Source organism: Grampus griseus (genome assembly GCF_964374135.1).
Source record: "Grampus griseus genome assembly, chromosome: 1".
In the NCBI taxonomy this organism is placed as follows: domain Eukaryota; kingdom Metazoa; phylum Chordata; class Mammalia; order Artiodactyla; family Delphinidae; genus Grampus; species Grampus griseus.
In genome coordinates, this window is record NC_139017.1 from 124,714,409 (window position 1) to 124,847,256 (window position 132,848).

The 132,848-nt window shown below is 42.3% G+C and overlaps 1 protein-coding gene across 3 annotated transcripts; it reads left to right on the forward strand.

Annotated features, from left to right (window-relative positions):
- Positions 1 to 2,220: 2,220 nt before the first annotated feature.
- On the forward strand, positions 2,221 to 108,952 carry WLS (Wnt ligand secretion mediator). Of its 3 annotated transcripts, none has more exons than XM_082657146.1 (12): positions 2,221 to 2,679; positions 39,351 to 39,623; positions 67,847 to 67,971; positions 72,801 to 72,962; positions 74,679 to 74,815; positions 77,763 to 77,931; positions 80,057 to 80,154; positions 80,507 to 80,570; positions 82,296 to 82,439; positions 83,642 to 83,725; positions 90,315 to 90,468; positions 107,884 to 108,952. In XM_082657146.1, exons 1-12 carry the CDS (start codon positions 2,574 to 2,576, stop codon positions 107,991 to 107,993), a joined length of 1,626 nt encoding a protein of 541 aa, XP_082513272.1. In that variant the 5' UTR covers positions 2,221 to 2,573; the 3' UTR covers positions 107,994 to 108,952. The 3 variants fall into 3 exon arrangements, with proteins under 3 accessions (XP_082513272.1, XP_082513274.1, XP_082513273.1); XM_082657148.1 differs by lacking the exon at positions 107,884 to 108,952 and adding an exon at positions 107,437 to 107,592; XM_082657147.1 differs by lacking the exon at positions 2,221 to 2,679 and adding an exon at positions 3,259 to 3,318 and having other exon boundaries at positions 107,884 to 108,951.
- The last annotated feature ends 23,896 nt before the right edge of the window (positions 108,953 to 132,848 follow it).

A 132,848-nucleotide genomic window follows, 5' to 3' on the forward strand; every position in this document is an offset into this window, starting at 1 on the left:
ACCAGTATTTTATCCCAAGCCTCTGGTTTCCAGATGTGGACACTGGAACATAAGGAGTTAAGCCAGTTACTCTGAAAAGATGCATTTGGGAGATACAGGGATGGGGTGTATTGTAGCAGTTGATAGAAAAATGAGTTGAGGACTCATTAATCTTAAATGAGTAAACCAATGCAGCTAGCCAAGAATATCTTATGGATCCAATTCAAACTTGAAGTGCGTGGGACACCCATTTCTTTCTTCTTAAATTGTGAAATGTAATATCAAATGGAGAGTAAATCTTGATATTGAATCCTGTCAACCTTACTTTAGAAATATCCCTTGATATTAAAAAAAGGAATTCTAACCCTAAGGCATTATTATTAAAATGTGTGGAAGTTGCCAGGTTGTTGAGATGAGAACACGGAATGTGGAGTTGACTAGCAGTAAGGTGAGAAGGACATTCTTACTTCTTTTTATGATGCTCTGGAACCAATTCTGACAGGGAAGAAAAAATGATGTAAGATTCTGAAAAGGTAAAGAAGGAATGCAAAAATAACCTACGCTGGTCTATTTATGTTTGGGTACCAAAGTGTTGACCGCTATTGTTCACAACAATTCTGTCTGTTTTCGACCATTTGCCATTTGATCTGCTGTTCTTTAAAGTAAAGACGGTTAATCACTATTCAGTGAATAACAGCTAATCTGGGGCTCCTCCAGATCAAGGGCAAGTGTCTTCACATCTTGGTATCCTCAAGTACTTAGAAAAGAAAACTTGGGACAAGTTAAGGGCGCAATATATGCCTATTGGTTAAAGGGTTAAAGGAAAGAATAAATAAATAGAAACTGTATCCTCAGAACTGTTAAAAACTGTTAGACTCCAAGGAGATGGAATTTTATATATGTATGGTTTGGCACCTGTCCTTAAGGAGTTCCTGGTCTAGCTGGAGATTAGAATTGACTACTTCTATTAAGTGTAACCTGCATGGCATCTTCTATAAGGGCACTGAGAAATCAGGAACAGAGTAGAGGAGGAGACAGGACTTGGGATATTCCCTTGGCATGAAGAGGGTGTAGGTGGAGGCGAGGGACAAGAAACCAGGCAAGTAAGGGGTGGTGGGTGGTGGAAACTGTGTATGTGTGAGAATAGGGTGTTACCAAACCAAGGGTCTGTTGGGCAATGTGAGCTATACTGGCCAAGTGGCTAGTTTATGTAACGTGGAACAGCCAGGCCCAGGAATTTAGACTTGATGGAGCAGGAAATCTCTAGAGTCCCACTTACCTTTCCCCCTGGAAGTTAAACATAAATATAAATATACCCTTACAAAGAGAGGACAAACATTGTAACTTAATATGTGTTCCCTCTAAGGCAAATAAGGTCTCAGGCTTTTGAAATGCACACCGTGGGCTTGCTTTCACATTCACTTATTTATTCATTCCACAAAACTTTACAGAGGACCTACTAGAGCTAGAATTTTGTTAAGCACCACGGGGGGTACAAAGATGAAGAGCACTCGGTCCCTATCCCCCAGGAGTTTACAGCTGAATGGTGGAGACAAACGTGTACACACAAGTCCTTGCAATAGGAGGTAAGAATGTAAACACAGGAATTGTAGGGGCTTAATGTCCGGAGATATTAAAAGGAGGTGGTTAGAAAGTAAGAAAGATTTTTCAGGCGAGCTGGTTTTTAAATGAGGTTTAAAACTCCGAGGGGGTAGAATATATTTTCTTTCAAGGCAAGAGCCAGGGTTAAGGCTCTGGAAACCTATGGAGTGGGGGGATAATGTGGTAATGAACAGTGGCCTGATCTGGCTGGAGCGCAGGGTTCCCCAAGGGGTGCAGTGGGGGGATTTAGCTGGCTATTTGCCCAATAACGAGGCTGGGATCAGGCAGAAGGAAGCCCAGCTGAGACTTTATTCCGCATCTCCGTGCTTTGACCTAAGCATCTATTGGGTCCCTTTAAAAGATTCTCCTCCTCTTTCCTAAAGAGAGTTCTAGCAGTTGGGGGTGGGGACCATTTCCTAAAGTCAAGGCGTAAGTTAAAGGTCTGCCGAGCTGCCCACGGGGGATTTAAATCTCGCACCAGAAGAGGAAACGTGTGGGAAGCGGAGTAGGGGGAACCCAGTAAAGAACAACATCAACCCCCAAACGACACGAGCCCCGGGCGGGACAGGTTGCCTTCCAGACCCGGGAGCGGGACACCAGCACCCGCCAGAGCTCGGAGCCCCGCACTGGCGGGCAAGAGGGAGTGGAAGAGCGGGAGGTAGGGAGGGAGGGAGGAAGCGCGAGAGGGAGGGAGGAAGAAAGGGAGGGAGGCGGCGTCATGTGATCCGCTTCCCTGCTCCTTTAAGCGTCCACAGGCGGCGGAGCGGCCACAATCACAGCTCCTGGCATTGGGGGAGCCCGAGCCGGCTGTGCCGGGGGAATCCGTGCGGGCGTCTTCCGTCCCGGTCCCATCCTCGCCGCGCTCCCGCACCCCTGAAGTTTTGCAGCGCCCAGAAAGGAGGCGAGGGAGAAGGGAGCGTGAGAGGAAAGGGAGCAAAAAGCACACCCTAAAACATTTATTTCAAGGAGAAAAGAAAAAGGGGGGCGCAAAAATGGCTGGGGCAATTATAGAAAACATGAGCACCAAGAAGCTGTGCATTGTTGGTGGGATTCTGCTCCTGTTCCAAATCATCGCCTTTCTGGTGGGAGGCTTGATTGGTAAGTGCGAGAGCTGCAAACTTTTCCCCCTTTCTCTCTTTTCGGGCCCCTTCCCTCTTTGCCTCTTCGGCTACTTGTTACAGTATCACTGCCTTGCTTCTATGATCTAATTAGTCCGGCTATTGTGCTTAAGAAAGCAGAGCTCCATGGGGCTCCGTGGGGCACAATCCAGTCTAGTGGCTAAGAGAAAAGGAGGGGGAAAAGTTTTGGCCTAGTTTCAGTATCCACTTGAAAGGAAGGAGGGGGGTAGCGGGGGTGGGAATCTTAAGCATGGCGACGGATCGCGCGAGGAAGCGCTGGGTTACAAAGTTGATTGCCGCTCCCCCCGCTTTTTCCCGCGTTCCCCCCCTTTTCCTCTCGCTTCCCTCCCAATCAGCTCCCGGAGGGCAACGTAATCGACTTTATTAGGAACAACTGAAGAGTCAGAGAACTGCGCCCGGCGCAAACCCAGAGAGCCCTGTTACAGGGCTGTGATCTCTGCATGTGTAAACGCTTTGGGTTGTCTCAGCTGGGGGCTGAGAGTTTGCATTTCGGGTCCTGACCTTCGTGCCCTCAGCTTCCTCGTCGCACTCCCATCCCACGCCCCGCCGTGGCCGTCCGCAAGGTCCGAGCCTTGGCCCGGAGCCTGGATGGGGTGAGGTACGGTGGGAGAGAGTCCTTGGATGGCGCTGCGGGAAGTTGGAGAGGTCGGAGGGGAAAGGCGTATCGGAAAGGTGTTGCTTTTGGCCTCCCGCCCTCTCGCGAATCTCCCCTCCCCCACTTCTTAGAGCTCCGAGAGCCGGTGAGTCGGGAGCCCCGGGTCCTGCCTTGGCGCTTAGGAGGGCGGCCTGCGCCCCCGCCGCAGCCCCCCGCAGGTGACAGCTCCCCCCCCGGGAGACCTCCCCTGGCGTGCATCGCCCGGACCTCTCGAGCCAAACACGCTTCCGGGTGAAGAAGATGGTTTCACGGATCTTCCACTCAAAAATACTCCCTTCTTCTCGCCGTGTCTCCATCTCCATCCATCCTCCCGCCTCTCCGCACACTCGCTTTCCCCTTACCCTCGAGATTTAGGACGTCCCGGCGCAAACTTCAGCGCCAACTTCGCCACGGGTGCGGATGGGAGGCTTGGCTTCCGTATTTCGCAGATCTGTAAAACTTTGCGGAGTGGAGAGTCTACGGAGGGGCTTTCTGCGCGCGTCCCTCTTCCGGAGCCCGCGCGGCGCGGGTGTCGTCGTGGTCGTGAGAGCTGCACAGGCTTGGGCACCTCAAGTCCTGTGCCTGGCGTTTTGTCTCCAGACTTGGGTTTGATGGGAACAAATGAAAGGGAGTCTGGTTTTGTAAATCACCGTAACATCCAAGCTAATTGTTTAAACAAAGGAGAGTGGGTGAACCTTCACCAAGGAGAGAAATTTCTGGAGGAGATCGTGCCTTTCGCTGTGTGTGTATCCACAAAGCAGAAGGAGGTTCGGAGTTTTCCAAGCTCATATCCTCAATTTGGGTCAAACAGCTTAATCTTTTTATTCCTGGAACCCTCCCTCCCACCCCTCCCGTTAGGAGCTCCTGTTTAGCTACGTGCAATCTCCATGTTTCCCTGTATTGGATTTTTCGAGGCTCTTAATACATTCTCTACTGGGAGCTGAAGGCAGCCTTCTCTGTGCCCTCACGGTGATTATGCAGCGGTTACAATTACACCTCTTGTCTCCCTTGATGAGCAGTTGCAGTTAGATGCCATTGGATCTTGTGTGATTTCAGTGGCAGACCATAATTAAAATTTCTTGCACCTTGTGCTTTCAGAATTAAATTGGCCTATTATCCCTGTCTGACCTTCATCCTCTTTGAGGTTTTTGCACAAGCAGTGAACCATTACACATAGTTCCCTGGTATTTGTTGGTGTGTGTTTCTTTTTCTAAAGTTGATCTAGCCCGTTATCCGCTGTTGTGGGTTTCTTAGGGCACTTCTGGAACTAGCATAATTTCTGGAATCTTAGTACTGTGGAGAAGGTCCAAGGGCACTGGTGAATGGCTGCTGGACATTGGAGTTTCCATAGGATCAGAACAGTTGTATGTTCAAAGAGGGGTTTGTTTGGAGTAAGTGGTGCCAAGGGTTGTTTTTCCCTGAGAACTTGATTAGTGACCGTATCTGATAACAATCTCAAAAAGTTAGTGATAGGTCTGATTCCCCTCAGTAAATCAACTGATTTAATTCCATCTTTACTTGAAAAAGAAAACTACCTCTGTATAACACTTCTTGGGGGAAATTGTTGTGTACGTTGACCTCTTACCTCTCCTCCTTCCTCAGTTGCCAAGGCTGTGTCCCTAGTTCTGGCCTGAAGGCTGAAAAGATCAGATCCGTTTCACCGCAACACTTGAATAGTGGCTTAGCCTTTACCTCAACCAGTTATAGAGTAATTTTTTTTTCTGTTAAACAAATCTAAGAACTTAGGTATGCTGTAAGACCCAAACATGGGAAATAAATATCAACAAAAGGTAAGTGATATGTTTTCCCTCCAAACTTCCCTAAACTGGAAAGCAGGTGAAACTAAGCAAAGGATGGAACTTCAAGAAAGTGAGTGAGTGGAATCAGTAGCTGAAGAAGAAGTGTGTAGGCTGGAAAGTCTAAGTCCAGAAACCTCCTCTTCCATGCTCCGCAGTGAGAAGAGAACTTCTTCACTGCTCAACGCTATTGATGCGTAGGAAGTCCGGTGTCTTGGGTGTGCAGTGTCTTTCTAATTCATCAGCAGAGGCCAAGTGAGAAAGTGAAATCTTCACTTTGAATTGGCCTCGGTATATAATGTTCCTTTTTGATCACTGTTGTCCTAGATGAAAGGAAACATGACAGCCTAGAAAGGGGAGGATCCGAATGGCAAAACTCCTGATGGTAAGGGTGTAAGTACTCCACACACGCAGAGGCAAAACAAAAACAATCAACCACCACCCCCGAACAATAATGACAAACCCCCGCACCCAAGGTGACAGGCAGCTTTTCAGTTAACCAACAGGCTTCAGTCTCCTCATTGGTAGGTTGATGAGTTTGAGATTCCTTTCAGTTGTGAAATTGTATGAATTTTTCAGTGCTTAAGTTTTATGTGGCATTCAGGCTGGTGTTGTAGCCTTCTAGAATTGATGGGGAAAAATTTAAACACTAGGTAAAAAGGAAATAAGAGGGATTGGGTTTTGGTTTAGTCAGCTTAAATCCTCCCCTGCTCCAACAGCCTTCTTAGAACCAAGGTTTTTTTTGTTTGTTTTTGTGCTTGTTTTGTTTGTTTGTTTTGTGCCAGGGTCTGTATACTGCTAAGCCTTTAATGGGATTTTTCAAGAAGTCTCTGGAAAGCAATATCTTATGTGGTAGAATTTGGGGTACTTAAGAATTCAATGAATTATGCCATGCTTTTGTAAAAACTTTGAGTCATTATAAAATCATGCATCTGATTGTTTTCTTATGTATTGAGAAGGTTTCTTAAGTGGCTAACTTATTTTGTATTTAGAATTCATTTAAAAATTTAAGAACCCCTGAAGGAAAAGAAAATATTTTTAGAGATATAGCTTAATCTTTAGCCTCCTTAAAAATAAGCCTGCAGAAAATTAAAAAAATAATTTTCCTTTGATTTCACGTTTGGTGAGTTTAGTTCATGGAGAAGCAGCTGCAGGGGTGGTGGAAGGGGGGAGGGGAAGGAGACCATGTGTGCTGAAACAACAGTGCAGCCGACTAAAAATCATGAACTTGATTCCCTGGCCTATTATGTGCAATTTGCTCAGCTTCAAATTAGTCATGTCTGGGAGATATAATGGTTGGAAAAGCAGGTCACCGTTCCCACCTGTTCTAAAACTGGTAAGAGTATAAAGATCAGGGTTGGATGAATAGAAAATTATTGCATTGTTTTAAGCATACCCGTAAATTAGAATATTCCAAACTTAAACCCAAATAAGTATCAACAAATTGCCCATTATTATTATTTTAGGAAGGATTGCTTTCTTTCAAAGGCTTAGTATGTTAGCAGCCTTTTCTTGTTTTTTATTGCTGAGAGTATTATATGTGTGTATACATGTATAATACACATACATATACACACGTATAATCAGTTTTCTCAATTTTAGCATGGACTTATCTACTGCTTTTCAATGATATAGCCGTATTATTGGGCTATTATTGTTTGAATGGAAACTATGGGTGGTTTTGATTGTGGTCCATTCATATGAAGAGTTTTTGTTTCTGCTACTATCACTTATTTGAAAGGGGCAGGATTTTAAGAAATTTAATAAAATTACAGTTATGCAGAGTATATAAGTGTTTGCTTCTCAATATATTAGGTTTTAAACTTGTTGTGGTATTTATTACATTTTAACATATATTAATAATGCAGTACTTGGCAGTCCTGCAGTGTTTGGGTATCTGTTGAGAAAAGAACTAATGAACTTGCTTTTGGTTGATGTTACTCCACAGTTTTCTGTATTTGATTCTTATTTTGTAAAATTTCATATCTGACTAAACCATGTCATTTTTTTCTTTGTTAACTATCAGTATCTAATACGGTTCGTAGAAGTACTGTGCAACCTCAAAATTTCTTTTGTAAAGAGTGGGAAATTTTTTGTAATTGAAATTGCATTATTTGACTTCTAAAAAACTATCTAAGCCATCATGTTGGTTATTGCAACAAAGTCATGCTAGTGCTAACAGTCTCTAATCATGCTTTCATCTAATCATTCAGTACAGCCTGTCTAGGCTTCTGTTGGAACTTTCCCTTTTCCCTGTTCAAAGTGAGAAACATTTCCTTGAGATAATAGTGTGGCTTTGTAAGGTTTTCAAGTCCCCTGCCTGGAACCCAGATCTAGACTCAAAGCCTTTCCTAGCTAGTTGACATTTTGCAATAATGCAGCCTTAAAAAAATTTTTTTTTTTTAATCCATGTAGACTGAGGAAAGATTCTTACCTTATCTTCCCCATAAAGGTGTTTCTATGGAGATTTAGAATTTGGAATTGTGTGAAAGTCCTTAGCTTAGAGCTCATGTATGTTACCTACCTACTGTGCAAAATATTGATTAGAGCCTAATGTGTACCCAGCATAGTGCTACAATGCTGACTAGGGCTTAGGAAAGAGGGGACTTGAAGCCTGAGTAACCTCGGGGAGCCAGAGGTAGAAAAGAGTCCCTCTTAATCCAAGTTCACTAGCTAAAGATTTCTTATGATGAGGTTTTCAAGATCATGATAATTCTCACTCATTTACTGGGAATTTGAGAACATGTGAAATGAGAAGCCCTGTTAATTATGTCATCAAATAGTTATATTAGTATTTCATCTTAACATATTAATATAACAATATAAATAATACTAAACATGTGTTAAATATGTACTGTGTGCCAGACTTTGTTTAATTTGATTCATGCAAAGCCTTGCCACATTGGTACTGTTGTACCCATTTTACGTATAAGTAAACTGAGGTACAGAAAGTTCTAGAAAAATTGCTCAAGATTACCTAGCTAGTCAGGGTCAAAACTCGGATTGGATTCCAGTCAATCCAGAATTATCAACCATTAGGTGCTCCTGACCCCACTTCCCAAAGCCTTGCCTTCTAGGGCTGAATAGAAATGGTTTGAATGTAGACAGACATGATAAGTAACACTGTAAATGCAACTAATTTCTCATTTCTAACCAACAGGTAACATGTTAAAAGAAAAAGTATCAAATCTGATGATAAGTGAAATGGAGTCCAGCTGTACTTAATAAAGCAGAGCCTTGACCCAGCTAAGGGAGAACAACTTCTGAGAAGTCTATATATGCCAGTCCAACCAATTTCTTACAGGTTCTAACCAGTACCCATAATTCTATGAATAATCCAACTGGCTGAGCAGCCAAGTTCATTAGCCACAAAGTGTTTGAGTTCTGCTACCTTAAGGAAGATTACTCAATTTTATTTTCTCTAGTTAGTGGTTTTAACATATTTATACAGTTATATAAGTCTGGACTTTTTCAAAGGAAGAGGAGAGAAGAAATCAACTGAGGTTGGAGAGGTTTTTTAGAGAGTGTGGATTGGCAGTGAGAGCAGCTGAAAGAAGAGCCTCTTACTGAAAGTTGAAAATTCAGTTTCCCCAAAGGATAATTTTTGTTTATATAGACACCATGCATAATAATGAGGGCATTTCACACCGGAGGCTTCCATGCTGACGCTGTGAATAGGTACATGTCCCATTGGAAAAAATGTTGATGGATTTTCTCTATTGAGAGATTTACTACCCTCAGTTTTGATAGAGACTCTAAGAGATGAAGGGAGACAGAGAGCATCAAGACGTGAAAAGATCATGTCTATTTCATTTGTCTTCTGTTTTCTCTGAGGTGTTGTAGCGGTGGCACAATAGAATAGACAAGTGTGCCAGATGTGTATGGTTCCCAGAAAAAGTGCCTGGATGGGGATGGGAGTGGAGAGGAGGAGCTTGAGGCACTGAAGTTCTCAAATTTGATGATGAAATGTTTTGCGTTTTTCCCTTTTCATAATAGGGCTAATCAAAAAGAATTGATAAATAACAGAAAAGAGCAACTCATATGTTTTAGAATACAGAAATCCTAAGGTTCTTTAGCCCTTTAGCACTACCTCTCCCTCCCCTCCATCCCTCCCACCCTACCATGTTCCACCCATAATTAAATTTTGTTGAGGAGTGAAAGCAATAATCAGAGTGTCATCTGACCAGTAGTGAGGGATTTGGCTAATTATGATTTGTTGCTGTTTTGAAGATTTATTGGGTGACTATGGAAAACATTTTACATGTATTGATTCACTTAATGAACATAACAACTTAGAGGAGCAGGTACTTTCTCCAGTTTTCAGATGAACGTGAGGCTCACTTAAGGAACTTTTCAGAGTTAACAGAGATGGTAAATAAGAGGGCTGGCATTCAAGCCCATGATCCTGAACTGAATCAAGCCATGCTCTCAAGTCTAATGCCACTCTCCTCCTATTGTTCCTTCAATTTCTATGGGAAACAAAGAGTCAAGTGTGATGAAACATTCTACACAGATTCAATAGAAGATGAAAGCTCAGACTAGCTTTTTCTGCTTCTACGCCTTTCCCAGACCACATACTCCCATCACTGCCTGGGTACTATTCACTGACCTAGTTACTTCCTATACAAATGATCCCAATTCCTAAAATATATTAACCTCCTTCACCAGCTATTGTAAGTGTTGGCCAGTGCTTGCAGGCCATGCTGAAGAGGGCTAAACCTGAGGAAATTACACCCCAGCTCCCCCCCACCACCAAAAGAAATTATTACACACAGCAAAGAGTAACTGAGAGTTGTAATTGAAAACTTGTCAAAGAGTTGCTTCGACCTGAATGCCAGCTAGACTTAGTATACACAATAGGTCCTGAATATAGCTGTTAAATACAAGAGAGGGGAATGTGGGTGGGGAGAAGGGAGATAGGAGTAGAATGTGGATTCAGGAAAGGAAAATTAAGGCCCCTATAAACATATGAGAACGTCTCTTTGGGACATAACTTATGCCTGGATTTCCAAAATCTACTTCCTATGTCACCCACTCCTCCCAAGCTGAGCTAGTGTTTCTCTCTACTTGCCTGTTTAAATCCTGGGCCTTCAAGTGCAATTTCTGCTCCCTCTTTTTCTTTTCTACTCTATTCTTTTAATATTCCCTGGTAAAGGGTGTTCTTTCTTCACTGGCCCACAGGAATTATAAGGCCTTCTTAATCTTCTAGTTAATTCCCTGGGTTAACTAAGAGGCTTTATCCATAAACACACATTTCTAAGAAAGCAGAAGAAATTGAAAGAAGATGCCAAGTTATTACATTTGTTTCGGCAAGGCATGATGATTTTTCTTCATGTAGAAGGTAACTGGTCTGTAAATGATTGGTTCAGTTTTTTTTTTTTTCAAGCCCCAGATTAAGGAGGTTAAGCTCATGGGAGCTGGTTGGGGGCCAGTTATCTGCTGCTTTCAGTTTTGGACTGAGCCCCTCCCGGGGAGAGAGTGCCTGGTCTCAGGGCAGCATCATGTAGTGGAGAGGAACTTGGCTGTAACTCTGCAGATGATCTGTGGTCTCCGTGATCGCAAATAAGTCACAAAAGCTCCTTGGTTCTCCCCCTCAACTGTGCTGTGGGGCAGAGGCCTCCTATTTCATGGATGACTGTAGTGAGGAATCCGCTATCATGAGGATAAGGCACCCTTTGGGTTTCTCATTGAGCCAGGCCCACCAGAGATCTGATTCCCAGAGGACATTTTGCTGAAACCATCTGCTTAACTTGTATCTGTTTCTCCTACTTTTCTTTCTCTGTACCTCTCTGCTCTTAGATCTGGAAGAATTTAGCCTTGATGTCATTTATTTTCTATTCTTTTTCTTTCTTGAGCCACCACCACTTTGTCAAACACCTCCAGATTCATGGATCTGTTTAGGCAGAGGGAAATGGATTGACCCAAAGCATTACTCATTTTGGGTTTGAAGGTGCCCAGAGAGGTCATCCTGCTTTCTAACATGAATTCCCATTATAACTGTATGTCTCAGAATGAGCCTTCCCCAAATGGTAGATATTAATATTGTTGCAGATAACTAGCTAAAAAGAACGTGAGTCTAAATCATTGTCCTAAAGCATGCACATTTTGTTCCAGGTTAACTACTTTTGCTTTATAGGCAATTTTAATAGAGCTTGGTTATGCCATTTTCTAAGTCTACAGCAGTTGGGACAATTTGCCACAGAAACTCACTGGCAGCAGAGAGATGTAGATGTGCGGTAGGTACCATGAAGACACAGGAAGAGAAAGGGAGCATGCCCCGGGTTCTGGGGTCTCTGGATATAGGCAAGTCATTTCACACCTAGCAGTAGCACCCCTTCCCCCTCCAGTGGCATCATTACATTATAGGCTGGGGTATGTTAATTGATTCCACTCTAAAGCTTTGTGATCTTATCACTTGCCATGAGTGCAGCTTTTTGGATCCACTGTGTCTGTCCCCTTTGGTGGTATCTGGCCTGAATGGAAGCTGTGAAGCTTGTTGCTATTAAATTGTAAAGATGAAAGGGCCTTGGAGACCGTCTTGTCCTACCTCCGAGTCCCAAGAAAGGGAAGGGGCTCAGTTTACACAATTAGAGGCAGAGCCTTGGTTTAGACTCAGGTTCTAATGCCAGTCAGCCCTCCAAGCATATATCTCTTTCTGCGTTTCAGCGTGAAGATCATCTGATTTCCGTCGTATAGTTAATGTGCAGAAAATTCCCAACTTGTGGTTCTTAAAGCTCTATTGACTTTCTTGTTACTTGAAAACAAAGTAGCAATAAACTTTACTGTCTTCTGCTTGCCTTTGTGTACTTAATGTTCTTAGCTAATTTCTGATGAAGCAATGGGATTATATGGAGTGTTAAGCTGTTCTATGTGGATTCTAAAGAATACCACATAATAATAAAAAACAAAAATAAAGCTAAATTTCTTCCTTGTTTGCTGAGCGGGCGGTACATCCCCTTTCTCCTGCTTGAGAAAATGTAAATTTAAAACTTAAAACTGTGCACTATGGTCCTTACCAATCCAACCAAAAGTGACATACATCCACATGTTTAAAGACTTCGTCAGTCTAAAGCTTCCTTGTCTAAACGTCTGTGACTAACTTTTGTGCTTTCGGGAGATGTTTGTGGCAGGCATAATTCTGAAGTTGTAGTGAGTTTAGGGGAAGTGACATGCCCTGTATTTTCTGGGTCTGTTTTACATACAGAAGAAACAACAAAGTTGCTCATCCTTTGTGTCTGCCATTTCTTCACTCTGAAGGTCATGGCAAGTAGAAAATTCAAATTGCCGAAACAGGGCTTAGAATGTGGAAGGCCTTATGCAGTTGTGTCTGACAAGCATATTTTTGTGATTTCAGAGCTGCCAATATTACAGGGTAGTTCTTCTACTTCTTTTATTTTTACTGAAACTAAGCAGAGTCACAAAGCACTGTTTTTCTGCGTCCTCTGATTTAGCTGTGATGAATTTTTTTTTCTTTTAATTCTCTCTTTAACATGCTTGCCTTCAGGTGATCCCAACCAAAAAGTTGGCATCCATATTTGTGAAACCCAGCCCTCTCTCAAGGCAGATCAAGCCTTTTTTCTGTTCCCTTTACTCCAGGTTCTTATATATTTTATCTGCTGTCATTTAGGTTAGAACTCACCTGAGAACGAAATGCCTCAAATGTAGAGAAGACACATCCCCACATTCCTTTCTTTGCTCTGCTCTGTTGAGCTAGTTCTGGCTTGTGTGAAATGGGCTCTGAGTTCAGCCCCTGCGTGCCTGGGCAAAAGGAAGTTGTAGATAAGATTTTTACTGAGGCTTTGGAAAGAGACTGCACCAGGGGCCTTGGTGTCACTTAAAGAACACATCTGTACTTAGAAGGGATCAGCTTCTTCTGAATTGTGAGGTGGCAGTGGGTGAGGTGGGGAGGGGCTTGTGACAGGCAACTCCAGGGCCTTGGACATACGTTCAGTCACCCAGTCTCCTAACTGTACAGTGTTTGCATGTTCACGAGCCAGCCTGTGTTAAATCCTCGGCCGGCATCGTTCTTTGAACATGCCCAAATGGAACAGAGTTATGCTCTATGAGAATGTGGTGTTTCTGGATAATAGTTGATGAAAGAGAAAGAAACAGAATAATTTGTAGATGCCTAAGATTTTTAAACTTAAAGTATGCTAAGGTCCCCTTTCAGTTAGCATCTTAGTTTTTTCTAGAGATTGGGAGAATTCTCTCATGTCGCTTCTCTACCCCACCTACCTGTTAAAAAAGACAAAGAGGGCTTCCCTGGTGGCGCAGTGGTTGAGAGTCCGCCTGCCGATGCAGGGGAAATGGGTTCGTGCCCCGGTCCGGGAAGATCCCACATGCCGCGGAGCGGCTGGGCCCGTGAGCCGTGGCCGTTGGGCCTGCGCGTCCGGAGGCTGCGCGTCCGGAGCCTGTGCTCCGCAACGGGAGAGGCCACAGCAGTGAGAGGCCCGCGTACCGCAAAAAAAAAAAAAAAAAAAAAAAAAAGACAGAGAGAAAATATAGTTTGGGGGAGGGATGAGCAGTAGGCTTGGGATTTGAACAAAATCAGCACTAGTATATATTTGAGAAGACAACATTTCCAGGTCAGGATGTGGTTAGGTACTGATACCAGCTCTGTCTAGGGAAGCCGACAACTCTGTGCATCTCACGTTAGAGTAACTCTCCCAGCTAAGCAGTGACGTTACAGGAATTTGGAAGTTGCCTTTAATGACTTGCGCTTCTTATAAGATTCCTAGGAAATTGTCACACTGCAAAACAACATGGTGTTGGCTCAGGGTTTTCCATATGATGTTTCTGTTCAAATGATAGACTTACTGATTTAAAGTGATCAGATTTCTAACTGCTGGTATGCGGGTTTTGGGTTGATCGATGGGTGTGATCCGGTTTGTTATCAGACTTGGACAAACCATTTACATTCTATGAGCCAGCCTCAGTTTCCTCGTCTGAACATAAGTTACCTGTGCGTATGTGCTAGATCCATCAATGTATGTGAGACATTTCCCTGAATTAGGAGTCGTCACTAATTAACTTTTTAAGGATTTTTTTGAGTCATCCCATGTCTAGTTAGGCTCATGGCAGCTTATTTCTGCCTCTTAGTGAATTACATAAAATTAGAAACCCAGCAACCCTGCTTCATAGCCTTCCCATTAAGCGTAATCCATGCAAGCCAGCAGTTCAAGAAGCATGTCATCCACACATTTGGTGAATTAGAGCAGTTAACTTACTTTTTGATCCAGTTAGTGATAGTTTTCACCAGGGTTTAACTTGAATCTTAAATTTTGCCTTTTAAAATGCTTGCCAGTATTCACCGCTCTTTATAGCATATATAGCCCAGGTAGCTTGGCTTTTAAATGAATACCACTCTATATGTGGAAGAGAGATTCCATCCATGCTTGCTGCATAGCAAATCCCAGTTGTTCTGTTTTACATTATAAAATTGAAGTCATCATCCACTGGGAAATGTTTTTGCTTCTAGATATAATATAAATGACAAAGACCTTTGAAAGTCAAGCTTCAAGGAAAGAAATGATCTTTTATAAAATATTAACTACTTCTGAAACCTTAGCTAGAGTTATCACACTGTATTATAAGGAATTATAAAGAAAAATAAAGTTAAAATATAATCCCTGTAAGACTATAAGCTACATGAGAGCAAGAATGGTCTAATGTGCTCATCTTTATCTCCAGTGGTTACCACAGGGTAGTGCAGTGTAGGTGTTCAGTAATACTTTTTGAAGAAATAGATAAATGCCTTGCATTTTGGACCTGTTGCAGTGTTCTAACACTCTATTCTGGGCTATTCTTTTATAATTTAAATGAGGACAGGTTTCTTATTACTTACTTGAACTTAAAAGATTATGTCACCTTCATGGTTTATATGATTAGATTTATAAAATTGTAAGTTTGAGGAGTTTTGGGAAGGGACCTTTTCTTGTTATGTTGTATAATAGAAACTAAAGCTCAGAGAAATTGCAATGAAAGAAGATTTGAACCAAGTTTCCTGACTGCTAGGGGAGTGTTTCATTACCTATGCCTAGTGTTGCAGTGATTACTACTAGGTCTGATTTATGTATTCGGTCTTTATTTGGCCATAAAGGCAGCAAATTGACTGTGGTTATCCATACTAGCTGATAAAGTCTGCTGGGAAAAAGGAACACACCCTAGTACATGAATCTTGAATATTCCAATGGGAATGTGGAACCATAATGGAATTTTGTGATTTATTATCTTTAAGAAGTAAGTGTGTTTCTTCTGCTCCCTGAGAGCTGTTTTTTAGGGGCTTCTTTAAGAAGCTCACATAATTTGCTTAATTTTCTATAAACTTTTAAAGATGGAAAATTCATCTTTCAGAGTTTCGCTTCTAAGAGTTTTGCAGATGTATTTATGGTTCTTGTTAGAGATCAGTAATGTATTTGTGATGTCAGCTTTTATAACTGCCCTTGACAAGAAAGCATAAGACATTCAAATAACCACCTCTGCATCCCATTGTGTTCAGCTTGTTGGTCTGGTGGGTGGGAATGAATTCATCCACACGTTCTTCCAGGTTCCTGAACTGTACTGAAACATGCTGTGTGGAATAGGTGCCTGCAGGCAAAGAGGAGCCTGGGCCTGCTGACTTTCCAGTAGAGCCAGGTGGAAAGGTGGGAACAGAGGTTTAAGAAGCAGATGTACACTGAAAGGGAAGGAAGCAAAAACCAAGGAGAAAGCTATGCAAAAGCTGGACTTGGACTCCTCTTAGCCAGACCTTCCAGCTAGAGGTGGAAGCATTGGGGAGGGGACACAGAGCTGACACAAGAGTCAGGGGAGAGGAGGCGGTGGTGATGGAGAGAAAATGGGCTTGAAAGAGGCGACAGGAATTCCTCCTTGGCTGGGTCATCACATCATCATGCAGGCCTTCCCTCTAAAATAATGACGTGTGTGTGTGTGTGTGTGTGTGTGTGTGTGTGTGTGTGTGTGTGTGTACACGCTATGAACCTATCCACTGCTCTAAAGGCTAGGTAAAACCACAGCGGAAATGGAAGTTTGGTATTCTAAATATAAGCAAGAGTGTTGCGTTCAGAAGGACTGGATAGAAATCCTAGCTCTACCCCTTGGTGGCTAGGTGGCCTTGAACAAATGATTTAAACTCAGAGCCAGAGTTTCCTCATCTACCTCTTGGGTAAAATGGGAGTGGTAGCCCTTGTGACATTGCTGTGAGGATTAAATGAAATAATCTGTGAAATGAAAAGTGTGTGTACAGTAACTTGCAAATTGTAACCACATAGAATATGCTACATGTTATTTTATTATTAGTCTTATTCTTTTAACCCAAGAATGATTTCCCAGTGTTAAATCACCCAGAGTCCTTTGGGAGCTGACATAAAAGGTTTTCTGCCTGCTCCGACCCTGGACACAATGGTTCAGGGAGATGTAGGTGGCTCTAGAGTTGGGTTTAGATTGCTTGTGTGAAATTATAATCTAGTGACTATAAACATGCATTTTTGTCCCCTCCTAATCTTATTTGTTTTTAAGCAAGAACACAATGATATTAAAGGAATTAAAAGCAAAGAAAAAAAATCCTCCTAAAATGCACCATTTTAATACAATTCTGTGTTAATTTTTTATTTTTTCACACTTCTGTGACTATTTCCAATTTTATATAAAAGAAATGTAAAAGCCTAGTTAGCAGAGGCTCAGACGTTTATTGTTTATGCCTCTACCAATTATGTGTTTTCTTTGGAAATTCAGCAGTCAGTTCCTCCTCTCCTTCTAAAACTCTTCTCTCATACTTAACTCAAGATTGCTTGTTGAACCATTGAACCATGGGAAATTCATTTTCAAAATCTGCTTAATTGCTGTGAGACTTTTAATTTGTTCTGGATGATGGTGCTAATGTCTGGGAACTGGGACCGAAGCCCTCCAAAGTTGTTAATTCAATCAGCCACTGTGCCCTTGCCATGCCTAATGAAGGGAGGGGGGTATCCAGACCTCTCTCACAAAGAGGCTGGGTCCCTCCTGACCACCTCGTCAAAGATGAATAAGAGGGACCCCACAGTTAGGTCGAACACTTGGGGCAAATTACCAGGGTGTCAGTCCACATTATCCAAAGCCCTGGGTTGTGCTTTCCCAAATAATTATTCAGTTGGTTTTATGTAGGAGCCCAGAGTTTTAAGGCATGGTTTTTGTGTGCATGTGTTCACACCTGCTAATCTGCAAAATTCTTTAATCACCAGCGTCTATTTGGCTGTGTCTGCAATCTGTAAAATCATAAACATCACCCCCAGACTATTGATATTCCTGTTAACCACTGAAGTTTTCCATGGCGAGACTGGTGAAAGCTTGCTCTGTCCTCATGATAAATTAGCTTGTTTATTCCTCTTCTGCTTATTTCTATCCTGCTGTTGGTTAGTGTAATGAAGCAGAAGTCCATTGTGTATGTTCATTGGGTAGCGATCCTCTGGCACCAAAGGGGGTAATTGAGTAGAAAGGCAGAATGCTGTTGGTGCATGGGAGAAGTTAACACCACATGAGGTCACCAGGCTTCAAGCTTTAATCAATGTGGACACAATGCAATTGAGATTTTGAAAAGGGTTTGTTTATAGTGTGAGAGTAAGGGTCAGTAGTTAATTTGAAATGCTGTAGGTGTGTTTTCCTTGAACCAAGAAGGTACAGAGCATGTGTCATAGAGGATTGTAAATATCCTCAAGGGAGGGATGTAATTGGGGTGGAGGCTTAAAAAGAAGGGAATTTAAGAACTTCAGTGTGCTTATTATTGACCCATCCATGTTTCATTTAAACTTTTACCATTCTTCACAATGGGAAAAAGACTGTAGGAAAAAGCCCTATAAAAGTCCATAGTACAGAGGCACAGCCCTACCAAGAAACAACTTTTTTGGTTTTTTTAGAGCAATGCTTTCCTTTGGGAAGATATTTGGAGTGCTATAAAATATTGCACTAAGAGTACTTAGTAGTACTAATATTACTCTTAGTATTAGCTGCTAATTCTCAAAGAATTCCCACTCTCAAAAGTTTACATCTTTTAGGATTTTTAATTGCCGTGGCTTGAATGAGATAATATGAAAACCCTTAACCCCTCTACTCATTTATGCTGCTGCCTCTTTCCATTTCAGGCTCCAGTCTAAACCAGGCATGTCTGTCTGCTTTTTGGATTATCTTTGACATTTCTCCCCATTATTTAATTACCTAACTTTCAACAGCTAGAAACACCATGCTATTATAATCACTATTCCAATTTGAAAGTAGAGAGGGCCCTATCCTTTTGTTGCAGAGAAACTCTGAAGACCAACGTCTGGTTTTCAGAAATGACTACAGGAAAAGAATGTGAAGGCTAGGCAGAGCCAAAGACTAGACATAGACTCAGAGATGCTTTGTTAAGTGCATGTTAAACCTAGGTGATGACTTCATACTCCTAATACCTCATATTTGTATAGTGCTTTTATCCTTCTTCAAAGCACGTTCATAGAAATGATCTCATTTGATCTTAATAACAGCACTCTGAGACAGGTCAGTCCACCAGGAATATTCACATTTTAAAGTTATGGAAACAGAAATGGAGAATAGCTGGTTTGTGGTTAGTTTTGTTTGAGAAGGGTTGATTTGGTAAGATTTATTTGTGGTGGAGTTACTCTGAGGATTTGAAGATTAATTGCTACTTGATGATATAGGATAAAGTGTTGTAAAAAGCTTAGTTTTTTAATATAGAGAATTACTTCTTACAGAAGTTGCTGTATATTAACCAAACATTACTTTCTGAGCTATCTTCTAGGACAAGTACATGTCACCTGTGGTCCATCATGTTTAATTTCCCCATGTAACACACAGCTGCTCCCTTAAACAATTGTTAAGCAAACATGTCAAAAATATCTCTTTGAAGGAACAACAAATTTTAGCCTGTTGAAGGTGTCCAGATATTTTGACCTTTCCCTGGGCAGATCTGGGTCTTTAGAACCCTATGGAAAATCTTAAAGAAGGAACCAGGGAGCACCTAGAGATGAGAGTGAAATTAATTTCATAATTTTAGCTAGTAAATGGCGCTGTGGTATGGTCACCCACTTAGTAACTCTTCCATGGTATGCCTTTCTCCCTTAAAGTCATGCCAACAAATACGCATTGAAAAGCCATTTTTGGTGTTGGTATGATAGCCCATAGAATGGATTACCATAATTAGTTTACCTAATCTCCTACTGTTGGACATTGATGTTATTTCCAGTTTGGGGGCTATATAATAGCACTACTGGGAAAACCTCCCTTGTAGTTAAATTTTTATTCATGCCCTTAATTATTTTCTTAGCAATTTCACTTCTGTGAATTTATCTGAGGTCAAAAATCATGCCCATTTTTAAAGATTTTGATAATCTCCATCTCGCCCTTCGAGATCAATGATAACCTCACATATACCTCATAAGTCAATCCTGGGAGTGTCCATATCCCTGCATCTTGGCCTGGGCCCTGGGCATTAATTTTATTTTTAAAAATTTTGCTAATGTGCCAAGAATATTTTTTCTTTTAATTTACATTTCTTTGATTACTGGTGAGGGTGAACCTATTTTCATATGCTTATTGGCTACTTATACTCTTTTGTGACTTGCCTGGTTGTTTCCTTCCTTTATATACTATTTTCAAAGTTGATCATCCTTGTAATACAACTTGTTAGAGATTAGGGAAAAAGGGAAGAGTTACGGAGGAGGATGGTTCAGCCTAATTCTGTTGATAGCAGGATCCTGCATTTCCTTTGTGGTACCTCCCCTTTCCCACTCTCAGACCATGAGCTTTAGGAGAATCTTCATCTCTGACTCCAGTTATGGACATGTGACCAAGCCACAGGGGACGCATGGCTCAATTTAGTCTAATCAGAATGAAGTCAGAGATTTGTTGTGGAAGCTACCAGGAAGAGATGTCCTCTCTGTTTATTACTGAACTGAACCCAGATAATATGAGCCTGGAACTGCTGGAGCCCTTCCAATGAAGTCTGAAAATGAAACTAGTAAAATATGATAGAATTCAGTGACCGTAGAGAGATGAGATCTGTTGATATAATTTGATTTCTCAAAACAACCACTATCTAAAGACCATGCTGTCTCTGGACATTTTTCATCTTCACCTTGCTAACTGATTAATTTAATTTTTGCTCAAGCAGCTTTGTGCAGGGTTTCCTTTCTTTTGCAACCAAAAGACCCCAGACTGATTTACTTACTATGCCTTTGGTTTAAAGATAGGTCAATGGAGACTGCTGCTATATCGTAGAAGGTGTATTTGGAGAGTTTGCTCATGTTAGGTCTTTGGTAACAATTAAAAAATAAAATTAGGTATGGAACCAACTTCTGTTAGGCACAGCTCTTCCAACTATAGCAATAGTTGAAATGGTGTGTGTGTGTGTGTGTGTTTGTGTGTGTGTGTGTGTTGTGTCACGGTTGGAGCACCAACTGGCTGGTGAAGATCATTAGTGACAATTCTTGGAACTTGGCCAGGCTGTTGGCTTTGAAGCAAAGCTCATTGCAACATGTACTCCTGCTGAGCTAGATGTGTGTGTGAAATGGATGGCAAGAGGATGTCCCAGCAGCTAAAATGAGGTTCTTGATGGCATCACAGGAGAAGCTTAATGACTGCCCAAGCAGGCTAGTATTTGGGGGGATGGTTGGGAAACTTGAGTAGGTATTATGGTGACTCGAGGTTTCTTTGGGGCATCCAGAAATCTGTGAGGCAGAACAAAGGATGAGCTGGCACATGTTACTACGATCCCTGAGCTGGGTTAGTCATGGGCTACAGAAGGAATGCACACATGGATCATGCCTTTGGGCAACTTAACTTTGATTAGAGAGATAAGAGCGATAAAATAAGACAGTCTGTTGTCAAGGTCAAAGTGGGTGAAATGAACTAAGTGCTCTAAGTATTTTTTAGATCAGATATAAAGATTTTTTTGAAGAATTAGGGAGTTTGACCTGGGCCTTTGCAGTGTGGGTGGTCATTGGAAGCACAATTTGATGTACATAATTCAAGACAAGATTCACGTCATTCAGGACACTGAATTAAGAGCAAGCTTAATAGAAAAAGCTATGAGTAGAGTATCAGGAGATCTGGCTCTAGCCCCATTTGCCTCCTTAGACATATCATTTAATCTCTCATGCTTCTTCTTGCCTTTGATTATTTGCTGAGTAGACCTGGTAATGCTTTCCCTTGGCAAATAAAGACAGAGGCATGTCCTTCTCAAAGCCAAATACGTTGGCTTTTTCCACCCATTTCTTTTCTTTTTTAAAAGGCATTAAAGTAAGTCCTCAGAGTCTTTAGGTTACTGGCAGATTAGAAGTTTGTTTAGATGGTGATTAAGGTATATCTTAGAACTTTGCTAAATTCTGGGGAACATACAGAGGCAGAAATCATGATAATCTGCTCATCTGTCATGTCATGGAAAGAAAGCGTGAAGTTAATGAGTTGAGATCTCAGGGAACCTATTTCTCACCAGCTATGAGACTAGGTTTGCTTTTAGTATCTTGTCTGTACCCTACCATAGATCTGTAAATCGGTAAATAAGAGGATGTGTATGAAGGCAAGGCACTTATCTTTTGTAATGTACCAAAGACAAACGAGGTGGCACCGTTTTAGTTGAGTAGACAGGCAGGACATACATTAAAATATCATTAATAAAACAGAGCATGGTGTGGTAAAAATATTAGGTAGTATTAATTGAGCACTTACTATGTGCTAGGCAATGTGCTAAGTGTTTTATATGCATTATGTTGGCCCACTAACATGGTTGAGCTGGAACTAGAATCTTTGTTTCACTTGCTGTTTTCATGTTTAAAGGTCTAGAGAGACTGAATGATCCTTAAAGCACTGCTTTGGACTTCTTTAACTCGATAATTGTATTTTCTTTAAAAACTGTAAGTTCGAAAAGCAGTGGAGTTTTGGGGACAAAACCTGGGGGTGGTTGTAAATTGACCAGAAGGTTTACAAATACCCATAAGAACGGGCATTGTGTTAGACATTGTGGGCAAATCCATTCAGCCTAGGGCCTTCCGTCTGTATTTCCCTTTGTGAACTCTTTTGCTGAATGTCCCGTCATCCTTTGTGAGGTGAGGTCCTGTTCATCCTGTCTGCTTTCACGACATAAATGTTTTAGGAACTCTCCACAGACTGGCTGGATTGTCTCTTTGGGCTATGAACAGATTGTGTGGGTGATGAGACAAGTAGGAAAAGACTCAGCAATCAAAAAAGGGGGGTGGAAATCTCTTTCTCTGGCTCTCAGAATGGAGCTTGGACACAAAGGGAACTTCGTTAATCATGCCTCCTTTGTAATCAGAATGGTGGAGGCATTTTTTTTAAACCACTATTATTTTGTCCTCTGTCTCGTCTGAGTGAAACCAATTGTTAATAGCTAATCAAGGGGTTAAAAATTTCCCAGACATGGCCAGGCAGAATCAACTTCACTTGATAAAGTAGTGGGTTGATTCTGGTTGGAACACCAAGTCAGGTGTGGTGACAGGCTTCTTGCAGACATGGTGCTGGTCTGATAGGATACCCTTGTCCAAGATCTACATGGTGGCAGCTTTGTGCTTAGTTGTTGAAGATTTCATGCATGTGTGAGAAATGGGGAAGAGATAGGTAAGACTTGGGGGTTTTGGTGAGTTAGGATTCAGTCACTTTGTAGTACTAAGTCCCTAAAACAAGCACTGAGTGGACAACTCCAAACATCTCAATTTACTGAGCAACTTGGACAGCTTACTTGTTTAATCTTTCTGTAGTTGCTTTCTTAGAAATCAAAGGAGGATAATAATCTTTGGTACCCACTTAATGGGTGTAAAATAATGAGAATGTAAATGCTTTGAGTGCCCTGGAGATGAAGAGATAGGGAAAATTCTCTTAATGTATTATTCATATGTAATACGGTAAGATGAATCAGTATGGTTTTTTTTTTTTGAAAACCTGTTATTATTTTAGCACCTCCTCCCTTTTACAAGGGAGGTTGTGTGCCTTAGCAGAAGTTGACTTTGTCATAATTTTATTTGCCAAGACAGGTCCAGCAAATTTACAACGTGGTGGGTTTTCCAAGAGGAAAGGTTGAGGTTAGCCCTGTCCTATCCATTCCCTGAATCTGGTGGTGAGTTGTTTTATAATGAATTGTTGGTTGAGGGCAAGTCGAGGATAGTGAAACCAAAGGCAATATCAGTGTTTAGAAGAAAGCTGTCAACTGTTATTCTAGCTATTCCTTACCTGGATGTTTGTCTATTTTCTTTAAAAAACTGAATGGATTTTTAAAATCAGATAGTGAGAGCTGGCTGTAAATTCCAAGAAAGAGGCATCACAGTGTTATTAGGGTTGGAAGACAAAAGAAAGAGCTGCTTGATTCTTGGTCCTTTTTTAAAAACCCTACTGCCCTACCCCTTCATCTATTCAGAAGAGAAAAACATCCCCCACAAGGTCTTCCCCTCTCATCTGGTACGACCTAAATGATATTTTCTTTCCAGGCAAGATGGGAGTCTACCTCTCCTATTATGGCGATGAACTAATGCTGGTGCTTTTTGCCCAATGGAGATCCCCACCTTTCCCACCCTCCATTTGTCTGTTTTCAGCAGGAATCCGCAATTTCCCAGTTCTTTAGAGAAACGGAGATTCTTGTTTTGTAAGGGGCCTGGGAATTTGTCTAGTCTAACCTCACCCACACTGGGGTCTCCCCAACACAGACGACCTCCCTGGCAGCATTTTTTCCATTCCAGTGACGGTTGCTCAGTAGACAATTAAAATTGTTTAATTTTTCAATCTAGTTGAAACACTGTGATGGTTAAATGTTCTTTCTTATAATTCAATGGAAAACTGGTTTCCATTACCACATTGTATTTTCCACTCATGAATCCTGGACTTTCCTTTTGGAATAATCTAGAATATGTGCTGCTTCCCTTTTGTTAGATGGTGGCCTTTCAAATAATTGAAGATGACTATCATTTCTCTCTGACTTTCCCTTTTCCAGGTGAAAACACCGTTGTCTGGTAAGATTCCTTACCAGAATCTTGCTGTCCCTGTCTGGTGATTGTATTCCCAGTCAAGATTAAGTTTACCTCTGCTACCATGGCAACCAGCTACTGCTTGTTGTTTCTGCTTAGAGGAAACCACCATTTTCCTGTCTTCAGTAGAAAATCCATAATTCAAAAATCAACTTGTTAGTGTCCTTAGAACAAATACGCCTCTATTACTGGTGATCAGCTTCGTTCAGAGAGCACCGAGTTCTACCACAGTCTATGTGCTGGCCTCCCCATTTTAACTCATGTAACTCACGCCAAATGTACTTCGCATATATGTCTGCACTGGTTTTTCTCATTAGGAGAAATAGTGCGACCTGAGACAGAGAGAGACTCTGGACTCAGATGGATTTAGGTTCAAACCCCAGCTCAACCCTTTATTGGCTGTGACCTTGGTTGAGTTATTTACATTTTCAGAGCCTCATTTTACTCATCTCTAAATGGAGATAATGATATCTACCACTTAACTGCTGTATAAGAATGAAAATCAATCCAGTTAAATCCCCTAGCCTACTTCCTGGCACATATGAAATACCCAGCGATTGGTAGCTGTTATAATCATTTACAATTTGTAGATGACAACCTGATGCCCTTTGCAGCCAGTCCAGCATGCAGGCAACTGTGATGGTTATGGATTATTCAGAGCCTGGAATCCCCGTAGTTGCAAATTCTGAAAAGGGAGTGTCGCAAATTGGCTTAGTGGGGTATGAATTTTTCTCCGAAGCCCGAGTGATTGGGATAAAGCCGGGGTTCTCAACCAGGAGTGATTTTGCGCCCCAGGGGATATTTGGCAATGTCTAGAGACATTTTTGATTTGCGCTACATTCGGGAGGAGGAGAGAAGATGCTCCTGGCAACTAGTGAACAGAAGCCAGGGCTGCTGCCAAATACCCTGTTGTGCCCAGAAGAGCCTCCACATTTATCCAGCCCCAAATGTCAACAGTGCCGGGGATGAGAAACCCTGGGGTAGAGGGATGGCGGCAGTGTAGCCAGGAGTATTAAGAGGGAATAGGCATGTGCAGCTGTCTGATTGTAAAGAGCCCAGGCTTTGAACAAAATATTGAAATAAAATGATGATGAGATAGTGTAGGTATAGCTCTAGCCTCATATGGTCAGCCCCATAATCCTAACTTGCCTTTCTAAAATGTCAATCCTGTCCATCTTCCCAGTGTCATGTGCTGATTAAATAAGTCCTGCCAAAGGTTTGGATGACTTTTTTGCACCTGTTAATCTGTTTTGTTTGTGTTGCCCCCATGTAAAGACATGACTAGCCTAATAGAGCCATCTTGAAGTAGTGATTCTGTCAAAGAAATAGGCAATCCCCCCAAAATGAATTTAAAGTCATATAATAACTTCAGTTCTCTATTCATACTGTGAAACATGGTAAAGAAGACATATAATCTGTAGCACTACTTCTAGAAACCCCCCTTTTCTTCGATGCTTCTAACTTCTCTCTTCCAAAATACCCCTAAAACCTCCTCTGCTAAAATTCCCCCCTAGCCCAAGCCCATCTCTTCCACTTGTCCCTTTTCTCTTGATTGTGTATCATGAAAACTCAAAGAATCCATTTAGCAATAAGTTGAACCCCTGCTGGGGGCTGGTGAGGGCCTGCAACAGAGCAAGCAAAACCAGCATTCTCTCTATCTGCAGGGAGGAGGCAATGGAGTAGGGAAGACCCACATTAATACTTTTGGCTATAGTCATTTTCTAATAAGTTATGGAAATAACTATGGAAAAAGATGTTATGAAGCCCATTTCACTGAAGAGAAAATTAAGAGCTAATCCTGTGTTCAAACAACAGGCTGCTTAGGATATCCCTGGGATGTTTCTTAGGGAAAGACATCTTAGATGTTCAAGTTAAAATTCTGATAGAATCATCTCCGGTTGCTGAGAACCTCTGTTTTTAATGACCCAAAATTCAGACCTTCTAGTTCCTTGAATGTTTAGATAAACACATCCCTGGTGGAGACAGGATAGAGAGCAAGGAGCATGTCACCATCTCCCACCAGATTATTCTTCTCCATCTGCTGGCATCTGCTGGCAGCTTTCTTATTATCAGCAGTTAACATTCATTAAGGCCTCACTATGTACAAGGTACTGTGATAGGCTCTTTTTACTAACTATTTTATCTTTACAACAAACTTACGAGGTGGGTACTCATAGTAAACTTTTCCAAAGGAGGAAACCGGCATTTTGTAAGGCCATGAAAATTGCCCAACTAAATTGCTAGTAAGAAACAGAGTTAGATTTGATCCCAAGTTTTTCTGAGTCTAGAGCCCTTGCTTTTAATTTCTCTTGTTCTGTTTTTGTAGATGCCTACAGCAACCTAAAGAACCCTTTCAGTGAAAGCATTTCCCTTGCTGCCCTGTAATTGTCATTTTCTCTTATGGAACATTTTTTCATAGAGGGTAAATTTTGAAATATATTAAGAACCCAGCAGTTTAAATGAAAATCTGAATGAATGTTATGAATTGATGTCTCGTTAGCAAATTTTGTCCATGATCTTTTGGCTTAGGGCAGTGTTTGCCATGACTTCCATTTCTTCTGAATAATAGACTCAGCTCTGTTGAGCCTATTTCTATCAACCTGAAAAACAGAGGTTGGACATACTCCAGATTATTTCATTGTGTTGGAATGTCTTTGTGTTGTTATACTGCAAGTGTATGGGCCATTGGCTGGAAGCTGGAATGGAGTTTTGGGTTTTTTTCCCTAAACGTTTTCATTATGATTAGGTTGGACCACCTTCCCATAGTATGTATTACAGGGGTATATTTCATCGTGCTGAATATATCAGTATGAAATTTTACATATACAGTTGGCTCTAGCTTGCCTTTGCTTTCTGGAATAATTTGTTGATGTCAGCAGTTGTTGGAAGATAGAAAACACCCAGGGCCCATTTTGGCCTCAATAAGCACCAGAGAAGAGTAGGAGAGTACAGTCTTTTCCTCTAACAGTTGTGAAAATACAAGGAAAATGAGGGGAGAAGGGGCTAGATGGGCAAGGCATGGCAGCCTGTAGTGTTGGCATAGACATTGATCCTAATTTAAAAGGGTATTTTTCAACCTTAAAAGAATGACTTTCACCATAACATAGAACATATAAATTCCCTTTACAGTCGAAGAATTTCTAAGTTAGGAATGTCTAGCAGTTAAAATACTGCCCTTTACAGTTGAGAGAACTGGGGCCCAAGATTGGTTGAATACTTTGCCTGTTTAGTGGCATATCCAGTACTAGAACTCCGCAATCCTGATTCATTGATAATTCATGATAATTGATAATTCATTCTGCCAAGGTTCTTATCCTCAAACTTGTAGTAATTCAGGATAGCAGACCAACTTGTGGCCCAGAGTTGGAGCTCTAAATGTCTGAAGAGTGCTCATAGAATATAATGATGGAGAAGGCCCTAAAGGCTGTCTTTCCATCCTCATCCAGTGCTCAAATGTCCTCTGTTCTCTTTGCACTTACCAAGTGTTTCTGGCAGGAGCATTTGTACTCACACAGGTATGAGTAACTCATTGTGTTCAACTGGTCAGGTTAACTTCGGACCATCTGATTTCTATTGCTCTCAGATTTCCTTCCTTAGAACTTGCAACATTGGAACCACCTAGAATAAATCTAACTCCTCTTCCAAATCTTAGTCATTCATGTATTTGACCTTTTATCTGTAACACCCCCTGCATCGTACAGACTGAGCTCTTTAATTTAACAAGCTCTACACCTCCAGCTTCTTTATATTCTGCCTGTCATATGACATATCACTCATTTTCCTTTGATTCCTCTCTTAGCTAATGACATTGCCATCCATCTGCTGCCCATGCAAAGAACTTGGACATCCTTGACTTCTCTGTCTCACTCACGTCGCACGTTAACCAACAGGGCCCACAAATTCTTCCTCCTAACTAGCTCTTCCCTCCAGTCACAATTGCATTTGCCTGTCACCATTCAGAAGCTCCGTGTGTCATCTCAAGACTTCTGATACCATCCTGTGCTCCACAGTTCCTTCAACACCAGAAATCTTCCATTGCTTTTCTTTGCTACTCTCTTGTGAACTTTCATATGTAATTCATTGGACCACAGAGAAAATCTCATTTAGAGCTGCTAGGTAAATAGATCATGATGCCACAGAAGATTCTTTTGCCCAGGTTTCTGTCTGAGCTGTTTTGTAGATTTGATCTCAAAAGTAGGACTTGATGCCTTTAAAAGCAAGTGACTTGTGTAGGGGATGTTAATGAAATGGCCAACAATTTCCCTATATATGTTCTTAGGAATATAGATATTGTTATAAAATCTTCAAATTTGCAGCCACTAATTATATACACTTAAGTCTAAGATGTGAATATTTTATCTCATTTTGTCTCCTATTTTTCTTTCCACCATGCAGGCCTTGATCCCTTCAAGGCAGCACTGGTATAGGGTAAATAACTGTTAAGTTCTATCTTTGTGAACCTCAGTTTCCAGGAAATAATGATAAAGAGTGGTATCTAAACATGCTCCCACAATTTTAATATGGGCTGCAAACCCTCATAGTAAAAAGATAAAGGCTAATAAGTAAACTGGCAATTGAGGCAATGTGGTGTATTGGAAGGCGCAGCAGATGTGAAGTGAGACCGGGGTTCTAGTCCCAGCTCTGCCACTTACTGGTGGGACAAAGCTACCAATCTTCTGCATAGGCAGTGTGGACCATTATAATAACAGCTTCACCTGTTTCCTATGAGGATTAGATGATCCAGGTGTCTGAAAGTGCTTTGTAAAATGCAACGTGCAGTTCACATATTAGTTAGTATTCGTGTTTATTATTAACATTGGTAATATTGATAAAAGTAGAATATCTGTAATTTATAAATAATACATGTCTGATAATAATAAATTATAGGTAATAAACATGTGAAATTATTGTAGAATGTAATAGGTACTTCAGAACAAAGCAGCCATTTCTCCTAGAAGATTTAATTTAGGGGTTTTCTAACCCTAAAGTTTCACTCCAAAGGTGTGCCAGTGGTGAGCTTGCTGGTTCATAGAGCCAGGTGGTCACCTTTGTGTCTTCCCTACCCACGTAGCTGCCAAGAGCAGCTTTGGGGGCCTCTACAGGGGCTCGGAGAGATTTTCCACACAAAAGCTTGTTCACCCTCCATGCTGGGTTTATGAGATCATAGCCAAGGTAGTAAATTATAAGATGCTATAATTCACTTTCCATAGGTGGTCTTGGCTGCATTCCACAGCCTTTTGGCTGAATGGTGGCTGATTTTGACGCACTGGCACAAAGTCAGAAATTCAGCCCAGATGACTGGTTCGCTGAGCGATGAGCAATAGTGTCAACAGATGAGCCGTTTGCTTTTTCTGTGGAGGACTTTTGTGTTCACTTCGTGTGTAGTTTCTAGCGTTTTGAGTATTTTTGAAGCGATGGAGAAACAGTAATTGTAGGTATTTTTCAGAGCTAGAGGTCAGAAATATTTGATGTACCTGTCAAGCTTCTTAATTTAATCTCTGTTCGTTGCCAGACACCAGAGTTGAGGGTCAGTTTTTTTAATCTGAATTCAGGATTGCTCCCCCAATTAGCACGTCTAATGGTTGGCAGATTTTATGTGCTAAAACTCTGGCAGGACTCTTTATGTGCATTTTATTATTTTTTCAAAAAGAGGGAAAAAAAACTGGCACTAATCTTGAGCCTAAAGTAACTTCATGTTTACCACAGCATTTCAAATACTATGTAAGAATTTGGCTCTATGTCCCAAAGCACAGTAATTTTTTTCCTTTTGGTTCCAGCGCTCCTCAATTCCACGGGATCCAAGCCAGACAAGTAATGGAAGCCAAGTGGCGCTTCATGTTTGCTGTGTAGATTCTGACAAATGTAGAGTAATTCTTCTATTCCTCAAAGCTGTCGCATCTTTGGCTCCAGAACAATTGAGGTTGCAGGCTAAGCATTGAAAATCCTCATCAGCCTAAGATGTAAACATACACTATTTTTCAATATTTTTTAAGGAAGGAATGAATTACACAAGTGTTTGCTACAATTTCTGAAACTTTCCTGTCAAAATGTCTGTCATTTATTCATAAGTTTATGTTGTAGGGAACTGTTTTAAAATACGTGTTTGACTTGTGTGTGTACAGTACAAATTACTTTGCCTTCATCTCTGCTATGTGGGGTGTGTGTGTGTTTGTGTGTTTTGGTGGTGGTAGGTTAGTGTAGAGGAATGTTCTGCTGTGTTTAAAAATTTAGCTTTCTTAGAACAGATGTTAGCATAATTAACTACTACTTACTGAAAACGGCTGGCAAGGATGAATTACACGTCACTTAGTGTACCCCGTTATGCCCACTGGGGCATAGCTAGGATAATTCTGAAAATTACTTCTCTAGATCTTGGCCCTGCACACCCACTTTTGGTTCTCTAGTGACTGAGATTGAATCATGAAATAATATTTTAGTTAGTAATCTAGTAAGATTTAATTGGTGTGGTTGAAATATAGGAGAATTTTATCTTCAAAGTCAATGGCATAGGTAGAGTGAGTGACCATTACAACTTCAGAGCAATTTATGTGAAGGAATTAACAGACCGAGTCAGTTAATTCTGAAGCACTCAGTTTAACATAACTATTTACACTTTCTTTAGCTGAAAAGTTTTGAAGTGGTCATTATTATGAGACATTCTAAAACTTAGGTACATGCTGTGGTAGATACTAAGAAATCTTTTTAGGAACTGACCTGGAGGGAACAGTAAGCAGAATTGGTCAAGGAATTGCTAGTTGTCTCAAATCTCTCAACTCAACCAGATAATATGATCTGGCTACTTCAGTTGTATAGTATATCCCACATGTATCCTTTTAACTAGAATTAAGGTAGAAGGTTTCTGAGCTTAAGAAAGGCAGGTGCAATCTCTGAGGGAATTCAATTTAATACATTTAAAAGCTAATTTTTATATTTAGCTGAAGATTCCTTTATGTTAAATGAGTGTTTGGGGGGGTGGTTTGAATAAAACTTGTAGTTGTATAAATAACAGGTATTCGTCTGGTCTCCTTGGTTTCTGTGGCCACCTATGTTCCTCTGCCCCTCTTTTCCCCATCCCCTTCCTTGGGAGGGAATCAAAAAATTCTAAGCAAACCCTGGAATTGTCCAAGGGCCTTAAAGGCCCAATGCATTTCATATAAATTCTCATTTAGGCAAGCATAGATATTCAGATAGGCAAAGCTTAGAACCAATTTGAGTATATAATCTTTTATGAACATCTTATACATACCATCCATGATGAAAATCTTATACATACCGTTCATAGCCAGGAAATGGAAGTTTTCTTTATATTACAAAGTGAAATAGATATTGAGCCATTTAGCTTTGTAGTTCAGCTGAAAGCTGTGGGGCTTACATTATCCAGCTATTGCTTTCGTAGATACAGACATAGGCCAAGTAATTCTTAGTGCCCCAAATATTAATTCCATGCTTTTAAATCAGCCTCAACTCGTTTTAAAAAATAAAGTCTAATATTCACTTCCTAGTATCCAAAATCTTTTAGGGAACAAAGTAGAGAACAAATAAACAAATTAAATTGTAAAATATAAATAAACCAATTATTCATGTTTATACAGGTCAGAGATCATGACAACAGATTTTGAAGTAAGACCAGATTTAAAGAGTTAAATCAACCTCCCTCTTGGGTCAGTAGAAAGTATCTGCTAGCAATTGTCTGTGTTTTAATTAATTAATTAATTTATTTTCACTTTAATATTTTAATACATCTCTCTTCTAAATATAATTCTGTCACATATTTTTACACCTATATAAACAGCTTAATAAGTTATTTTAAGAAATGGGAATAAAATTAAAGGAAATAACACCTTAAATTTTTATTAATTAGCAAAAGCAAAATAATCAAAAATAAGAGTAATGAACTCTTATACAAGTGCACCATTTTCTACAACAAAGAAAGATAACACTTTCAAGAAAGTAAATAATTGTAAGAATATAAATAATGTACTTTGTTTAAAGAGCTCTATAGTTTACCTGGATCAGACTTATTGCATATGTTTCATAACAGTTTAAAAATTTATCCAGATTTAAATGTTAAGTCCCCAAATTTATAACATTATATATCACATTTCATTCCAGAAGAGAAAATGACCTGGTCTCAGGGATAGTTGCTTACAGCTTGGATATTTTGTAAACTTTTATATGAAGTATTAATACAATTTCTTTCATTCAGACAATTAAAACAATTTTCCTGGAATACAGTAGGGTACAAAATGTGTAGAAATCTTACAGTTAAATGGGATCAAATCAGACAGCAAAGATTTCCCAGACCATAAAATCTATGAAGACAGGAAGCAAGTGATTTAACTTTCAAGATGTTAATTTACAGATCTAACTATTCATTTATGTTTGACATTAAAACAAATTTTGAATAAGTACTGTTACAGCATTTTTTTCTAGGGACAATCTTATACTGGTTGGGTTATTCTGTCAGTTATTATATATTCATTATTAGATCATATAATTAATGGGAGTCTACTCAGCTTTGTTTCATTTCATTAATTGTAAGGGTGTGTTTTTATTTTTTTTAAATGTTTTTCTTCCAGTTTTATTGAGATATAGTTGACATACAGCACTGTATAAGTTTAAGGGGTACAGGATAATGATTTGACTTACATACATCATGAAATGATTGTGTTTTTTTGTTTGTTTTGTTTTTTTTTTTTTTTTTTTTTTTTGCGGTACGCGGGCCTCTCACCGCTGTGGCCTCTCCCGTTGCGGAGCACAGGCTCCGGACACGCAGGCCCAGCGGCCACGGCTCACAGGCCCAACCACTCCGCAGCATGTGGGATCCTCCCGGACCACGGCACGAACCCGCGTCCCCTGCATCGGCAGGCGGACTCCCAACTAATGTGCCACTAGGGAAGCCCGATTGTGTTTTTAAATCAGTGTGTATAGTTTTGTTTTTTCACTTTTGTTAGCTAAGATGCTATTATGAAAATAAAATTCTCTAAAATATTTCTGAAATGTTTGACCATTTTTAATTAAAATCGTTACTTTTTCAATTAGAGAGGTTCTGGTTATTAATGCTTGTAAACATGAATTACCCTTTTAATTGGTCTGTTTTCCACATTCCTTCCCCTTGGAGCCCAAAGCACATTAATCCTGAAATATCATTTCTGTTGCAAGGAAGACAGTCTTCCTCTAATTTAGGTGAAGGCTGTTCTGATAATGGAGACTGCACAGGCTCTTCGGAGACCCCATTGCCTTTTCCCTTCCTTCCGGGGCACCGTGTTGCTCATGTCTGGCCTTGTGGCTACCTATAAGATACCAACAGTGTCTTAGAAGGAAAGATTCCCCCAAATAAAAGTTCTTTGTTATTTGTGGGTCTCTTCATGTCGCTGTACAAAGTGAAGCTGAGACTGTTGGGAACAGAAGCCAAGGCCCCCTAGAGAACTAGACCCCTGGTCAGAGAAAGCAAAGGGCTGTAACAAGGTTAGGGCTGTGCAGCATTTTCACCTAGTAAATGATCTCTTCTTAAATTTAATGCTCAAACACAGACCGTACGATTGGCCTTCGGTATCCTCGGATCAACCAGCCAGGGATTGATCTGCTGATCAGTAGGACCGACTATATTGTGCCATTTTATAGAAGGGACTTGAGCATCCTCAGAATTTGGTATCCATAGGGACCGTGGAAGCAGTCCTCCACGGATACAGAGGGACGACTGTATTGTGGTTTTCGAGATAGCCTCTGACCCAGCACATGCTCTTCTTCAGCGCCTTCCCTACTCCTGTCCCCTTTTCCACCTGGCTAACTAACACCTGCTCTCTGTGAAGTCTAAGTCCAGGCCTCGGGCAGGCAGCCCTCCCAGCCTCCTTCACAATTGATGCCTCCTGTGCAACATCTGTAAGGGCACGTTTCAATCAGGATGGGCTTCTCTGCCAACTTCTCACCCTCCCACACTCGACTGTGAGCAACTCAGGGTCTGGGACTGTCATTTGTCTCTATCTTTAGGTTGCACAGTGCCCACATAATAGTAATACTCCTAGATAACTGCTAAAGGAAACTTCTTTACTTGTAATAAAGCAAAGAAATAAATAGTCTGTGTTGGCTTAAACGGAGACCATGTGTCATGTCAGCATGTTGTTTTAATTTTATTTTAACTTTTCTAGGAGGCAACCAAGTCTTGTGTCTCTGTCCAACTCTCTAATTAAAGGTTCTGGCGGGAGTAGGGGCTAATGATTTGATGTTGACTCAACTTTGAGCATGATAGCGGTAGTGGTTGGCCAGATAGTAATTTGTAAACGGGACAGCCATTTGAGATGCCATAACAGGAAGCTGACTGGAGTCAATGAATATTCTTCCAAAAGAAGTACAGGTTTAGTCATTGTTCACTTACATTTTTATTCAAGGTTGCATTGTAATGATGACTGGAATTTTTGCCTCATTCTAGTGAATTCATTTCTCCTGCCTTCCAAATATCTGACTATGGCCCTTTCTCAGGTAATGTCAGGGTAAATATAGTATCACCACAACTATAATTACTTTTTCCTGTAATTATTTATGTATTGTCTGTTTTCCCCATTATTTTTACATTCCACATGGCTGGTGTCTCTTAGGTTCCCTCAAGCACCTAACAGTGCTTCGTGCATAGTAGGTATTCAAGACATATTTGGTGAATGCAGTATGAGCCTTAGTGATGTATGTCACTGAAGGGTCACTGAATTTTTAGAGGCTTCACGTTGTGTTTGTACAGTTTTTCACAGCCTCGAATTAGAAGTCTTATTGATTTCACATCACTTTAAAATTAAATGTTATGTAGTGTCAGATTTCACAGTTCTCTGCTCTTGTGGAGAGACGGAGGCCAAAAATACTGTGTTGAAATACAGATAAAAAAAGGAAAAAAAATGGCCTATGTTTGACACGGTAAAGAGAACTGGCCTCAAAATGGGGTGGTGTTTTCAAAGAGTGGCTTGTGTTTCATAGCTTCTGTGCCTACTCCCAAAGTTGTGTTAACCTACCATAAACTAACCAGTCCGTAGTGCCTGGGCATATTCATTTTGGGCCAAACTGCTCTGTCTATGAAATTGTACTGATGTAGAAGTAGCTTTGGGCCACTTGTTTTCAACTAAGTGCTACGAATGGGTAGAGGGGACATTTATAATATGTGCTGAAGCAGCTGGATGATATTACATTACTATCCTAGGAGTACTGAGGAGTGGTTATTTTTAGCTTTCACCTGAGCAAACATGACTCAGTTTGTTGACCTGAATCCATCTAGTTCCTTTTTAAGTACACAAACTATTAATCCCTAGAACCACGCTGGCGACTGAGGCCTTCCTTACGTATAACTGTTGGTTAGTTGACTGTGGCTTGTTCAAAGGTCACCGATAATTTCAGCTTCTCCCATTTCATTCTTTTCTCTTACAATAAAATCCCTCACACTTTTTAAAAATTTAAAGACAGAAATCAAAGTTCTTTTGATTTTAGACACTGCTTTGTGATCTACGTAGTCACATTGTTGGCCATAGCTGATGAAAACACCTTCTAGAGTAGGCAACCAGCTAAGAGCTATAGACTTTGTTTTTGGCTTACTTTGATATGCTTTCTACATAAGAAACACCTGGAAATTCACTTTTAGCTGGAGTAGGAAGTTGTCTTGAACTGTAAACATATTATTCAGGGAACATTAACTGTCCATGTTTGAATAACAGAATGTCTGTTTACTTTCTCAAATGATACAAGTGTTTCACCTTTTGAGCACTATTAGAAATGGAAAATGTTGAATTATCTTCAGGTTTTTAAAGTTATACAAAAGGTTTTTTAGACTAGATTTATTCAAGTGAAGAAAAATACTTGTGATTCTTATAGTACAGCTTGAGATGCACTTGCGGCTTCCCAAGTTCATTGCCATGATATTTATGAAAATATTAGTATTCCTGGGATTTTTTTTCTTTATGCAAGAAACACTAGACTAATGAAAGAATGAAAATAATTCAGGCTGCTACAAAGGCAGGCGTTCACCGTGTCCATTAAAAATGCAGCCTTTGTGCCTGTAAAGTGTTCATTCAGCTTCTCTGTTATTAAGTTTGGAATGTGGTTTTGGAGGTTAACTAGGAACTCAGATAGTTATTTTTCATTTTGGTCTAAGGAGGGAAAGACTTGTTTTTCAAAAGGAAAAAAAAAATAAAGAAATGAAAAAAGGTTAGGTTCATTTTGGAAGAATAGAAGTTTTAAAATGTAGTAACTATTTTCTGCAGCAAATAGTCAGTTTGAGTATGTTGGCCAAAATTAGAATTCATGACTTTTGTCTCCCTGTTTATTCTCCAACCACATTAAAAGAAGTTTAGTTAAATGTGCCATTTGGTCTTTGTAACGTTGGTGGGCTATTTAGCAGAGTCAGGATAACCAAAGTTTGATTGGTTCATATTTCTAATAATAAGTGAGATGTCTGATTTTAGATGGATTAGGTGTAGAATGTATTCATGATACAGTTTTGAGTTTTAAAGAAAAACTTCCCTGGCCTGGATTAGTGGTGGCTCTGTGTTGTGGTATTCAGGATACTACATTGAAGAACTTTCAGCCAGAGTTTAGGAGTGCTGTGTTTTCTGGTAAGTTTTAGTAGGCATCATCCCAACTTTCTGGGAACGTAACATTTTACTACTCAAAATTTACTGTTAGGATTGATATTTAGGGGTAGAAAAATGTGTATTTGAGCACTAGAAGTAGAGCAAAATATTAATAATACACACTCTTGCATCATAAATGACTTTTCCTCTTGCTTTACATATTCCTCTAGTTGCTATTTGATCTCTGTCAAGTAAGAGATGATTTCTGTTCATAAAGGGTCTGAAAGCACTGTGTGTCAAGTATCATATGTGCAAAATTAAACGTATTTAAACCATGCACATAAACCAGATTTATGTTTTCCTTCCACTACTTTCAGAGAAAAGTTTTATAAATAGATTTAAAAATATATTGTAGTAGAAGGATCCACATGAAGAAAACTATGAAAATTTTCAAAGAGATATTAAAATGGACTGCAGTTAATAGAGAAGTGATCACTGTTCTTGGGTGGGAAAACTAAATGTCAGGAAAGGATGCCAACTCTGTCCACATTAATTTATAGATGTAATGTAATTTCAGTCAGATCCCAGCAAAAAATATAAACATGAAATGGCATGGGGGAGGGGTTTTACTCTATCAGATATTGATATAAACCATCAGTTTACGTGACTTAAAACCATGTTGTGCTGGGCCATGAATTTACAGTCCAATACATGGAAATAGACTAGATTGTCCAGAAATATCTATTTGTATACATAAGATAAAGGTGCTGTCATAAAGCAACAACAAAGGAGAGTTTGTTCAGTAAAGAATAATTTAAATATTTAGAAAAATGAAACTAGATTCTCACCTCATCCCTTATATCAAAATAAATTCCACGTGGATCAACTATTTAAATATTTAAAAAATGAAATTGTTAAAAATGACTAGAAGGTAAAAGTTTATTGAATTTGGAGATTAGAAAGTCTCTCTATACACAGAAGAATGGGAAAAACATAAAAGTGTGGTTGTACATGAAATCTGGGATTTCTCTGTATTAAAATATGCCATAAACAAATTGAGACAGCAGAGGGAAAAGTTGAGGTAAATCACTAACAAAACATATTAGGCAAAGAATTATTCTTATTTATAGACAACCTTTACAAAACAAGGGGTGGAGGGTTATAGGTAAATTAGAAGAGTGTATTGTGTGATTATTTTGCAACCACTAGTTGAGAAATTTTAATTACATAGAAAATATAATATAATAGCTAAAATTAATTCTATATTTTTTCATGTACTTTCAAGCACTGTTCTGAATACTTTTCATATGTTAATTTGTTTAATGTATACAACGACTCAGAGAGTGTGACAAGATCTGAGACATCGAGGAAGTGATTCTAAGGGAAATCGAAGCCAATGACATTGTGTCTTCTGTCCACAGTCCCCTCCCCCTCCATGGAGATGAGTCCTTGGTTCCAGTTCATGCTCTTTATCCTGCAGCTGGACACTACATTCAAGCTATTATTGTTGCCATTTAAGAGATAACAAGACTAATACACAGACAGGTTTAGAAATTCACCCCAAACTTTGCTAGCTTGGATTCATGGTGACACAACCAGAAATGAGAGAGCCAGGCAAGTTGGCTTCACAGCTTGTGTTATTTACCACTGTTCTACCCTACTTTGCTAAGTGATTAAAAAGAAGAAGCTACAAATAGGTATGACCCTATTTTGTAACGATATGTGTTAATATTAGTATGTATTTTAAAGTTATACAAATTAATTCCTCTATAAATTTGTATCTAGTTACACACTCATAGAAAAGACAGATAATACTTTGATATTTTTCCAACAGTGACTACTTCTCTTTAGTGGGATTTTGGGTAACTGTTGTTTTGAACTTCAACATTTCTGTATTTTGCAAATTTTCTGTTATAATTATGTGACCATTTTATAATCACAAAATTGTGTTGTTAATGTTATATATTTCAAATTTGATGATCCCTCTTGAAATGCATGTATCGTATTTTAGTATACCCTTGAAGTGTCAGTCAGTGTTTGGGTTCCATCCTCTGATAGGTACATTAAATGGGGGCCCAAAGTCAGAAAACTTCTTTCTCTCACTCAAAAGCAGTGTTGCAGAATTTCAGAATTAAGAAGAATCTTAGAAACCAGCCATCTTGGTTGAATTTTAGAAGCCAACCATCTTATTTCTCAGATGAGGATCCTGAAGCTACTATAGATTTAACCAATTTACCCAAAATTACCTGAGAGTAAGTCATTCAACCAGGCTTCAGACCCAGGTCTTCTGACTTCAGACACTGTGTTCTGTGAAGCCCCAGAGGTCTCCAAGCCCTCAGGCAGGTGGAAAGTGAAGCACAGTTGATTTCTGTGACGTTTGTTTGGAATGATGAGGGAACTGAAGAAAACAAATGTATTCTTTCAATAAATAACCGTCACTGAAAACAATGGGAAGGCTCTTGGGGATGCTTTATGATGCCTCTAGAGGTCACTGAAGGATCCTCACCCGGATTTTGGAGATCTCTTGGTATTAATGACCTCAGGTTATAGAAGGTGGTGTGAAAAATGGAGAGAGGACAGTAGTGGAAAGAGTATTAGACAGACATAGGCACTTCCATGGATGATTCTTCTAAAACAGGAAAATATTCTCTTTTCAGCTCCAGGACCCACAACGGCAGTGTCCTACATGTCAGTGAAATGCGTGGATGTCCGTAAAAACCATCACAAGACAAAATGGTTAATGCCTTGGGGACCCAACCAGTGTGACAAGATCCGAGACATTGAGGAAGCGATTCCAAGGGAAATCGAAGCCAATGACATTGTGTTTTCTGTTCACATTCCCCTCCCCTCCATGGAGATGAGTTCTTGGTTCCAGTTCATGCTGTTTATCCTGCAGCTGGACATTGCATTCAAGCTGAACAACCAAATCAGTAAGTGCATTCTCCCCATCCCTCTCCTATCCTGGAGAATTTCTCTCTTCAGGCTTTTCAGAGCCAGTTATAATAACAGTAAAATAAGAGTATTACTAGTGACAATTATCGACTGCTTTCTACTTACTAGACACTTTTCTGAGTACTCTACCTGAATTAACCCATTTAATTCCTAGAGGTAGGTCTTATTTCATTTTACACATAGAAAACTCAGGCATCGGTGAGACTGCCCAAAGTCAGAAGGCTAGAGAATGGAAGAACTGGAATTCAAAGTCAGGTGGCCAGAGCCCTGCCCTAACCAAGTTTCATAACACCTCTAGTGCCGAGAGGGGACTCATCCTAGTGGAGTGATTTGAGGGTTTCTGAAAGGTTGCATCTTTGCAAATGTCTTTTCTGGCTGGGCTTTGAGTGAAGCCATTGCCTTAGAAAAATATACCTGTCAAAATGGGAACACCAACCCACAAGCACCCATTTTCCCACAAACCGGGTTATTTTTCTAGCTTACTCAGTTGTGATTCAAGACTCTGAGGGCATGAGGCATATAAACATTTTGTGAGGAGATTATTGGGTGATTTTGGAGAGGAAGATCCACTTGTGGCATCTGAGGACAGTACAGGGAATCTGAAATTGAGAAGGAAGAGAACATTTTTTACTGAAGCAGGATCAGGGGTGAGAGTGAAAGAGAAAAAGGTGTGTTGAAGACAGCTCTGCCTAGGGCCTGTCCATGGATTAAAGCACTTTTTCAATTCTAATTTTCCTGTATCAACAATTATCTTGATACACAATCACATTGATTTTACTCTGTTTAGGAGTTGGAGCAGTATATGTGCCTGGTTGACATTTTATCTGGAACAGATTATGCTAAGATAATTTTTCAGAATGTAGAGTTTCCACCCTACCCCTAATTCCTTCAGTCTCTTACCCATTATTTCAAACTGTTTTTGAGTACCCACTACGGCCACATACCAAATTGATGGCTGGACATGTGGTTACATGTGAAGACACTGTCCTTCAAGGGGCTTATAGTTAAGTGGAAATGACAGGCAAATAACAAGTCATTACAATATAGTGTGCTAGGTGCTGTGACCAAGGTATACCCAGGAGCTGTGGGAGCATAAAGAAAAGGCTTCAGAGCAGAGAAAGGGAAGGCTGCCTTGGTGCGCATACACACACGTGTGTGTGTGTGTGTGTGTGTGTGTGTGTGTAGAGGTGAGCAGACATATCTTTGAGGTGAGTGTTAAATAGTGAAAACCCTGACAGAGTTGGGGTGAGGGTGGGTGCAAGTGGAAGAGCACTTTAGGTAGAAGTAATGGCTGATGGGCACATCTGGACCTTCATAACAGCATTCAAGTGGTACTTCCCACATCCCTATTCTCTTGCCTATTGACTTGCTTACTCATTCATTGCTTGCATAACACATTTGTTCATTCAAGCTTTATTAAGTCTCAACCATGTGTTAAGCAGTAGGTACTGAAGATGCAAGATTGAACAAAGCACTAGGGAAGAAGTGGTTGGGAGAAAGATACTTAAACATACCATAAGGAAAGATAAGTGCTATAACGAGAGGAATATGCCATATAATGTGTGAGATTCGGGCAGGAAACTGCTATGAGGTTAAAAACTGAGACTAAAGCTAGTGTATATATCTTGAGGTTTGGGTTTTCATATTCCTAATTCTAAGAATGTATTCAAGAAAAGGAGAATTACAACAGTTGGAGGAGCCATGGTAGGCTGACATCGGTAGGTTAACTGGCTTATTTATGTTTTGGTGTGAAGGTCCAGGACAGAGTTCTCTGTTATCTGGTTGCCTGTTGTATATTTCAAGAATAATGTTCCCAGACAGACTCCTAGCTCCAAGTATAAAGGAAATGATTTACTCTGTAATAGAAATTAAATAATTGCTCCGTAGTGACTGTATTAGTGCTGGGTATAACAAATTATCCTGAAATTTAGCAGCATACATCAATAAGCATGTAGTATACCCCTCTTTCTCTGGGTCAGGGATCTGGGTACAGCTTAACTTGGGAGTCTCTGGCTGAGCTTCTCTTCTGAGGTTGCAGTCAAGCTGTTGTTCTGGTCTGCAGTCTCATGAGAAGGCTTGAAGGCTCGACTGGGGGAGATCTGCTTCATGTGGTCACTCATGTGGTCGTTGGTAGGCCTTGTTCCATCACCACATAGGCCTTGCCGTGGGGCTATCTTACAGTAGGTCCCCCCCCCACCCCCCAATAAGGGCTAGTGATGAGAGAGAGGCAGAGAGAGAGAGAGAGAGAGAAAACGCAGGTGCCTAAGACAGAAGCCACTCAGTCTTAGAAGTGACATCTCATCTCTTCTACTGTATTCTATTGGTTAGAAGTGAATGAGTGAGTCCAGCCCACACTTGAGGGAGATTACATAGGGCATGAATATCGGGAAATGGACATCATTGAGGACCAATGAGTTGATCAATCAAGCCTATATGATGAAGCCTCCATAAAAACCCAGAAGGAGAGCTTCCAGGTTGGGGAATCAGAATGCTTCCACGTGGCACCATACTGGACCCCAAACTCCATGAGGACAGAAGCTCCTTTGTTAGGGATCTTGCCCTATGTATTTGGACGTTGATTTGTATCTACTTTAATATCTTTTGTAATAAACCTATAATCTAATGAATAAATGGGTTTCTGAGTTCTGTGAGCAGCTCTAGCAAATTAATCAAACCTGAGAAGGGGGTTGTGGGAACCTCTAGTTCGTAGCTACTAGGTTAGAAGTACAGGTAACAACCTGGACTTGGCAGCTGGCATCTGAAGTCTAAGGAGGGGATCATGGGATCCTCCAATCTGTAGCCAGTCGGTCAGAAGCGCAGGTAACAACCTGGGCTTGTGATTAGTGTCTGAAGAGAGGGGCAGTTTTGTGCGACTGAGCCCTTAACCTGTGGGATCTGATGATATCTCTGGGTAGATAGTGTCAGAATTGAGTTGAATTGTAGGACACCCTGCTGGCATCAGAATTGTTGGATGTGTGGGAAATTTCACACCCCATCCTTACTGGTGGTCAGAACCTATCACATATCTTAATAACTTCACAGATGAATTGTTTCCCATCAAATATTAATTCTAAACATCAAAAATGCCTATGTTGGGGCTTCCCTGGTGGCGCAGTGGTTGAGAGTCCGCCTGCCGATGCAGGGGACACGGGTTCATGCCCCGATCCGGGAAGATCCCACATGCCGCGGAGCGGCTGGGCCTGTGAGCCATGGCCGCTGAGCCTGCGCGTCCGGAGCCTGTGCTCCACAACGGGAGAGGCCACAACAGTGAGAGGCCCACGTACCACAAAAAAAAAAAAAAAAAAAAAGCCTATGCTGGTAAGGCTTTAACTAAAACATTGCTATATGTAAATGAAATGTGAATGCATCTTATAGTTTTTTTTCCCAAGTACATCTTCAGGTTCCAAAATATATTTTATCTTCATCTAGAAAAAGAGTGGACTAAAGATTCTTTATCTTAGAAACATACTTTAATTTCTTATAACGTGAGGGTCTGCACTTAATAGGGGCACACTAAAAAATTATCTTCCAAGCGGGGGCTACTCTTCGTTGTGGTGTGCGGGCTTCTCATTTATAAGACGTGGTAGGTCTGGATTTTACCCTGATCCTTATATTAAAGAGTATGCACAGCTGCCGGTTCACTTCTTATATTTTATCATTGTTTGGATGCCTTTCTGACAGCAAGAGATGGGGCAGAAGAAAAAAGATAAGTGTGGTGAACAAGATCCTATTATATGTGGATGGCTTTCTGTTTATCAGAGATTCAGCTCTAGCAATATTACCTCAAATGGAAGGAAAAGTCAGGCCAATCCTGTTTTTTCTTTAAACTTTCCTAGACAGTCTGTGAAATAAGTTTCAGATTTCAAGTAGTAAGAGATTTCACATTTGGACTATGAAATTAAAGTTAGGATTATATGTATATGTGTATATATATATATGTATTCAGAGTTTTCATGTATCTTTGAAGGGTCTTTGAGCAGATAAAATAATCTAAGGAGTGTATATTTTAAAGGATAGTCATTTGGTGCTAAATTTTATTCATTTTATTTTCAAATTTATTTATCTATTTTTAAAATTATTTATTTATTTATTTTTGGGTGAGTTGGGTCTTCGTTGCTTCGCGCGGGCTTTCTCTAGTTGCGGCAAACAGGGGCTACTCTTCGTTGCGGTGTGCGGGCTTCTCATTGCAGTGGCTTCTCTTGTTGTAGAGCACCATCTCTAGGCATCGGGCTCAGTAGTTGTGGCACGTGGGCTCAGTAGTGGTGGCTCTCGGGCTCTAGAGCGCAGGCTCAGTAGTTGTGCTGCATGGGCTTTGTTGCTCCACGACATGTGGGATCTTCCCGGACCAGGGCTTGAACCCGTGTCCCCTGCACTGGCAGGCGGATTCTTAACCACTGCACCACCAGGGAAGCCCTGTTTATTCCTTTTAAACTTTCAAGTTAAGATGATACAGGTTTTGGCTAGGATTTGAAATCTTGACAATCCATCAGAAACTGAATAAGCATTGACATTCACTTTAAAAACTGGTCATTGTTTCATCAACTTCAAGATTTCATCAGACTGATGTTTTTCGGAGGGAAATGATGATATTATAGGGTAATGTATAGTAATAAAAGTGTTTAGAGAATGTGTATATTTTATTTGATCATTGAGAAATACGATATTCCATACTTATTATTCAATAAAAGTAATCCATACTTGAAAAAGCAATTTTAAACAGAATCCCTACTCTCATTGTTAAAACATAAACATTTAAAAAACCTACAGTTGTCATTCAGTAATAAGTATGAAAAGTAGTAGCCAGTTCAACTTGTAAATGGTGATAATTTTAAAACTATAATCTGCAGGATCTGGGAAGGGAAAGCCAGTTGAATAGAATCTAGTTCTAGATGCTTAGAAAGTGGACCTTTCAGTAAATGCCAATTACAGGTGGCCCTCCATATCTCATCCTTGGATACTGAGGGCCTATTGTACTATGGTACTTTGTATAGGTGACTTGAGCATCCGTAGGTTTTGGTATTTGCTGAGGGTTGGGGGTGGAGGGTGGTCCTGGAAACAATGGATAACGAGGGATGACTGTACAAATTCTGAGCGGACCTTTCTGTTGAGATCTATGTTTGGGCCACTGCTGACTTTTACCTAAACATTTCAGAGGCATGGAATTAGCGTGTTTGTCAGGGCACAAACGTGGTGCTTCTATAGAGCTGAAAGAGACAGAGAACTTCAGGTTTTGCTCTGGAGAGTTAGAAAATGGAGGGAGTGTGAGTGGACTAAAAAGTGTCAAAAAAATGTCAACCTAAACATCTGGTGTCTAGATGGTTGAGCATTGAGAAAAATGAATGCTTATTTATGTGATGGGCTTAGATTGTTCTGTAACAGCAAATTCTGTTATTTGAAAATATCCTCTAGAGTGGGTGTATGTCATTTTTTTTTAAGTGTTTTATCAGTCACTTAATTTATGTATGTATTTGTGAAATACAGGTTTGAGTTGGCTAAAATGGTACCCACTTGTAATGGAATGTCGCTCTACTGATTACAACTGCAAGTCACATACTTAGCATAACCTCAGACTCTACATGGGGCTTCTTTTGAGGAACTTGGGTGGAGAGATCAAAGAAGGAGGGTTTTTTTGACATGTCTCTACCCAGCTTTCAAATCTACTGTTGAAATAGAAGCACTGAAATTCTTTGGCAGAAAGCCTCAAGGTGGATTGATCTGTCTTGAGTAGTAAATCTAGGATTTCAGGGGTCTAAAAATCCCTTAGGCTGAAGAAATACTGATAAATGGTGTGGGATGGGGAAAGCCAGAGCGTTTATTCTGTTCTTAGGTAATGAAGTCATTACGTTTTGCTTTGAACCCCGTGCTGTACGCTATAATTAAATATTGTCTTATTTGCTTGTTTCATTCTTGCAAATGACTACATGTAACGATGGAATTATTTCTATAACAAGTGATTTTTCTTTTCTCAACTGAAAACATTTCTGTACAACATTTCTAATAAAAAAAAAAAGTAGAATGATATTATTACCCAGTCATTTTTCAAGTTAGATGGCTGAGTGTCCTGGGAGGAAATTGCCTAACTTTTTATGAAATGATTGTGTGCTTCCATTTGTGTATCGATTATAGAATGTTAGTCAGACACCACATGAAGACAGTTAGAATAAAGCAACAATCTGCTGACTGTAAAAAATAAACTGTTATGTTATCTAAAATGATTAGGGGCGAATTTATAGAAGGAAGAAAGACGGAATCCTATTGTGATCTTATTGTTGACCATCAGCAAGAGTCATGCTTCTTAATTCTATTATATTTTGAGATGCCTCTTGGGAAGAGTCCACAAAGAGAGCTTAATGGGGCAGAGGATTCTGTACACCATAAAACTACAGCTACTGTGATGGAACAGACCATTGGTAATATGGTATTCACATAACTGGAATTCCATGCTTCATCAGATAATCCTCTTTAACAAACTATACCGAAGCAAGTCACTGAGAAGAAATCTAATTCTACCCTCCCACTCCCATTCCCCCACCTCCCCTAATAGAGACCTTCTTTGATTCATGACCATGTCACAGTCTCTATAAGAAACGTTTCTGATTGGACAGTTTTTATTACAGGCTGGTGACACCAAGATTTTTTAAGTTACCTTTTAAATTTCTTTACCTGCCCCAGAGTCAATGTGAGCAGAAATAGAAACTTCAAATTTTTCCTCTCCTCTCTCCCCTCCCCCTTAAAAAAAGATAAGCTGAAAAAGCTCAAAACACACCGGAAAGATGTGGCAGACTTAAATGGAGTGGGGTTTGAGGTGGTGGGTAAAGGTTAAGAGGTTGTCACTATTTGAGATGGACTTACACGGCCAGTCCTTTTTCTTATGGAGTTGTGTTTCCCCTTCAAACAAAGGCTAGAACCTAGAATTTACAAGCATGACTCAGTCTTACCTACTGACTTGAAACAGAAGAAAACTGAAATCATGGGAGAAGACCATATTTTGTTGATTAACCCAGGATAGTGACTATTAAGGACATCATGTTAGTTTACTCTCATTGATAGATTATCTTTCCCTTTGTGGGAATCATCAGGCACAGCTTTGGCATTAACCATTGTGAACGTGTTTATATTGGCAGGAGCGTGGGAACCTTTGGCTTTGTTTGATTTGGGTGTGATGGGTGTAAGCACGTGACTTGGACAGCATCACTATAAAGCTGTCTGGATCTCTATATCTGGCTCAATGGTTTCGTGTTATATATTTCCAAATGAAAAAATCCAGTTGAGAAACAGAGTTGGCCTCTCAAAACCTTCCCAAGATGTTTTATTAATGTTTATAGTTTGCTTATCCAGTCCCTCCCACTTCCTTCCAGTCATTCATTGATTTACCAGTCAATTTAACATTGGAAGCTAGATCGTTTTGGATTGGTCTTTAGTCTTAGCAAAACACTCATCTATGGTGTTGAATAATTTGCAGTAATTGTTACTAAACATCAACTGTGTGATTGCAGACTCTGATCACTGGAAGATAGGTTAGAGTGCTGCTGGTCTAATTATCTTCAACCAGGAGTCTATGGGTAGGGTTCAAGGGCCACATGAGCCCCTGATACTGTGTGAAATTTTAGTCATATTTACTTATGTGCATTTTGGGAGTAAAAGGGTTTGTGGCTTTTGTCAGGTTTTCAAATGGGTGTTTGGCCCCAAAATGTTAAAGAACTAGTCCTTTAGTTTACTAGATGAGGAAACCTTACAATACTTGCCCACTGTAGCACAGCTGGCTGGAGACAGAGCAAGATCTCCTGGTGTATATCAGCCATGTAGGCAGGTGGATGGTACCTAGCAACAAGTAGCTACCGTATACAGGGCAGTGAGCCTTCTGCCAAACAGCGGCCTCTAAGATTCTTGGACAGAAGTTGTGCTGGTCTTTCTAAAATGGTGTATTCTCTCTGTTTTTTTTTTTTTTTTTTTTTTTTTTTTCATCTCCCAAGTTCAGGAAATGTAGTGCAGTCTAGAATCTAGACTAGGAGGTAGGCTGGTCCTGTTTATAGTGCCACAGCTGCAGATCACCCATGTGTCTCATTTCCTGCTCTGAGTTTAGAATATAAATGAGGAGATTCTCTTTGCATCCATAACAAGTATATCCTGGTTACTAAAATAAAAGCCTGGTGACATCAATGAAAAATGGGAGCAGCAGAGCCACCAGCGGCAGCAGATTCCTTGTTGGCGCTCCACTATATAGAAGGTGTCTTTGTGCTGTTACCTCCTCTTCTAATTTGGGGTATTTTTGTTAATATTTAAATGCCAGCCAATCACCACATAGCTAATATGAGGTTATTTTATGGGGAATCATACCTTTATTTTGGGTAACCTAAGAAAATATGAAGTAAAATTATTTTCTGAATGATGCTTTTCAAAGCAAAAGAAAGTTAGATGGGGAAAGAAAATCCTTTGTTAAGCAAAGCAGAATTCTACTTGCAAAGGTGCCAGGGATTCTACAATGGAAAAAACCACTTTCTTCAACATCTACCTACTGTCTACACGCTGATGCTAGAAATGGTTCCAGTTCCTCTTTTGCTTTAGTAAGTTAGTGCTAATGGTATTAGTAGGAGAGGTAGTAGTAATTCTTTAAAGGAAGAAGAGGTTCTGTTTTTTTAATTGTTCTGGTTTAGGTTGTTTCCTAAAGTAATTGTCCAATGAATCTATCTTTCCTGCCCCACTGGTTATTCATATTATGACCACAAAGGAAAGCCCAGGCCTGACCTAACAAGCAAGATTATGTGTTCTTTAAAGGTAAGGGTTGGGGGAAGATTGTAAACATTTAAATTTAGTATCTTCTAAAAAGTTACTGTCAATGTAGAAAAGAGTTTTAATAGTTGAAGTTGTTCAGCAATGAAAAGGCTGTCTCTTCAAGTAGTGAGCAGCCTGTCATTGGTAGTAATCAACCAGAAGCTGGTTGAGGGGGGAATCATAATGATGACCCCAAGTGATAACTTGCATTTGGTGGTGATTTCTTTACAAAGTACTTTTGTACTAGGGGTGCTGGTGGTTGTCTGTGTTGCCAGCCATTTGCTTTGGCCTCATGTCATTTTCCTGCAGAACTTGTCTATCTCTCCTCTCTGAGTGTGGGCTTCCACCGTGCCTGCTGAGTGGGCACCTGGCCACATGATCAGTCCCCCAGCCACAACTGATTGGATTAGGATGGGCCCTTGCCCCAAGGGGGAACAATCAGATTCTCTCTTATAACAAATCGGGATTCACTATTTCTAGGCCCACCTTCATTGGCATTTAAACTGAAAAGTCCTGGGGGCTACCTGGGCAGGAGGTGTTGGAGATGTTGGAGAGAAAAGTTGTTTGGCAGATTGGGAAAATCAGATGCAAAGAGAAAAATGGAGACAAAGGACCATAATTATGGGGTATAATTATGATCAACTGCAAATGATGAATCTCTCTCTGACAGTTTTCTCTTCCTGGTTCTGGTTCCTCAAGCTTGTCAGCACTTTGTGTCCTGAGTTTCTTGAGATACCTTTGTACCAGCTAATTTCTGCTTAAGCTAGCGTGCCTAAAATCCTGTTACTTGCAAGCAAATCGTCTCTGATTAAGACAACTTTATTTTATTTCATCTGATCATCTTAATAGTTCTTCTCCCTTCTAAAATCAGAGGAAACTGAGGATGAGAGAAGCTAAATGATTTGTCCAAAGTCCCCCAGCTGAGAAATAGAGGGGTTATAAGTGAAAGCAATCTTGGAACTCTAGTGCCTTCATCCCACTGAGTCTATGGCATGAGTCCATCCATAGTGCCCTGGAGAGCCTTCCTGATCTGAGTGGGAAATCATACGAGATGACTCCTAAGGTTCCATCCACTCTACATCTCTTTTGCGGAAGAGTCCATGACTCACTTAAGATTTTTTGGCTCTATAAAAATCTCATGAGTATCCCTTCAGCTTTGTGAATCAGTTACTTCAAAGACCCTTAAGTGTAACCATTTTAGAAGATGCTGCTCAGTGGGGATGGATGCCTCTTTGTTCGTGGGTGAACTTAGTGTTGAAATGAGTGAGTTTTCTTGTCTTTTATTTTGTTACGTGTTACCTTGTGTTCATTTCTAGTCCTTGGGTAGGCAGACAGGGTTGGTGTACTGGAAGTGTATTTTTAGTCTGACATTAAAAAATGTATCATAGACACCAACACAGGAAACAGTTTTTTAGGTGAGTCAGTATACAAATAACCTCAAAGAGTTTTCATAAAGGGATGGTAGATCTTTTAAATTTAACAGTCCAGTTTCTGAGGCCCCCCTCCCAATGTCCTGCATTCATTTATTGCTTATTTATTGGGCTTCTACTATGTGCTGGCATTTTTTACTCAGGAATTAAGGTATAAAGATAAGTCCTTATCTTTCATAATACAGTTTCAAAAAACATCATGACCCTTCTTTGTTTACTTCTCTCTATCCTGAAAGACTGAATTTTGAGGGCAAGGACTGTATCTTGTTCATCTCTGGGTCCCTAGCACAGCCCCTGGCACAGTAAATACTTGAGATGTAGTCAAAAGAATTAGGTGCTCACTGTCTAGTTCAGAGAGAAAGAAACAAAAAAATCACACTAATGTGTTCAGTGCTAAGTGCCCAGAATATTCTGTGAATACAGAAGGGGAAATGATGAGCTAACTGCGAAGATAGTTTTTTAACTGAGTATTGAAGGGTGGAGTCTTAAAGGAGATGTTGGAATTTGTGACTGTCTACTATCTGATGGCAAAGAAACAATCCAAGGGCAGCCTTATTTTGTTCTGGGAAGCCAGAGTTTTGGGGCCAAATCCCCGACCTATCACTTATAAATTATATGACACTTTTGGTAAGTTTGTGAACTTCCTTATACTTCATTTTCTTTAATCAACAGAATAGATATAAGAGTAGTACCACCCTTATTAGGATTGTTTTAAGGATGAAACTAGAATAAAATACACGTGAGGCCTCTACATAGTAAGCGTACAGAGTAAATGCTCAGTAAAGGTGAGTTATTATTCTTGGACTTGAGCAGAGAGAAGAAACGTGAGTTCTGGAGAGAATATAGTAGCCCAGAAAGAGAGGCAGCAGGGTCAAATGTGCAAAACAAGGACCTGGGTGGATGATGGCCTTAGGCCTTTCATTACTTCAGGACAGTGGTTCTTAACTTTGGATCAAGGACCTTGACCCTGGGAGAAAAATGTGCATAAGCCCCATTCAAATATTTTGTATTCATACTTCAACAGAAGACCTGAAGGTCGTCTGTGGAATTTAGAGGTTTATGAATCTCAAGGTAAGAGTTCCAACTTCATGGTATAGGTAGACCCCATGAGTGCCAAATTTCATGTTGATCACCACCTAAGCAATTGGAGAACACCGTAAAATAGAAGTTATGGGAAATTCTCAGCATCCTTAGGAGAATATGTCCACAAGGGATGATTTAATTTTATTTGACTGTAAACATATGAATATGTAAATTAAAATGTTTGGGAATAGAGTAATAAGTCAAGATGGGAGCGGAGGTATGTGGGTGACAAGTTTTTAGAGGTCTGCAAACTGAGATTATAGAAGGTATGTGACTTCTCCAAGGTCATCTGGTTTGCAGCTGAGAAAGGCAGAACTAAGACCCATATTTTTCCACCGTGAAATACTGTGAAATGACGTGTTGTATGCAAAGGACAGTAAATTTACTTGTTAGAAGAATTCTAGATTGGAGAGAAAAGATAAGCTCCTGAAAGATAGAGGGCCAGTCGGTGAGTTGCCTTGATGACCGGGCTAAGAAATTTGGAGTTTGATCCTTGAGAAAAGGAATTGAAAATCACATATTTAGGGCTGAAATGAAATGTGGAATTCAGGATTTGAGACTCATAGCTTGTCCTTTGAATTATACAGCAGCTGGAAATCGAATTTCTTTTTTTTCCATCTGGACTTCTCGCATGGTGGTCTTCCCGACGGGAGGGCATCTGTGAACTTTTTAATGGGAGAAGTCGTAAAGCTGTGTTAGGGCTGTGTTCGCACAAGGCTGGCTTCCGAGGCAGGTAAAATCGAACTCCCCTTTTTCTTTTCAGTTACAGACACAGCCATTGCTGCCACCACCAGCTGAGTGACTCGGAATCTAGGGGTTGCCAGTAATTGTGGGTTTTAAGTCACAGAGGAGAAAGATAAGAGGCAAGCAAGGCTGGTTTTTTCACAATTAAATGTTGCCTCTCGGGCTTCTCTGTCGGCAGGAATCCAAGAGGTCAGGACCCACCAGCCATATTATTTTTCTCCCTGGCTGCCTGCTGTCATTCTTATCCCCTCCTCATTCATGGGAACGAAGAAAAGGTGGGTTGGAAATAAAAAGCTTGTTCTAGCCTACTTTTTCCTTTACGAAACTTGTCAGAAACAAAGCTTTCCCGTGAAATAGACGGGATCCCTTCTGGTAGCTGGCTTTTCCTGCCAGCAGCACAAAGATATTTTTTGGGGGGGAGAGAAACCATTGTTGAAATGCACTTTTGTCCTTTTATAGTTATGACTTTGTTTTTTCTCAAGGACTGCCATGGACTCTGGTATTTTTGTATTTGTTTCTGTTTAACTCATGATAGTCAAAATCAAGTTTTTATCCCTGGTTGCTCCAACTCCATTATAAGTGCCCTGAGGGCAGGAATTGTTCTACTGTTCTTTGTTTTTACTGCAGTGCCTCAAAGGTAGAAGGCAGTCAAGCAGCTAGTGGTTTAGTTTTCTGCATTCATGAGATGTTAGAACTAGAAGGACCTTAGTCATCATACGTCCAACTTCAGTATTTAATGAAAGAATACAATGTGTACAGTGACTTACTCCAATTGTACAGCTAATTAGTGGCTTTTCTAGAGCAAGAAACAGGCCTCATCCCCGAACTCATGACATGATAGGAAAGGCCTGGAGTGGTGGAGGTAGGCAAGCCTGGTTCATAGTGTGCCTCCTTCCCAGTTTCCTCATTTTGAGATGCAGGTGATCATTTACATCTGGCTGGCATCTATGTGCAGCTGAAAATGTCTGCACATAATAGGCACTCAAAAATGTGAGCTTTAGGGCTTCCCTGGTGGTGCAGTGGTTGAGAGTCCGCCTGCCGATGCAGGGGACACGGGTTCGTGCCCCGGTCCGGGAAGATCCCACATGCCGCGGAGCGGCTGGGCCCGTGAGCCATGGCCGCTGAGCCTGCGCGTCCGGAGCCTGTGCTCCGCATCGGGAGTGGCCACAACAGTGAGAGGCCCGTGTACCGCACAAAAAAAAAAATATGTGAGCTTTAGAGAATCATTGTTTTATTTCTTTTTAAAATACAAGACTTCCTTTATAAGAAAACACATTTCTTTTTAAAATTTTTATTTTATTTATTTTTTATGTCTTTAGAATATCCTTTATTATTATTTTTTTAACATCTTTATTGGAGTATAATTGCTTTACAATGGTGTGTTAGTTTCTGCTGTATAACAAAGTGAATCAGTTATACATATACATATGTTCCCATATCTCCTACCTCTTGCGTCTCCCTCCCACCCTCCCTATCCCACTCCTCTAGGTGGTCACAAAGCACGGAGCTGATCTCCCTGTGCTATGCGGCTGCTTCCCACTAGCTAGCTATTTTACGTTTCATAGTGTATATATGTCCATGGCACTCTCTCACTTCATCCCAGCTTACCTTCCCCCTCCCTGTGTCCTCAAGTCCGTTCTCTACATCTGTGTCTTTATTCCCGTCTTGCCCCTAGGTTCTTCAGAACCTTTTTTTTTTTTTTAGATTCCACATATATGTGTTAACATACGGTATTTGTTTTTCTCTTTCTGACTTACTTCACTCTGTATGACAGACTCTAGGGCCATCCACCTCACTACAAATAACTCAATTTCATTTCTTTTTATGGCTGAGTAATATTCCATTGTATATATGTGCCACATCTTCTTTATCCATTCATCTGTTGATGGACACTTAGGTTGTTTCCATGTCCTGGCTATTGTAAATAGTGCTGCAATGAACATTGTGGTACATGACTCTTTTTGAATTACGGTTAAGAAAACACATTTCTGAGATCTCTTTAATGTCAGAAAACGTAGCCCGATTGCTGTTGTGAGAACAACTTAGGAGGGAGAGCAGGTTAATAGGGCTCCTGGTTGGATGCAGCGTAGAATTGCCTACAAGTGGAAACTGGTCCTGCCCACAGATAAGAAAGGCCACAAGTGCAATGCCTTTGCCTGGGTCCCATCAGCCCTCGCTGGAAGGGAGCTGGGTTGCTATGTTCAGCAGTTAGTAAGGGATGCCTGCTGTGCCTGCCTTGCTGAGCAAGAGGCTCGACTGTAGGGGGTGGGAGGGCACGAACGAGAGTCCACGGGCCCAGCTTGCGTCAGGAGTGAGATAAACATAAACGACGGTAGGCGGTGCTGTGGGAGAGGGGAAGGCCAGGGGCTGAGGCAACACAAGAGGCACTAGCACAAGGCACGCAAGAGGACACTGCCCAGGCCTAGTGTTGTTCAGAGGCAAGTTTGTGGAGAGGTGCACAGACAGACCGACAGAGATGAAGGGGGTGCCAACATTACATGATAGGAAAGAGGCTTTCCCAGGAGAGACTGAGGGAGACGGCTGGAGAGGAAGAGCAGAAGAAGGAACCTCCTTTCAGTACTGGTGGCTTTTATTGAGGGAGGGGCCGTTGAGGTCTTTGGGGCCCAACCCAGGGTCCTGGTTTTCTTCTCTCTGTCTCACAGACACACATGCCTTCTCCACCCTCTTTGTGGTGTTGTGAGTCCAACCATCTCCCGGAAGCCTGAGCAGCAGCCCAACATTGTCTCGTTGCTGCCCGGAGGTCAGGGAATGCCCTTGCTGATGATCAAGGGGAGGACCTGCTCTGCAAATAGCACCCCAGTCCCGTGTGCAATAATTCCCCACCTAAGCTGCACGGAGCACATACTCTGTGCAAAGAACACTGGCCTGACTCCAGCACTGACACAGCTGTTGAAACAGCTTAGTCACCGGGGCGATGGAGGTGGTGTGGCTCGGGAATGTGGGGTGCAGCGATCTGACATTTAGCTGGCTGGCAGCCGCCCTGAGAGCCAGCACAGATCTGTGGGAGAGCTGCAGAGAGAGTCTGCTTCCTGTCCACAAGCATTCCCTTGTTTCTTTTGAAGCCCAACCATAATCCCCTCCCTGGGCAGGACAGACTGGGGAACAAAACGTTTTGGGACCAAGGAGAGGAAAAAAGAAAGGGTGAATTCCTTTGAGACACCTGGTTTCTTTCCCTTAATGATCCATGTTAATTTACTGGATACTTTTTTTTTTTTTTTCCTGCGTCAGGCTAGGCAGAGTGTGATTTAGACTTCCTGAAGGTAGGGTGAGGCAGGGGGAAAGAGCTAATTTATCTAGAAAATGGAGTGACTTTCTTAGCTTTTAAGGTATCCAGGTGATGTAGGAAAAAGTTAAGAAGACAAGTCCTGGCCCTCCTGCCTGATCTTGATTGTATTTCTTCAGCCGTTTCATCTGCCAGAGCTCCTGTCTGAAGGACTCTGGGCAGATCTGGGCACACTACTTCTCTGGTTTCATCAGGATTTGAGGAGGACTAATACACTGCCACAGAGTGACCCCATTCCTCTTCCAGCCCTTTGAAGAAGTGACCTTTGTGTTTTCTCTTTATCCTGGACTTCTTCTGCACTGTTTGTTTTGGGAGTTGTTAAGTTAAATTAGCCATCCCTTTCCTCTCCTGGTTACTGTATGAGAATGCAGCTGTCAGTCTGTGAACTCCGCTGTCGTCTATTTTTAGATTCAGTGTGAATGAAGCTCTCTTCTCTAATTGCATTGGGGGGGGAGGGAGAGGGAGAGAGGGAGAGAGAGGGAGAGAGGGAGAGAGGGAGAGAGGGAGAGGGAGAGGCAGGTAGATTTTCGTAACCATCACACTGGCTATTATTCTAGATGCTCTGTGCGCTGATGGTGTCCTGGGGAGAAAGCAAAGAAACCCACTGTGTGTTTCCCTCCCTTGGCTGTCAAGTTTGTTTTCACTCCACATTTATGTTGATTATGGTCGAATAGGAAAGAGCAGTGTGGCCACATTTGCTTTCCAGTGTTTTAACACTTGCCAGCTTGGATGGTTCTGATTTCTCTAGCTTTTTTAGGAAAAGATTGGCTCATTGTTGAGTTCAAATTCCTTGGAAAATGGGGAAGGTCCTTTTGGTGACCTTTACTATGAGATGAAATAATCTTAAACATGCTGAAAACTGTGTAAATGCAGCGGGCCACAGTTTCTTCTAGATCTCTCTACCCCTTCCCCCACCTTATCCCAGTCTGCCTTTCACACAGCTGCCAGATCTCTTTGCTTAAACATCCTTCTAAAGAAAATGCTGGGACTTCTCTGGTGGCGCAGTGGTTAAGAATCCGCCTGCCAATGCAGGGGACACAGGTTTGATCCCGGGTCCGGGAGGATCCCACATGCCACAGAGCAACTAATCCCGTGCGCCACAACTACTGAGCCTGCTCTCTAGAGCCCACGAGCCACAACTACTGAGCCCACGTGCCTAGAGCCCGTGCTCTGCAACTAGAGAAGCCACCGCAATGAGAAGCCCATGCACGGCAATGAAGAGTAGCCCCCGCTTGCCACAACTAGAGAAAGTCTGCGCGCAGCAACGAAGACTCAACCCAGCCAAAAAAAATAAATAAGTAAAATATTAAAATAAATAAAGAAATAAAATGCAGTGTTCAGAGCACGTTTCTTCTCTTTGTCAGAAAATCCTTCCTCCTCTCAACCTTGTCTGTTTTCTCCACTCCTTTTCCCATTCCCTGCCGTATTGAATTAGTTGATTTCTCTGACTACACTGTCCTATTTTTTGCTTCCATGACTCCCTCTGCCTATAATTTCTTCTCCTGCTTCCTTACCTAGTGAACTCTTACTCATCCTGTGATTCACAGTTAAACATCATCTCTTCTAGATGAGATAATCTAGAAGATCGTGCATTCTATGCTGCATTTCTTGTCCCCCACCTAGCACTCTTGACATCTTTGTGCTGACTACAGTCATCCCTCAGTATCCCTGGGGGATTGGTTACAGGATCCACCTGAATATCAAAATTCAAGGACGCCCAAGTCCTTTCTATAAAATGGTGCAGTACAGTCAGCCTTGTATATCTGCAGGTTCTGCGTCTGTATATAGAGGACTGACTGTATATACCTACTTTAGATGTACTACCCACATGAGATAATACTTATTTATGTATATGCCTGCCTTCCCCACCTTACTGTGAACAATCAAGGGCAAAGACTTTGCCTTGTATGTCTTTTTCATCTCCACTATTGTGCATAGAAACTAGTAGGTGCTTAAACATATTTGGTGGATTAAAAAATGAATTGAAAAAAAAAAAGAATTGGATTGGATGGTCCATTTAGAATTAGAGGTTTCAGAGGTACATTATTCCATCTTGGTGGCCACACCAGCTGTTATGACATCCTGTTATGAGTTCCTGATGGGCTTCTTTTCTGTCCTGGAAAAAGAGGCTTGAGTAGATTACCAGAGACCTGACGTGTTATACCCAAATGGGTGCTGTACAGTTTTTCTTCTCTGAAGTCTCTTGCCAGTAGTTCCACCTATTCTCTTATCCCTATAGACTTGGGCAGGCATGATACACACCTCAAAGACCCATCTTTTTATTGTTTTACTTAAACCTTAAACTCTAGAACAGGTCAGAGGACTATTTGGTTTCTAGTCCCTGTGGCTACATCCTTTCTCCTCCTTTACCCCTACTAGCCCTCTCAAGCGGAACACTACTGCAACCCCATATTATAATTCAGATGGAGAGGGAGGAAGGAGACGGTGCCTCCCTCAGGCTCACTCCCCTTCCACCCAGTCCCGGGAACAGGCATATTGCTCCTTGATGGGACCCTTGGCCAAATTTGAGGAACATCCTTTTTTCTGAGTGTGTGTGTGTGTGTGTGTGTGTGTTGGTGGGGGCGGGTGGGGGGAGAAAGGAAGCAGTCAGTGGGGAAAAGAAAGTGAATGCCACCAGAACACAGCAAACTATAGACTACACACGTTTGTTATAGAGGTGATGGAGTGACGGAGGGAATTTTGGATTGTAGGAATATTTGGAGGAAGAAGAATGATATTCATTAATTTGGCAAATATTTAATGACTATCTGTTTTGTAAAGACATGGGGGTGATATAGCTGTGAGCAAAACTGAGGTTGTCCCTGGCTTTCATGAACCTCTCAGTCTAAGTGGGAGGTGGGTAGGGAAAGAGATACAGGTAAATAGGTAGCTGAACTGCAGTAGGATACGTGTTACAGTGCTGGACACACAGGGTATTGTGCGAGCAAGAGGAGGGGCACTTCATCCGTTTTAGTGGGCGAGGGAAGGCGGGAATGAATCTGTGGAATTCTAGAGGATGAGCAGGAGTTGTTCTGGCATGAGTGGGAATGCCAAGCACTATCTGCAGAGTACTGTCTGCAGCCCAGAGGCAGAGAAGCTCTTTTGTAATTCATCCTCTTAAAGGGGACACCTATTAAAAACCTGGTATGCAAGCAGGGACCCCAAGTGCAGTAAGTGTAGGTAACCTTGAGTAGCAGACTTAAAAAAGCAGTCAGCATTTACTGAGTGCTTACTGTATGCCAGGGCTGTGCTGAGTGATTAGCACATTTAATCCTCACAACCATAGGAGATGGGCATGCTGTTCTCCCCCTTTTATAGAGAGAGAAGTTCAGTGGCTTGCCTACTGTTGTACACCTTGCCTACTTGGCCACCAAGTGGCCAAGGTGGGCCATGATTCCAGGCTGCCTCTCTCCAGAGCCTGAACTCTTACCCATCTTCCAGGCTGGAGGCAGGATGGCGGGCTAAGGTGACTAGTCTGGGGAGGCAGGAATAGGGAAGAGTTTGCGAGATGAGACCCTGGGATGCTAACCGAGAGTCAGATCTTAGTCTCTCATGCCATTTAAGGAGTTTCAACATTAGACTGAGGGTAATGTAAAGACATTGAAAGTATCTCAGAAATCATCTATCTGGCTACAGTGTGAAACACAGGCATGGGGCATGTGTTTGTGTCATCTAGACCTGAAATGATGGTGACCTTGAACACGGGGAGTGGTGGTGAGGAGAGAGACGGGGATAAATCTGCAAGACTTGATGAGCTGAGAGAATTGACCAGATCTGGTGGTTTGGCTTTCTTTTCTGAACCACAGAAATAAAGCCATCCAGTGGGTAGTGAGCGTGCAGATTTGAAACTTAGGAGAGGAATCTGAACTTGAGAGGTGGCTGGTGTCCCAAGAGCAGATGAGACCCCTCAGGGCAAGTGAGCTGAGTTGGAAGGGGAAGGGGCTATTCTACAACCCAGTGAACACCAGGATGTATTTGTTCTATATTCTGTGGTCCTGCAGATTAATTTGTTTACAAAACATTTGATGCCCCAGCTACTTTTCCAAATGTATAGCCTTTAAGCAGTCCAGTAGGGTGCAATATGCGTGAGTGGATGTTTTCTAACTGCAAAGGGCCTGATGTGTGGAACATTCCCCTATGCCCTAGTCATGTTTCATAGACAGCTTACTTCAATTAGGAGATACTGCTTCAGAATATAGCAAGGGATCATTCTGATGATGCTTAGAAAAATGTCTTCCTACATGTGGAAAATATTTCTCCACAACGCGAATGCTTGACGTGATGGGGGAAAAATGAGAGAGGTGGTGTGAACTAAACTGTTAGGCTGGTTTGCGAAATAATTGTACTCATTCATTTTATAACTGCTTACACGCAGGCCTCTAGGGCATCTTAAGAAAACAGCGGAGACCAAATTTATAATTAGCTGAGTCCATTTTTGCCAGACCTAACGGTGGATATTGGACAGGGTTGGTTTTTTTATTTCCTTAATTGAAAACGTCAAGAAAATACAAGCCAGGTCAGGGAGTTTTTGATCAGGGTAGGAATGCTGGCATAAATAACCCCAGATTATATGTCTGCAGGAGGCTGGGAGGAGGCTGGTCTGTACAGCCTCCTTCTGAGGTTACCCAAACAAACCTGGTGACTGGTAGCTCCCCTATGTAACGTGGGAATGCATGTGAGCATTTTGAAATCTCTTTAATTCTTTCCCAGAACAAGGGCCCAGGGAAATCAAGGTTTCTTAGGGAACTGGAAAGCTTTTGACAACCATAAAATAATTCTTTAATAACTCTTAATGTAACTTGTCCTCCCCCTTTTCCCCTTTATTTCCAGTTAATTGATCAATAATATAACATAACCATCCTAGGACTGGATGGAAAGGGAGTGAGTATGTTTAAGTACCTATATGCCAAGTGGTCCTGTCAACAGCCTTGAGAAGTAGGTCCCACTATTTCTATATTGCAGAGGTGGAAACTAAGACATTTCAGGTCTCTTAGCTAGGAAGACATAAAGATTAAATTGAAAAGCAGATCTGTTTGGCCGCCAAGCTCTTTGTACTATCCTGGCTGGCAAATACCTGTTTCTAAAAGTGTAAGTAAGAAGAATTTTGATTACTTTCTTTCTTTTTCCTCAAGGAAGGCTCATCTTTCATCACTTTAGCCCCTCCTCCCAGGGACCATTCTTACCTTAAGCAGCTGCCCTAGGTTTCTTGAGGTGCTCACACTGTTTTCCTAGCTATTTGTCCCCCCACCGTTTTTGGCTTATGCTAAGGACTGGCTCACCTCTCTGGCCTTCCACTTGTCTTCAGAAAACTGATTGGCAAACACTTTTCTCATGAAGGGCAGGGCGTTTGTTCCCCCACCCCCCACCCCCGCGCCCCTGGTACGCGGGCCTCTCACTGTTGTGGCCTCTCCCGTGCGGAGCACAGGCTCCGGATGCGCAGACTCAGCGGCCATGGCTCACGGGCCCAGCCGCTCCGCGGCATGTGGGATCTTCCCGGGGCACGAACCCGCGTCCCCTGCATCGGCAGGCGGACTCCCAACCACTGCGCCACCAGGGAAGCCCAGGGCAGGGCGTTTTAACTCATACAGAGATAAATGCTTCTTAAGGATATGATTGGTCTATACTTCCCAATATGGAAAGGCACAGATCTTTCTGCTTGTAATGATACTCTGCAGTCTGGGTCTGCTTCTCCGGAACCCTGGAGTGCAGGTTCCTCACATCAGAGCACTGCTACCATAACAGGATGGAAATACCGAGTGTGCCTTTCCACACCTCCCTTCCCAGTATTGAGAATGGATCTTCCCTGCAACCAAAATGTGTCTCCAAAGCAATTTGAGAAACGCGAGGCTCCGACAACCCACAGGATAGCAAAGCTGCTGGTCTCGTTTAGGTGTGGAAAACCATGCATTTCAAATCTATAAATGCCCTATGCTGATATACTTCACAACTTTACCCCATGGAACTGGTATAACCAGCATCCTTGTTTTATAGGGAAGGTTCTCCAGGTGCCAGAGGTAGCCTTGGCCTTCCTGCCATTCTCCCTGGGAGCTCAAATCGGATGCTTTACTTTCATTATCTCTGTGGGGAGGGGAGGGGTGTCATGAGACCAGTGTTTTATTACATGCAACATAGTCATTAAAGCTGAACTTTGTTTCCGAGTCCATTGGAGACAGAAGAGGAAGTGATTCTGGTGGCTGACTTCACAGCTTTGCTGTATTTCTCTGCCTAGTGTTTTCCTTTTTCTGAGTTTTGTGTTCCAGGTTTGGATACGGGTTCATAGTGGGAGGTTCCATGTCCCTGAAACCCGGTAATTATTTTGAATTAAAGTAAGTATAAGACTGACTTTCACTTCCCTAATAAAATGATAAAAACAATAGCTAACCCTTCATGCTTTCTGCACTATTCTAAGGATTTTTCATGTAGTAACTGATTTAATGATCACAGAATCCTAGGAGGCAAGTCCTATTCCAACAGGGTAAGGAACCTGAATGTTCATGGCAGGGTGGGTAGGGGAGATCACAGAGTCCAGCCAGGGAAGGCTCGAGGGCCACTTGAACCGGCCATTCTCCCTGTGGTTTCTGTAAGAACTATACGCCATGAAACTCTAGAAGCTTGAGCGTCTGATGTTTCTAGGGGTGAAGCTTTCCGAGTCTTGGCTTCTCTGCCTCACAAACAGGAATGATAACACCTGCCCCCAGATGGCAAAGGAAGTAAGGAGGTGATGTGTGAGGATTAGGCAGAGTATGTGGTAAAGTTCATGAACCAAAATAGAAAGCTTTAGAAAGAACTTCGCCTAATGCTGAAATGGAAAGAAAAGAACGGCGGTGTGGGGGGAGTAGGAAAAGTGTCCCCCCAAAGAATGACACAGCTTGCCTGATGTCTTATTAGCTGACCTGCGCAGAGATTTTGTTTCCTTTCATTTTTAGCGAATTGGTTATTGACATGTAAAGATTGAGAGATGTTGTATAACCGTCTGCATTTCTGGCTTCTCTTGAAAGAAGCAGCAGGTCTGGTCGGAAGACCTGTGCTGCCTTACGATGATGGCTGGAGCAGCTGCCCCCAGTCCACGGGGCTCACTTCTGTCCCTGACTACACACCTGGTTAGGGCCAGATCCACAACATGAACACAACCGTCGCCAGGCTTCCGACTCCACGCTGGGACGGGGCGGGGGGGGGGGTCGCATCACACTCCTCCAGTCAGTTTTCTGAAGTAGTGGTGTGTTTCTCTCCCGTAGAAAGTTGTGTTTGGTCAGAGTTGAGTGGTCTCTGCACGCAGTGTGTTTGATTCAACTGTTAAGTTTCTTTTGAATTCTGTTTCTACCAACAAAGGTAACAGAGGGTGGTGGGGTCTGGGGTGATCCGGACTGAGGTTTAAGGCCCAGCTCTGCAATTACTAGCCATGTACTCTTGGACAATCTATATAACTAACTTCTTTATAGGATGGGTGTGATGACCGAAGGGGACAGTGTACACGTGGAGACTTGCTTTTATTAAAGACCTACCTATTCATATTTTGTGACTAGTTTGAGGGGCTTCTTTCATCACAAGTTACCCAGTTTTCTTTACGCCATACAAATAAGATGGTTGTCTTTTAAGACAGTTTCAAAATACTTCTCTTTCTCATGTTACCAACAATAATACAACTTCAGGCAAGTCACTTCATATCTGAGGACCTCGGTTTACTCACTAATCAAAAGGAAATATCCATGCCCACTTTATAAGTTGTTTCATGAGGTCATTTAAATGAAAGCACGGAAGTCATGAGGGCCTAACACAGAGTAATTGTACACGAAAACAGTGTTTAAATTTTTTTTTTTTTTTTTGCGGTACGTGGGCCTCTCACTGTTGTGGCCCCTCCCGTTGCGGAGCACAGGCTCCGGACGTGCAGGCTTAGCGGCCATGGCTCACAGGCCCAGCCGCTCCGCGGCATGTGGGATCTTCCCAGACCGGGGCACGAACCCGTGTCCCCTGCATCGGCAGGTGGACTCTCAACCACTGCGCCACCAGGGAAACCCCTTTTGTTTGTTTTTAACAGCATATTTTAAAACAGTCTGGGGATTCCCAACAGGTGGCAATAAGTTTTAAAGCTGGATCAGGCCAGGAGGCCAGTCTGTCTGGCCCTTTCTCTCCCTGAGGCACCTGCTCTGTACCAGGCCCACTCCTAACATTTGTGGGGTACAAGGTAAGAGTACCTATGAAGGCATGGCTGCCACATGTCTAAATATTTTTAAAGTGATAAACTTGGCTTACCAAATTATTAAACCAAATAAGTCTTATCATCCAATTGTAACAAATTTACTTTTGTAATGCACTGGAAGTCTGGATGTGAATTTAAGATTCTTGGATGCCTTGGAATTCTGTGCCAAAAATGTGATGGACCAGGGAGTGTGGGCTTCTAGATGTCTTTTCTTCCCACCCCTGGCTCCATCCCATACAAAGAGTGTGTTTCTGTGTGGACACCCCACCCTCCAAGCTCAGTCTCTATCTGTATCCTCCTCCAAACAGCAGCCGTTTGAGCACTCCTGAGCCCAAGGGTGCACAAGCAGTCGTGTAGTTCCCTCTGGGAGGCCAGATCTGGGGAAGAGGTCCCCCCCAGTCCCACGATGTGGAAGTAGGCTCAGAGCTGTCTGGGTACCTATTCTGGGGTCCCGAGCTCCTGGACCATGTTCTAAAAATTGCGGAAGGGGTTAGGCTCTTGATGAACATGTCCTCTTCACTTCAGGGTCTTCTCATCCGGAGAGGAAGAGAACAGCTGGAAAAGGGCCAGACCGAGCGGGACCCTTGAAAAGTGTGGCGCCCAGATTCAGGACCCCTCCTGCTGTGCTGTGTCTAAGGCCGGTGCTGCTCTGAACCCTGGTCCTCCAAGGAGCGCAATATGAGAATTGATAACTTCCTTTATACCTTTCAGATTGATACTGTTGAGTTCTGTGGTTCTGGAAGTGCCCTTTAGACAGAGTTGAAAGTCCCGATTCCTAATTACAATGTTAGAAATGAAAAGGAGGTACCCTGGTGCCTAATATTCAACTCACAGATGGGAGCTCTGCTCAGTTCTTTCTTTGGACCACTGAGGCTGCCAAGTGACAAACGGTTGTAGCCATTCTGGTTCCTAACCAAGAGGATGTACAAACTCTGAGCATTGCTTCTGCCAAGCCAGGCGTTCCACAGTTTCTTATACAGACTCTTATTATCCATTCTCAGCCCTGGGTCTCTGCACAGCCTGGTGTCCTCAAGTCCAGAGTCTCCTGGACTATGTGGAGATGGGAAGATGGATGAGAACTGGGGTTCCAGCGATTCTGTGTACAGACTTTGACCCCACTACCCCGTTGTCAGCATCTTGCCTCTTCTGTCTTATGTCACACCTAGTGCTTTCCAGTTCTGAGTGGCTTGGGGGTCTGTTGGACATGTTGGCTCACTTTTCCAAAATATCCCTTCCATGGAGTTTCGGCTGTGCCCATCTCTGTGGCTGTCAGGAAATCCTACTTCATCTGTTTTTCATCTTCGAAAAAATTGTTGCAGTCTCTGGTTTGCTCATGTCACTACCATTTTTTTTTCCCCTTGTGATTTAATATCCTTTGTGTTCTTTTACTGTTTTTTTGTTTGTTGTTTGGTTTTTTTTGGGAGTTTCAGGAGTGAGAGGAGGAAAACATAAGTAGCCAGTTCACCATGTTTGACAGATTTATTATCTTTTGTTAATTTTTCATTGAAGTGTAGTTAATTTACAGTATTATATTAGTTTCAGATATACAGCATAGAGATTCAGGTTTTTTTTTTTTTTTTTACAGATTATGCACTATTAACAGTTATTATAAAATAATGGCTATAATCCCCTATGCTATACAACATACCCTTGTTGTTTTTTTATTTTATACATAGCAGTTTGTATCTCTTAATCTCATACCCCTTACATGCCACTCACCCCTTCCCTCTCCCTGCAGGTAACCACTAGTTTGTTTTCTATATCTGTTTCTATTTTGCTATATACATTCGTTTGTATTATTTTTTAGATTCCACATATAAGTGATATCATATAGTATTTGTCTTTCTCTGACATAAGCAAAGCATAATATTCTCTAGGTCCATTCACATAGCTGCAAATGGCAGAACTTCATTCTTTTTTATGGCTGAGTAATATTCCGTTGTGTGTGCTTATGTGTGTATTTATATATGTGTATATATATATATATATATTTATACCACATCTTCTTTATCCATTTGTCTGTTGGTGGACACTTGGATTGCTTCCATATCTTGGCTACTGAAAATAGTGTTGCTATGAACATTAGGGTGCATGTATCTTTTCGAATTAGTGTTTTCATTTTTTCTGGATATATACCCAGGAGTGGAATTGCTGGATTGTATGGTAGTTCTATTTTTAGTTTTTTGAGGAACCTCCATACTGTTTTCTGTAGTGGCTACACCAATTTACATTCCCACCAACAGTGTACAAGTTTCTTTTTTCTCTACATCCTCACCAACACTTGTTTTTTGTAGACTTTTTGGTGGTAGCCATTCTGATGGGTGTGAGGTAATAGCTCACTGTGCTTTGACTTGCATTTCTCTAATATTAGAAATGTTGAGCATCTTTTCATGTGCCTGTTGGCCATCTGTATATCTTCTTTGGAAAAATGTCTATTCAAGTCTTCTGCCCATTTTTTAACTGGATTGTTTGTTTTTTTGATATTGAGTTGTATGAGCTGTTTTAATATTTTGGGTATTAATCCCTTGTCAGTTGCATCATTTGCATATATTTTCTCCCATTCTGTAGGCTGTCTTTTTGTTTTGTCATTGCTTTCCTTTGCATGCAAAAACTTTTAAGTTTAATTAGGTCCCATTTGTTTATTTTTGCTTTTATTTCTTTTGCCTTAGGGGACAAATCCAAAAAAATATTGCTGTGATTTATGTCAAAGAGTGTTCTGCCTATGTTATCTTCTTTATGGTATCATGTTCTACATTTAGGTCTTTAATCAATTTTGAGTTAATTTTTGTATATGGTGTGAGGAAATGTTGTAATCTCATTCTTTTACATGTAGCTGTCCAGTTTCCCCAGCACTACTTATTAAAGTGACTATCTTTTCTCCATTGTATATTCTTGCTTCCTTTCTCATAGATTAATTGACCACAGGTGTTTGGGTTTATTTCTGGGCTCACTATTCTGTTCCATTGATCTATGTATCTGTTTTTGTGCCAGTACCATGCTGTTTTGATTACTGTAGCTTTGTAGTATAGTCTGAAATCTGGGAAGGTGATACCTCCAGCTTTATTCTTTTTATCTCAATATTGCTTTGGTAATTCTGGGTCTTTTGTGGTTCCATATAAATTTTAGGGTTATTTGTTTTAGTTCTGTGAAAAAGGTCATGGGTATTTTCATAGGGACTGCATTAAATCTGTAGATAGCTCTGGGTAGCATGGCCATTTTAACAATATTAATTATTCCAATACAATAGCATGGGAGATCTTTCCACTTCTTTGTATCATCTTCAGTTTCCTACATCAGTATTTTATAGTTTGCAGAGTATAGGTCTTTTATCTTCTTGGTTAAGTTTATTCCTAGGTATTTTATTCTTTTTGATGTGATTCTAAATGGGATTTTTCTTTTTTACTTTCTTTTTCTGATAGTTCATTATTAATGACTGAGGGTTTAAATGATACTAATAAAGGAGCGGGTGCTGATGTTCATGAAGGTTTGGTCTATATCAGAATGGCCTCAAATTCCTTCTTTCCTGCATTATTTCCTTCTCTTCCTAGATTTCCTCAGAGAACCAGGGATTCATCACACTGTCAAATTGTCTACAGGCCACACTGGGTCAGTGGAAAGAACAGCCCTAATTTTCCAGACAGCAATTATTCTTATCTTTCCCTTGTGACCTGATATTCAGGTTCCAGAGCCTAGAACTGAGCCCAGTCTCATAACCCCAACCAAGGTCATTTTGGAAATGTAGTCTGTGCTTTTTTTCCTCCATTAAGACTCCTCTGTTCTTGAACTTGCTCAACAGAGTATAAAACAGACAAAATGGGTAGAGGCAGTTTTAATTACTCTAATCTCCTTAATGAGTTCTATGGTGAGTTAAACCCATTCATGGTCCTTATTGATATGGAAGTGTATGTGAACGTTCCTTTGCACAATTATGAACTTATTATTATATTCCTGTCTGTGCATAAGTCTTTAATTTGGAATATTATATTCCTGTCTGTGCATAAGTCTTTAATTTGGAAAAACCCTTTACCTCTTATATTAACTTTGTCCATACTCTGAAGAAGGGGTTTTGAGAAGCAGCAGAGCCTATATTTGAGAGCTTCTTGGGAGTAATTTTAAAAAGGATGCTTTCAGACTAGATTGTGTCCTGAAGAAAGCACCCAAGGTACTTAAATCATGTCTCTGAGGGGTGGCTGAAAAAGTTGGTCATTTTTATCAGAGAGGAGAGGAAACACAGGCAGATGAGTTGCAGGTTTCAAGTGCCTAAGGAACTTTTGTGGAAAAAGGATCTCATCTGCTGTGGGACTCCTACAGGCAGACCTAGGACCAGTGGTGCAAGTTAAGGAGGATGAATGCTGACCGTGAGTTGGAATCTGACCATTTGAACTGCCTCAGAGAGAGTGAGACCCCCGCCTCTGGAGGACTTTAAGTGGATGCTCTTTGACTCCTTGGCAGAGCAGTTGGTTATGGGAGGGGACCCAACGTCCAACTTAGACAGTCGTCCTATGACTTTTAAGTCCTCAGGTTTGGAGAGTCAGGTTTGGCATTTGATAGGAACTGATACGTCTCTTTTGTCTTATTGGTTTCCATGGTAGAGCCTGTAAGAATTTTTAAACTGTTTCCAAAGTATCTTCCCAGAAGCTGTTTCTGAATTGTGCATCCTTTCTCTTGCAGGAGAAAATGCAGAAGTTTCCATGGACGTTTCCCTGGCTTACCGAGATGATATGTTTGCTGAGTGGACTGAAATGGCCCATGAGAGAGTGCCCCGGAAACTCAAATGTACCTTCACCTCCCCCAAGGTAGGGTACCTTGAAGTCTCAGTTGATGGGATTTTTTATTTGGTTTCCAGGTATGTGGGAACGTTTGCTCAGACACATTTCTTGTTCCTAAGCATGCATGAGCCTCAAAGGTTAGTAGTCACCGTCCTTTGTCCTAAAAGAGGGCAATGTAGATATTTCACATCCCTGCAAAGGAGGAAAGAACAGAAGAAGGAATGTCTGTTTGAAGTGATTTAGTTGTTTCTTTGAAATACCTCCATAAAAATAAATTCTTGGTTCTTTGGATATTAACAAAAAGTGTTTGAAGATCATTGCTAAGTTAATTTTAGATGTACAAGTCTGTTCATATTGGTTCCATGCATGTGTCTGCTTCTCTGTTTCATCGGCATCTCTGTTGCCAAGTCAGTGTGCAGGTGTGAAGACTAACAATCCCAGAGAACAAACACCACAGACACAAAGAGGACCTGAGGGAGAAATCTAGTTTCCTTTGAGACCTCTCAGTTCTCTTACATACTTTTAGGACTCTCCCTTCTTTGGTTCTTCCAGGAAGACTCATTTAACCACCAAGGGGAGGAAAGCCACTATCCTTCACTGAGAGTAGGGAGACACTTTCTCTTGGACAAAGGCCTTAGATTCTCCAGGAAGTAAAATACAGGCATGGACTCAGTGACCCTCAGAGGATAGTGGGATTTGTCTGTATAAGGACCAAATCAGAATTAGTGAGGGCCCCTTTTCCAGTGCCACATGCTGCCCTCACACATGCCTCCCCAAGATTCTGTCCCCCTCCCCACTCACCACCCCCTTCCCCCCTTGAAAGTCTCTGTGAAGTTGAAATGGAGCCGTAGTTACTGTTACTCATGGCTACTCACATTCCTCAAGAATGTTGACAAGGAATACCACCTGCTAGGTGATCTCTGATGTCCCTTCACAGACATAAATAGTCTTGTTTTCTTTGCATGAAATGCACGAGAGACCAAACTGCACCGAAGCACATTCCTGATTATGTCATTTGTCACTTGATATCTTCAGGTCAGTTGCTCCTGAAGGATTTGGGCTACTTTGTAGTACTCGCTCTGTTGACTGATTTAGTTCCTCTCTTCTCCTAACATTGGCCTTTCCTAACTTCACTTTTGCCTATAACTGGAAAATTGCGGTTCCCTGTGGAATGGTAAGAATGGCAGGTTGAAGCCTCTGAGGACCATGCCCCTGCCCTGTCCGTCCTGCCCCGAAGAGGAGTAAGATGGGGCCGGGCAGGTTCATGAACATTAGTTAAAGACCTGGATTTGGAGCAAAACATACTTGGCTTCACTTCCAGGCTGTTTCACTTACTGACTGCATGACCTCAGGCAAGCTTGCTTCAACTGTCCAAGCTTCAGTTTCTCCTTTGCAAAATGGGATAATAATACTTGCCCTGGGAATTTTTATAAGCACGAGATGAGATAATGAACCTTATCACTTAAAATCAAGTCTGGGACATGTTTCACCAGTCGGGCCAACAGGACAAAAGATATAAATTAAAGCTCTCATGGGCAAACCATGCACCCTACACATAAGCATCTTTTGGGGCACCTGGTGTTTGTTAATTCTCCCTCCCCAGATTCCCTATACAAGAGCTATGGGAAGTGTGGTCTAAGGACTAACAGCGTCAGCATCACCTGGTAGCTTGTAGGAAATGCAGGTTCCCAGGGCACACCCCAAACCCATGAATCAAAATCTCAGCATGTAGGACCAAGGAATCTGTGTTTTAACAGGATTTCAATTCCTTCTCTTAAGCTTGATAAAGTTTGAAAGTCACTTCAGTAGACCCTTTGCTGAATGGTCAAATATAGGGTTCCCCCCACCCAAAAGCCATCTGGAATTGTTTTGGGTAGGCCTTTGGGGGCAATCTATAGGTAAAAATGAATGGTCAAGAGAAATTGGAGGTAGCAGGAGAGAGATATGTAATATTTCTAGACCTTTGTATGCAATGGAGGAAATTAATTAAAAGTTGACCTCATCATTCAGAGGTAAGACTGGTTGGCTGTCTAAGCTAAAGGATATAAAGCTTTTGGATATGGAATATCAACCTCAGAAAAGGGAAAAGTCATTTCTCACCTTACGTATACACTTAGAGGGCACTGAGAAGCAGAGTCGGGGGAGGCCGTTAAGAAGACTGCAACTGCTTCTTAATGACAGTTGCTTAATTATCTTTAGGATGTGTTGATCCCTTTCAAGAAAGATATTAAACCTTGAAAAGTGTGAAGGAAATGAATCATCAAATCTATGCTTTTTGATTGCAGTGAAATTTAGACTTGAGTTTGAAGATTAAATGAGAAATTGCTTTAAAGCTTTTTAGTCCCTGGTGGATTGTGAAGTTAAAAAAAAAGTCAAGTTGCCACCTGCTGTAATTTGTCCTAATTAGCCAGGCTTATGCTGGATTTGGGGGAGGGTGGAGGGACGTGGGGGAAAGGAAAAGGAGGGGGGAAGAGAGAGAAGGAAATCTTTCTTCCTAAATGTGCTAAATACTGGCAGAGGCAGAACCACAGTGAATAAGGAAAAGTCCCCAGCAGGATACAGTGAATTTGTCTCTGAGACAGGTAGGCCAGGCCAGGATCCCAGAACCCTGTGTGTCTCTCTCATTTGTTGGACTTAGGTAAATTTATCTCATGTGATGGTGTTACCCTCTCTGTAGAGACAGGGAAGTGGAGGACACATAAAGACCCATGACGGGGCATTAGAAGGAACCCCAGAGATCATATAATTAAACCTTCTTGCTTTACTTAGGAAGAAAGTGAGGCCAAATGAGGTGGATGACCTTCCCCAGGTACCCAGCAAGGGGTGAGGTCAGGACGAGAATTTCAGCCTCCTGGCTTGAAGTTCAGTGCCCTCCTTATCAATGCTTGCCTTCAGGCATGTCTGAGGCAAAACAGCATTCCTTTCTTCCTGCTGCACTCAGAGTCCTCCTCTGCATCAGAGCTGGAGGCTGGACTTGGGAGACCCACGTCCTCAACCCAATTCTGCCATGACTTTTGGACCTTGGGTGAGCCCCATAATCAAGTCAGTGGCATTAGACTAAATAAGTTTTGTTTCCTTCAAACTCTCAGTTTCTATAAATAAGACCCTGACTGGAAACACATCAGAAAACCCACCTCTTGCTGTTACCATAGCAGGTAATCAGCCTCCTGAGTGCAGCTTCATCTGAGCCTGAATTAGAGCCTGTACTGTATTTTCAGTAGTTCTGCAGAGTCCTAATAATAGCCTTGATTTGTAAGTATAAGAGAAAGGAGCAGAGAGGAGAGGAAGACAGATCTATACAGGAAAACTCATCCAACCCGAAGCTGGGGTTTGGAAAAGAAGGATCCTTTCCACAGAAGAATTTTTAAAATCTTATATGCCGTGTCTAATCAGCTGGTAGTTCTGATAAGAGCCCCTTAGACCTTAGAGGATGAAAAATTATCATGATTGATTAGTGATGTCTGCCATGAATGGGAAAGGGAAAAATGGAAGTGCATAAGCAAGATATTTGCCTGCTCTACCTCTACTTATGTCATGTGTGTCTTCCATTCCTGTACAAAGGTCTGTTTATTGCACTCTAAGCTCTGACTGTCCAGTAAAGAGCCCTCCCACCCCATCCCCTGCCCCAAGATCACAGAAGAAACAGATTCCTTGGTATCTTCCTTTTGATTTCTCCACTGGACTTTTTACTCTGAAGATTTACAAAAAATTTTGGAGGCCCTGAGAATTCAGGCTCAGGAACACCAAATCAGTCCCCCATCACTTCATCAGGAGGTAACAAGCAAACATTGAAGCTGGCATACAAACCCAGCAGTGAAGACAAGACACTCATTTGCTTTATCAGGGAAGAGTCCTCGGTTGCTGAAGCTCCTGCCTATACGTGTCCATACTTACCCGCTTCCCCCACCCCTCAGCTGGGACACATAGCCGTGTGTCCTGTGAAGGTGGAGCAGAATTTAGTTTTCAAAAGCAAGTTGTACTACTTGCCAACCTTCCACTTCCATGTGCTGGCTGGTACCTCTTAAATTGCTTGGCAGGAAGTCCAATAGGCTTTTCTAGAAACTGAGCTAAATTTTTGTTTATTTAATTTCTGCTCCCTCTGCCATCTTGTCTCTTGGGCAGTTAGAAAGCTTTAGAGGCAGAGAATTGCGAGTGGTCATCTCTAGCAAGCTAATCTCTTTGTTTCCTTTCATCCCCCTATGTCTTCCCCAAATTCCAAGGGCTCCTTGGGTAGCTTCTTCTTTTTTTTTTTTTTTTTGGTCAAATCAATAAAAAGTAGATATTTTCAGCTTCTTGTAGCTTCTCCTGCAGGCCAAAACCATGTAAATAAGTAGTCATCATCCAAGAAAGTGATGAACATTAGCAAGGGCTTCCTCCTGGACATTTGAGTTGACTGTTCCACAGAGCCTTAGACGTCTCCGATGGTATGCTGCAAATAAAATTGTAGCCCTGGTAGACCAGGTTAGTCTGATGTGAGGCTCTAATGAGGACTGAAGAGCTGAGAAAGGTGTCGAAATAGAAGAAATTTCTGCTTGTTACCTAAAATTTCTGGTTCTATCTTGAATGTGGCTGGGTTTTATTTTTATCTTTTTATAAATTTAGTTATTTCTTTTTGGTTGTGTTGGGTCTTCGTTGCTGCGTGCGGGCTTTCTCCAGTTGCAGCGAGTGGGGGCTACTCTTCATTGTGAGCAGCTTGTAGATGCCATGCCTCCAGTGTACCCTATTGTCTGTACCTCTGAGGTATACCTTTAAGCATTAGCTTTTTAGAATTGGTGATATGAGGCAAAGGCAAGACAATTCAGACATAGTCTATTGGAAATAGTGACCATGCCTCAAACCTTCCACTCTTCTTCCAGACCGCAGAACATGAGGGCCGTTACTATGAATGTGACGTCCTTCCTTTCATGGAAATTGGGTCTGTGGCTCATAAGTATTACCTTCTAAACATCCGGCTGCCTGTGAATGAGAAGAAGAAAATCAATGTTGGGATTGGAGAGATTAAGGATATCCGGCTGGTGGTAAGTGAATCTGATTGATCCAGGCAGCCTGTCACATCAGGGCACTGGCTAAGAACACTGGTTGTGAGCATGTGTATTGGAAAGACGCTCCATCTCAATCTTGAATTTTCCATGTCTCAACTATTTCATTAAGAAGTAAGAAGAATAACAAACCCATGGAAATGGAAAGTAATGCAATTATTGTGTCCATTTAAGATTTTATTATGATGATCATGATTATATAGTGAATAACACCAAGATAAAAGTAATTTTTTTTTTTTACATGTTTCACCTTGCAAGCACAAATGTTAAAGGGAGCAGTCGTGATTTAGGTTCTTTCCATTTTATCTCTTTAGTAGGGGAAAATAAAGAATGTGCAGCATGACTTTTTATATCTAATTTAGTTTTTTTTACATCTAAAAAACAAATACATATTTACTCTAGAAAATTAGAAGCACAAATAAGCACAGAGTAGAACATAAACGTTACCTGTAACATCCTGCCATCTAGAGAAATAACCACTTTGAGGTTATGCTGTATCTCCTCAATTTTTTTCTCTGTGTATATAATCCTTCCCTTACAAAAAAAAAGGCCATCATACTCAACTGACTCTTTCATTCCTTGCTTTTTAAAATTAATTGTATGTATCTTTCCATGGAAGAAATTTTGAGAATATTTAAAATGTCTTAATTTGGGCTTATTCTACATGAAACCCAGAATTTCAGTGTTTCTGTATCTTCATTAGCAAATACTAAAAGCACTTTGATACAGTGGTTTTCAAGAGTTTCTTCACTGTGAAATATGGTGGCTGCTGCTTATGTATATACCAATTTCATGGGCATACTATGTCAGTAGGCACCCACAAAATCTTTTTCATTTCTTGAAGAGAGAATGTGTTTATATGCAACTCCTGTGGCAATGACATCCATTCCACCCCTTCCTCTCCACTAAAGGAAGGATATTGTAACACAAGTAAGGTATAATGAAATTTTATGGGAATAACCTGAAAGCCATTCTAACAAATTTAAAAAAAGGTTGTTATCATTAACAATACTGTATTAATAGAAACAAATCACATTACAACCGTATTCCAACTGTTGGCACAATGTAGGCACTCAATATTTGTCTAATGAGTGTATTAACCAGACACCCACATATTACTGAATGCCCACATATTATTAAAAACGTGATGGAAAATATTTGTGTTGAGATCTGGGATTGATTCACCAATGAATGACAAGGGTATGTGTAAAGTTACATATGTATTCAAGATGTTGATAATATAATACATTTCTCTGAGTTCATAAAGAGTTTGTGACCAAAAAAAATTTAATGGTATATTGTGAATACAGTATAAATATACTTTGTAGTACTGCTTAGCATTCCACAGTACAGATTTACCTTAACACGTTTTACCAATGCCAACATTTTGGGCATCTAAGATAGCTCCAATTTTTCAATGAAAACCTTATAGACAAATCTTTGATCATGTTCTTAATCGTTCCCTTAGGATAGAGTGAGTCTATCTTTATGCCTTTTGATTTATATTTCTACAGTGCCCGAGGAGGGGCCCAGGTGGGTAGGATGAGGACAGTACATGCTGTGAATGTTAGCGCTCATTGATCTTGAAAGTTCAGCAAAAAAGATCTCCATTTACCTCTCCCCAGAATGCATCTGCTGGTAGAAAATAACACTAAGATATATTGACCTTCAAAATTATGATTGGTCTCTATCTAGGGAATTCACCAAAATGGAGGCTTCACCAAGGTGTGGTTTGCCATGAAGACCTTCCTTACACCCAGCATCTTCATCATTATGGTGTGGTATTGGAGAAGGATCACCATGATGTCTCGACCCCCCGTGCTTCTGGAAAAGTAAGAGCTGATTTTGGAGCACCCTTAAGGAACGCTGGCATCCTGTGATTTGCCTGCCATGGACCTGGTTTTGCTGGGGGCCTAGTTCAAGTGGTCAGTGTGTTATCAATACTTGGGCTGGTGATTTGACCGCAAATCAGCCTGGACTCCTTTTTCTCCTTCAGCTTTCATGTGCAAATTATTATTAAATCCTAGGGGTTCTGCTGCTCTCATATTTCCAGCTCTCTGTTGTATCTTTGCTCTTCATTCCCATGTTCTGCATCAGATACTTCTCTCTATTACAGTGGACGAACTGCCTTGCTGCTAACTGATCCCAACCCCTCTCACTGCCAGACGGATGATGTTTCTGTAGACATAGCCCCTTTCTCTCCCACATTATTGACATTTTCCTTTCTGCTGGATTATTCCCATTAATACACAGACACACTCTGCCTTCTCCCATTCTTAGTCAAAACTCTCTGTACTTCCCCCTGAAGCCACCACACCAATTTTCTGCTCCTTTTTACAGCAAAACTCCTCAAAAATCTTGTCTATATATCTTCTCCTCCTGCTTTTTCTTGAGCTCCTTCAACCCCTTATTAAAATTGCTCAACAGAATCACCAGTGACCTCCACATTCCAAATGCAATGCTCATTTCTCAGTCCTCGCTTTTCTTGACTTGTCGTTAGCATTTGGCATAACTGATCACTTCCTTTTTCTTCATAGAGCCTCCTCCACATTCTCATTGTTATTCTCCTTTGCTGACCACTCAGTCTCCATGGCTGTTTCCATCGATTTTTCCGACCTCTTCAACTTTGGACCCGGTCTTTGGACGTCTTCTTTTTCTTAGCTACGCTGCTTTCCCTGGGTGATCTCATTTAGTTTTGTGGTCTTAAAAAATCATCTACACTCTGATGACTCTACATTTACATGGTCAACCTCAGATTCTCCCAAATCTAGACCCAAATTTTCTACCTGTTTACTTCACATCTTCACTTACACAGAAATGTAACACATACGAAGAACACTTGTTTTCCTCTCACTTCAAACTTGCTCCTCTTCGGGGCCTCCTGGTCTTAGGAATTGGCAACTCTATCCTTTCAGCTGCTCAGAAGCAGCTGAGCAGACGTGTAGGAGGCATCCTTTACTTCTCTTTCTTCACACGCCTCTTCCAACACACCAGGAAATCTCACCATTTCCATTCCTGCCACCCTAATCTAACTCACCATGATTTCTCATTTCTCACCTGGATTATAGGAAATAGCCTCTTATTTGCTATAAGATGCTCCTCTTGTTTCCATCATTTTCCTTCCTGAAACCTATTCATACAGCAGCCAGACTGTTCCCTTTTAAGTAGAAATTGGATGACGTCAGTGCTCTGCTCAAAGCTCTCTATTGGCTTTTCATTTCCTTTGCTCTGGCCTATAAACCTCGATGATCCCAGCTCTTCACCACCTCTAAATTTTATCTCCTATTCTCTGCACCACCTACCATCCACCTTGATGGTTCTCAGACGTGCCCAGCACGTGCTCACCTTGGAGCCTTTGCGCTTGCTATTCTCTTCATCTGAAGTGCTCTTTCCCAGGTATCATTGTGGCTCAATGCCTCATTTCCTTCAGGACCTGCTATAATTTCTGTCTTAAAGGCTTTTTCCCATCTACCTTATTTAAATTGCACCCGATCTCTCGCCATTCTCCTACCTTGCTTTATTATACTTCTTCATAATACTCATTCTCTATTTATTTATTATCATTCCTCCCATACCCCTCCACTCACCCCATCTGAATACAAGCATCACTAGAGCAGAATTCTTGCCTACTTTGTTTACTGCTATATCCCCAGCATTTAGAATAGTGACTGGAACATAGTAGGAGCTCAATAAATATAAATTTGTTGAATGAATGAATGGAATGATGTCACTCCATTGCTTAACCTTCTTATTGGATCCTCAGTCCTTTCAAGATAATTTTCAAATTCTCTAATGAGGTATGCAAGTTTCTTTACCAGCTCAGCCTTTTTTATTTCTCTGGTATCATGTCCTGTCATTTCCTGATATGTGCCACATACAGAACCCCGAATGCTTCAGGCTGTTCCAGACTCCGGTGCCTCCCTCCAGGCTCTTCCCTCTGCTTGGAATGCCCTTCCACCTCCCTAATCTTGACTCACAACTCAGTTCAATTTCTGTCTCTATCAAAGTGAGAAGTCCTGGTAGCAGCCTGTGCACACTTCTGTCACATTACTTATCACACTTTGTCTGGCTCAGCCACTGAATATACCTCCTTGAAGGAAAGAACTGGTGCTATTCATTTAGGTATGTATGTCCCTAACAAAATGCCCGGTACATGATTTGTGCTTAATAAACATATCACAGGTATGAATGAAAGTGTGAATAAGTCAGTAACAAAATGAATGATATTTTGATAGAGAAGTGGAAATAATAGGAGAAAGGCAAAATAAAAATGAAACAAGCAGCTAAAATAATTTGTATTTCATATTGTTTGGAGTCATGTATTATTGAAACAAATATGCTTGTATACTTTATAGTTGCTGAGGATATCATAATAATGAGTGTTCTTAACGATCAGGTTAACGATAACCTGAATAGGTAAGAGCAGATAATTATATTCAGTGAGGTCTGTTTAAGAAGGCAAGGGAGGGTGAAAACACTGTAGGAAGCTCTTGATCTGAGGTGGCACCAACATAAAGTTCAGAGCATTCGGGAGGTTAGGTTCAGTTACTGTGTAGGAAGATTAATGTAACACTCCTTCATTCTGCAGTGGTGCCAGTGAAAGAAGACATTCAGCATCTCCGTGTAAAAACTCATTATGAGAGCAAAGAAACTGATCATATGGCTTCAGTCCCAATATGTAACATCTCAGTTCCCAAAACTGGGTTTTGATTTTTAAATCAAAAATGTTTTGCCTCCCAGATGAATAAAGTAGTTTTCCTGATATTGTCTCACCATCAGAGTCATCTTTGCCCTTGGGATTTCCATGACTTTTATCAATATCCCAGTGGAATGGTTTTCCATTGGGTTTGACTGGACCTGGATGCTATTGTTTGGCGATATCCGACAGGGCATCTTCTATGCAATGCTTCTCTCCTTCTGGATCATCTTCTGTGGTGAGCACATGATGGTAAGAGCACCCTGGGGAAGAGGCAGTGGGTGAGGCAGAATAAACTAGTGGTTACAGGAGTAGTGAGCTCAAGAGCCCTGGAGTGAGACTCGTGGTTCAGGTTCCTGCATTACCACTTATAAACTAGCTGGCAAGTGACTTGACCACTCGGAATCTCAGGTTCCTCAACTATAAAATGGGTTTTAAAGGCTAATGTATAGGTTTTCCGTGAGGTTTAAATGAAATAACATAGATAAGTATTTAGCAGAAGGTAAACGCACAAACATTCATGATTATCACTCTTTCTTGTCCTTTGGCTTCAGCTCTGCTTGTCCCTAGGACCAAGGTAACCGCCAGAGAATGTGGGCCGTGCTCTTTCCAGCCGGCACTTTGTCCAGGTGGCCTAGTAACCCCAATTACCCTGAAATACTGACCTCCCTGGTCTCAGTTTGCACAGACACCAAATCATATTTCAAGAGGGGTTGAAGATACCATGGATAAAAATAAGAATGGTGCAGTCATCACGTTGTGGCTAGGAGGATAGGCCAGCTGGAGCTTGGTCCTTGTGTCAGGCACATGGGCCTCATAGTAGAGCGGACTGTTTTTAAATTCCTTTATGGTTGGATCATTGCTTCTGAAGCCTCGCAGCCCTTCCACAAGAGCAGTGAGCGGAGAGAGAGGCTTTTCCTTACAGCTGGGGTGGGCATGAGGGGTCCTTCAGCCCTCGGCAGCAGGGATGGGAGTTGAGGGGACTCAGGTGCAGCAGCAGGACAGCCAGTCTGGGTGGATTGCCTAGCCTGGATGCTACGGCATGTCTTTTACCTTTCCCTGTTTTCTCACTTTACATTCCTTCATTTTCTGTCTCTTAACATCTTTGTATGTCTATCAAGAGGAATCATTCTTCTTTTTAATGAAGATAGACTTTATTTCTATTTTCCTAACCATAAGAGACCTCTTACACTTGACGTATTTTAATGCATTTAAGTCTTTATTTTGTCCTCTGGGAACTACTCCACCTGAAAAAACACAAGTGATAAGTCACATAGGAATTTAATTCTGAACGAGTTATTTTGTGGATCACAGAACTTCCACTATCTAAGGTATGTAGGGGAGCAGAATTTGCCACTCAAAACCAAAAGATCTCTTTGACGTGTGAATTATTTCTAACTGAAACAATCAAGGTTCAAAAGACTCAGGAAGAAACTTGGACCTTCCCCCTAACTGCCTAAAAGAATTTCAGTAGAGGCCCTGTTGCCTGAATAGAGCTATCACCAGAGACATCTGCAAGAATATGGGCTGGGTGTGGTGGGGAAAACTCTAGGCAGGGCCTCAAAAATCAGTTTACTCCATCTCATTGCGTCTGCAGGGCCCAGCAAACATTTATTTACCAAACATTTGCTTTTCCATCTCCATGTGAATTGCCTTCCTTCCCTTTGAAGTCCCAAACCACTACCCCCAACAGCCTCTTTTGTCTTTAGCTGAAGATGGTATTTAAGAGGTGAGGGTCAGCGGTCTGGTGATTAGGTCAAGGTCTTTATAAAAGCTAAGCAAAGGGTGGATCTATTTTTTAGATAATTTATGGAAGATGTTAAGAAAGAGTTGATAAGGCTCTATGATGTAATTTTTTTTAAAAAAACAAAAAGCTATGTACAACTTAGAGAAACGTTTTCCATTTGTGAACACTATGTTTTTTATCTGTATCATGAAGGAATTACGGAATGGGTGCATTTTTCTCTAAGTAAATTTTCCACCCATTTATCGCTATCAAAAAAAAAGGGAGGTGAGGGTTTTGGCCATTTGGGCAAGTTACTCAGTTTTCCTGGGACTATCCTATGTTATTAAACTTTTGTTTGATTTTCACCTTGTTAATCTGTCTCATGTCAGACCAGCCAGAAGAGCCTAGAAGGGTACAGGAAAATATCTTCCTCCCTGACAGGTACAAGGCCTTTCTCTGTGTTCCCTCCTGTGGCATCCTGTCCTTATGAGAACAGGATGAGAGCCCTTATGGATGGGCTCGTATGCTGGTCTAGCACCATGCTTGATACACAACAGGTGGCCAGCAAGGATTGTTGGATGACTGAGTCACCTATAGAATTGCTTTGCTCTCCCACATCTTTATCTCATTTTTCAACTTGGTTTTCCTCAGGATCAGCATGAACGGAATCACATAGCAGGGTATTGGAAGCAAGTCGGACCAATTGCTGTGGGCTCTTTCTGCCTCTTCATATTTGACATGTGTGAGAGGTGAGCAGGGGGATCGTGGGACTCTGGGCTGAAATGCATGTCACCAGGTCCACTCCCAGCTCTTTTGAAAAGGAGAGGGGGTGGTCGGGAGCCTGTAGGATGAAAGCACTGGACATGGTCACATCCTCAGATAAGCACTGGGATTAAATCAGAGACAGAGCTCTTTATAGATACAAAATATTTGAGCTGATTGTATTCTTCAAACTCCGTTTCTCTTTTAAGTCCTCCGTGACTTAGTCTAAATACGGTCTCCGCCCCTCTGGCTGAAAAGCTGAGAGTATGTAAGGAGGAAAGTTCCCCTTTGCCTCTGTATTAATTGTTTCTTGCCTTTCCATCTTGTTTCTCTTTGTAGAGGGGTACAACTCACGAATCCCTTCTACAGTATCTGGACTACAGATGTTGGAACAGAGCTGGCTGTATCCTTTCTTGATGGGCTCAGGGTTTTATTTCGTCCCATAGCCGCCTGGTCCCCAAGATCATTTTCTAAGTCCCGCTGATGCTCTCCATATGTGCTCAGCCAGGGCTTTGATCTTCAGACCAATGATAACAGCACAATTAAGGCAAATAATGAGGAGAATTAATGCTTGCTTTCAAGCCTGGGTGACAGCAGGCCAAATGAGGAGGTAGCAGCACATCCCCACGGCAGAAGAATCAGAGTAGCTGGTCTTACTGCTGCCTGTCTAAATGATCTATTATACACTTGTTTACTGCAGACTGAAGCATGACTAGCTTTTCCCTGGAGCCACGGAGGTTCATCTCTGGGCCCCTGTGGGAGAGCCTGTTTCTGAAGTCGTCTGTGTGCAAGGCTTCTTACAGTGACTTTGGTGTGCTGGCATCCCATGCTGCTGCCATTCATTTCCAAGACCAAGTGGAGATAAGGCTAAGGGGATTAGTTCCAGAGGAGTCGCCCAGGCTTCTGGTTGGTTGGCATAAAGTGTCTGAGTCATCTTTGTGAAGCAGAAGCGACAGTCTTAGCTTATCCCTTTTAGGATGCTGGATTTAAATATTTTATCTTCCTCAACAATATGTTAAGTGCTTCAGGAGAAAAAGACTGTCCTCTGGAGAAGGGGCTTGAGTTGTATTCTTTCTTGATAGATAATATCTTGTCATGTGCTGGTGAATATGCTTCGTTTGGTCATGATCAATAGTATCATTGCTTTAAAGACGAGAGAGTTGAGCTCCCCCTTTCTGCTCCGCACCCCCTCAAATGTGAGCTGCACAACACCAAGAATATTTATAATGTTGAGTCTGCCTCAACCCCTTCATTCTATAGATGTGATAGAGGTCTAAGGAGGCAAATAAATTGTCAGGTCTTGCAGCAAACAACCCTTTTCATCTAAGGGTACCACTGATTTTAGGAAAGAAAGAGAAACTGCATTAAATATATTATTTAATGAAACATAAATGCTGAGTTCCCACTTGTTAAAATTTTTTAAAATATGCAACTTGGCATGGAGCTGGAGTGGAAAAAAGTTGGAGTCTGGTCACCTGCCTCCCAAGCCAGCTCACTCTACCCCAAACCTGGTTGGTTCTCAGATTAAGCTTTGAAGATCGGCCTCAGAGTATATTGCTCCCACCCTCAGCTCCCACTTTGGCCATGAGTTCTTCTGCTCCCCGTTCCATTTGACAAGACTTTTCTCGTGGTGAGAGAAGATCGCAACAAACTTCATCCCTGGTTTTACTTGAAGACCTGCAGTCTCAGGCCCAGTATCCCTTGTAGCAGCAGCTGCTGCTATTGCACCCAACCCCACTCCATCCCCTTCAGATTCCAGGGTATCCCAATCTCCTTATAAAAATCCAGGGACGGGCTTCCCTGGTGGCACGGTGGTTGAGAGTCCGCCTGCCGATGCAGGGGACACAGGTTCGTGGCCCGGTCCGGGAAGATCCCACATGCCGTGGAGCGGCTGGGCCCGTGAGCCATGGCCGCTGGGCCTGCGCGTCCGGAACCTGTGCTCCGCAACAGGAGAGGCCACAACAGTGAGAGGCATGCGTACTGAAAAAAAAAAAGAAAAAAAAAGATTTTTATCCTCCCGAGAATTGCCTAAATATTTGGAGACAAAGAGTATCGCCCACAGAGATGGGGAGAGAAGTACTGAGTCCTTGGCGATGAGCTGGCCATTTCCTTGACCGGACGCCATCAGATGGCCTTCATCATTGTGGCTGGCATCTGCCTCTGCCTCTACTTCCTGTTTCTGTGCTTCATGGTCTTTCAGGTGTTTCGGAACATCAGCGGGAAGCAGTCCAGCCTGTCGGCCATGAGCAAAGTCCGGCGGCTGCACTATGAGGTGAGCACATCTCTGGGCTCATTCAGGAACTACTTGTTGTGAACACACACACCCCACTACACCTGGAGATGTAGGGGAGATGGAAGCTTTTATTTCAAATACACAGTGAGAGATTCCCATGTAATGTAGAACCTCTAGGCAAAATAAGAGGCTAAATCCTACTCTGAGAGGCATCTAGCTTTCTGGCTTATCTAGATCTTGGAGTTTTCTGTGGTATAAATGTATTTCTATCCCCAATAAGGAGTAAACTTGTTCAGCAGGTTCTTGAGCTTTGGAATGGAATGTGGGTGTGTGCTGGATAGGAGGCCTGACTATGGTAGAATTGGGAGTTGGCTTGGAGTGAGGCTATATTTAAAGTTCTCTTGCTGAAAATCAGCCTTGAGAGTGGGGTTCAGCCCAGGTGATCTGATTTCCAGACTTCAGTTAACCAACTTTCCCCTAAAATATCCAGCAGGTGCTCGCTCTGTTTATAGATCATGTCCCTAATCAAGAGAAACACACGACAGCCTCACATCGCTAATGCAGGCAACACATTCTTAATTTTTCAAGGATCCCTTAGGCTCATGCCTAAGTGGCTGTCCTTGGAGACATGGGCCTAATTCCTTTGTGCAAAGAGAAACAGAAACTGCAGAACCGCAGGGTTTTTATATGCAGTGGAAATAAGAGCCCCTGAATAAGAGACGTCTCTCCCTGAAACACAGGTTCCCTCAAATCCTCTCAGGAAAGCAGGGGCACTTTCAGAAGCTTTGCCTGTGTCTAGAGCTGGAGTGACACATGAGAAAATTCAACCAAATCCACTTCATGCTGATTAATATGCACATTTCTCTTTGTTCACTGGAGCAGAGTTTTATTACAACCGCAGAAAACTTGGATTTGGTAACTTTGAACCCTTGCAGAGAAGCATAACTAGCTTAGCAGGGAAATTAGCAGCCTCATGACGTGCTGTGAATATAATTTCCCAGGCTCTGGTATCACTGTTTCATGACAGATAAGAACGTTGGAAATATTGGGCCCAGTACATTTTCCAGCCATATTCACCTCTGCAGGAGAAATGTTACTTTGTGAAATTATTTTACTGTTACTCCTAGGGATTTGGTTTTACAGATTTCTTTAAAATTAGCTTTTGATAGATTTATATATTGAGAAAAGGATTGGTGGTAGCTGGTAGAATGTTAAACTGCTGTTTCTGTCTTTCCTAATAGGGGCTAATTTTCAGGTTCAAGTTCCTCATGCTTATCACCTTGGCTTGTGCTGCCATGACTGTCATCTTCTTCATCGTTAGTCAGGTAAGTTGACCCTGAGAGGTCAGGATGAGAATGTCCTGAAAAGGTGCCTCTGCTTTGCACAGAAAATTCTATAGAGCTAGAATTTAGGAGCAGTGAAAGGAGCAGAGAGGCTGTTATTGCTGGGCAGCAGATCAAACCATTGCTTTTAGGCTGCTCTAATCTGGGACTGTTATCACCTGGCCAGAGGTAGACTGAATTTTTCTTTCAGTACAGCCTCATAGGAGGAAAAAGTTGCTAATTAAATTAAAAGCCTGCAGCTAGACTGAAGGGCACTTGTTTCATTTACTTAAGAGAATAACTTTTCAAACCCCGCAGCAGATCACCAACAAGCAAGTATTCATTTGATTTGATCCTTATCTAGCATTCACATAGATCCTTTTACAGTCCATCAGCCATTCTTTGGAACAATTATATTGCCACTTAAACATGAAATGTAATTCAAAATTCCCCTTGATAGAGCTTTATCTTTCTTCTGGTTATTTCCAAAGCTCAACATTTTGCTCTACTTGAAAATCTCAATAATGGTAATGATAATGATGTTTAAATATTGGTAACTTGCTTTGGAAAGTGGAAAGTACTGTTTAAATCATACATATTACGTACCTATTCATACTTTTGAGCTTCACAAAAATCTGATGGGTAAGTAGGATAGGAATTGCTATGCCAGTTTGCTAGAATATGAAGTCTAATGGCCTCAGAGACATTTCTCATTTATGATGTTTTCCAACTGGGTGGGACTATGGATGGATTACTGAACACTTCTAAGGTTTAATTTTCTTATCCATAAAATGGATATAATAATAGCACCACCTGAAGAAGGCGGCTGTAAGGATCATATGAAGTAATGCTTGCAGAGTGATTTGCAGAGGGCCTGGCAAGCTGTGAGCGTGGGTAGCTGCGCTCTTATGAATAGCAGCAGGGTGAGTGCTGTACCAGAGGACATACAGTGAGTTAGGCACCAGAATCCAGTCTTTTGATTTTCTTTGCCAGCTGCTCTGTCATCCCTATATTTGATTAAAAGTGAGAATGTTAGTAGTGCAAATAGAGCCTTAGGACAAGACTTGCCCCATTTTGCTAGCAAGCTTCCTTTTAGGAGAGGGACTCCTAAGCTTTTTTGTGTCCTGGACCCCTTAGGTAAACTTAGGTGAAGGCCATGGCCTTCCAAACGTCCAAAGGCCTCTTCTTTGAATGTTTTTAAATGAACAAAATACTTTGGATTTCAAAGGGAATCATACAGATACATAGATAGATAGATAGGCGATGTACATTTGCAGTTATACATATTACAGAGATTTCAGATATATAAGTGTAATCGATATGAAAATATGATTTCTATTGGTGACAGAATTACAGGTATTGCTAATATTATGGGGATTTGTTTCTTACATTCATAATTGAAAGAAATGGTAACTTTCAGTTAGAGACTGAAAAGACGTAATTTTATAAAAATTTTATAAAATTTTTTATAAAAATATTTTTTATAAAAAATTTTATACCATTTTAATTTTATAAAAATAAAGACGTAAAGAAAATAAAGACATAATTTTTTCCCACTCTAGTTCATGGACCCCTTGAATTCTATCCAAGGATACCCAAGGGTACCTCTAATCCCTAGAGCCCTGTTGGCTACACCCACTGAGCAGTGTTAGTGCTGCTGCTGAAGGCAGATGTGAATAGAAAAAAATACAACAAATATACATACACATCTTCAGAGGTTCTGTGCACCACCTCTGCTTTGACCTATAACAGTGCTGTGTTTGTACCAGACTGTTTGTTTATAAAGCCTTGGAAACTTCACCCTCCACTCCAAAGGCAGTAAAAATATTTCAGATTCTGAATGAGTTTTTTATTCAACCAGCTGAGTCTCAAACAAGGGTGTCTGAGACGAAACTTATCCCTTGGCTGATTCCCTCATGTGCCCAAAATGCTTTTCAGTCCTCAAGTCCCTCAGTAATGCACTGTGACACTTAACACAACCAGTTCTGCAAGGCTGCGAGAGCAGGACATACTCCTTGGAGAAACAGAACCTCGAGGAAGATGGGCTGAGGAGTAAAAGGTAATACCAAGATACGTTCTCAGGGAGGCAGAAAGAAAGGACCCCTTTGCTCCTAACACGTGCTTCTGCTACTTTAGAAAGCTGAAGTCATTGCCCCATGGCCCCATCCCATCCCACGTACTCTCTTGTTTCTGCAGAGCGTCTCTCCCATCTGAAGGCAAGAGGGATTTTGGGCTGATCTTTAAGCTGGCTACATGTTGCCCAAATTTAATCTGGTACATGTTCCATTAGTACACCGAAGCAAAGGAGGCCAGCCTTCCAAGTCGCAGAGTTTGTGGCTTTTCTTCAGAGAAAAAGATTCATATTCTGCTGCCCAGTATTTTCTAACACGGCTGCAGCCTGTGGCTGGCTTTTTATATCTGCTGCGACAGTTGGCCTGGAGTGGATTTCAACTCTAAGGGGGTAGCGATGAGGTCTTTTGGATTCCATTAGCTCTTTACAGTCCTCCTGCTGGGTTATTTTTTTTTTAAGGTTTATTTATAGATATCTAAGACGTTTTCAGGCATAACTCTCAGTGTCCCAGGTACTGTATTAATACAATCATCAGAGGATTTATTTTTTAATGTCATTTTGGAATGTCTCAGCAATGAGCTCACCTGAAAGAAAACCTATTGGGTAACTTTCTGAAATAGATCCCAGCCTTAGGTAAAAGGAATGTATTAAAACTCCCATTATACTCTCAGGCTTGCTGGGAGAGCTTGCATTTAAGCCTCATGAAATATAATGCGAAGGGATCTCTCCAGGATATTGAAGCTCTGAGGCCAGGAATGAAAGGCCGACGGAAGCTGTGGAATGCAGTGACCTTGAGGCTTTGTAGTTGGGTACTGAGGTGCAGTCTTTTAATGCCTGCCATTTAAATGGCCTCAGTCATAGCAACCAAGTGATGGCACGTCACAGTCTGGTATTTTAGCCCCTTCCCTCTGGAAAAGAAAGAAGCATTCCATTTAGGGATGGCAGGCAGTAGGGAACAGAAGTGCAATGCAGGAAAGATGGTCACTGACCTTCACTAAGGGGATTCCAGGTGCCTGACATTTAGGTCGAGCCACGTGCAGCAAACTCCCAGAGAGCCTTCCCCAGTTCTTTTTTTGTATGTGATCACTTCATTCTGTTACTTACAGAGGAAATGTTTCCAGTAAGAGAGCCTGTGTCTGGGATTTGGAAATCTCGTTGTAAAGTGGAATGTTGGTTGTCAAGACTACTGGGTGTAAAGGGATTTGACCTTCACTTGGCTACAGGGGTATAATTGGGTGGTTTCACACAAAAGTAAATTGTTCAAATGTGAAATCAGGAAAAACGGGGACTTTTAGAATTAAGACTTCAGGCAGAGGGGAGATTCTTTTCTTTTTTTCTGTTTTTTTGGTTGGGGCTACCTGATTTTTCTCTCTGGAAGTTTAAAGGGGGTGACTGTCACCTCTTTGCCTTGCCATTAATAAGATTTTGGATTTACAAGGCCTGCTCTGTTGAGGCTGCTTATTGTGGTACATATTGGTGGGAATGTACTCGGAGCTCAGGATGTCTCAGGCATGAGTAATTGAGAGAGAAGAGGGGAAAGCACAATGGGGTCTCCAAACAGTAGAGTGACATTATGTATACAGTCCGTTTATGCAAATTCAACTCCTTGCCCTCAGCAGGAAGTAATACATTTAGAGATTACAAATCAAATAGTATGGGTAATTCTGCAACTGCATTTTAAACAAGTGCAGGTGTCCCAAAGCAAGCATGGGACGGGGACTTGAATCTACTGTTTCCTCAGCCAGTCCTGGTTCCAATGCATCCCTCATAGTATAAGCATCTCATTTCAGTGCTTGTACTGTAAAACTGTATTTTGCATATATATATCTAGTTTGTTATATACCAAACATTACTACATCTGGGATACATAGTTCATATAATTACAGATTTGAATATAAAAACCTGTGTATGTATATGTGTGTATATATATATACACACACATACTGTATAAATATTGTGCTCAATTAAGTGAATTTCAAAGGAAATTTGACCTAATAGTTGCCTCTTAGTCTCTCTAACTAAGAGACTCATCCTATTTAAGATAATATTCCTACTCTTGTGTTGTATAATGGTTAAGAACACCCACCTTTCTGGTGGGTTAGAGCCACACCTTTCTGGCTGAGCAATCCTGGGCAAGATACTCTGTGTCACAGTTTACCACCAGTTGAGTGGAGATATTACCTGCCTACCTCATAGAAGTGTTATTAAGACTAAATGATATCTTCCACGTACAGTTCTTAGTATAGTGCCTGACACATCATTAGCACTGAATAAACGTTAACTATCATTATCCTTGTTATTATTTCTACAAGTCTTAGCTTTGTTAATATCTACGTTGACGATTTGCTTTAAGTGATAATAAAGGAATATAGTAGAGAGCACTATTTAAATGATTTGACCTATTGACTACTCATTAGGTCATTGACTACTCCTTTTACTTTTAAGTGTAATTATTTTGGTTTACTATGGACTGCAATATTTTTTTATTTCTTAGATATTTCCTAAAAGTGACTCTTTCTGTACACCCTTTCTACCTCCCTGTATTTGTGCTGGCATTCTTGCACTCATCCCTGTGCTTTTGCCCGTATTGATTCAACAAATATCTGTCCGTAGCGCGCCATTGTGTACCAGGCATGCAGGGAGGTGTTTCCGTAGATGGATCAGTTATGCCAGTCCCAGCAAGAATCAATTTCAGCAAAGTTGTCAATACTGAGTATTCCCAGCTTATATTATGGGAAGCAGGCTCTCCTGCAGGCCCTTCCCCTAGCTGAGGGGCCCACTGCCTTAACAGAGTAGAAGAAAATAAGAACTGCCTTACTCCACATTACCTTTAGCTCTCCCAGCCTCATTTCCCCTCCTTGATCACATAAAGAAGAGTTCCCTTTGTTATGAGAGCAGGTACATGGATTTCCAAAAACTATCTTAAGGCTACTTCTCCCCTTCCATTATATGCATTAAAAATCATCTTAAGTATGCTCTAAGTATTGTAATTTTTATAAAGTTAGGATATTCTGTACTTAAAAGTAAGAAGAGTGACATTTGGAGATGTCTCTAAGAAGCAGTCCTAAATAGCTTGAATGCTGGTACATTTTTCTAAAATCATTGATGGTTATGAAATCCTTCTTTGCCATAAAAACTTTCCTGAGCATGTCATATGAAGTGAATTATTTCCCAAAGTAAATAAGAGTTAGTGGTGGTGGTTTGTTTATGAATCACAAAAATGAAAATTATGTATTAACAAGGCCAAACTAAAACTGGCAAGTCTATAATCCATTAACCTGGTTAACTGACACTCTAGGTCTTTCAGAAGGAAATACCTGTCCTTATAGCTTTATTCTGCCTGGGGCCCCTGTGTGTCATGGGTTATACAGAGGGTACCAAATGAATATAGACCCATTGCCTCATAAACAGGAGGTGAAATCAACCTGCTTGTTTAAGTCATTAACATTTAGAGGTAGCTTGCCATCTTACACTTTAGCTCCTAGAAGGAGGGGCTCCTAGATATGGTTTATATAACCCAGCCTCATCACAAGAACATCAGTCCAATACTTTCTTTTACTCCCATTTAAGATTTCCTGGAGCAAGCAGAAGTGGTCAAAATCATTTCATTGATCTCAGAGCTGGCACAAATTATTAGTTCCTCTGCTCAGCAGTTTTCTTGACAGTTCTTAGTGCAATCCATATGTCATCAGCCCTTAAAACAATTACCAAGTCATTAACATAGACAAAACCAGCCCCAAAACGTTCTTGCCAAATTGTAAAGCATATGAAAGCTTCGTAATTACCATCGTGAGTGACTTACATAGGGTGACATTATGAAATAAGATTTTTTGAGTGTTTGCTGTGTGCCAGGAAATTTCTAGAAATATTTTTACTTAATTCTCCTTAGTAACCCTGCAAGTTTTTGTTTTGCACTTCAGAAAACTGAAGTTTAGAGTCTTAATCCTACTTCTCTTACATTAAACAGAAAGTGAGTGGTAGAGCCTGGACTTGAACCCAGGTCTTTGACTTCAAGCCTGTGTCCTTCTGCTTCTCCATACTGCCCCACTCAGGAAAACTACTCACTCCGAGGACCCATTTGTTTATTTAACCAACGCTGTGGTATATCAGGTGCTGAAGATACGGCAGAAAACAAACCAGAACTGGTCTCTGCCTGCAGGGAGTTTACATCCAGCTGGGAAGACAGGTAGCGGAGGAGGAACTATAATTGTAGATGAGCGTTAAGACTCAAATGCCGTTTCATTAAATTAGGGATAATTATGTGCTGCTGTTTTAGGAAGAGACACTACCCAGGTGATGCTGATGCAGCCAAGATGAGAACCACTGACTTTGTGCCTGACACATAGTGAACCCTCAGTTAACCTTAAATTCATACTAGTATGATTCAGATTAAAAGATGGAATCTTACATGGCCCTTCACTTTCACATATATGGAAGAGACTTGGTGTTCGTGTTAGTTGGTTCCTATGTTGGAGTTGTTTCTTCTTGGTTCCAATTGAATGTCACTCCTTTATCCTGTAGGTGACTGAAGGCCATTGGAAGTGGGGCGGCGTCACGGTCCAAGTGAACAGTGCCTTTTTTACCGGCATCTATGGCATGTGGAACCTGTATGTCTTTGCTTTGATGTTCTTGTATGCACCATCCCATAAGAACTATGGGGAAGACCAGTCTAATGGTGAGTTCCAGCCTCTTTGGCATAGCTTTAATCAGGATAAGTAGGCTTCTGTCTCTACAAGACTTAGATAGCAAAGGCTCTGGGTTCCCCAGTCGAATGTTCCCTCCAAGTGTGAATGAACACCTCCAGGGACTCTGGGGCCATAAGACAAAACGCCAGCATAGGGCAGATATTTCTATTAAGTCCTCATTTAAAAAAATCTTTAAAATACATTGGGAATATTGCATGCTAGTCTACAATATCTCCCAGTCTTAGTACAAAAATTAAATTTACTTTCCTCAATTTTTTGAACAAAATTGACTGTTGGAAAGTGTGCTACATTTATTCTTCTAGTTTGAGAACCACAATCTGAGATATCGGGTGGATGGGGACTGAGCCCTGAGTGGAAGTGGAGCTAGCTTTGTTTTTCCTCTGCTCATTTTCCTGCAAGCCTGTTGACACATCCAAACCGGTAGCTATTCTCCTGTCCCCATAGCCTCCCTCCCCTTAAGTGCTAGTATGTGCTGTCTTTGGTGCTGCTGCAAGGAGCCTTGGAGAACTTAGTCAGTCCAGTCATTTTATAGATGAGGAAACTGAGACCCAGAGAAGGGAGAGGCTTGCCTGGGGTTTCTCTACCAGCCATGGCAGAGGGAAATGAACATTACTGCCTGGGCCAGTGCTGTTAACATGGAAGAGGTGACCTGGTAAACAACACATCTGAGAGCTCCTTTTTCTTTGCATACTTAGGCCTACATTGTCTGGCTCCACCCTTATTCTTTCTTCCCGTTTTCATGTCTGCTTTACCCTGGCCACGTGCCTCCTATTCCCCAAACAAAAGATGCTTTTTGTCAAATCAGAGCCAGTGCCCTTCACTCTGCCCTGAAGCAGAGATCAGGGCTTTAAGGTCTGCATGTCTGCGTGGCACCAAGCGTTGGCCTTGCTCATAGGAAGTGCTCAGCAAGTGTCTGCTGAGTCGATGGATTCATATCCCCCCTCCACCTGGGCCTGATAAAACCCTACTCGTCTTTTGGGTCCATTCAAAATGTTTCCTCCTCCTTCAGACCCATTCCTGATCACCCCAGTTGGAGTCTGGCAAGTTACGTTCAGTAGAATATTGTTGCCATGGGATGTTGGTAGGCTTTAGTAGTCAAATGAGTTTGAGAATCATTGGGTTTTTAATCAGCATTAATATGATTTTACTGCAAGATATCTTAACGCCTTTAGCGCATTAATTTGTACTATGTCTTCTAAAATGGGTGGGGGTAACAGCACTTCCAAATTATTATTTTTTAAAATTATTTATTTATTTATTTGGCTGCGCTGGGTCTTAATTGCGGCGCACGGATCTGTAGTTGTGGTATACGGGATCTTTAGTTGTGGCATGCGGGGTCTAGTTCCCTGACCAGGGATCAAACCCAGGCCCCCTGCATTGGGAGCACAGAGTCTTAACCACTGGACCACCAGGGTAGTCCCACTTCCAAACTATTAAATCATTTGGCCCTGGAAACCTTTTTCCAGGCATGGTATCTTTTGGAACAGGTGTTCTGAAGAGCAGGCCTGGGGGAACATGACTACGCTTTTCACATGACACTCACCGTGTAGGTGTAGTAGATGGGTTTGCCTGTGCCTTCTCTCTCCTGCTGGAACACTTAACTCCTTAAGGGCCAGGATCGGTTCTTAAGGGTGCTTTGAAAACGTTGAGTGCATTAATGCTTTAGAAATAAGGGTTCTATATTAGCTTTCTTATTTCACAGATGGGCCAGTGATCTTGAGATAGGTCATCTTGAGATGAACATGAGGGATGGAGCAGGGACAGGAGGGCCTCTGTGCTGAGGGTCAAAGGTCGTGGAATGGTCTCAGCCACCATCTGTCCCCAGTATTACACCTGCCTCTTCTGTACAAAAGCATCCTAGACACCAGGCCTCTCTTCCTTTCTACTCCATGACTTCCTGTCACACTATCAAGTCCATCTCTGGCATGGGTCCTGGGCAAGGATAAAGACCTTTGGCTCACCTACCCACCTGCCCAACTCTTGGTTTGATTGACTTCCCTTCTACAAAGCTTGTGAGCCAGGTAGCCTTCAGCTTCCTTTCCACTGCTAGCACTCTGTGTTTTACTATATGCATGGTAATGGGAGCATGTAGTCTCTTAGTGGCCCTCCATAATGCCAAAGGAAGGGATTCTGGGCTTGTGAACAAGAATCTTGATTTCATTTCATGGCCATCCTCTTGGACTTTGACAGAAACCATATGGACTTGTCCTTGACTTGAGAGTATTAAGCAGGAACCTAGTAGGTGGAGTTCCTGCCTTCCAGGGAAATACTACCTAAAGCAACGGCTGGACTTCCTGGGATGTTGGAATAATAATCCTAGCGGGTAACAGTTATTGAGTACTGACCGCGTGCTACAGCACTTTATGGACATAAACTATTCTGGTTGTTTTTGCTGTGGGACTAGTGGTGAACTGCTTCCCTCTCTGTGCACCACTTCTCCCACCTGTACGTGATCTCTTAAAATCTTTTGGGACCGTAAAATTCTATGGTTCTCTTCATTCCCGTTAGCGAGGAAGGGGCAGAAGAGCACCTCCTTTCATAAATTGGTAGCCCAGAGGGTGATTCCGTCACACGTAAGGGATTTCTAAACACTGGTGAGAATTTGCCCAAGCCCAGCACTTTCAGGCACATGGGAGGCCAGAGCTGTGGCCAGGCCTGCAGAGGCAGGATGACTGCCTGCCACCCTGTGGCGTCAGATGCTTGAGCCGCGAGCCAAGTGTTAGGCAGCTCCCATGAGGACGTCTTACTCAGCACAGCAGCCACCCTCCTAGGCTTCGAACCTTGCCATTGAGAATAGAACTTGATTTGTTCCCCAACAGATTTGTTGCTGTTTTTGAAGTCTACACAACACACAGATTGGTAATTTCACAGAAAGCTCAAAAGCTATTCTCAACAGGAGGTCGTATGCACTGCAAAGAAGTGTTTGGAAACTTCTTGCAAAGAAGTGTTTGGAAATGTCCATAGCTGTCCTGGATTGTCATTTATGACAGGGACGTGCCACTGGCATTTAGTGGCCAGATTCTAGGGATGCTAAATGTCCTACAAGGAGCAAAACAGTCCCTTATAGTAAAGAGTTATCCTGCCCCAAATGCCAATAGGGCCCTTGTTGAAAAACATTCAAGCAGTCTAGCAGGCAGACTCTTTTGGGACCCTGTTCTGATCATAAACACAATTTTTAGTCGCACGATTTAGCAGCCGTGCAGTGGTGACATGACCCACTGTGACTTTGCAGAAGCCCGTAAGCCCCTAGCAGCTTCTTGTGCCCTTAGCTTACCTGGCTGGTCCTGTGCCCTGTGCATTTGGAAAGGGCTCTTCCAAGTTGGGTTCTTCGATCATTTTTCTTCTCTGCTCTCTTCCCTTTTCATCTCTTCATCCGCCGCCAGATCACACAAGGTATCGTAGGAATTATGGAGCGTTTGTCAAAATTTTGAAGCTCCTTGGAAAAAGCTAATTTGGAATATTACATGGAAACCTAGAAAATGAACTCTCAGAGGGATACACTGTATTTTTTTTAAATATATCTTTATTGGAGTATAACTGCTTCACAATACTGCGCTAGCCTCTGTCGCACAACAAAGTGAATCAGCCACGTGCATACATACATCCCCATATCCCCTCTGTCTTGAGCCTCCCTCCCTACCCCACCCCTCTAGGTCATCACAAAGCACGGAGCTGCTCTCCCTGTGCTATGCTGCTGCTTCCCACTAGCTATCTATTTTACATTTGGTAGTGTATATATGTCCGTGCTACTCTCACTTCACCAAGGCTTCCCCCTCCCCTCCGCGTCCTCAAGTCCATTCTCTATGTCTACGTCTTTGTTACTGCCCTGCCACTACGTTCATCAGTACCATTTTTTTGTTGTTGTTGTTTTTAGATTCCATATAGATGTGTTAGCATGTGGTATTTGTTTTTCTCTTTCTGACTTACTTCACTCTGTATGACAGACTCTAGGTCCAACCACCTCACTACAAATAACTCAGTTTCATTCCTTTGTATGGCTGAGTAATGTTCCATTGTATATATGTGCCACATCTTCTTTATCCATTCATCTGTTGATGGACATTTCGGTTGCTTCCATGTCCTGGCTATTGTAAATAGTGCTGCAATGAACACTGTGGTACATGTCTCTCTTTGAATTATGGTTTTCTCAGGGTATATGCCCCGTAGTGGGATTGCTGGGTCATATGGTAGTTCTATTTTTAGTTTTTTAAGGAACCTCCATGCTGTTCTCCATAGCGGCTGTATCAACTTACATTCCCACCAACAGTGCAGGAGGGTTCCCTTTACACTACACCCTTTCCAGCATTTACTGTTTCTAGATTTTTTGATGATGGCCATTATGACTGGTGTGAGGTGATAACTCATTGTAGTTTGGATTTGCATTTCTCTAATAATTAGTGATGTTGAGCATCTTTTCATTTGCCTCTTGCCATCTGTATGTCTTCTTTGGTGAAATGTCTATTTAGGTCTTCCATGCATTTTTAAATTGGATTGTTTGTTTTTTTGGTATTGAGCTCCATGAGCTGTTTGTATATTTTGGAGATTGATCCTACTTCCATTGTTTCATTTGCAAATATTTTCTCCCATTCTGAGGGTTGGCTTTTCATTTTGTTTATGGTTTCCTTTGCTGTGCAAAAGCTTTTATGTTTAATTAGTTCCGTTTGTTTATTTTTGTTTTTATTTTCATTACTCTATGAGGTGGGTGGAAAAAGATCTTTCTGTGGTTTATGTCAAAGAATGTTTTTCCTATGTTTTCCTCTAAGAGTTTTATAGTGTCTGGTCTTACATTTAGGTCTTTAATCCATTTGGAGTTTATTTTTGTGTATGGTATTAGAGAGTGTTCTAATTTCATTCTTTTTTTTTTTTGCGATACACGGGCCTCTCACTGTTGTGGCCTCTCCCGTTGTGAAACACAGGCTCCGGAAGCGCAGGCTCAGCAGCCATGGCTCACGGGCCCAGTCACTCCGCGGCATGTGGGACCTTCCCGGACCGGGGCACGACCCCGTGTCCCCTGCATCGACAGGCGGACTCTCAACCACTGCGCCACCAGGGAAGCCCTAATTTCATTCTTTTACATGTAGCTGTCCAGTTTTCCCAGCACCACTTATTGAAGAGGCTGCCTTTTCTCCATTGTATGTTCTTGCCTCCCTTGTCGTAAATTAGGTGGCCATATGTGTGTGGGTTTATCTCTAGGCTTTCTATCCTGTACCATTGATCTATATTTTTGTTTTTATGCCAGTACCATACTATCTTGATTACTGTGGCTTTGTAGTATAGTTTGAAGTCAAGGAGCCTGATTCCTCCGGCTCCATTTTTCTTTCTCAAGTTTGCTTTGGCTCTTCAGGGTCTTTTGTGTTTCCATACAAACTGTAAAATTTTTTCTAATTCTCTGAAGAATGCCATTGGTAATTTGATAGGGATTGCATTGACTCTGTAAATTGCTTTGGATAGTGTAGTCATTTTGACAATATTGATTCTTCCAATCCAGGAACATGGTGTATTTCTCCATCTGTTTATGTCATCTTTGATTTCTTTCATCAGTGTTTTATAGTTTTCTGAGTACAAGTCTTTCGCCTCCTTAGGTAGGTTTATTCCTAGATATTTTATTCTTTTTGTTGCGATGGTAAATGGGATTGTTTCCTTAATTTCTCTTTCTGATTTTTTTGTTGTTAGTGTATAGGAATACCAGAGATTTCTGTGCATTTATTTTGTATCCTGCAACCTTACCAAATTCATTGATTAGTTCTAGTAGTTTTTTGGTGGCATCTTTAGGATTTTCTATGTATAGTATCATGTCATCTGCAGACAGTGACAGTTTTATTTCTTCTTTTCCCATTTGTATTCCTTTTATTTCTTTTTCTTCTCTGATTGCTGTGGCTAGGTCTTCCAAAACTATGTTGAATAAGAGTGGTGAGAGTAGACATCCTTGTCTTGTTCCGGATCTTAATAGAAATGCTTTCAGTTTTTCACCATTGAGTATGATGTCTGCTGTGGGTTTGTAATATGTGGCCTTTATTATGTTGAGGTAGGTTCCCTCTGTGCCCATTTTCTGGAGGGTTTTTATCATAAAGAGGTGTTGAATTTTGTCAAAAGCTTTTTCTGCATCTATTGAGATGATCATATGGTTTTTATTCTTCAATTTGTTAATATGGTGTATCACATTGATTGATTCGCATATTTTGAAGAATCCTTCATCCCTGGGATAAATCCCACTTGATCATGGTGTATGACCCTTTTAATGTGTTGTTGGCTTCTGTTTGCTAGTATTTTGTTCAGAATTTTTGGGTCTATGTTCATCAGTGATATTGGTCTATAATTTTCTTTTTTGTAATATCTTTTACTGGTTTTGGTATCAGGGTGATGGTAGCTTTGTAGCATGAATTTGGGAGTGTTCCTTCCCTTGCAATTTTTTGGAAGAGTTTGAGAAGAATCAGTTTTAGTTTTTCTCTAAATGTTTGATAGAATTCGCCTGTGAAGCCATCTGGTCCTGGACTTTTGTTTGTTGGAAGAGTTTTAATTACAGTTTCAATTTAATTACTTGTGATAAGTCTGTTTATATTTTCTAATTTTTCCTGGTTCAGTCTTGTAAAATTGTACCTTTCCAAGAATTTGTCCATTTCTTCATGGTTGTCCATTTTATTGGCATATAGTTTGTAGTAGTGTCTTATAATCCTTTGTATTTCTGTGGTGTCAGTTGTGATTTCTCCTTTTTCTTTACTAATTTTATTGATTTGCGTCCTCTCCCCTTTTTTCTTGATGAGTCTGGCTAATGGTTTATCAATTTTGTTTATCTTCTCAAAGAACGAGCTTTTATTTTTATTGATGTTTGCTATCGTTTCCTTCATTTCTTTTTCATTTATTTCTGATCTGATCTTTATGATTTCTTTCCTTCTGCTAACTTTGGGGTATTTTTGTTCTTCTTTCTCTAATTCCTTTAGGTCTAGGGTTAGATTGTTTACTTGAGATTTTTCTTGTTTCTTGAGGTGAGATTGAATTGCTATAAACTTCCCTCTTAGAACTGCTTTTGTGTTCCATAGGTTTTGGGTCATGATGTTTTTGTTATCATTTGTTTCTGTGTATTTTTTTATTTCTTCTTTGATTTCCTCAGTGATCTCTTGGTTATTTAGTAGCTCACTGTTTAGCCTCCATGTAATTGTGGTTTTTACAGTATTTTTCCTGTAATTGATTTCCAGTCTCATAGCATTGCTGTCAGAAAAGATGCTTGATGATTTCAATTTTTTTAAATTTACCAAGGCTTGATTTGTGACCCAAGAGGTGATCTATCCTGGAGAATGTTCTGTGTCTACTTGAGAAGTGTATTCTGCAACTTTAGGGTGGAATGTTCTATAAATATCAATTAAATCTATCTGGTCTATTGTGTCGTCTAAAGCTTGTGTTTCCTTATTTTCTGTTTGGATGATCTGTCCATTGGTTTAAGTGGGGTGTTAAAGTCCCCTACTATTATTGTGTTACTGTCGATTTCTCCTTTCATGGTTGTTAGCATTGGCCTTATGTCTTGAGGTGGGTTTATGCACCCTATGTTAGGTGCCTAAACATTTATAATTGTTATATCTTCTTCTTGGATTGATTCCTTGATCATTACATAGTGTCCTTCCTTATCTCTTGTGACAGTCTTTATTTTAACGTCTATTTTATCTGATATGCGTATTGCTACTCCAGCTTTCTTGTGATTTCCATTTGCATGGAATATCTTTTTCCATTCCTTCACTTCCAGTCTGTATGTGTCCATAGGTCTGAAGTGGGTCTCTTGCAGACAGGCATATATATGGGTCTTGTTTTTGTATCCATTTAGACAGTCTGTGTCTTTTGGTTGAGGCATTCAGTCCATTTATGTTCAAGGTTATTATCGATATGTATGTTCCTGTTACCATTTTCTTAATTGTTTTGGGTTTGTTTTTGTGGGTCTTTTTCTTCTCTTGTGTTTCCTGCCTAGAAAAGTTTCTTTAGCATTTGTTGTAAAGCTGGTTTGGTGGTGCTGAATTCTCTTAGCTTTGGCTTGTCTGAAAAGCTTTTGATTTCTCCATTGAATCTGAATGAGATCCTTGCTGGGTAGAGTAATCTTGGTTGTAGGTTTTCCTCTTTCAGCACTTAAAGTATATCCTGCCACTCCCTATGGCCTGCAGAGTTTCTGCTGAAAAGTCAGCTGATAACCTTATGGGATTTCCTTTGTATGTTATTTTTTGTTTTTCCCTTTTAATATTTTTTCTTTGAATTTAATTTTTGTTAGTTTGATAAATATGTGGTTTGATGTGTTTCTTTTGGGGTTTATCCTGGATGGGACTCTCTGTGCTTCTTGGACTTGTGTGACTATTTCCTTTCCCATGTTAGGGAAGTTTTCCACTATAATCTCTTCAAATATTTCCTCAGACCCGTTCTTTTTCTCTTCTTCTGGGACCCCTATAATTTGAATGTTGGTGCATTTAGTGTTGTCCCAGCGGTGTCTGAAATTGTCTTCAATTCTTTTCATTCTTTTTCTTTATTCTGCTCCTTGGCAGGTACTTCCACCCTTTTGTCTTCCAGCTCACTTATTCGTTCCTGTGCCTCAGTTATATTCTGTTACTAATTCCTTCTAGTGTATTTTTCATTTCAGTTATTGTGTTGTTCATCTGTGTTTGCTTGTTCTTTACTTCTTCTACAGCTTTCTTAAACATTTCTTGTATTTTCTCAGTCTGTGCCTCCATTCTGTTTCTGAGATTCTGGATCATCTTTACTATCATTACTCTGAATTCTTTTTCAGGGAGATTGCCTATTTCTTCTTCATTTATTTGGTCTTATAGGTTTTTACCTTGCTCCTTCATCTGTGACATATTTTTTTGCCATCTCATTTTTTTTTTTTTTTGATGAGTGGGATTGTGTTCCTGTCTTACTGGTTGTTTGGCCTGAAGCTTCCAACACTGGAGTTTGTAGGCTGTTGGGTAGGGCTGGGTCTTGGTGCTGAGATGAGGATTTCTGCGAGACCTCACTCCGATGAATATTCCCTGGAGTCTGAGGTTCTCTGTTAGTCCAGTGGTTCGGACTCGGAGCTCCCACTGCAGGATCTTTGGCCAGACCCCCAGCTCATGAACCAAGATCCCACAAGCTGCCCGGAGCAGCCAAAAAAAAAGGGGGGGGGGAGAACAATAACAAAGTAAAAAATAAAATTATACTAAGAAATTAACAGATATGTTAGAAAGAATGTAAAAATAAAAGTAGAGATGAAACAACAACTGGAAGGCAAAACAGAACCATAATAATAAAAAAGAGGAGGAGAAAAGAAGAAAAGGTGGAAAAGGCCTTAGCTATGGAGGGCGGGGGCTAAGCAGGGGTGGGGTTTGGGCAGTGGGCGGGCCCTATGCTTAGGACCCACAGGACTGGAAAAGGCCCTGGGGGTGTTGGGGGTGGGGCTTAGGCTCAACGGAACAGAAGGGGCCCAGGTGTGCCTCCCACCTCTGGTCTCAGAGCATTGGGAACCCCACCTGGGAGCTCAGTAGGTTTCCCAGGCTCAAGTGGGTGGGGCCAACTCCCTCTGCTCCTCTCCCGCTCCTCCCGGTCCTGGAGGCCCCCTCCTGCGTGCCTCTCCTGATCTCCTCCCCGTCTCCCTCCTATGCCCCCAGGACCCACGCAGCCTGGAGTGGGCCTCTGAGGGCGTAGGACCTGGCCCGAGAATCAGGCAGACTTCTGTGGATGATTGGACAGGTGATGCGCTGGGCGTGCTCCCCCTGATCCAAGCCTCCAAGGGTGAACCCCTTCCCGCTCTCAGCCACCCCTCAAGGGCACCGGTCCTGTCTGGCCTCCACTTCTCCTACCTCCTCAGTCCCCCCACGTCCTACCAGTTCGCTTGGGGGTTCCTCCTGTCACCTTGGGCTTCGAGGTACCCCACCAGCACCCTGCCGGTGCCCAAGTTGTGGGGAGATGCAAACTCCTCATCTTTCCACACTGCCCTACAGTGTATTTTTAAATTCTCCGACTCTCTGGATGGCATTCCTCCTCCTTCCTCAGCCTTCCCATGCTCCTTTTCCTTTCTTGTGGAAAGTTTTTATTTTTAACTGGCTTGGACTCCTTCCCCACTCTAGCTTGTAAGGTCCAGAGCCAAGAATTTGGATCTCTTGCTATGGAGAATGAATCCTAGGTATGTGGCTCTTCTTGCCTTCGTGAGATGGATCCTGAGTGGAGCTCTGGAGAAAGCTTGTTTCCAGGAACTTGGCAAGCAGTTTCTGATGCAGCAGGGGCCAGAGGGGCTAAGGAAAGAGAAAAAACCATTGAGACGTGTTGTTTTGTTTGGGAGATGGAGAGAGATGCTGAGAAATGTGTGTGTGTGTGTGTGTGTGTGTGTGTGTGTGTGTGTGTGTGTGTAGGGGGAGTGGATAGGAAGGAAATGAAAGCAGAGAGCACAGACTTTTGTTTCTCCCTTTTGGTTAAGGAATGGACAGAGAGAAAGCGGGCAGCAGGTTTGAGAGAGGGTCAGTTTCCAAAGAACATTTTCTCTCACGTAATTCTGTTTATTGTGTGGCTCGGAAAATGAGCCTTAACAATGAACCAGTGAGTGCCTCAGCGCTTCGCACTGTGCTGGGTTTGAGAGGATGAGTGACAAAGACACATGCTTGTTCTCACAGAGCTAGCAGTCTGATCTAGGAGATAAGACTTCCTCCTCTGCCTCAACATGGGACGTGGCAGGACAGCTCCAGCCAGGGTGTCCAAGCGAGAATGTTTTCATGTTGTCAGCGGCTGATTGGTGCCGCAGGGGTGTGGTTCTCCAGGGTCCTAACTGTCGGTGGATCCACCATAGCTGCAGTGTTGGTATAAACACATTCAAATCAGCCTATATATATATGGTTGTAAAATTAATTTACGTCCATGTTTACTAAACGATTACCCTTAGTTTTGTAAACCATAGAGATCCCAATTCTCAGATTCTTATATCAGAAGAACAGGAATGTTTGTGAATGCTTGTAATCTGTATTTTGATTGGATCATACAGTGGATTTTGAAAGGCTTTATTTAGACTATGTGTGTACTTAATATACGTTAATTAATAAAACTGAATAGTTTTTAATGTGTTAAAAATATATATAATGAGGGCTTCCCTGGTGGCACAGTGGTTGAGAGTCCGTCTGCCGATGCAGTGGACGTGGGTTCGTGCCCCGGTCTGGGAAGATCCCACATGCCGTGGAGTGACTGGGCCCGTGAGCCATGGCCACTGAGCCTGTGCATCCGAGGCCTGTGCTCCGCAATGGGAGAGGCCACAACAGTGAGAGGCCCGCGTACCGCAAAAAAAATTAAAAAAATAAAAAAAAAATATATGTATATATAATGAGACTATCAATGTATACATATGTATCTGTTTACATATAATCATCTGATGTGTATATATGTATATATGTGTATACATATACTTTTTTTTCTTTAATTTAGCAAAGATACTTTAGACCTTCTCTTTCAAGGACGATTCACATTTTCTGCCGTGCTCCTGATGCCTTTTCATTAAAGCTTTTCCTTTTACCTGTTTCCATAATCAATCTGCGAATCATTCTGGATGTCTTCCCAGGCAGAAACAAACTGCAACACAGGCTGATGTTAACCCTCAGCCCGGAGCAAAGGCTTCATCTCTCAGGGGTACACCATCGATGCCCTGCACACAGGACACACTGTCCAGATCCCCTCAAGTCACCAGTTCATGTAGGGAAAAAAAGTTGGAGTTGCTTATGAAGTCAATTCTTGATACTAGCTTTCATTTTTGTGTTATTTCGTTTATAAAATTCTTATCAGAAGGTTTTAGAAAAAAAGTGAGAAATGGAATTCCTGACTAGATGACTATGACAGAGGGAACAGGAGACACTCTAAGTGCCAACAGGTTCCTTTCTATTTCTATTCCCACTAAATGTCTTCTGTCTGACACATTCTTTCTGCTGGAAGCCACAGCAGCAACCCCAGGCCCTGTGTCTTGGTAGCTACCGTTCAGTGTCAGTTTGGCTTCTGGAGGCTTCTGGAGGCTGCTTGTTTCACAGGAAAGGTGGCTTAGGCTTTTGTTGCCTCAGTAAATGTTTGGTTTGAGTCATGAGGCTTCGACAGTGGCTGCCTTTTGTTGCGATCTTTCCCCTGCTTGTGTGTTAAGTGACACGCACCTACCCATGGCCAGGCTGGCTTCCCCTTGATGTCTGTGAGCAGCGATGGAATCGGTCTTCCCTCCAGGGCTGGACTCAGATTCTGAAGTGGGTCTTGATAGCCTGTCTCTTCACATGGTCTTCCCTCTGTGCATGTCTGTATCCTCATCTTTTTTTTTCTCAGAAGGAGAAATTATGGTTATATTGGATTAGGGTTCACCCTAATGACTCCATTTTAACTTAATCACCTCTTTAAAGACCCTGTGTCCAAATTTAGTCACATTCTGAGGTACTGGGAATTAGGACTTCAACAAATGGATTGGCGGGGAGGTACAATTCAAGCTACGATGCTAAGATTTCATGCAAAATGTCTAGGATTTATTGTTCCCCTCCTTAGAGGTGCCTGGCACTGAGTGTCTGGAGGCACCTTGGAGGTAGATGGGAAACGGCTCACTTCAAGCCTGGTATAAACCAACTTGATCGTTGAAAGGGATTGAGAGATCCCTGAACCCTTCCTACCAAGGCCACTCTGCCTTATCCCCCAGAAGGGATCACAAAGGCTGAGTCATCCCAAAGCACACCTGTTTTTTTTTGTTGTTTTTTTTTGCGGTACGCGGGCCTCTCACTGCTGCGGCCCCTCCCGTTGCGGAGCACAGGCTCCGGATGCACAGGCTTAGCGGCCATGGCTCACGGGCCCAGCCGCTCCGTGGCATGTGGGATCTTCCCGGACCGGGGCACGAACCCACGTCCCCTGCATCGGCAGACAGACTCTCAACCACTGCGCCACCAGGCAAGCCCAGCCACACCTGTTTTCTAGCTGAGTGTTTGTCCCTAAACCCCAGTGGGGAATTCCAGTGCTGGGGTGCTGGGCTAGATAGAACTGTGTAGAGCAGAGCAGGGAGGAGCTGGACCGGCCCATGTGAGGAAGTATTGGTGGGTGTTTTTAATGATCACTTACTACATAGCAGATACTGTGCTGGTGATTTACATTCTTTAAAAATTTTTTTTTTTTAATTTTTAAAGATTTAGAAAACCCACCATCCAGTATTTTGTTAACACCCAAAATGTAGAAAGGATATAATTGTAAACAACAGTCCTTGGCATGGAAATAATTTAGCTTTACAAACAATACACTCTCCGTGATTTTCTCATTTTTCCATGAACCAGAGACATCATTACAGAGAGTTATCATTTGAGCTTAGCGTTGAAGGTGAAAATGGGAAGAGGTTTGTTGTGGGACTGGAAGAAATTCCACAGAAAAGTAAGGAGTGTTATAGAAAGAACATAAACTTTGGAGGTAGACACAGATGGTTTGGAATCCTGGCTCCAATATATACTGTGTGTGACCTCAAGAAATAAATATAAACTCATAGTGTGAGAGCTTTCTGGCTTCCACATCTGGGTAATGAGATATTAATTTGCCTTAGTGGTTGTGAGGACAGAATTAGGTAGCCCTTATTAATATTAGAAGAATGTGGATCTCTCCCAAATTCTGTGAAACCACCTTGGAATTAAATTAGAAGTTTCCCTTCTTTGACTAAAGTAGCCACATTTACACAAATAATTGTCATTAAAATGCTGCCAGTCTTAGGAAGCTGTGCCCATCATTAGAGTGCAGTTTATGTAGCTTTCTGCATCCCCGGTATGCATTCCAGCAGTTAAAATCAAGCAGCAGCAGCGTATCTGTGGATGTCGTACCATAGATGTGGATCTATTGATAGTCCTTTGAGATTAAATCCCATGGCAGAGATTGGTCTCATTTCACAATGGTTAGAAACAAGGCTTCATCTTTTTTTTTTTTTTTTTTTTTTTTTTTTGCGGTATGCGGGCCTCTCACTGTTGTGGCCTCTCCCGTTGCGGAGCACAGCCTCCGGACGCGCAGGCTCAGCAGCCATGGCTCACGGGCCCAGCCGCTCCGCGGCATATGGGATCATCCCGGACCGGGGCACGAACCCGTGTCCCCTGCATTAGCAGGCGGACTCCCAACCACTGTGTCACCAGGGAAGCCCAAGGCTTCATCTTATTGTTAATTAGCTGAGATGAACTGACATCATAACTAGGAAGAGAGACTTACTGCAAACTGAGGAATTCTTTTCCTTTCATAATTTATTCTTTTCCATTTATTCTGCTCCTACCCCCTAATAAGAAACATATCACATTTTCAGAAGGGTTTGCTTTGTTTTGTTTTGTTGTCTTGGAAGGGAAGAGACTCTGAACATGTTTGTGCACCGAGCAGCAGAAGCTGAGAGAGGGAGGGTAGCAGGTGGAGTGAGACCTTGGCAGAAGAGGAAGTTTGTGGAGTTTGGAGACAAATGGCGGGATCCCTACTCCTGCTATGTCACTGTCATTTTCCCATCTGTTCCCTAAGGGGGAAATGTTGGTCTTCAAGGTACAGTGAAACCACACATGAATCATGGATTTTCCTAGCCAGAGTCCCATTGATCCAGGTCCTCATTCCGGCTCTGCTGGGAGCAAGCCTGGTCACATTAGAGAAATTCATTACCTATTTGAGCCTTGGTGTCTTCACATCTTATTAGGAAATACAGGGCACGCTAAGCCCCTAAAAGTGCATATGGTAAATACTCATAAATAATAGCTCTCCTTACTATCAGTGCACTGATGTTGTGTGCTATAAACTTCCTTTCATCAGATGCAAATGCAAAATTAATATGCTGAACATTTCATCCAAATTACTGTATGTATATATGTATATATCTATGAGAGTAACGTATCGTATGTGGATTTGTACTTCACCGGCAGTCTCAATGGGTGTTGGAAACTTGAATATTTACATAAAGTCAGCATAACCTAAGGTTAAGGAGGCTCATTGCTCCGGTTTCAACCCCACATCACTATTTTTTGTTGTTGCTGTTGTTGTTGCGGTACGCGGGCCTCTCACTGTTGTGGCCTCTCCCATTGCGGAGCACAGGCTCCGGACGCGCAGGCCCAGCGGCCATGGCTCACGGGCCCAGCCGCTCCGCGGCATGAGGGATCTTCCCGGACCGGGGCACGAACCCGTGTCCCCTGCATCGGCAGGTGGACTCTCAACCACTGCGCCACCAGGGAAGCCCCCCACATCACTATTTATCAACTTGGGAAAGTTACTTGACCTCTCTGTGCCTCAGTTTCTTCTTCAAAAGAATGGAAATGATGAAATGGTACCTCTCTCAAAGGGCTGGTAATGAGGATTAAATGCATAAATATTTGTAAAGTGTTTAGAATGGAGTCAGACATAGGACAAGCACTATAACATAGGTACCTGTTAAAATTAAAAAGCCCAAGTAATTTTGGCTGTTTTTACACGTGATGTGATCTTTAACGGTCATACACATTTTCCAGGACCTGCAATTTGGAATCACATTTTAAGCTTAGATAATTGGTGCCTTCGGTTCAAAACCTGAGTAGAATTACAATCTAGTATCTATTTCTACGAAGTCTTCAGTGAAAGGGATTCCTTAGGTAAACACTTGGAGGTACTAATGGGTCTACTGTGGTGCTCAGGACTCTCTTTGAAATTTTGATGACTCTCAGACATGCAGATCATGAAATTAGCTTTGAAGTTTTGGTTGGCTCACCCAGATATGCAAATCCAGAACTAGCTTTGACCAAGAAATTTGAGGCTTAAGCCCGTTCTTGACTGAGGAGTGGACTAGAAGTTGCAGCAGTGAGAATGTAAGTTAGTGACCTGGGAAAACTTGCTCATTGTATAATTAATGGTTCCACGTGGCCCCAGGCAGCTCTGTGTAAAGCCTTTAAGCAGCCTTTCCACCCTGTTGGTGCATGCCAAGTGCTGTACCATTGGAGTCTGGGCTGATACCCCTTTGGTACCTGCTCTGCCCCCTGTCCTTGGATTGGACACTTGCTAGAACAGCCCCAAATTGCTATTAACAGTTTCTGCAACAGCTAATGACCCTGCTTCTGGGACTAAAGATTCTTCTGGGTAGAGAATTGCAATTCCAGCATTTCATAAGAGTGATTTAGTTGCACAGCTGCTGAGGGTCTACAGTGAAAAATGAATACCCCGTGGCACACATGAAGGGCACCAGCCTGCAGGGTGACCCCTAGGTTCCTAAGGCCATCAGATTAATGGATGCCCAGCAATTCCTAAACTAGTGACGAGATATTAGTTGGGCCGGCGCTTTCTTCTAAGTAATAGTATGGAATCCCATTTGAAAACAGCACTTGTGTGTTTAATTCCATGCTTTGAAGTAGGAAAAATTTCAGTTCCAGCAACTATGAAATCATATGTGTACAATGTAAGTAAAAAAATAATCCCAGACATAACCTTAACCTTTTGTTCTCCAGCACCCCTCTCTGCAAATATGCCTGTACATGTGCTTCCCACATACAGTCCAACTGAGAACCACTGGGTCTTGGTGTTTTTCGTTTTCCCTTTGCCAACTATATATTCACTTGAGGGTCTTACGGCAGGTAGCAGACTCTAAGGGTTTAACACAGAAACTTATTTTTCTCCTGCTAGTTGAGAAGAGGCCACATTATTCCATTTTAGCAAAGGAATACCTTTGTCCACTGGTGATGACTCCAGAACACTGGTGTTGTGTAGAATCCTGGGGGCAACAGAAAAGTCAGAGCACATTTCTTACGTTTTTTTCCTGGAGGAGAAAAGCCCTAATTATTCCTAAAGGCATTACATGTAGTGCCCTGTCCAATCTGTTGGTAAATATAGGCAGGTCGTCTTTACCTTCACATGGCCGTAGCTGCTTTGTAAATTATTCACAGCGAATGTGTACGTGATTTTGGAGTCAGACCTACCTTCCTTGGCCTAGTTCCCGGCTCCATCGTGTGTCTGCTCCTCTTCCTGACCCCCCCTCCCAGCTTCCTCACCTGTAAAGCTGGCAAGACCAGAGTTCCTGCCTCGGAGGGCTCTCGTGAGGATTAAATACGGCAAAAACTGCATGGTCGTGTCAATAGACGCAGAAGACGCATTTGACAAATTTCAACCATCACGTATAAAGCATCAAGAATAGCGTCAGGCACAAAGTAAGCTCTATTAAATGTTAATAATATTACGAATAACGTAGGCAGCAAGCTGACTCATCTATCCTTAAAATGTCTTCTCTGGGAGACGGAAATGCTAAGAAATTACTGGCGAGTCCGAGTGCAAAGGGTGGGAGTCAGCCCTACTTTTAGGTGTCTGTGCCCTGGTTTTTTCTCTAAGCTCAGAATGTGAAAGAGCTCTGGTGTTGGGCGGTTGTTACTGAGACGAATCCCAGCTTTCTCCTTCCTCCTTGATCACATCTAACACCAAAAACCCTGTTTCAGGCGATCTGGGTGTCCACAGTGGGGAAGAACTCCAGCTCACCACCACTATCACCCACGTGGACGGACCCACCGAGATCTACAAGTTGACCCGCAAGGAGGCCCAGGAGTAGGAGGCTGCAGCACCCGGCTGGGACTGTCCCCCACGCCCCAGCCCCGCTATCTAGAGTGGGGAGCGTGCCAGAGAGCTCCACGTGCAAATGAATGCTCTGTCTCTTAGCTGTGGTTTACTTGGACCAGCAGCGTGGACGTTTGTCAGCTTGCCTTCTGATGGTAACTCTTGGAGGAAAATTCCTGCAGCCACTAATGCATTGTGTATGATAACAAACCCTCTGGTACGACACATGTTCTGTGATCATTGTTAATTAGTGACATAGTAACAGCTGTAGCAGGTGGTTAGTCAACCTCGTGTTGGGGGTGCACTCCTTGGGGGATGGTTTGGGCCAGATGGGGTCTATATGGAGTGGAATATTTGATTCTTTTTTTTTTCCTGTTTTAGATTCTAGGATAGAGTTTAACATTCTTTGCTGTCCGAGATGGGCTGGTGTCATAGTCTTCTTAGTCCGTGACCACTTTTTTTTTCCCTATTTATATCACCAAGTAGCCTATCGAGTTAATATTTAAGTTGTCAATAGATATGTGCCCTTATTTTTTACGGCATAATATAAAATAACTGAATTTCATGAGAAGGTCTGTTACACCAGGGGCATTTCAGCTTTGAAACCAAATCTGTATATCCAATACTAACCAGTCTGTTGGATGTGGGTTTTAAAAAATGTTTGCTAAACTACCCAAGTAGGATTTATTGTATTAAATGGCCTCTGGGTCTGAAAAGCTTTTTTAACCTCTTGCTTAAAATGTGTTTTCTTTTGATAAGATGCTTCAAGCAGCCTCCAAAAGTGTAGATCCGATCATTTAAATAAACCTGTATGTATATGCACACATGTATATGCACACCTCGTCCTCATGCTCAGCCAGAACACGTGCTTGCAGATTCTTTTCTGTGTTGCGTCTATGAGGTAGGGGGAAACAGCTCTATGAAAAATTAAAATATTTTGCCATCAAATCAAAGTGTTTGGGGGTGGTATATATTTCTGGAAATAGGGTAACGTTTTCTGCACTGGATGGTTAACGCTGGCATGTGTGACAGAAAGTGTGGGGGGGAAATGTACATGATTTAGAAGTAAATTATGACCCTCCTACCTATGCCCACTTCCCCAAAGAGCCTGTTTCATTGTATTTTAACTCTGCCATTCGGGAGACAACATGGTACAGCAGAGAGAAAGGATACTGGATCTGAGATTAGAAGGCAGAGTTTCCTAGCAGAGACCCAACATTTATTACATAGCATGACCTTGTTGAAGCCACCTGACCTGGCTGTTCCCTCACCTACGAACTGGCGTTCATAAACTTTAACTGCTCCACGGGGTGGCAGTGCAGACTAAGTCAGTTAATGTGTATGGAAATGCATTTTAAACTCTGAAGCTGTGTAACTCTGTTCTTTCTGGATTTTAAAGACAATTTCGTGAGTGTCCTGTTTTTCAGACATTGATGCCTGGAGGTTTGGGGCACCATCCATTTAATTCACCTACTCGGCACTCCTTCTCCATCCTTTCTTTTCCCTGATTTTGGCTAGAACCATGGTATACAGTGATGGGAGGAATTACTTTGGCTTTGGCTTTTCTCTCAGGCCTTTTCCTGTCCTGGTAAACATTTGATGGTGTCTAATCCAATGCACTCAACATCCACTTCTGATCGACCACTGTGGTGCCAGGAATTAAATGTAGCCCATGCTTCACTGTCTGGAAGGGAAGATGAACTTAAAACATGACAAGTAATCTCCTGCCCCAGAGGATGGATGAGTGTTTCTCCTAAGGAGATGCGGAAAGGGCCTGAGATAGGCCTTAAAGAAGAAGAAGTAAGATTTTACGAGGGCTGAAGGACAAAGGGAACAACAGTAAAAAATCATAGAGGAAGTGAAGAACAGAGAATGTGTGGACAAGGCTGGTCATCAAGGCCTGATTGGCACATAAAAGGAGTGGATATAGCAGAAGATGGGCCCCATGCATCTGTGAGCCAGAATGAGACGGGTCCTTAATGCTATGGGAAGAGCTATCAGACTCAGCCTAGAGTTCTAGGCAGAAAAGTGATATGATCAGAGGTACTGTTGGAGCAACAGAAAGGCTGGACAAGCCCAGCAAAAAGATCACAAACCCTGGAACCAGGGCAATAGTAGAGGACATGGAGAAGAGGGGGTTAATTTTGGAGATAAAACTGTCAAGGCCTGAGCATTCTGAATGTGGACCTCATAAAGAGCAAGAGCAGAGTCAAATTTCAAGCCCTCCTAGGTGAGGGAACGTTAGGGCCCTTGACAGAATTAGGGAGTTTTGGAGAGGAAGTATCAGTGAAACTATTACCTAAGGGTCTGTAAGTGCTAGAAGCCAAGTCTAGCACGCTTAACTAAAAGAGGGACTTTAGTAGAACTTTCTGAGAGCACCCAGCACCAGGAATTCATGGACCTTTCCCCTAAAACACTACCATTAACTAGTCCAAGTCTTTGTCTCTCTCGCTTCAAAACTAGGGGAGGGTGCGTGAGTGGATCAGTCTCAGGCAGGTGGCTGCCCCTGTGCAGATCACCTGTGATCAGGAAGCCAAGTCAAATGGCTGCTAGCAGCTTACCCTGTAGATTGACATCAGTTTCTAAAGAATGGAGAATCCATTTTGAGCTGGGCACACAATCAGAAAAGATGAATTACAGTGGGCCAGATGAGGAGTTTGGAGTTTTGGGTTTTAAAAGCCATCTTCTGGAGGAATTGACAAGCTAGCAGTTGGAAACGAGAAGAAGCGGACCAGTCAGGGCAGGAGGCTTTGCAGCCATCATCACTGAGAATGAAGTTCAGCTTTGCAGAGCAGCAAAGTGTCAGATAGCTGTGAGTGATGAACCGGGCACAGCCCATTCAAGAGGTGAGAGGAAGAAACTCCATGACTCACAGGAACGCAAGGTGTCAAAGAAGCCAAAGAAAGAACCAGACCCGAGGGAAAAAAGTTCAATACCCTGAGAGATTCAACAGCATTTAAAGATTGAATAAGGCCTGTGGGATTTGGTGGTTTGGACATGTGGGACCTCATGGCAAGGACAGACATTAGAGTGCTCATGATGGGAAGGAAAGAGGTAGGACGGTGGTCCAGGAGGAACCAGAGTCTGGGGAGAGAATGGGACTGAGTTTGTAAACTCTGAGGGGGTGAGAGTCAGCCATGAAGTCAAGACAATGATGAAGTAACATAAGCCCCAAGGAAGGTCAGAGACTTGGGATAAAGGACACAAGCTGATGAGTTAGCTTTGAAGGAGTGAAAGGTCACTTTTATCCAGAGACAGGAGAGAAATAACCGATGGATGTTAGAGGAGAAACTTTAGGGCAAAAGGAGAGAAGTTGCAGCCTGTCCCTTTGTGTGTTCTGTTTTCTCCATGAACATGAAATGAGCTTGGAGTTCTGCTGAAGAAGTTCTCAGTTTCAACAATGCAGGTTGAATACAATGGTTTTCAATCAGTTGGAGACTTCAAGAAACCCTTCAAGAGGCAAGAAAAAGCCTTTATTAAGGACTATCAACCTAGAGCAAAAGTTAATTATTGGCCATGTATGCATTTTACAAATTATCTTAAATTTTTAAAGTAGTTTTGAAGAATATTATGGAGAAGTATAAAATTCCCCAACTATCTGCCTTTAAAAAATAAGAGAATTTATGATTATATTCATCAAACAAGTAAGGTACAATTGCTATTTCCCATAGAAAACAATCAGTTTTATGTTGGTTAAGCCATTGGGTTCACGAGGTGTTAGTCCTTCATTTTCCCCTTAGGGGTAGAAAATGTCCATAAAAATGAAATTAGTGGTTTCTCTCACGACCTCTTGGTAGTTCTAATCATTTCTCAGAACTGAGATGATGTCTCAATTCTGATACCTAAGAACTGGTGAAGCCTTTGGAAGTCAGACCCCTCGGGGTTCTGGCAGGTACCTTGAGAAGCTCTACAGAAGTGTCAGAAGGGAAGTTGGTCTTGGGTCTCATCCTCATCTTGGCAGTTCTAGAAACTCTATTTTGTCAACTTTTTCAAACTGATCCAGCTTTGAGAGGCTGCCTGGTCACATCGGGGAGTCTCAATGGATGGCAATTCCCATGCAGTCTCAACAGTGAAGCGTTCGACACGCCTTGTGTCTCCATCATCAAGGACGTGTTCTTCCTTGCTATTGTTGGGTAACCATGGAGGCTAAAAGAGGAAATGGGAGGTTTTCGGTGCACAGGGGATAAAAGCACAGAGACATGAGAGCCCTTGAAAGAAATAACATCTCAACCATGACGAAGCCATACCTCCAAAGGAAATACACACAGCTCCCTGAAGAGTGCTTAACACAGTGTGGGAGTCCAGCTGGGGAGCATTGGTGGGTGAGCCAGTGAACGCACCTCAGCTCATCCCATTCTCTCGGACTGCTGGGGATGCCCTTCTTCCCTTGATTCAATCAGACCCTGCTCCTTTCACTGCCATTCAGCATCGGGATACGTTAGTGCAGTTGATTAGGCTTCATGTGTGGGTGTAGCCTGACTTCCATGAGCCTATGCCTCACTCCCTGTATTTCAAGGTCCTCTCGTACTTTTGTGCTACGGGAACCATTCTGACTTCGGCGGCTTGCTCTTGCCCGTCACATTTTGCTACAGGGATGACTTTCATTGTACAGGGATGACTTGGTTTCTGAGACAGTGTCAGTGGTGCGTTTCTTTCCTCCTGACATCAGAGGGCTCTTCGGGCACTCCTGGATCCACCCCAGTGCCCAGAGCTTCCTGTCTCTATGATCATGCACTTAGCTTCGGTGGTTGAGAAGGCCCTTCAGTATTGAGACCCGACCCCCTTTGCGACTTTGGCCTTTTTGTTCTGACTACAGTTCCTCCCACAGGTCCTGTCCCACCCAGGACTGCTCTCCTCCAGGCTCACGTCTTGATTCCTCAGCTCCTCCTCCATATGTGGTTTCTGGACCCTTGCCTCATGACTGCGCGCCTATTAAGTGCCTTCTAGTTTCTCATTGTTCTAGAATTTGATACTCAGACTGCAGCATTGCTCCGGCTGGCACAGATTAGTGTGAAAATACTTCTACTAGGGCTCGACATCCTAAGCAAATGGCACTGGATTTGAAAACTTATCCACTTCTTACCTTTTTGCTTCTCATGAACATGTGACCACTAAAACACTTAAGAGTTTTTAAAATTAATACAGGCATACCTTGTTTTATTGCACTTTGCAGATACTGCAATTTTTACAAATTGAAGGTTTATGGCGACCCTCTTGTCAGATGATGTTTAGCGTTTTTTAGCAATGAAGTGTTTTTTAATGAGGTATGCCCGTTGTTTTTTAGACATGATGCTACTGCACACTGAATAGACTATAGTATGGTGTAAACATGACTTTTATATGCATTGGGAAACCAGAAAATCCATGTGAGTCCTTTTATTGTGGTATTCATTTTATCACAGTGTTCCGGAGCCAAACCCGCAGTACCTCCAAGGTATGCCTGTATCGCCAATACCCGCCTTTGTATTCAGCACTATTTTTCAACTGAATTGTAGGACTTTACAAGTGTATCTGTGAATTTCACTTTTTCCCACACACAGATTCAATAGGTAAAGCACATCTGTAACTTTTAAATAAGCACAGTTTGAAATGTAAATAAAAGTAGTTAAGATGTAAGTGCAGAATGGGTTGGTTTCACCTGCTGGAGAATTTCCTCCCTCAGCCTGGATCTCTCCTTTGTCCAGCTCTCTCTCTGTCTCTCTCTCACACACACACACACACACACACACCCCATTACTGTTAAACTCCTTTTTTCATGTGCATGTGTTTTGTAATATGGAACTTTATAATTTACATATTTTTCCTTTAATATCTCCTCTTCATAGTCACATAGTGACTACATAATAAAGGAGTGAGGTTCAGAGAAGTGAAATGACAAAGTTGGTACCAAGAAGAGATCTTCAGTCTCTGAACCTGTCTCTTCAGTGGCATATTTGCAGCAGAAGAGTCAAGAATTTTCTTTTGGGCTGCAACTCTCATTAGAGCAGAATGACCTTATTGGGAGATGTTATTCCAGCCTAAAAAATATCTGCTTCCTCTCCACTTCCATCGATGGCAGGTGTCTGCCCTCTTCCGGCCAAAGGGAGGATGACAGCTACCACTGAGCTAATTCTTAGAACAAAAGTCAGACCTTGGAATGGGGGAATTTCAGTTGCTCCATGATAATTATTGCTTTTTAGTGAGTTCTTGTCATAGCTTTGCATATGACTTTGCTCTGGGACCCTTAGGGCAGTTGCCTACACCCCGTTCACCCGTGAACTAGGTGATCTCTGAAGTCCTCACCAGCCCTGATTCTAAGAACGGTAAAGGAGGCTGTGTGTTAATGACATCTTACAGCAATGCAGGGCACTTGATCCAGATCTGCTGTGGGCAGATGCGCTGGCATCGAAGCCTGAGGGGGTGCTAGTGTAAATAGATCCCCTGCATTTATTGATTCGGAAGCCCCTCCGATCCTTCTCACTGTTCTTCTGAGCTCCTCTGAAGCTCTGAGCTCCCTCAGGTGGCTGCTCTACCCAGCAACTCTTTCCAGGGGGATGAGTCAAGGTCAGGATGGTCTTCACTCCCATGATGAACTCTTCTCAGTTCAGGGACGCTGAGAGACTGAAAGTGGGCCAAAGACAGGAGCGGCCAACACGTGAGATCTTTCCATCGCACGTGCTTGGCGGACGTTCCTCACATGCTGACCGGATGGAAACTCCAGGCCAGCACAAAAAGGCCAGAAGCCGGTCAAGACTCACTGCGAACTGACAATCCATTTTAAAGAGACTCTTCCTGTGTTTGTGAAATGCTTCACAAAGGGAGCTGTTCCTAGAAATGGGCAGGAGTGTTAAATCACGTTTGTGTGGCTTAGCCTGGTCCCCCGAAAGGCAACTGCTGAGACAAGGATTCCTGTGCAGGTTCGTAAGGCGGTCCGAGGAGACACTGAGAGGGAGCGTGGAACTTACACTGAGAAAAGGGAAAGCTCGGGACCGCCACCACTGCGCTGCTCACTCAGGCTTCTTCGAGCTTCGGGCTTCCGGCTCCCTAGAAGGGTGAGCGGCAGCCCCGCTGAGCAAGGAGGCAGGGCCTAGCCAGCACCCGCCCTCTGTTGGTGCAGGGTCACTCCTGAGCTGTTAGCTACCTGGAACCAGAGTCAGCTTGAGTAATATGGGTGCTACGTTGTGTTCTTACCTGATTCCCCAAAGCAAAACAGGCTTGTTGTAAAAACCTTGGAAAGATGCATGAGTCAAGAAAAAAAGGCAAACTTTTCAATACTTGATCACACCAAGTATTAGACATAAATACTTAAAATGTCAGTGTTCTTACACCAGTTTTTATATGCATGTATGCACGTGTGTATATTATATGCATAGATCATATTTCCTATGTTTATATATGCATGAATATATCATATATGTGTGTACATATCAAATATATGTGTGTATATATATAACATATGTGTTTTTTATATATTACAATGGTATTATATACAAAAGATTTCTGGAGAATTTCTCCAGAAATTCTCTAGAAAACAGCATTATGTGACCTGCCTCCTTCACAAAACACTATATCTAGAAACTCCATATCATTATATCATCTACAACATGATTTTAATGACTTTATTATTGTAGTCTCTAATAAGGATGTTTGTTTATTAAGCCCCTATTTTGGACATTTAAATGATTTGCAAAATTTGACTATTATAAGCTGAAATGAACATCCTTGGATATAAATCTTGTTGTAGATCTCTGATGGTTGCCTTAGGATCGGTTCCTAAGAGTAGAATTACTGGGGCAAAAGTTCAATCCTTCATTCATTAGGTGTATGTTGAGCACCCTAGTTATGGGCTAGTGCTGTTCTAAGTACTTGGGACAGACAAGTAAGCAATGTCCCTGTCACCAAGGTGCATATTGACCTGGTAGGGGGAAGCGGTGAGGGGGAATAAGTAATAAATAAACACAGTGACGGTGATAAAGGCTATGGAAAAAAGCATTCACGATGGACAGCTGTAAGCTTACCATGGCCCCCAGAAATGTGCCATCAGCAGAATGGGGGCCTGTGGCTTCACATCTTCACTGACACTGTGCAATTTTGCAATTTGCCACTTTAAGGTGCAAAAAAAGTTGCATTTTACTTATATTTCATGACCAGTGAGATTGAACATGTTCTATATTCCTGTGAGTTTATATTTTTAGGTTGTCAGTTCAGATTCTTCATCCGTTTTCCTCTGACATTCTGGTTTAGGATATTCATCCTTTGTCTCTCATACATGTAGCCAAACTTTTCCCAATTGTTACTTGCTTTTGATTTTGTTTTTGAGGTTTCTTGGGGGCATGGAGCTTTTTAATTTTATATAATCAATTCTGTAAATCATTTCCTTTATATTTTCTACCTTTGCTGTAATGCTGAAGGAAATCTCTCTAATCCGAGATAATAGAACAGGTCAACCGTATTTTTTTCTAGTTTTCTAAATTTTCTTTCTAAGTTTTCTTTCTTTAATTCATTAATTCGTATGGAATTTGTTTTTCAGTAGGAATTTCAAATACTTTTTTCTAAAGTTTTTTGGATAATGATTGGGAAAGACACTATCTTAAGAAAACTAGGGAGGCTGTAGCAGTGGGCCACCCATGAGCTGAGACTCTGGGACAGCCTTGAGGCTGAAGTGTGGGAACCGTTCCAGCCAACAGGCATGCTAGAAGCTGCCTGTGAGAAGTAGAGCTCTCTGTGCTACGCTACCCAGGTGCTACCCAGGTCCTCACCTTGACCTGGCGTGGGCCCTGTCATTGGGGAAGATGGACTTGCACTGGGTCATGGAGGAAACTTGAGAGGAGTGGGCAGGGGCCGAGTTTGCTGAGGGACAAGTAGGCAGTGGTTGCTGACTGTCCCCCGTGCCTGGACCTCCCAGGGGGATGCCCTGGGAAGCAGTCAGCTCTTCCATTGCAGAGTTCAGGGGAATAGCATCTGGGGTCAGAAGCTGATGATCACATTGATTGGATCAATAAATGGGGACCGCTTGAGTCTTCTCTGTGGGTAGAAGGAGAGATGAGTGATGACCTGGTGAGATGGACAGAGCAGAATGTCCTGGCTTATGCTGTAACTTTGCAACTAATTGCTGTGTGTCTTTGGCCAAGTTACAGTATCTCTCTGGGTCTAGTTTTTAATCTATCAGATGTTCTTTCTATTATACTATATTTAGCAGCACTAATTGATTGGGAAGAATATCCACTCTAGACTTAATGGTTTGGAGTACAAGGTGCAGTAGTACAGATAGAATTTGGGAATGTGTACAGTATACTAGCTTGATGCATTGGAGTGAGTGTGTGTGTCTGTGGTGTGTGTGTGTGTGTGTGTAACAGAGAGAGAGAGAGAGAGAGAGAGAAACATAATTAGAGAAAGAGAAGGGAGGAGGGAAAGAATGGAGGGAGAGAGGGAAGGAGGAAGGACAGGAAGAAGGAAGTTGAAAATAAGTTGGCCCTGTGAGAATATCGAAGCAAGATTTGTCGTGAGTTGGAATTTCTGCCAATCATCCTAACTGCATAAAGGTAAGTGGGAGGGGTAGGGGCCACTCATACAGGTGCAACAGCAACCTTTCAACCCACCAGCTGGATCAGGAGGGGACAGTCCTGTTAGCCTTCAAAATTAACATTTAAACCCCCTTGTCCAGAATGACTGTAAGTCATAGCTACTTGCTGCCCTCTGCTGGTCAAAATAAATAATGTCTGCATTACAAAAGAGTTCTAACTGATTGTAATGATGATATTTATTTACCCCCAAAATATTTATGGAGCACCTATTAAGTGCCAGGCACTGTTCCAAAGCAGACCAGTAACCAAAACAGACAAATATCCCTACCTTCATGGGATTTAATTCAATAACAACAATGATAATATCTAACATTTATAGATCCCATGCTACGCATGTGCCAGGTAGCATTTTAATTCCTTGATATTTATCAATTCATTTCCATCCTCAAATCAGTCCCAAGAGGTAGGTATGATTACTTCCATCGTTTTAAAGCTGAAGAAACTGTTGCACATCGAGGTTAAACGATTTCCTTGAGGTCAGACAGCTGGGAAATAACTGAGCCAGGTTTAATTCATTTTGCTTCTAGAGCCTGTTCTTAACCACTCCATTCACTGCCTTTACTGGCGTTTCTAGCAGATACGCTTCTCCTCCTGTCCCAAATACTGTGTAGGCACTGGCATTATGAGGTGGAAAGGCAAACACCCACCTGCTCCTTTGGCTCAGTCACTCATCCATCTCAGTCTCTGTGTGCCCTCGAGCCAGTCCCTTACCCCATGCAGCTGTGGGAAGATTAACACAGGGCGAGGGCATGCTGACAGCAGGGTCCTGCCAAGTGTTGTCCCTGTCCTCCGCCATCCCCTAAGCTGACCCTCAGATGGGAGGCTCAAGGAAGCCGCTGGAGGGGTGGAATCTCTAACCTGCTGCTCCAGGCTTCTGTCTTGAGGTCCTAGTGAGTCCTTCTCCAGTTCAGCACTAAGGGCAGGAGGCAACCTGGAAGTTAGTGATGAAACTCAGAGTTCTTTCCTGCTTGGCCCAGATTTCTGGGGCAAAGGGATGGCATACAGCAAGAGGGCTTCAGGTCAGCTCCAGGGGAGAGCTGCACCTACTGACCTGGGAGATGGAGCTCCCCCAGTCTCCAGGGAGAGCTGCACTAAAATGCCAGTGGCTGCTGCCAGGAGGGAAAGGGTCCAGAGCAGTGGGGTACAGGAGGAACGAGGAAATCCTCAAATTTTGTAAGCCCTAGATTTCTACTTGTTAAATTTTTTGTCATGTGTGCCCGACCTAATATAAAATGTCTCTCTTATTGGGAGAGAACATATTTTTAAATTTTATTTTTAAAAAATCTCTTCAGAAATTTGATGTTTTTAAAAGGCAAATTTAAGAAGTATTCTGTTATTGTATACCCCAGAATCCCCTCTTGTAACCAATGTCTAAATAACATTATAGGAGCTACTCTTTAGGAAGCACTGATGATGTGCCAGCGCCTCACAGCAGCCCCATGACATAGGTACTTTATTCACATCACTTACAGATGAGCAAGCTAAAACTCAGAGAGCTTAAGTCATTTGTTCTGGGTCACACAGCCAATGCTCAAGGCTGTGCCTGGATGACTCCATTACCACCACCCTATACTATGTCCCAAAGTGAGGAAAACACCATAATCTGAGTGATTGACTTCTAGGTCCCAGGGACTGATAAGTGTCGTCCCAAGAACCAAAGATGATTTATCCGTGGGTTTTGTCTGAACACACAATAGGGGTTTTATCCTCATCTCTGGGGTTCTCTCGTGTGATTTGGAAGCAGCAGATCTGCATGTCCGTGGGAGAGGGGTGATTGGGCCAGCTCTCATGTGATCCGGATCTGCCAGCCTGGAGCAACCACAAGCCCAAGGGAGCCCCGGAAAGGACCTCGTGAGAAGCAGTCGGGGAGTTGAAACAGGAGGTGCCAGGGACTGTCGCACACACTCGGTGAGAAACTTTCAGCAGCTTCACGTGGGGACGGGGAAGAGGGGTATCATTATTCTGAACACTAAAGAGAAGGGACGAAGGGCCCGAGGAAGAGAGGCCTGCCAGAGGCCCCGCAGCACCTGGGGGCCAGAGCGGGTAGAGCCCAGGCCTTACAGTTTAGTCCCACCTTGTGTCCTGCCTTCCAGGTCTGCCCCAGCAGCACTGTCACCACCTGGGGCATGATGGAAATGCAGAATCCCAGCCCTGGCCCACTACTGAGGCTGCTCCAGTCTGCACCTGCCCACTTAGGGCTACCTCACACCTGAAGTGACACCCCCAAATTGCAGACAGGAGAGACAGTCTCCCAAAGGGGATTCGACTTTCTTGGTTCACACTATTTCAGTAGGAAGGAGACCAGAGCGTGGTAACTGGAAGTTTTGCTGAGGCACAAATTTGAGTCATGGCCACTGCCAGGCTGGTGCTCTGGGCAAGGCTCTCAGCTCTTGGGGGCTGGCTAGGAGGATAGAGGGGACCCAGGGACCACTTCCTCCTCTGGCTGGTTTGGTCCTGTCACCTAGATCTCAGAAGTTGCATTCAGAGTAAAAGGGGTGGAAGTGAGGAACCATCTCTGTGCCTCAGTTTCCTAGTGTGTAAAATGATTCACACTGTTTATCTCATTGCGTTGTAAGGAAACGTGAGCTAGGACAGTGCTTGGCGTGCCAGAAACTCTCCATAAATGTTAGCTGTTATCATCATCATCATCGCCACGGATTCTTGACACCTGTGAGTATGTGTAGCCCAGACCCTTTTCCAGTTCCCTAAAGGACAAATAAGGAATGCTTATATTGGCTCCTGGGTTTCTCCAAATGACACGTTCCATCTAGAATGCAGTGTTTCCTATGTACATCCTCACAATGCACGTTAACCAGCAATTTAAATTATCTCGAAGGCTTATCTCTCATGCAGTGGTGGTATTCATTGAGATGCAGTGTTTTCATTACCCCATGAGCTTTGCCACGGACTCAGTCAGAAGCAGAGACCAACCCAGCCACGTGAAGGAGTAGTCCCTGGGTCCCCTCCACAACCCTCCCCAAAGCTCCCCAGAGCTGAGACTTTTGCCCAGAGCCCCAGCAGTAGGCATGATTCAAATCTGTGCCTCAGCAAAGCTGCCAGTTATCGTGCTATGGGCTCATTCCATCTGGAATTGTTTAAACTAAGTAAGTTGAAACTGTGACTGTCAGAGAGCCATCACGGTTTTTCCCAAGGTGGGTTTCACAGGACACTAGTTCCGTCGCATGTTTACAGGTGCTGAGTCATTGTTGGGCTGTCCAGTGAGTTTGAGGAACATCGGCATTTTAAACAAGTTCCTTTTCTGAGGACATCTGCACCTTTCTCATGCCAGCTTTCTGAGTCTGTGAGGGAGGGACGGGTAGGCTCTTCCTCAAACTTATTTGACCATCTACTCTTTTTTGTGTGGGACATGTTCTATCGCAGTGCTTTCCAAACCTTCACCTGCACATGGTTCACCTGGGAGCTTAGTCACGTGCAGTTTCTGACTCAGAAGATCTTGGGAGAAGCCTGAGATCCCGCATTTCTACCAGCTCGCGGGGATGCTGCTGGTACACAGACCACACTTGAAACAGTGGGGTTTGAGAAGATATTTCTGAAAGGTGTGTGCTGTGTTCCGTACCCCAGGGGCTCCTGTGACCTCCCTGTCACAGCCTTAACACCTGCTCAAGTGCTCGGATCCTGGGAAAAGTGAGCTAGGCACTGAGCTGGAGTGGAAGCTCGTGAGAGCAGAGTTCCATCTGTTTTGTTCCCAGCTGTATGTCCAGAACCTAGAGCTGTGCCTGGATCGCAGAGGGGCTCAGTCATACCTGTGGAATGATGGTGTTACTAGGGAAACTCAGCAAAGATTTTCGTTTCCAGGGATTTTCTGAAACATGCTGTGCTGAGTTGTGGTGGATTTGAGTTTTTAAGTGGTCTGAGATGGCTGCAAACTCACCAAAGAGTTTGAAAACCACCCAAAGCATCTCTTTCTTAGCTCATAAATCTGACTCGGCCAACATCTAGGTAGGTCCTCCACCTGTGAGGCACAGTTGCTTTTCTTGTTATGGGAGCTTCAGCCCATGTGGCCTCCAAGCACTCATGAAGAGAAGTGCTTCCCGCTCTGGCGTTCAGGGGTGTGAGCTACAGGCGGACCAGCATCTCCAGAACGAAGCACTTTCTGTGAGAAGGGACCAAGGTAGCCCAGGCCGAGTTCACGGGCAACTTATTAAACCAGGTTCACGGATTTGGCCTCAATCTTGTCCTGATGTTCTCATTACCCGTCCAGGCAGGGAGCCAGACTCCTTGCTCTTCAATGGTTGGTTGGTTTGTTTGTTTTGATCTGAGAGAATAGGTGAAGCTATTTGTTACCATGGTAACTGCTCAGTGAGATTCTTATTTATTTATTTTTTATTGAAGTATTGTTGACTTTATATTAGTTTCAGGTGTACAACAGAATGATTCAGTATTTTTATAGATTATACTCCAGTTTTAGTTATTATAAAATATTGGCTATATTCCCTGTGCTGTACAATATATGCTTGTAGGTTATTTTATACATAGTAGTTTGTGCCTCTTAATCCCCTACTCTCATCTCACCCCTTCTTCCATCCCTTTTCCTACTGGTAACCACTGTGAGTCTGTTTCTGTTTTGTTATATTTGTTCATTTGTTTTATTTTTTTTGATTCTACATGGAATTGAAAATATACAGTACTGTCTCTCTCTGTCTGACTTATTTCACTAAGCATAATACCCTCCAGCAAGTTTCTTAAGTTGGGGAACATAAGTCTCCTCAAAAGCTTCCTACCTTTGAGAAACTTACGATCTTTTTTAGGGAGCTAGGCTCTCAGTAAATGAGCTGTGCAGTCAGTGACCAATGGGAAGGGAAGTACAGTGGGTGCTTTGCGGTGGTTTCTGAGCTGGAGCAATACGGGACCACTTCTCAGAGAAGCGAAAATGAGCTTAGTCTTCAAGTGGGTGGATAACAGGGCAGGATAAAGGAAGAGTGTGAGAGTGTGAAGATGAAATTTCACAAGCATTTTTTGGAAGACGGTGACTAGAGTAGCCTGCCTAGAAGAAAGTCTGATGTGTAGTGGACAGAAAAGCAAATTGGAAGCAGAGTGTAGAAGGCCTTGAATGTCAGGCCATGGGGGCTGGACACCTGGACCCATCTCTTTAGAACTGGAGTCCAGTTCAGGCAGTCACGAAGCAGTCACAGAAAGGCAGGCTCCTCCTGAACGAAGCCAAGGCTGGGTCACCAGACTGATAGGGAGCAAGACGGTTTGACTACTAGGTACAGTGGTACAGCATGTGCACTGCACAAGAGAACCTGGGCAAGGGAGCAGGTTCTCACTCCTCATCAAACTATGCACCCTGGCATGGGGCTGCCTTCTTCTAGAGGGGCCCTCCATCCAGTGTTCATAAGCTGGCAGTGGTCTGATCCTCTAAAGCCACAGCCATGGGTGTTTGCTCCTCACGGCAAGGCATTTTCTCAGAGCAGCCAGTCGTGTACGTTCCCAGGGTGTCCCAGGGAGGGCGCTGCTCAGCTTTGCAGGGGACGACAGAGCCCAGAACACAGAGTGGTTCTGAGAATGCAGCTAGAACTGGAGCAAGCCAGTTTTCTGCTCCTGGGCAGACAGACCAGCGAGCAAGTGTTCTGTAACTGTCCACTTCAACCGAATTTAACCAAATCTTACTGCGAGGACGACTTACTGCTCCCAAGCAGCAAAGGAGTGAGGACAGAGCATCTGCAGCCCTAAAGATTCTGAAGTTAGGACCAGCAGCCCTCTGTCCTGAGGGGTCTGGGCAGAGACTTGCTTCCCAGAGGCCAGCAGTTACCAGCTGGGCAGGAGTGAACATCACATATACAGACAAAACAGAGAGACGCAGAGGGCTCCGAGGATGGGAGAGCTGGTGTGTCTCACCAGGGCCCCTGCTGGCCTTTTGGCTCCCAAGTCCCTGTGACAACCAGGAACTTTCCCGTGCATGATTCAAAGGCTCTCTAAGGAGGGTTGAATCACCCCCAAATGAGAACTGAGCTAGCAGCATGTGGGTAGAGGCAAGGGTCCCAGCCTCAGTCAAAGGCTGCTGAGTGGTCAACGCCACTACCTCCCACCAGGTCCTCGGCTAGCATCCTCAGAAGAGTGAGTTTACTCACTGGGACACAACCCCCAGCAAGGAGGGGGTGTCCCCAGTTATTTTCAGGGAGGTGAACCCAATGGCAAATCACCACTTAGATAGAGAAGGCCACGTGTGGCTTTGGTTGTTTACTGTTCCTTTGCCTTATTTTCATATTTTATCACATTCTTTCTTTCTTTAATTTTAATTTTAATTTATTTTTGGCTGCGTTGGGTCTTCGTTGCTGCGTGCAGGCTTTCTCTAGCTGTGGCGAGCGGGAGCTACTCTTCTTTGCGGTGCATGGGCTTCTCGTTGTGGTGGCTTCTCTTGTTGCGGAGCACGGGCTCTAGGGTATGCAGGCTCAGTAGTTGTGGCGCACGGGCTTAGTTGCTCCGCGGCATGTGGGATCTTCCCTGACCAGAGCTCAAACCCATGTCCCCTGCACTGGCAGGTGGATTCTTAAGCACTGCACCACCAAGGAACTCCCTATCACATTCTTAAGAATGTTTAAACGATGTATTGTTTCATCTTGCTCATTTGGGAATGTTAGAAAAAGATCATACCCTAGGTGAGCTACATTTTTTTAAAATTCAAAGCTATGTTTGGGAGATTCTTTTGAGTTGGTGCAAATAGCTGTAGTTCATTCATTTTCACATTCTCATTACAGGTCTCCCAGCACATATGTGCAAGAGTCTCTCCAGGTATGTATTTAGGAATGGAATTGATAGGTCATAGAGTTAGCAAATTTTCAACTTCACTAAGCAGTACCAAATCATTTTGCAAAATGATTGTGGATTTCATACATAGTTATTTCATATTTATATATGATTATTTTAATATTTAAAGTCCTTGAAGATCTAAATCTGGTGTACTTTCTTTCTGCTGCCTCTGGCCCAAAGTGGTTTGACTTCTTATGTTTTGGTTTCTTAAATCTTATTAAGAGCTTATATTTTGTTGATCTTAATCTGTGGAAATCCTAGAAACCCTAAATGAGGAAGCTTTGCTCCAGAGCAGAATTGTATTGGCATTTGCTGAGAGTCAGTGTTACCCAGCTTATACTTTAGCCCCCCTATAGAATCCCAGACTTAATCTCTTCACCTTGTTACTTAGCTTTGAGTTTTGGTTTTAATATCAGCATTTGCCAGCAGGGCAGCACTACCTTTCTCCCATACTTATCACTGTGAGTTCAGATCTCTGGGAGAGGGTGAGCGTGGGTGTGCAAGAGTCATGCATCCCTTCTTGCAAGCCTGGGAATGAGATAAAAGGTATGTTTTATCAGGTTGTATTCATTTCATAGTAGTGGAGACTCCATAGCACGTAGTTCTCCATAGTGCCAGAAATGCTTTTTAACACTTCACTATTGGCTTCTATTAACAGGGAATTTGGGTGTAGATGGTCAGGATAGAAATCATCTGGGCTTCACAGTCATCTCTACCTTTAGGCAACACCATTCGTTTCCTTTGTATTTCTTTGGCCTTTCTCTGAATCTGCAGCATCTTTGGTGTGCGAATTTTTCCCATGATAAGAAAATCTCTTCAGTTTTTTGCAGCTCTTTTGTTTCTGTTTTACCCTCTCCGGAGAATAAATCTAGAAGCCTGCACTGTTCAGTGTGATAGCCAGTAGCTCCATGTGGCTATTTAAATTTAAATTAATCAAAATTAAATGAAATTAAAAATTCAGTTCTCAGTGAAAAATCTCAAAAGAGAAAGGTGTTCCAAGTGACTGCATTCAGCATGTTGATGGATTTCTTTGAGGCCAGCTCACCACTCTTTGGCGTAGCTGCTTACCTCATTCTAATCAACCCCAGTAGAGAAGGGAGTTGGGGGCTGGGGGTAGATCACAGAACACAAAGCAGGGCGGGAGGGAGGGGGCAGGGAGACAGTGGCGGGCATTTCTAATATCCTCCATGACTTCATTTGGTTCTCAAGAAAATCCTGGTACATTATGACCCCTGTTTAAGCCCCCTTTTAAAAGATGAAGAAACTGAGACTCTGAGAAGTAGTGAGTTGACCAAAGATGCAGAGCTATGAAGTGTAAAGCCACACACACACACACACACACACACACACACGATTTATAGAATAATCCTTTACACACTTCCCTACTGAAGGTCTTTGTGCGTTCCTCTGACTTTCAGTGTATAGTACTGAAAGGTCTCCCATAGATGTAGCCGCAGAATCCAGTGCTGTCTTCCCACCCCGGCTTCCTAAGTCAGACTCCTTGCTCTAAGACTGAGGTTACCCACACCCTCCACATTCTAATAAGTGTAATTTTCCAGTTTTACATGGTAGCTAGTTTCTTAGTAATTTTGGGGTAGAATTCAGAGAGAAAACTAGGATCCTTTCTTGTCTGGGATTTGGACTTTCTGGAGAGCCCAGGGCAGTGAAGTCTGCCATCGTTTCATAGCTTGAAATTTGCAAAGTTGTCACTCATGACCATTTATTTCTTCCTGGAATCTTTCTTTCCAATGAGGCAGACCTTGGTTATGGCTTTGTGGCACATAAAACTAGATTTTGCATAAAAGTGACTGAACTGAATGTGTCCACTTTTATAGACCTGGGAACTCTTCATTAAAACAATTAAGTAGCACAAAAACAAGGAATACTAAACAATGTGAAAGGGCTACACAAAATATAAACACTCAGGTTGGAAGTCTTTTTCCAAAATCCTAAACTATTACCTTTCACATGGATAATAGATATATATATTATCAGATAAACTAATTATGATGATTCAGTAGATCAGAGAAGGAGAAGGACTCCTCAGCCCCTGCCTTTCCTCCAGCTTTTCTGTCAAGGAATTGGAAAGAGAGACTAGGCATTGATAAAGGGTGGATTAGACATTTAGTTTCATTAAACATACTGGTTTGGATAAGTTAGAGCTGAGGAGAACGGGACCATGCCAGTGAGATCAATTATCCACAGGCAGTGACCTCCTGGGACCTTAGGAGAGGTGCCAAAGAGCCAGAGACAGCAGGCTGCCACCTCTACGATCCTGAATTTTCCAATGCTGAAGGTGAGCTCATAAACTTGACAACAGAAGCAGACAAGGAGCTAGGAGCCCTGGACATCCACGGTCCCAGTAGAGCTGGGGTGGGGGCCATGTAATGTTGCACCAACAAACGAGAAGCAGCCTGGGGGTTCTCACTGATTGCAGACTCCAGCATGAATCACCACGGGGATGTAGCAGCCACGAGCCAATGTGACCTTCAGCCGCATTCACGGAACTATGGTGTTTCCAAAAGAGAGCACAGCGACTCCCCACACCCGCCCCCAGACTTAGCGACCTCTGAAACACCGAGTCATCCTCTGTTGATCTGGATATTGTATAAAGAAGAGTTTTATATGACATTTGCGCTGGGCAACAGGGTCTGTGCTTTGATTTTGGTTTTCTACCGCAATGAAATAAACATCACGGGGCCCTAGAGACAGTGGTTCTTCTCTTTGTTCTTAATCAAGCGTTGTATCAAGGAACATTCTGGTTTTTTCCCCACTGCTGCTCCCCTCCATCTGAAGGTAGGAGTCCCCAACTGAATGGATAGTCCTGGGTCCCAGAGCCGGTGTGGCTTATTGATGATGAGCATATAGGACAGAGGAAGGATATGTCTCAGCTTATAAACAAGCCTGTGGGAACTTAGCCAGTCGACTGCATCAATGAGGGAAAGTGCCACCCACCCTGCATCCCATTTTTTGACTATAAGGCAGATTTCCTAACAATCAGGGCTGTTTAAAAGTAAAATTGGCTGTCTTGGGGAGGAGTGAGTTCCTCATCATTGGAAGTGTGCAAGAGCAGAGTGTGGGTGACCCTCTGAAAATGAACCTGGATCAAGAAAAGGCTTGGGGGCTTCCCTGGTGGCACAGTGGTTGAGAATCTGCCTGCTAATGCAGGAGACACGGGTTCGAGCCCTGGTCTGGGAGCATCCCACATGCTGTGGAGCAACTAGGCCCGTGAGCCACAACTACTGAGCCTGCGCGTCTGGAGCCTGTGCTCCGCAACAAGAGAGGCCGCGACAGTGAGAGGCCTGCACACCGCGATGAAGAGTGGCCCCCGCTCGCCACAACTAGAGAAAGCCCTCGCACAGAAACGAAGACCCAACACAGCCAAAAATAAATTAATTAATTAATAAACTCCTACCCCCAACATCTTCTTTAAAAAAAAAAAAAAAAAGGAAAGGCTTTGTAGAGATGATGCTGGGCCTTCCTCCAAATCTAACACCATGATCTTACATTTAGACCACCCTGCTTTTTGCTGGTGATAAAATTTTCCAATTAGCTTGATCCTCCCCGTTTGGAGTTAGCAGCCCCCTGTGAATTACAGCGTTAGGATTCTGAATCCATTTTAAAATAAAAAGCCTTTGCAGATGTTCCTTTACCTCTCTCCATCACTATCGGTGTAGTCCTCATTGCCTCTGCTATGACCACCTGAATTCATAAGAAGGGAGAGACTGCCCTCTTGGGTTTTCTGGGTTTTCGGGTCCAGTAGAAGGACACCATGGTGTTCCCTCTGGCCTCCTCTCTAATCCCCATAGCCTTTTTGGCAAAGCGATGGAAAAAACACTTTATAAAGAGTGTGAACAGATTGCCATGGGAGCCAACCTGTGATCATTCTCTCCTCCTCACCTGCTTCCCAGCCAGCTCAGTCCAAAAGCATTTGAAGCGAGAGCATGAATTACTCTAATTTAGGGCAATTATAGGATTTACACATTAAACATATTCCCGGTGGTTTCCCTGGCAACCACCTCTGAATCACACAGTGAGATAAAACTATTATTCTATTTAATAGAGTCCACTGTTAAGAGAAGTCCAACTATAATTCACAGCAAGTACCCACCTGGTGTGGGCAGAAAGAACACTGGGCAAGGGGACAGGAGACCTATATGCAGGTTCCAGTCCACAGGGGTCAGATCCAGAACAGGAACACATCCTGAGACCCTGGTGACAGTGCCCCAGCAAAGCAAAGGGGTCTGAGCAGGGCCAGGAGAACGAAGACTCAGGTGCTTCCGAGTGAGTGAAAACAAGCACAGAACAATTTGAGGCAAGGAGTCTATGTGAACGATGATGAGATGTAGTAGGGTCCGGTGCAAAGCAGGCTTATGCAGTGCCACAGGGCTCAGGCAGTGCTTAATTAATGCAGCAGGGCCAGGCCAGGCAACCGAGCAGTCTTGGGCAACATACTTCACTATGCTGCTAGCCTTGGTGGGGTCTGGGAGGGCGAGCCAGCAGGAGGGCGTTCAGTTCGCAGCTTTTTACCTGTACGATAGAGACTTGAGCCATATCCCTTTCAAGCCCCCTTCTAGCTCTTCTGGGCAGTAGGACTTATCTGGTTCTGGAACAATTAAAAACATAGTCATACTTATAGTAAGATAGAGATGAAAATAGCAGCTTTATTGGTGGTCGTGTTGGAGCACTTCAACTGGACCTACAACCAAATGACCTTCAAAATGATACAACCCTGACCGAGTCTGGACCTGCACGTGGGCAGAATTGGGGCTACAGCTCAGGAGTGTGCAGCTTGCCTCGAACCCACGAATTCTGGAGAAAGGCGTGTCCCCCTTGACTGTGGACTGGGATCCAACTGTTCTTCTTACAGGAAAGCAGAAACACTAAAAAAAACTCTTCATCCAGCACACAGCCAGCCTAACAAAGAGAGTCCACGTTTCAGGGCGCTTCTCCAATCTCACCAGAAAGAGAAGTCTTTCCCTCCCCTGGGAAGAAATGAAGGAGAGGGAGAAAGATGGGTGTGCGCTAGCTCTCCAGTACCCCAAAGAGGGCAGAGATTCCTGTTTTGTGGACTGACAAGAATGCCGGAGGGGAGAAAAGGATTCCCTAACACAAGGCCGGGGGTGTTGAGTGAAATACTAGAGGCACGTAGCTGGCTCCTGGTGGACGCACTTTGCCTCTTCTTGCTTCCCAGACAAAAGACGTCTGGCCACCTGCACCCCTGTGTGTGCATGGAGAGCCTGCAGCTCCCAGCAGCTGCCACCCATACACGGACAAGTCAAAGTCCCTTTGAAAATTAAAATCTGCAATAAGTCATGTCATTTCTGTCCAATGACAGGTTTGAGTAGAGTGGAGCTACTGAGTTATTGAATTTTTAAGGGTATAAAATTTTTTTTTAGTTTTCCAGTATTTCTCACTATGACTGAACTATAGAGTTTCATAACGTTCCTTGTAAAAGAAGGAGAGTGTGTAAGCATGCATTTTGCAAAGTCCCTTGCTGCCAGTCTTTCTGAACTGTCACCAGTGGGAGATTCATCCCCAATTCACTGCCTCTCTAGATTTCTTGTACAATTTTTCAAAGTTCCTCATTTAGGAACAAGCACGTTAGTAGTGGCAAACGCTGACATGTGTTATATTCTGGGCAATGAACAAATGTTTGTCTAAGGGTCAGAGGGGGAAGAGGACATGCTCAGGAACTCACTACAGTGAGTGATTGAGTTGGGTTCCACCCCACATCCATGCTCTCTTGCACTGCTTCTCATGGGCCTAGAGTGACTGGGCTTTCAGGTGCTTTCTTTCCAGACACCGCCCCGCCCCCCATTCCCCTCCACTAGATAACTGGGTTCGTGGAGGAGGAAAACACCGAAATAAAATCTTTCTGGGGTGGAATAACATGTGGCCTCCTTTCTTCGGAGCGTGAAGGAAAAATCTCTCTCTTCTGGTAGGTTGCTGATGCCCGATATTGTTTATCAGCTCCTGACCCTGTGCCAGGAATGGTGCTGGGCAATTTACGTTATCTCATTTAATCTTCACAGCAATCCCATGGGCAGTGATTATCATCCTCACGTTACAAATGAGGAAAAGGAGGCTTGGAGACCCTTAGGTAACTTGCTGTGCGGTCTCGCTAGAAAGTGGTGGAACTTTGCCAGCTTATACAATTTCATTTTAAATTCTTGCCAAAACCTTTACCCTCTACCTGTCCATTCCTCCTCCTCCCCAAAGTTGGAGATTTATTCAAAGGAAATCCACTTTGAACGTGCCTGTGCCTTGAGTGTTTGAGTTTATGGGTCACTCACACTTGATTTGTTTCATTCATTGCTCTCTGTACTTAGGGACAAATGGGAGTTTGGAGAGTAAGAGGACAGTTGGGGGAAGGTGGGATTTTGGAACCTGCAAACACGCTGGGTGCGAAGATCACAGGCCCATTCTCTGCATCCTCTCCCTGGGCCAGCTCCAGCCATGGAGTGTTGGGAAGAGCAGCAGACTGGAGCCGGTGCCCTGGCTCTTCCTCTACCTTAGCTACATGAGTTCGGCCACTAGATTTCCACTCTCTGCTTACAGTTTCCTGCACTGTAGCACAAGCACGTTGGGATTGATGAATGTTGAGTTTCCCCTGAGCATCCGAGCTAAGTAATTCAATCTCACATCACTCAGTGAGAGAAGCTGCTAGGAAAGGCTGTGTTTTCTCTGAGCAACTGTTTTAGCTTGTTTGTTTGGCAAATGCTTATATAACATGTACAAGTAACTACTGTGTACTGTTTTAGGCACTTTATGAATATCAACTTATCTAATCCTCCCAATAGTCCACGTGGTAGGTATTCCAGGTATTATTATTATTATCCTGTTGATAGGCAAGGGGTCTGAAGCACACAGAGATTTACTCAAGGTCCCAAAACTGGTAAGCATGGAGTCAAGTTGAATCGAAGCAGTCCAGCTCCAGAGTCCACATTCTTACCTTGTTTTTATCTCCTGGACAGTGGAATTGTGTAACTGATCCAGTGCCCCTCTTTAACTTGACAACCCAGGCTACCTCTTACGTTTAGCAGATGTACAAGCCCTGGGAGTGTGTGCTTTAGGCACTAGGTTCACCCCCAGCTTCATTCTGCCTGCCTATTTTCCTCTCATCCTTCACCCCACCAGATTTTTTCTGCCTGTTTATGAGTATACCTCTTTGCCACTCACCAAAACATCCTTTTGGGAAGATGATAAGAAATTTTAAGAATAATAATAAACATAAATATAAAGATGATTCAATGATGCAAGTTTGAAATCCTTCTAAGGGGCTTGCTGTATCCTCCAGTGTCTGTGTGGTGCTTTCACAGAGTTTGGGAGAGAGAGTTGGGGTGAGGAGGCAGATCTACCTCAGGGGAACAAGGTCAAGGTTCTCAGCAAGGATGACAGTGCTTCCTGGTGGGGGGCAGGGGTTGTTGGAAAATTTATTGTGGGAGGGGATTGATTATTGCAATAATTGGGGGGGTGCTATTGGGATAAACTGGGTGAGGGACAAATCCACTAAAGTCCTACAGTGAGGGAGACAGCCCCACACAGATTACAAATGCCCCATTGGAAATATATGTAGGTAAAAATCTCTATGGTTACCAGAGCCTAACACCTAACTCCGTTTTACATATGTTTAAAAGGATATTTTACATGGTTTTGACATATACTGAATTTTCCAGGAATGCAACTCCCATATAAATCAAGAGAAGATTGAACTTTGTTTCGGAACTTTACCAAGAATTGTTCACCACTTGGAAATATTCCATCATCAACAACAGCACTTCTGGTGCCTGAGTCAACAATGCAATATACCATATCAGTTTACACTTGTAGCTGTCACATTCATATTGATACTACTTATATATATATACATACACAAATATGCTCATTTAGCTTTTATCTCAAAATGTTCAATATAAAGAAAAAGTGTCAACAATAAACATTATTTGAGTATTGCCTTACTTCTCATACATCCAAATTTGCTCATTAGAACTAGGAGCAAGCACCTGCCAACTTCAACATGTCTCTAGTGTAATCATGCCTAAACATCTCCAGGTTGAAATACACACTCTTTTTATTATAAATTACTTTTCATTTATTGATTTTCTATTCAAGAGGATATTGGATTATTTTCTAAAAATTTGGACTATTTGTGAATTTCTTTTCAGGCTATCAAAGGGGGGAGTTACAAACGTATATTTACAATGATGGTGTTGTGTCTGGTAGGTTTGAGAACCATTGGCTAAGGCCTCAAATATACAGGCTCCCGGCATGCACAAGGGTCTTCTTCAACTGTGTGCTTCCCAGCTTAATGTGACAGTAAGTAGTATTTGGTCACTGTGTCTTCATGTGTTTCTGTTTCACTCAAATTTATTCATTCATTCCTCAAGTAATTTATTGAATGCTACCAGCTGATAGACACTGTGCTACGTGTTAGAAGGGCAGTTGGCTTAAACCCAACAGATGCTACAAAATTAACAAGAGAATAATATAAATAATTTTTGCCAGTCAACTTG

Coding starts and splice junctions, on each gene's coding strand:
- WLS (XM_082657148.1), top strand. CDS start 2,574: ATGGCTGGGGCAATTATAGAAAACATGAGCACCAAGAAGCTGTGCATT. Junction 39,624..67,846: donor CAAGCTGAACAACCAAATCA/GTAAGTGCATTC, acceptor TTTCTCTTGCAG/GAGAAAATGCAGAAGTTTCC. Junction 74,816..77,762: donor CCCCCCGTGCTTCTGGAAAA/GTAAGAGCTGAT, acceptor TCTCACCATCAG/AGTCATCTTTGCCCTTGGGA.